Source organism: Lutra lutra, chromosome 11, assembly GCF_902655055.1.
Source record: "Lutra lutra chromosome 11, mLutLut1.2, whole genome shotgun sequence".
NCBI lineage: Eukaryota > Metazoa > Chordata > Mammalia > Carnivora > Mustelidae > Lutra > Lutra lutra.
The window spans coordinates 40,727,219-40,871,397 of record NC_062288.1 but is presented as its reverse complement, the minus strand read 5'-3'; positions in this window follow the sequence as shown (position 1 = coordinate 40,871,397).

Here is a 144,179-nt window from a genome sequence, read left to right as displayed (position 1 = left end):
AGTCAATGTTAGTACTTTACTTAATGGTGTCGTAAACTGCTTGGATTTTTACCACCATGCAGAAGCAAAATAACTGTGTGTCCTTTACACACTGATGTACCAATTGAACTCTCCTAATGCCACTGATAATCTAAGATTTTATTTATTTATTTGACAGACAGAGATCACAGGTAGGCAGAGAGGCAGGCAGAGAGAGAGGGAGGAAGCAGGCTCCCCGCTGAGCAGAGAGCCCGATGCAGGGCTTGATCCCAGGACACTGGGATCATGACCTGAGCTGAAGGCAGGGGCTTTAACCCAGTGAGCCACCCAGGCACCCCAAGCACTGATAATCTAAATGGTAAGAGCAAGAATATTTGAGCAAGCATCAGATACTGACAGGTGGGTGCTATTGTTCTCAAAACACAATCTGTATACACATTCTCCCCTCTGCTCCCTCCTCTGTTCACCCCTTATCAAGTTCCTAAACTAAAGTTTTGATGATTTGCTATTTAGGTGCTCACCTTCCTTCCCTTTCCTACTCTTTACAACTTGGTAAACAGATTGGTATGTGGAAGGCCAGGGGAAAAAATGTCTTAGGAGAAAACGTACACCAATTTTCTTCTGCTAGCCTGAGCCTTTTTAGGGAAGGCACGTGTACTATACTTATTTGGCACTCACTTATTAATTGCCTACCCCATGTACCAAGTCCAATGTTGGGGTACCTAGAAGGAACAGGAGGATTCCTGCAATTTATTCCCCGCTTTCGGAGGAGCTCACAGTTTGGTGAAAGAGATAAACAAGGACAGTAATAACATGAAAATTTCCAACAGGGGGGAACTGGGGTAGGGGAAGTGGAGGCTGAGCTTGGAGCTGGAGTCTTGTTCTCTGAGGGGAGCACCTGTTAGTCTATACATTGATTGTGGTCCTGCTTAGGCTTGAAAATGGGAAATTAAGTCTAACAGAGAAGTTGTTAAAATATATTGTCACTTCTTTCCTGAGGTACCAGATGATCACAGTAGAAAATTTAGAGGGTGAAAAGGTCATTAATCTCATTCCAAAGATAACCCCAGATCACACCTTGATGAACTACTCAGTTTTTAATATGTGTGTTGAAAATTTTTAAAATTACTTTTAAATTTCTTATGTTGAAGAATAGAAGGGCTAATTTTAGGGGCAACACAGTATATGTGTTCTTTCTTTTTCACCTAAATTTTCCCCTAACAAAATACCCTGATTTTTTACTATGCCATTTAAGATTATGATTCTAATGGCTGTACAAAAGTCTGCTGAAAATATAAACTATAGTTTGTGTAATAATCCCTAGAAATTTCATGTCACCATTATGTCACATCAAAAACACCCTTTGTTTCTTTGATTATTTAACACTCTATTTCTTCAGGCTAAATTCTTCAAAGTGGAATTGCTGAGTCTAAAGTTCATACATTTTAAAGTCAAAACTTGATTTATTATTAGAAAACTAACTTTTTATTGTGGCAAGATCTATATAAGAAATTTACTATTTTACCCATTTTTAAGTGTATATTTCAGTGGCATTAAATATATACATAGTTACGCCATCAGCACTGTCTGTTGCTATCTCTATCTGGTAACCGTCAGTTCTCTATAATTAAGAATCTGTTTCTTGCTTCGTGTCTTTTGTTTTTTCCCTTTGCTTTTGTTTCTTAAATTCCACATAGGAATGAAATCATATGATACTTGTCTTTATCTGACTTTAGCATTATACTCTCTGGCTCCACCTGTGTCACTGAAAATTGTAAGATTTCATTTTTTGCAGCTGAGTGATATTCCATTGTATATATATTCCACCTCTTTACCCATTCATCAGTGGACACTTGCACTGCTTCCATATTTTGGCTTCTGCCATTTTTAACTGTATTACGTTTTGGTGTAGAATTGTATCAGTTCTTTATGTATTTTGGATACTAACCCTTCATTGGAATTGTCATTAGCAAATATCTTCTCCCATTCAGTAGATGGTCTTTAGTTTTGTTGATTTTCCCCCTTGCTCTGCAGAAGCTTTTTATTTTGATGTGGTCCCAATGTTTATTTATGCTTTTGTTTCCCTTGCCTCAGGAGACCTCTCTAGAAAAGAGTTGTGACGGCTGATGTCAAAGAAATTACTGCCTGTGCTCTCTTCTGTAATTTTATAGTTTCAGATCTCACATTTAGGTCCTGAATCTATTTTGAGTTCATTCTTGTATATGGTGTAAATCCAGCTTCATTCTTCTGCTGTCCAGTTCTTGCAACACTGTTTGTTGAAGAGGCTTTTCTCATTGTATGTTCCTTCTTCCTTTGTCAAAAATTAATTGACCTTATAAATACAGGTTTATTTCTGGGCTTTCTTTTCTTTTCCATTGATCGATGTGCCTCTTTTTGTGCCAGTACTGTACTGTTTTGATTACCACAGCTTTATAGTAGGACTTGAAATCTGGAATGGTGATAAATCTAGGTTTGTTTTTCCTTTTAAGGATTTCTTTGGCTATTTGAGGTCTTCTGTGGTTCCATACAAATTTTTGGATTGTCTTTTTGAGTTCTATGAGAAACATTGTTGGTATCTAGTGGGAATCGCACTAGGTGTGTAGATTGCTTGGGTAGTATGAACATTTTAACAATATTTTTTCAATCTATGAGCACGGGATCTCTTCCCATTGTTTGTATTGTCTTCGATATCTTTCATCAGTATCTTATAGTTTTCAGAGTATAGGTCTTTCACCTCTTTGGTTAAATTTATTCCTAGGTATTTTATTTTTGGTGAAATTATAAATGGAATTGCTTCCTTAATTTCTTTCTTTTGCTTCATTATTAGTATATAACAATGCAATAGATTTCTGTACATTGATTTTTGTATCCCATGATCTTAATGAATTCATTTATCAGTTCTGGTAGGTAGTTTTTTGGTGGACTCTTCTGAGTTTTCTATATGTAATGTCCTGTCATCTGCATATAGTGAAAATTTTACTTCTTCCTTACCAATTTGGATGCCTTTTACTCCTTTCTCTTGTCTGATGGCTGTGGCTAGGCCTTCCAGTACTATGTTGAATAGAAGCAGTGACAGTGGACATCCCTGTCTTGTTCCTGACCTTAGCAGAAATGTTCTATTTTTTTTTTTTTTTTTTAACCATTGAGTTGGTGTTAGCTGTGGGTTTTTCAAATGATATGGCCTTCATTATGTTGGGTTGTTTGTTTTTTTTTTTTAATCATGAATGGATGTCGTACTTTGTCAAATGGTTTTTCTGTATCTATTGAAATGATCATATGGTTTTTATTTTTTTCCTTATTGATGTATCACACTTATAGATTGACTTGCAAATATTGAACCATCCTTGTATCCCAGGGATAAGTCCCACTCGACTTCGGTAAATTATTATTTTTTTAATGTATTGCTGGATTCAGTTTGCTAATATTTTGAGAATTTTTACATCTGTGTTTATCAGAGATCTTGGCCTCTAGTTCTCCTCCTCTGTGGTGTCTTTTTCTGGTTTGGGTATCAGGATAATGCTGGCTTCATAGAATGAATTAAATTCTCCTTCCTCTTCTTTTTTTTTTTTTTTTGGAATAGTTTGAGAATAGATGTTAATTCTTCTTTAAATGTTTGGTAGAATTCACCTGTGAAGATGTCCGGCCTTGGACTTTTGTTTATTGGGATTTTTATGATTATTGATTCAATTTCTTGCTGGTAATCTGTTCAAATTTTCTGTTTCTTACTAATTCTGTTTTGGGAGGTTATAGGTTTCTAGGAATTTATTTCTCCTAGGTTGTCTAATTTGTTGACATATAATTTTCCATAATCTCATATTCCTTTATATCTCTGTGGTGTCAGTTATTTTTTTCTCCTTTCATTTGAGTCCTCTTCTGTTGTCATTATTGTTTTGCAGGGGGTGTTTGTGGATTTTTTTTATTTTTTGATGACTCTAGCTAAAAGTTTATCAATTTTGATCTTTCTAGAGAACCAGCTCCTGGTTTCATTGATGTATGGTCTTTTAAATTTCTATTTTGTTTATTTCTACTCTAATCTTCATTATTTCCTTCATTTAATTTGTTTTAGGTTCTCTTTGTGTTAATGTTATGACACTTGATGGTGTTGCTGAGTTCTCTCAGTCTATTCTAATTATGTAGTATATTTGTCAATCACCTGTTCAGCTTGATTTAGTCTGTTACTCTATCCTCCAGGTCACTGATACATTCCTCTGCTTCCTGTAGCATACTATTTATTCCCTCTATTGTATTTTTAATTTTATTGAGTTCATCTTCAGCATGTCATTTTTTTACTTCTTAAGGGTCTCACTGATGTCCTCCACTTCTTTTCTCAAGTTCAGTGAGTATCTTTAATAACATTACTTTAAATTCTTTAAATTCATTATCAGACATATTACTGATGTCTGTTTTATTTAGCTGTCTTGCTGTGATTTAGCTCTCTTTGCTGTGTCCTATTCTGTTTGGTATATATTCCTCTGTCTCCTTGTTTTGTCTAACTCTCTGTGTCTGTTTCTATGTAGTGGAGAAGTTAGCTACATCTCTTGCTCTTACAAGTAGTAGCCTTGTGAAGAAGAGGTCCTGTGTCCTGCAATGCAATGTCTCCTGGTCACCAGAATCTGGCACTTCAGGGGTGTCTCTTATGTGTGTTGCATGTGCCTTACTATTGTGACTGAGCCACTTTGTCCTTCAGTCCAGTCATCTACCATGGCTCTTTGCCTGCTATAGGCAGTGTTTGGCCCTATGGTGTTAGCGGGTCTATCTTGGGCCACCTTGGCTTGAATGATTCGGACAAGGCATTTGCCAGAGCTATGGTAGCACCAAACTGCAGGATATGCTCCTGTATTGTCCCCTGAGAGGCTTTCACTGGTAGACAAAATGTCTTCCCCCAGTCCACTGCTGGGGCTGCAGTTAGACTTAGGGTGTGTGGTTATTATCCCCGCTCCCTAGGAGAGGAGTCCCTTTGTAGTGGCCCTGGCCCCATTTGGGACTGCTTGCACAATGCCAGGAATGTGATGCCACTTTGAATGGACTCCTGCCAAAGTTATGTTGGATGAGGCAGGTTCACAGGAGAATAGAGGAAAGAGACACATATCCATCAAGGTCCATCTGGGGGTCTGTTGTGGAGGGGAGCTGCAGCAGCTTGAGAAAATGGCCAAGGCCAGATGGAGGGGGTGTGCTGTTAATAAACTAGGTAGAGAGTATTGCACTGCACTGGTTTCCCCAGTGTCCTTGTATGTAGCCTGGGGGTAGGGGAGGGAAATGTTGCCTGTTGATTCTTTCTGTTACAGAAGTCTCCCAAAGATCTCTGCTCCTCCAGCACATGCTCTGAGATTAGGAAAGAAATCTTGTGTACCCCCAGCATTTTTCAAATGATTGCTTCTGTATTGTATCTCAGTGGAGCTTCTTGTTGGGTGGTGTCTTTAAGGGTGGAACTCAGTTTTCTACGTCCTTTGGCTCTTTGAGAGCCATGGCTGCTTATTTTTAAAGTTCCAAGTGCTAAGCCCCATTGATGGTAAGAACTCATGAGTTAGGCCCCTCTGGTTTTCAAAGCCAAATTTTATGGGGATTCATATTCCCAGCGTGGATCCCTCATGCCTACTGTGGGGTCTCCTCCTCTTCCCTCTCCATGCCTGAGGCATCCCTCCCTCCCATGGGCAGTCCCACAAGTCAGTTTGGCTCCCAATCATGTCCCTACCCTTCCTACAGTCTTTGATGTGGTCTCTACTTTACATCTAGTTGTAGGAAGTGTGTTCCGACAGTGTTTGGGTCATTTTCTTGGTTATTTACACTGATCTAGGTGTACCCATGCGACCAGGTGAACTTAGGATCCTCCTACTCTGCTGTCTTTCCTAGAAGTCTTTCCCATGTGGTAGTTTGTTTAAAATCCCTTGATCCAACAAAACAAAACGTTAAGGAAGAAAAAAAAAGGCTTGATCAAGGAGATATTATTGATGATATGTGATTAAAATAGAGGAAATAGATCTTTACAGAAAGAATGATGTATATTTTATATTTTGGTATATTTCACATACTATGTTTCATAGATGTATCCTAGAGCTAACTAATTTTGGTAGAAACTAAAAATTTAACTTGAATCAAAAGAACCAATAGACTCTAGTTAAACTACAAGAAGTATCTGTATCCTATAATAACCCTCTTCCAAAGATTCCCATAGACATTGCTGGCAAAGTGTTGATAGTTGTCGAGTCATGGGTTTATAGTCGATTCATTATACTATTCTCTCTACTTTTTGTGCCTGTTTGAGATTTTCCATAACTAAACATTTTTTGTAAACATTAAAAAAATTTACATGACCTTGGGAAACATACTACCAATACCACCTTGGGTGGAAAATAAAGGAGCGTGTTGATTTGTTGGAAAACCAGTATTCTGCAGCCGTCTTGCTATGACTGAGAACTTTGTTGTGATTCTGGTTTGGTATCCAAGTCTTTTCCTTTTCTGTGTCAGAGATTGTAACAAAAAATAGCCCAAAGCCTTGACAAGTGTGCTCAGAGGTGGCATGCTTTATTGAACTGAGAGCTAAAACCTAACTTATTTCCAAAGCACTACTGACAGCAGAGTTCCAAACTATCTTGGTTAGTTTGTAAGCCTACAAAGGTTTTGCACATGTGTACATGAACCATATAAACACTACTCGATTGTTTAAAAATAGAATTCTGGGACATCCATTATATATCATTTTAAAATATACTTAGCTTCTAAATGCTTAACAGCTTGAAAGTTTAGCAGGTTTGAAAACTGATGTTCTTCATCCCAGGGCAGGCAAAGCAAAATGTGTTTTAGTAACTTTTTTTTTCTGTCAAGTCCTCACCTAGTCATATACCTTAAATTATATTCTATTACCTAAGAGATGGAAGTGTTAATTTCAAGGACATAACAAAAATGCTGTTAAAATTGTAAATGATGCCAGCTTCTGCTAATATTTAGAACTCTTGAAAGGATGTGATCCAATAGATGGAAGTGATGGGTGAAGAAAATGTCAGCCTTTCGTTCAGTAAGTTAGTGGCCTTGTAATAGGTTGAATTAATAATAGCCAAGAGTAGCTAACAGCCCAAAGGTGTATCCTGGCACATTTGGAGCTAACAACTCAGACTAGTATTTTAAGTGGGAGACTGTACAAAAACCAAGGCAGATGTTGAGGAATCACCAAAAAAAAAAAAAAAATTATATACTCCTATCTGTGTATTCATGTATGGAGTATGTGAAGTTAGGGAACTTGTAACTAACCAGTCCTTTGTGTTGCATGGAGAACTTGTTTTATGTGGAGCATTGGAGCATTGGCCTATGTCAAAGAAAGGGGAATAGTCTCTGCCTTCAAATTCATCTGCAAGTAGAGAAATAAGTTCTGGATTGAAGAAAAACCTCCATTTGAGATACACACAGAGTTGTCTTTGGACTTGAGTCCATATAAATTATGGGAAGATTTTCTTTAGGGTTGTGTTATAACTTTAGATTTCAAGGTACCCAGCCTGTACTTGCCTAGGTAGAAAACATTTGGCACCTTCTAAAACTGAAAAAGCAGGGGTGGAACTGACTTTGATTTATAATCTCTCTCTCTCTCATCTTTTTTTTTTTTTTTTTTTTTTTTTTTTTTGGTGTGGTAAAATATACGTAACATAAATTTTATCATTTTAAGCCTTCAATTCAGTGGCATTAAATTTGTAAACATTGTTCAACCATTACAACTAACCACTTCCAGCTCTTCCTCACCTTAAACAGAAAACCTGTACCTATTAACAAGTGCCCATTCTTCCCTTCTCCCCATCCATGGTAATCACTATTCAACTTCCTATCTCTATAAACTTACCTATTCCAAGTACCTCATACAGGCAGAACCATAAAATATTTATTCTTTTGGGTCTGGCTTAAAAACCATAAGGTTTTTGAGCTTCATCCATGTTGCAGCATGTATCAGAGCTTCATTCCTTTTAAGGCTGAATAATAATCCATTATAGGTATACACAACACTTTGTCTATCCATTCATCTCTTGGTGGACATTGGGTGTTTCCATCTTTTGGCTGACATGACTAATTATACTATGAACACTGGTGTACTGTGCGCATTGGTGTACATGTATCTGAGTCCCTATTTTGACCTCTTTTGAGTATATACAGAGGAGTAGAATTGCTAGATCATATGGTAATTCTGTTTAACTTCTTGAGGAATTCCTTTTCTTTCATGTTTGCTTCATGCCTCAGAATAACATCTCTACAGGGACCAGCAAGTCATGACTTCCAGCAGTCCTAAGATTACACACTCACAGTGTTGGGACCAGAGAAAAGAGAGCTACCTCCCCCTAACTCAAGGTCCAAAAACCTAGGAAGGAAACCTACTCAGTTAACTTGGCTTTTACGTCCTTTCTGAAACACTCACTACTGAAGGACAGAGGCGGAGTGTATAGGTAGATTATTGGACACTGCAATGAGTAGACTAAGTCGAGTCTAGTTCCCACCACTTCGCTGGGGAAGTGGAATCATGAAAGAAAATGACAGTTTGCCTCTGGGGCATGTGTCTAAATCTGTGAGGAGGGAAGTACAGTACCTAAAAAGAACAGAAAGAGGGGCTGTCCTGACATGGAAACTGGTGAAGACTTTGTGAGCTAAGGGGTCCCAAAACTGCAAATGTCAAAATAGTTGTATTTTGTTACTATGCTTTGTGATTAACATAGTCAAGATAGGTACATACATACATACATACATACACACACACACACACACACACACACACGAACCTGTAGGAGACAATTTGGAGTATTTCATATAACAATACATAGGAAATATCTCTGAACACCTGTTTAACATGTGTAACAGCATTTGTTCAGGGGAAAATCCTGTGAATATCACTTCATATAGATAAATAGCTGAGGGTTGAATTTTTTAAAATTTATGCTTCCAGTATGCACTTACTTTTCATCTTTAGTGCCATCAATGACACATTTCTAAACTACATTAGAGCAGCAGAGAATAAAACCTGCTTACCTTTAATCTACTCGTTTGATTTCTACTCTTTGTTGTGCCTTGGATTCAAATTCAAATTATATCAAATGGATGGAAAATGCCTGCAAATACCCATTGAGAATTTCATTACTAGCAATTTCTTAACTGCTACTGGGTTTGGAACACCAAGGTAAGAGTTGCTGTATGACTTATTCAGTTCCATTAAATCAAATTAGTAAACTATTGATCAAGATTCATGATGTTTCTTATGCTTTTAAAACTTGTGTTTTTTATATTTATACATCCAGCAACAGAGCTATCTTTAAGTATATAATACAAGTCCAAGGATATACCTTTTCTTATTCTCCAGTGTTTCATCCTAAATAATCACTATTTCTTCTCATAATTATACTATTGTATTATTTCCTGTTCATTTTTTTTAATTCATTCTGCATCCTGCATTTGCCATTTTAAGCATTACTTAGTTTTATGCTATCATTCTGTCACCATCCATTTCCTGTCTTTTATTCCTCTCAGAGGTCATTCCCTCTGTATATTTTCCCCACATAATTAAAAAGCCTAATATTCAAAAGAATGTCTTGATCATACACATTTCTTGTTATCCTTGATTACTACTTTTTCATAAAGGAAAGGGTAAGTTAATGTGGTTGAGAGAAGAAAAGTAAAGAGACCCAAACTGAGCATGACCATTCATTTCCTCATAAAAACAATATTTAATATAGCTATAAATTGGCTTATGGAATTAAGTTAATATTTTATACATTATGGTGTCTCTCTTTCTTCCTCCAGCTCTAATTCTCTCTCTCCCTCCCCACTATCTTCCTTCCCATCTCTCATACTAAATCTGCTGGAAAAGAGAATCTATCTTTGTTAAGATGATTATCTAAATCTCTTTAATTTAAACAAAGCAGATACCTAAGGAAGGATTGATTGAGTCTGTCTTTTCTCCTTGGAGTTTTGTCTGAAAAGGGGATGTGTTTTTGTTGCCCGGGATTTGGCTAGCAAACCACATACTGCTACCACCAGACTAACCCATCAATTTTCTGGTAGAATAGGGAAAGCAGTTTTTGGAGAAAGGTACACGGGGAAAATGAAGGATTGTAAAGCAAGGGGGCATCTAAAGGGAAGAGAAAGACTTTTAGAACTTTTGAGCACTTTCACTATCTCAGCATCAAGAAGATTCAGCCTACTTTTCAGTCATCAACTGAGTGTTAATAACTAATTCTTACTGCTTCTCTTTCCCTCTCTTGTTCTTATTAGTCACTTTTTTCCTCCTTTGGCAAACCTCGCTGAATCTATTGATTTTCTTCTCACCAACTAATTAAAACAATTTTGAAATGTTTGTTCCAAGTTGGCGTCTGACCTCTATTTTTCAATCATGACATACTGATCATCACCCTTTTCCAATCCAGAAGCTCCTATTAGGCTTTCTTTCTAAGGGCTTTGCCTCTCTTGACCTGAAGTCAGACTAGCTTCTTGTCATACAGTGCATTGAAAGTTCCCATCATCTAAGGCCCATCCTATCAGAGAAGATCTCTTTTGCAAAGCTGGGAAAATAATTGTCGAAATGCCAGTTCTTCATGCGCTCAGTGGAAGCTCTGGACTTCAGACTTCTCTTGAAAATTTAATACAGGCCTTTAACATTTTTAATGGATTCCATTTCCTACTCTTTTCATTAGTTCTGTCTCTTTCCTTTAAAGCTTCTCATTTTTCAAGATAAAGATCTAAAGCCAGACACATCAAGCTAATAAGATTCTGGCCAGTGTAGAGATAACGAGAAGGTTTCCACAACACTTAAGTGCTTATCTTTTACTGTATTTGGTCATGAATGCTTTCTAAAACATTACAGGAAACCCAGATTTGTGAATTCCAGTACTCCCGGTTATAGGATTCCTTCTGGACTCCCCAGACATCCACGTCCAGGGAGGCTGTTGGCCTTTGATAGTTCTGTGGTCTTTTTTTCCTCTATAGAAGAGGGTTTCTTGAAGCTGAGCATAGAGAAAGAACAAGGCAAATTTTTCCCACCACCCCTCTTTGGCCAGTTTGACAGTGAACTTAAATTGTAAGGCATCCACAGGCTTGGAAGGGTAATGAACAGGACTGGCCTCATTTCAAAACCTGGTGCAAAATGGAAATGCAGGGTCCCTTGTTCAAAAATTGAGAAATTTAAGATGGTGACAGCAGAGTATTGAGCCAAGCAGGGGGTCCTTCTAAACACAGGTGACTGAATAGGTTATGTGCTTATGAAGTCAGTCCTGGTGGTGAGGAACCCTTGGTAGAAGATAAGGGGTATCACACTTTGTCTTTTCCTGGTCCTCTAGACAAAACTCATTTGTGAAGGACGTATGAATGAACAAAATTTCCCGATACTAGCATATTAAAATGTATCCTCCCAATATGTGAGATAGGAGTAGGATTTCTTTACTAATTCATTTCAGTGTGTGGTTCCCTTTCTTTTTATCATAGCCAATAAGGATATTTTCCTTCTGTCCTAGCATACTGACATGAGTTTACTTTCATTGAATTTTTATCCTATAAAATATTGTTTTTCCTAGAAATACACATCATTGCACAAAGGCAAGGCATAGAATATGTGTGGATTATCTATTATAAGCCTTTTGGATGTGCATATGTATAAAATACAGGCCTTGCCCTCAAGAGCTTTCTCCTTGAGGAGACAAGGCAAAAATAAATGAAGACCTAAATAAACATTACTTTAAAATCTCTATAGAAGATAATTCTGTGGCACATAGAAGCAGCGATGTTGCACTCACTGACTTTGTCTAATTCCCTTTGAACTCTGTTGTGATTTGCTGGGATAAGGTAAGGCCAGCTCCTTCCTAAGCACTATTTTGTGCTTAGTCCTTTGTTCTTGGGTAATCAATAAGTAACTTAGGGATCAGTGCTTATACTCATTCAGTACCTCTACCTGTCTTATCACAGTATAGAGCTAAAATACCAACTAATGTCATAAAATAACCACTACATTAGGAACCTAAAGATTGTGGATAGTCTACTTTACCAGCTAATGGAGCTTAGGGCACATCTCCTTTTACACTTTTAAGCCTTAGTTTTCTCATTTGTTAAAATGAGGTTTGTAATGCCCTCCTGGCTGAGTTAGCAAACTTACTAAGAGTATCAAGTAGAATCAATTCAGTATGCATGTTTAGGGCTTTTCCTTTGATAAGTGATACAATCTGAGAGACGCAGACATTACCGGACAAGGTCTCTGCCCCAGATACCTTATTTGTAATCTATAAGAGAAATAAATACAGAAAACAAATAATAAATTCCATAAGAATTCAGACCTGGAGGGTGCTGGCTCAGTCAGTTAAGTGACTGCTTTCAGCTCAGGTGAGAGCCCTGCACTGGTCTCCCTGCCCAGCAGGGAGTCTGCTTCTCCCTCTCCCTCTGTCCCTGCTCCTGTTCTCTCTCTCTCTCTCTCTCTCTCTCTCTCTCTCTCTCTCTCGCACGTACTCTCTCAAATAAAATCTTTAAGGAAAAAAAAAATAAGAGTTCAGACTGGTTAACAAATGCAGAGTAGGGAAGTGTAAGAGAGGATTATTGGAGTTGGAGCCTTGGCTAGGTTTTATCTTTAAGGTGGAGGGCCAAGAAAACATATTCCAAGAAATGGGAAGAATATTAGCAGGGATATGAGAGAGTCTGCAGCCTTTGAAGAACCCAGAAATTGATAATTTTGACTAAAACCTAAGGACTGTAAAAGGAAGGAAATGTTAGTTAGGGCCTTGACCATCTGACCTCAAAATCAGAAGTTTTTTCAGCATACAGTGTAGAGCCTTTGGAAGAGTTTGGAAAAAGAGAAGTATTATCAGATTAATTGAGATTTTGTATGTGAACACAATGTTAAAACAAGTGAGGCTATGGTGTGGTAGGCATTCAATAAATTCTCCTATCCTGCTTGATGAATTGTGTTTACTCATTATATCAATGTACCAGTTGGCAGTACCAGCCTAATGTTCCCTGAGATATAGTACTTACTCCTGCCAAATAGTATAGCATTTATTTCTGCCTTTCAAAGGATAGGGGAAAAAAATCAACCTCACTTGCTATTCCAATGGCAAGAATAACAGAAAATAACCTATGTGTACAGAAGTCTTATAAATGCCAGAACCTTGGGAACTTGGAAATAATTTGTTGATGACATTAGCAAAGGTGGCTGAACCAAAGTTATCACTGAAGATAATGATGAATAGTGGGGAGGAGTCAAGATGGCGGAGAAGTAGCAGCTGAGACTACTTCGGGTAGCGGGAGATCAGCTAAATAGCTTATCTAAAGATTGCAAACACCTACAAATCCAACGGGAGATTGAAGAAGAACAGCAATTCTAGAAACGGAAAATCAACCACTATCTGAAAGGTAGGACTGGCGGAGAAGTGAATCCAAAGCAACGGGAAGATAGACCGCGGGGGGAGGGGCCGGCTCCCGGCGAGCGGCGGAGCAACGGAGCAAAATCAGGACTTTTAAAAGTCTGTTCCGCTGAGGGACATTGCTCCAGAGGCTTAACTGGGGTGAAGCCCAGGCGGGGTCAGCGCGGACTCAGGTCCCGCAGGGTCGCAGAAGGATCGGGGGTGTCTGAGTGTCGCAGAGCTTACCGGTATTGGAGCGGGGAAGCCGGCTACAGAGACAGAGCCGAGGAGTGACTCTCAGCTCGGGGTTGCCTTGAACCGGTCGCAGGCTCGGTCAGCTTGGAGCGCGGCTGGAGGCCAGGGTGACGGGAGTCATTGGGCGCTGTTCTCTGAGGGCGCACTGAGGAGTGGGGCCCCGGGCTCTCGGCTCCTCCGGGCCGGAGACTGGGAGGCCGCCATCTTCACTCCCGTCCTCCGGAACTCTACGGAAAGCGCTCAGGGAACAAAAGCTCCCGAAAGCAAACCCGAGCTGATTACTCAGCCCGGCCCGGGTAAGGGCGGTGCAACTCCGCCTGGGGCAAAGATGCTTGAGAATCACTACAACAGGCCCCTCCCCCAGAAGATCAACGGGAAACCCAGCCAGGACCAAGTTCACATACCGAGGAGTGTAGTTTCAACACCAAAGAGAGTGGCGGAATTCCAGAGGAGAAGAAAGCAAAGCACGGAACTCATGGCTTTCTCCCCATGATTTTTTAGCCTTGCAGTTAATTTTTTTTTCTTTTTCAATTATTTTTTTCTTTTTCTTTTTCTCTTCTTCTGCTAAATTTTTTTAACTTTTACCGTTTTCTTTTTTAACGTTTTTTAAATAGTTTATCTAATATATATATATTTTTTCCTCTTTTTATATTTTTTCTTTATCGGCTTTCTTTTTTTAAATAGTTTTTTTTTTTTCTTTTTGAACCCCTTTTTATCCCCTTTCTCCCCCCCTCACAATTTGGGATCTCTTCTGATTTGGCTAAAGCATATTTTCCTGGGGTTGTTGCCACCCTTTTAGTATTTTACTTGCTCCTTCATAAACTCTTACCTGGACAAAATGACAAGGCGGAAAAATTCACAACAAAAAAAGAACAAGAGGCAGTACCAAAGGCTAGGGACCTAATCAATACAGACATTGGTAATATGTCAGATATAGAGTTCAGAATGATGATTCTCAAGGTTCTAGCCGGGCTTGAGAAAGGCATGGAAGATATTAAAGCAACCCTCTCGGGAGATATAAAAGCCCTTTCTGGAGAAATAAAAGAACTAAAATCTAACCAAGTTGAAATCAAAAAAGCTATTAATGAGGTGCAATCAAAAATGGAGGCTCTCACTGCTAGGATAAATGAGGCAGAAGAAAGAATTAGCGATATAGAACACCAAATGACCGAGAATAAAGAAGCTGAGCAGAAGAGGGACAAACAGCTACTGGACCACGAGGGGAGAATTCGAGAGATAAGTGACACCATAAGACGAAACAACATTAGAATAATTGGGATTCCAGAAGAAGAGGAAACAGAGAGGGGAGCAGAAGGTATATTGGAGAAAATTATTGGAGAGAATTTCCCCAATATGGCAAAGGGAACAAGCATCAAAATTCAAGAGGTTCAGAGAACCCCCCTCAAAATTAATAAGAATAGGTCCACACCCCGTCACCTAATAGTAAAATTGACAAGTCTTAGTGACAAAGAGAAGATCCTGAAAGCAGCCCGGGAAAAGAAGTCTGTAACGTACAATGGTAAAAATATTAGATTGGCAGCAGACTTATCCACAGAGACCTGGCAGGCCAGAAAGAGCTGGCATGATATATTCAGAGTACTAAATGAGAAAAACATGCAGCCAAGAATACTATATCCAGCTAGGCTATCATTGAAAATAGAAGGAGAGATTAAAAGCTTCCAGGACAAACAAAAACTAAAAGAATTTGCAAATACCAAACCAGCTCTACAGGAAATATTGAAAGGGGTCCTCTAAGCAAAGAGAGACCCTCAAAGTAGTAGATCAGAAAGAAACAGAAACAATATACAATAATAGTCACCTTACAGGCAATACAATGGCACTAAATTCATATCTCTCAATACTTAGCCTGAATGTTAATGGGCTAAATGCCCCAATCAAAAGACACAGGGTATCAGAATGGATAAAAAAACAAAACCCATCTATATGTTGCCTACAAGAAACTCATGTTAAACCCGAAGACACCTCCAGGTTTAAAGTGAGGGGGTGGAAAAGAATTTACCATGCTAATGGACATCAGAAGAAAGCAGGAGTGGCAATCCTTATATCAGATCAATTAGATTTTAAGCCAAAGACTATAATAAGAGATGAGGAAGGACACTATATCATACTCAAAGGAACTGTCCAACAAGAAGATCTAACAATTTTAAATATCTATGCCCCTAACGTGGGAGCAGCCAACTATATAAACCAATTAATAACAAAATCAAAGAAACACATCGACAAGAATACAATAATAGTAGGGGATTTTAACACTCCCCTCACTGAAATGGACAGATCATCCAAGCAAAAGATCAACAAGGAAATCAAGGCCTTAAATGACACACTGGACCAGATGGACATCACAGATATATTCAGAACATTTCATCCCAAAGCAACAGAATACACATTCTTCTCTAGTGCACATGGAACATTCTCCAGAATAGATCACATTCTTGGTCCTAAATCAAGTCTCAACCGGTATCAAAAGATTGGGATCATTCCCTGCATATTTTCAGACCACAATGCTCTAAAGCTAGAACTCAATCACAAGAGGAAATTTGGAAAGAACCCAAATACATGGAGACTAAACAGCATCCTTCTAAAGAATGAATGGGTCAACCAGGAAATTAAAAAAGAATTGAAAAATTTATGGAAACAAATGATAATGAAAACACAACGGTCCAGAATCTGTGGGACACAACAAAGGCAGTCCTGAGAGGAAAATATATAGCGGTACAAGCCTTTCTCAAGAAACAAGAAAGGTCTCAGGTACACAACCTAACCCTACACCTAAAGGAGCTGGAGAAAGAACAAGAAAGAAACCCTAAACCCAGCAGGAGAAGAGAAATCATAAAGATTAGAGCAGAAATCAATGAAATAGAAACCAAAAAAACAATAGAACAAATCAACGAAACTAGGAGCTGGTTCTTTGAAAGAATTAATAAGATTGATAAACCCTTGGCCAGACTTATCAAAAAGAAAAGAGAGAGGACCCAAATAAATAAAATCATGAATGAAAGAGGAGAGATCACAACGAACACCAAAGAAATACAGACAATTATAAGAACATACTATGAGCAACTCTACGCCAACAAATTTGACAATCTGGAAGAAATGGATGCATTCCTAGAGACATATAAACTACCACAACTGAACCAGGAAGAAATAGAAAGCCTGAACAGACCCATAACCAGTAAGGAGATTGAAACAGTCATCAAAAATCTCCAAACAAACAAAAGCCCAGGGCCAGACGGCTTCCCGGGGGAATTCTACCAAACATTTAAAGAAGAACTAATTCCTATTCTCCTGAAACTGTTCCAAAAAATAGAAATAGAAGGAAAACTTCCAAACTCATTTTATGAGGCCAGCATCACCTTGATCCCAAAACCAGACAAGGATCCCAACAAAAAAGAGAACTACAGACCAATATCCTTAATGAACACAGATGCAAAAATTCTCGCCAAAATACTAGCCAATAGGATCCAACAGTACATTAAAAGGATTATTCACCACGACCAAGTGGGATTTATTCCAGGGCTGCAAGCCTGGTTCAACATCTGCAAATCAATCAATGTGATACAACACATTAATAAAAGAAAGAACAAGAACCATATGATACTCTCCATAGATGCTGAAAAAGCATTTGACAAAGTACAGCATCCCTTCCTGATCAAAACTCTTCAAAGTGTAGGGATAGACGGCACATACCTCAATATTATCAAAGCCATCTATGAAAAACCCACGGCAAATATCATTCTCAGTGGAGAAAAACTGAAAGCTTTTCCGCTAAGGTCAGGAACACGGCAGGGATGTCTGTTATCACCACTGCTATTCAACATAGTACGAGAAGTCCTAGCCTCAGCAATCAGACAACAAAAGGAAATTAAAGGCATCCAAATCGGCAAAGAAGAAGTCAAACTATCACTCTTCGCAGATGATATGATACTCTATGTGGAAAACCCAAAAGACTCCACTCCAAAACTGCTAGAACTTGTACAGGAATTCAGTAAAGTGTCAGGATATAAAATCAATGCACAGAAATCAGTTGCATTTCTCTACACCAACAACAAGACAGAAGAAAGAGAAATTAAGGAGTCCATCCCATTTACAATTGCACCCAAAACTATAAGATACCTAGGAATAAACCTAACCAAAGAGACTAAGAATCTATACTCAGAAAACTATAAAGTACTCATGAAAGAAATTGAGGAAGACACAAAGAAATGGAAAAATGTTCCATGCTCCTGGATTGGAAGAATAAATATTGTGAAAATGTCTATGCTACCTAAAGCAATCTACACATTTAATGCAATTCCTATCAAAGTACCATCCATTTTTTTCAAAGAAATGGAACAAATAATCCTCAAATTTATATGGAACCAGAAAAGACCTCGAATAGCCAAAGCAATATTGAAAAAGAAAACCAAAGTTGGTGGCATCACAATTCCGGACTTCAAGCTCTATTACAAAGCTGTCATCATCAAGACAGCATGGTCCTGGCACAAAAACAGACACATAGATCAATGGAACAGAATAGAGAGCCCAGAAATGGACCCTCAACTCTATGGTCAACTCATCTTCGACAAAGCAGGAAAGAATATCCACTGGAAAAAAGACAGCCTCTTCAATAAATGGTGTTGGGAAAATTGGACAGCCACATGCAGAAAAATGAAACTGGATCATTTCCTTACACCACACACGAAAATAGACTCAAAATGGATGAAGGATCTCAATGTGAGAAAGGAATCCATCAAAATCCTCGAGGAGAACACAGGCAGCAACCTCTTCGACCTCAGCCGCAGCAACATCTTCCTAGGAACATCACCAAAGGCAAGGGAAGCAAGGGTAAAAATGAACTATTGGGATTTTATCAAGATCAAAAGCTTTTGCACAGCAAAGGAAACAGTGAACAAAACCAAAAGACAACTGACAGAATGGGAGAAGATATTTGCAAATGACATATCAGATAAAGGGCTAGTGTCCAAAATCTATAAAGAACTTAGCAAACTCAACACCCAAAGAACAAATAATCCAATCAAGAAATGGGCAGAGGACATGAACAGACATTTCTGCAAAGAAGACATCCAGATGGCCAACAGACACATGAAAAAGTGCTCCATATCACTCGGCATCAGGGAAATACAAATCAAAACCACCATGAGATATCACCTCACACCAGTCAGAATGGCTAAAATTAACAAGTCAGGAAATGACAGATGCTGGCGAGGATGCGGAGAAAGGGGAACCCTCCTACACTGTTGGTGGGAATGCAAGCTGGTGCAACCACTCTGGAAAACAGCATGGAGGTTCCTCAAAATGTTGAAAATAGAACTACCCTATGACCCAGCAATTGCACTGCTGGGTATTTACCCTAAAGATACAAACGTAGTGATCCGAAGGGGCACGTGCACCCGAATGTTTATAGCAGCAATGTCTACAATAGCCAAACTATGGAAAGAACCTAGATGTCCATCAACAGACGAATGGATAAAGAAGATGTGGTATATATACACAATGGAATACTATGCAGCCATCAAAAGAAATGAAATCTTGCCATTTGCGACGACGTGGATGGAACTAGAGGGTATCATGCTTAGCGAAATAAGTCAATCGGAGAAAGACAACTATCATATGATCTCCCTGATATGAGGGAGAGGAGATGCAACATGGGGGGTTGAGGGGGTAGGAGAAGAGTAAATGAAACAAGATGGGATTGGGAGGGAGACAAACCATAAGTGACTCTTAATCTCACAAAACAAACTGAGGGTTGATGGGGGGAGGGGGTTGGGAGAGGGGGGTGGGGTTATGGATATCGGGGAGGGTATGTGCTATGGTGAGTGCTGTGAAGTGTGTAAACCTGGCGATTCGCAGACCTGTACCCCTGGGGATAAAAATATATGTTTATAAAGCTGTAAAAAAAAAAAAAAAAAAAAAAAGAAAGGATGAATACCCAAGTTTTTTAGCAACATGGACGAGACTGGAAGAGATTATGCTGAGTGAAATAAGTCAAGCAGAGAGAGTCAATTATCATATGGTTTCACTTATTTGTGGAGCATAACAAATAGCATGGAGGACAAGGGGAGATGGAGAGGAGAAGGGAGTTGAGGGAAATTGGAAGGGGAGGTGAACCATGAGAGACTATGGACTCTGAAAAACGACCTGAGAATTTTGAAGGGGTGGGGGGTGGGAGGTTGGGGGCACCAGGTGGTGGGTATTGTAGAGGGCACGGATTGCATGGAGCACTGGGTGTGGTGCAAAAATAATGAATACTGTTATCCTGAAAAAAATTTAAAAAAAATTAAAAAAAAAAGATAATGATGAATAATAATACAATAATAGGAAAAACAGTTCCCTTCTATGGGTTACTTGCTGTTTGCCAGGAACTCTCTAATTGCCTTAATTACATTATTAAATTTAGTCCTCATAACATTTCTCTAATACAGATTTTATATTTTCTTTACAGGCAAGGGAACTGGTGTTTAGGGAGAGTAGGTAACTTGACCAGGATCACACAGCTATAAGGCATTGGTGCTGATCTTCCAGACAGAAGTATTTTATAATCCAGAACCTGAGCTCTTCGCCACATTGTTTTAATTTTTATTTTATTTCCTAACTTTTCTACAATGAACATATATTACTCATATATTTAAATAATGAACTCTTCTCATTTTGTAAAAAAAAAAAAAAAAATTTTTTTTTGAAGATTTTATTTATCCATTTATTTGAGAGACAGAAAGCAGGAGAGAGAGAGAATCTCAAGTGAACTCTACTGAGTGTGGATCCTGATGTGGGGAGTCAATCTCATGACCCTGAGATCATGTCCTGAGCTAAAATCAAGAGTTGGAAGCTTAATTGACTGAGCCACCCAGCCATCCCTCATCTCCTTTAAAAAAATCCCTTTAAAGAACAAGATTTACCACCAGTCTGATCCTGATTATGGCTTCTGTTTACACATTTTAGGGTTGAGTTTTGTCAAGATGGAAGAATCTTTTCATTTTCTCAGTTGTGTGTGCCAAGACATTTTGAATCTATCCTAATGAGACACTTCTAAGCTATTTTACTTCTCTCTGGCTTTGATTCCAAGTCTAAGGTGCAATAATAAAAAAAATTTCATCTTAGCTTTGGTAGAAATGTAAGATAAGCCTGATTCTAATGGGACATAGGTCTAATGTGATGGTGACAGGGACACCAATCTACGTCAGACCCCCTGCTATCCTTTATCCATATCCTTCTTTTCCTCTCATGTTGTTCATATTCATCAGGTCTTCCTGTCTCTTCCATGGCCTTGAGGCCCCAGGAGGAATTGGGGGCACAGCTAACACACAAAAGCCTTCCCCACTGGGGAACACTGAATGACAGATACAGATGCTACTTCAGGGTTGGTCTCCTCCAATTATTGCCATTACAGAGAAAGAAGCAAAGTGAATTGATTGAGGTCTCCCAGTGAATTAATGAAAGTTTCAACAAATGTCCTTCTATAAACTACAAAACTAGTTAGGAATAAATAAAACAAACTTAGACAGGTGCACATACATTGTAAGGAATAGAAACATGAAGGAGGCAAGAGCCATGAAAAGTATTTTAACATAAACTCAACATTTAACACGAACTCAGTTCATTTAAAATGAACTCATTGATGTTTCATTCAATTTGTGTGTATTTTATAGAATCGTATTTTGAAAAAAATAAGGTTTCCATTTCTAGACATGCAAAGGCTAGTCCTGGTGTATTCAGCTAGGATGGAAGGTGTTTTTAACCCCCAAACTTTGAATTTAAAAACTTGCTTTAAATCACCTGAATGTGCTTGTTTTGCTTCTGCTCAGAGTCAACGTCTTTGTTCACCCGTCAGTCTCATTTGGTGGGCAAGCTGTCTTTGGAATCTTCCTCCTCACCAACTGTCTCATTGATTGTCATTTGAGTCTGTTAGTCATACGTCCTTGGGTGAATAGTGGGTGGCAATTAGCAGCCTCTCTTCAAGGTACCGCCTGGTGCACGTGGCCTCCTTGTCACTTTGTTCGGAAAATGGCTAGATAACAATTGTCATCTTCCAGTGATCTGATCTGCCTTTCTGAAGATAGAATTGGCATCTCCTCTCTGATTATGCTCATTAAAAGTTGTGTTGTCAGCTTACCTGGGAAAAGTAGCACTCTCAATAGGCATGTGATTTGTTCCTGTAACATTCATTAAAATCTAGTTTCAGTTGGAAGAAGTAGCAACTCTTTTAAAGGGCATACCAGAGAAACAGATGTGGAATCTGTAGGGAGCAGCTGTTGGAGAAAGAGAAAATAAAGCCTGCCAGCCTCAAACAAATAATGCTTGAAATCTGAAAGTACTTTGGAGCTCACACTGGTTCCTAACTCACTGTTGGCATTCTTATCCTAGAGAATTATTGACTGTTAGACATCAGCAAGTAATTTTCCATATGAAAAACATTTTCTGAAATTAAGGCTTTTAGGTATCTGTCTATGGCTCTTTGATTTTTTATAAGAATTAAAGTAAAATGGGTTATTTCCACTGTTGCTGGAACAACATAGAGTGTCTAGGACGATATTATCAGAGCCACTCACTACTTAGGATGGAATATCTTCTACCCCAACAATGAGTACTCAAGAATCACAGTGGTCCCCTAAATCCTGGCCCTAGAGAGGGGGAATTTATCTGCTCTTCTTCCTTCTTTTCAACTTGCTTTCTCTGCTAAGGATTTCAGGCAGAGTCTTAAAAGTCAGGAACTTCCCCACCAATCCCTAGTCAGCCCATACTCTATACTGGCATGGTTAGAATGCAAGGTTCCTTGGCAATTTTGGTGTTCAGAGAAATACCGATATCTAGCTGTTGAATAGAACTTGAGAAGTGATTAATGAGTAGCTGCATGGTTTTATGGCCTTGTGCAAAATTGACTAAATCCTTATAGCTTTCTCCTATTTCCAAAACTTTGTTCATTGTATTCTTCATTTTACTGGTCAGGGGTTGATGGTGATCCTGTGTTGGGTGTTAGATATCATCCTCAAAATTCTGTCTGTGGGGTAAGCCATGTTTCTAACTAAAAGTATTAAAATTCTGAGCTCACTTCCCAAACAGGAAAATGATAGCACGATTGACTTACAATCCCAAAGTTAAAGAAACATTCTGGTTTTGTGTGAATTATGTGTATTTAACTCCAAAAAGTAATGAAATGATAGGTCAACCTTTATTATAATTGTATATTCATTTAAAACATCTGCAGACAGGGCGCCTGGGTGGCTCAGTGGGTTAAGCTGCTGCCTTCAGCTCAGGTCATAATCTCAGGGTCCTGGGATCGAGTCCCGCATCGGGCTCTCTGCTCAGCAGGGAGCCTGCTTCCCTCTCTCTCTCTCTGCCTGCCTCTCTGTCTACTTGTGATCTCTCTCTGTCAAATAAATAAATAAAATCTTTAAAAAAAAAATCTGCAGACACACCAAAACATGGATTATAGTATTTATATATGCTGCCTGTTTGGAGAGAGCATATATCCCTGAATTTATAATATATCATTTATAACATGTCTCTCTCCCTGGATAGGTTTCATTATGGGAGGGGCCATGTCACAGACATTTTTGTATTTAGACTCTTGAAGATATTTCCATGGTAGTAGGAAACAAGGATTTAAATTAGAGGATTATAAGAACTTGCAGTATTCGGACATGCTGGCTTCATTTCATCAGAATCTAGATTATCTCTCCATTCCCTTATTTCAGTTACATTACTATCTTAGTGCTGTGGTTACCACGTCTGGTTGTTCTTTACAGAGGAGACTTTCACATCCAATCTTTAACAGAATGGAAAATAACTGGTGAGAAAAAATCTGCCTGTTCTGATGGTTACACTTCATATATTTTAAAAGCCTTATGGGACTCTTACAAAGCCCGGTGAGCTTGTCACTATGCTGTTGGCAAGCTTCCCAGTGGGAAGCATTTTTCTTCTAGCTGGTTCTGTACATAGGGCTGCTTGGAGTGGGGAGGCCAGCAGCTATCAGGCATGAGGAAGCAGACTCCATTCTGGGGTGAAATAACCTAAAATACACTATTATCCCAACTCTGGATTTGTGGGGCTGTGTTTTTGCAAGACTATGGTTGCCTCTGCTGTTTGTTCAGGATCCTTGCAAAGCTGAGAAGGCATATTTTTTAAACAAACACTTTCTATCCATGCTGAATCCTTGTGCATTTATAAAGAAATACCGTTGGGGCACCTGGGTGGCTCAGTCATTAAGCATCTGCCTTTGGCTCAGGTCATGATCCCAGGTCCTGGGATCCAGCCCCACATCAGGCTCCCTGCTCAGCGGGAAGCCTGCTTCTTCTTCTCCCACTCCCCTTGCTTGTGTTCCCTCTCTCACTGTGTCTCTATCAAATAAATAAATAAAAAGAAATACAGTCATCTTAGGTAGGATTCAAGAATCATTGCATGGTTCACCAACGGAATTTAAAGAACCAACTTTTTTTTTTTTTAACTCCACCAACTTTTTCTTATTTTCTCTGAAACTCAACATCTATTGGTATTCCTCACAGTGAGCATGCTTGACTCACAGCATGCGTGTGCTGAATAATACATGCGTCTGTGGCAAGATGAGTTAGAAGTATACTAAAAAAAAAAACTCTCAATAGTCACAAAGAATTTTAAATCTTAAAGCACAGAAGAACTTTATATAAGGATTGGGTAAAACTTAAATTCTTTATTTGGTTTAGTAAACTATTTGCATTATATTTTCTTTTTATTCTTTGCCACAGTTCTGGATATAGTGCACTCATGGGATCTTCATGTACTTAGCTGTGCAGGTTGGGAATTAATGAAAAGATCTCTTCTACTCATATAGATCAATTACCTGGACTCTGACCATGTGTCTCTCATTATGACAGGGGAAATAAGTTTCAAACGCATTTGTCCAATTCTTTCATGGTGGCCCAAGGTATTCTTCAACTAACCTGCCCATACAGAGTTCTCATGTCATTGTCCCCTCTTATAAATGGTTTATTTGAGCAGTCATAGAAGATATTCCAAATCTTTTCATTTTTTTCCTCTTTGCCATTCGTAAGTTTCACACGAACTGCTTGGACAAAAAGGAATACCCATTTTTCTATCAGGAGGACTAAATCCTCAGATGGCTTTAGTTCTAGCAAAACTGTACCCAAAGGCAAATCTTTTTGGGATTCAGGTTATTAAAAAATTAGAAATTGAGAAGTAATTTCCCTTCGTCCATTTTTAAGTATTTCCTTTTTGGGAATACAGGCTGTCTTATGAGGGGAGAGCAACGATCTTCTGAATACATTTCATCCTTGCAAAAACAATAAAATGATGTAAAAAGTCAGTAAATGTTACCTAGAACAGTGCCTCCCCTTCCAACTCTGCATCCCATTTTACCCCATTTCAGGATGTAGCAGACTTCCAGAAAGAAGAAAATATCAAATTTAGGACATCATTGTCATGGCAGATTAAGAAAGGATTTCTCTGAAGAAATAATTTACTCTCAAACCACAAGAGCCCTAAGTTAAGTAGCTTTCAATGTGGGAGTCCTGGTTTGTTGTTGTTGTTGTTGTTGTTGTTGTTGTTGTTGTTTTGTTTTTACCAGAACTTGGAGGGGTCTTTGTCTACATGTAATGCCATTTCTTGAAGGATATCATTTCAGTTAGGGGAGAAAAGAAAAAGGTCAGTTACTTAGCAGGTGTTTACTATCAGAAATCCAAGGCTGCTCTAGGCCAGTAACTGACCAAATATTAGAAGTTCCAGTCATCTAAAATGTTCAATAGCAGAGGCAGATTGTGGAGTGCAGAAGAGCGAGGTGTGACAACTAGATGCAACTCCATTCACATCACAGTAGTGTGTGACCTTGCCAAGTTACTTAACTTTGGCAAGCTTCACTTTCTGTTTTCTTGAAATGAGGATAACATCAGCTTCATATGTAGGCTGAATGATTTGTATCTTTAGTGGCCAGTCCCCAGGAACCCTGACATTAAAAGAATTTACTGAGCATCCCATTTGTGTAAGAATACTTAAATTATCTGTCCCATCCATATTTTGAAGAATGTAGAATTAGGAATTCAGTTTTTAGAAACCACACACACACAAAAGCTCATCTGACTGATTTTTGTTGATACTACAAGAAGCTCTCAAAATTTTTTTTGCATCCATATCTGGAAAAATATGTATAAAAACCTTAAAGTAGACTCCCTGAGACTCTCCCCAAACCCCCTACAAAGAACACTGAGACCATCTAAAAGAGAACAAGATGCTTCATAAATGCCAGGTGTAAAATATGAAGAAAACTAATCTCCAACCAGTCTCCCACTATGGTCAAGACTTTATGAGGGATATTTACATCCCAGAGGGCACTCTGGAAAGATGTCCATAGTTTTACTACTAACGAGGAGTTTTGTCCCAAATGTGAATGGGGTCAAAACATCTTCTGAGCAAAATCTGCTTTGAGGGAAAACCTGGAGAAACAGTGACTATTTGGCAGGTACCTAAAATCATTTGGGGGGAATAAGACATGACTAGAAGTAGGAAAAGGAGGGTGGGTGGAAAGAGCAAGAGAGAGAGAAAAACTGTTTGGCCTAAAAATTTTACTTGCCCTTACTCCTGTGAAGGAATATGGCAGGACTGACCATTGGTGGTTTCCCCATCTTCCGGTGATGGTAGGGAGAAAATGAACCTGAACCACTTGCTAAATTTAGGTGTAACAGTGACCCTGCACAAACCATCTTGACCTCTCTAGATTTGTTTTCTTATCTGTACCAGGCAAAGAATAGACTATGATTCCCAAGATCACTTCCAGTTCTAATTTGTAATTTGTTATCCTTAATAGCTAAGACTTGAGAATATGTTATATTAACTTAAGGAGGCCCTTTCCTGAAGAATATTAAGCAATAATGGTAATATTTTCTGAGATGCTTTGCATAGAGTGTTGCCTGAAGTATGAGGATAGAGTCTATGCATTTACCTACTCTTCCTCCCAATGTGTATGGAATGCACAGGAATAAGGTGAAAGCCTGAATGGTAATCTGGGAAACCTTCCAGGAGGTGGTGAGTGCTAAAGGAGTTTGAAGGACCTGCTGAAAAGGACTAGAAAAGGGAGCATATTGTCAAGGAAAAGCAGGATTCAGCCTCCCCAATATAGGACGTAGTAAGTAGAAAGCAGAAAATCTCAGATACCTTCTGAAACTTCCTCCATGTTAGGAAGGATTCTGTGTGTGTAATAATGTAATTGTGTCATGTCTTCAGAGTCACACAGGTTTGAGTTTGAGTCTCAGTTCTATATCCTTGAGGAAGTCCCCCAACAGAGTTAAAAGATTCCTCATCTGTAAAATATAGATAATAAAACCTACTTCTAATGGGTTATTGAAAAAGTAAACATAAATTGTATTAAATGTCTAGTATCATGCCTGTAATTTAGTAAGAGAACAGCAAATATTAGTCACTGTCCTTTGCATTCTGGGACAAGCCAAACATCCTACTGGCAACTGCACACATGACTTCATGGGGAAAGAGCAAGGTCATCCAGGGGCAGGGGAACTAGGCTGGAAATTAGAGACCAGAGTCATAATTGCAGATGTGGGTTCTAACAAACATATGAATCAAGATTATTAGATTCAGTTTTCTAAAAGTTATCAGTTTATCATTGATCCCTAAGTTTTCCTATGGTTCCAACATCCTAGATTCTGTCTCTGTCCTTACGATGATACTAGCATCGACACTTGTAAAAGAATGTAGGGCCAATCCAGGCTGAGATAAAAAAGAACATGAAGCAATGGCACACCTTGGAGCTTTTCAACTCAGGAATGGTAGAAACCAGCTGTGAGGAAATAGAAATCCAAAAACTTGTACTGCATTGCTCTGAACATGTTAAGGGCATTAGTCTGGATAATTCATTCAGCAGACATTCACTGAGTGCCTACTATGTTCCAAGCCTGATACCAGGCTTGTGGATATGAACAAATAGTAAAGTAATCCTCCCTTTCAAGGGCGCTCCCAGTCTACAGAGAGTCTGACTGTCATGGAGCAGTGTAGTAAGTGCAATAAGGTGTATGCAAGGCCTGCTGTGGGAGCCAGAGTGTGTAGACCCATCTCCGAAGACAGAGAAGGAAGCCTTCAAAGAATTACCAGTAAAGGGACAGGTCAACTGAGGTTTAAAGAATGATTAGGAATTAAACACCTTGTGTTTTACAGAGCAACAGAGCTTTACACCAGAAGGTCCTGCTGGGTAGATGGAATATCAAAAGCTGGGGCTCATGCCCATAAAGCCATCTCTACCACTCTGATACCTTGAGCAGATTTTAATGCTAGAGATTCCCCTTCTTTTGGCACCAGCCTTCCCTTTCAACACAATTGTTAGTCCAAAGATAATTTTAAACATTTAAAATTATATTAATTTTAATTACATTAAACAAGACAGTGAAGGTTTTAGTTGTCAAAAAGAAAAAATGTCTCAAGCCAACTTAAAGGAAACATAGCATGCTTAAGAATATTGGGTAGCCCACAGAACTCCTGAAAATATGTGAGAAGTCCTTAACAACTATAGGAACCAAGGGAAGCAAGGTATGGCCAAGATCATCTCTGACTCTAGTAGCATCCCGACAGGACACGGGTGGTCATGCCCTAGACTCTGCTGACCCCCAGACACTTGTACTTACTGCTAATATCTCACTTCAGCCCCATCAGTGTGAAAAATCTCTGTCCTTAGACCTTTGTTTTACTTATTCCTGTGCAGTTTCTACACGGCTTGTGAGGAAACACCTGCCCTGAAAAGACTTGCCTTTCATCTGTTTATAGATATTGGACAGCCAGAAATAGCACATGTGCTCACATGTGTGTGGGGATGTGTGCATAGACACACACACACACACACACACACACACTCTAAGCATTCTCTCCTGCCTGGCTCACAGGAATGTTTTGAGCATTTGTAATAATAGGCATTAAGTATACTGAAGCAAAGTGTTATCCATGTAAGAAGTATTATTAACATCAGCGATTAAATTTAGTCAGTAAAAATTGTAAATCATTTATGCTCTTTGTAACAAGAGAACAGTTGTCATTTTCTCTGAAATGAACTAAATTAGTTACATTTTGGAGTGAGGCTGAATGTCATTACAATATAATATGCTAAACTCCTTCAAAAGGAATATTTGTGTATTTAAGTTCAAAGGAAGTATGAATAGACTTATATTAATGTCCTAAATAACAGTGTAAATATATAAAATATCTTCTGTTTATAGACATGCTAACAAAGTATTTTGAATAACATATTTTAAAGATTTCTTTATAAAATACCCAGAAATAATCTAAGGATGAAAAAACATTGTATTCATTGTTTTGTAGTATTTACGTAGATCTAGTGTTCTGAGTGCTTTTGATGTCAAGTTATTATGATAACCAAGACCCATGTGTATTAAAATAAGTCAGACCAGCTATTATAATCAACCAAGAAAATCCCAGTGGTTTAAAATACTAAAGGAGAATTTCTTGCGCACATCACAGTCCAATGTGGGCCAACAGAGGTATCTTCTCCATGTAAATATTTGGAGAGCCAGACTCCTTCTAGCTAGTTTATCTTTATCCTAAAGCCTTAGAGCTTGCCACTGGACACTGCATCTAGCCAGAAGAGAGGGAAGAGAGAAAATATAAAGGAATACAAAGTCTAGTCACATGATCATGCCCCACTTTGAAAGAGGCTAGGAAATGTATTCAGAGCACCAAGAAAGAAAAGTTAACATTTTGGTTAACTGCTCCTAGTCTTTTGTTACATGGACTAATAGGCATTCTCAGCAACACATAAGACACAAGCCAGTTACTATGAGGGGAGCTCTCTCCTATATTAATTCAAAAGGGGCAAAAAGAGAGAAGGACAGTTGGGTGACATCCATACTCTGAACCCTCTATACAGGCGGGGCTGGCTGACAAAGTTAAGTTGACACTTCATCAGTGCATCCCTGAGGAGATTTTGCTCCTTGGTGTGACTGGCTGATTAAAACCACTTCTGTTTTCATATACTATTTAGGAACTATAGTAGGCAGAATAATGGCCCTAAAGATGTTCACATTCTAATTCCCAGAACCGATGAATCCTACCTTACATGGCAGAGGGGAATGAAGGTTGCTGATCAGCTGGTTCTAAAATGGGGGGAAGGGGATGATCTTGAATTATCCAGATGGGCTCAATGTAATCAGAGGGCCCATGACAGTGAAAGGGAGTCCGAGGGATGGTATGTGAGCAGGACTTAGACTTGACCCACTGATGCTGGCTTTAAAAATGAAATGAAGGGCCCATGATTCAAGGGATGTGGGTAGACTCTGAAATTAGGAAAGGCAAAGAAATGAGTTCACCCCTAGAGCCTCCAGAGTGATAGACATAGCCCTGCTGACACCTTGATTTTTAACCCAGTAAGGTCCATATCAGATTTCTGACATAAAGAACTCTGAGATGATAAATTTGTATTGTTTTAAGCCACTAAGCTTGCATTACTTTATTAAAGCACGGACTGTAATAAGTCATTGTTCGTATAAGATGTACAAGGATAGGAGGAGCCTACTAAAATACCAGTCACCAGAAGAGCTGCCCAGACAGGGGGCTGTACCCACAACACTCTTAAAGAAGAAAGTTATCCAAGAGATGCTACCACTTCCTAAAATGTTTTCTAAACTAGCTGAAATACGCTCATCTTGTCCCTGAGATGTGATTTTTAGTCCCTCTAAGCACAGCCTCTATAGGACCTAGAGGAACACAGTCCATCAGGGTCCAACAGAACACTGATGACCAGTAACAGAGCTCATTTCAGCTTACCCCGAATCCTTTTGATCAGCTAATTTCAAGAATTAGGTGTTGAGAAAAGCCGTCAAGGTGTGCAGTTGAAATCTATTGTCAACTAAATATTATACAAAACGTGAACTCCACATACGTAACTGTATCTGTGCCTTCAACTCTAAAATCCCCAAAAGGGTATCAGAAATAAGTCGTCCTCTCCCTTTATTTTACAGTCCCCTATCTTCTCATTGTGGGTAGTCTTAGTCTTTACTTCAAAGTTTTGTTGTTTCTGCAAGGGAGAAAGCTGTTACCAGATCTAACAGATCCGGTACTCCAGGGTAACACTGTCTGGGTGCTGTCTAGAGCATTAGCAATAGGTTTTAATCAGCATTGAATTTTCAGAGGAAAGGTGCTAGATAAAGAGAATGTATAAATATATTCCAGTCTAATGGCCCGAATAATGATAAACTAGAAATATTTCAATAGAGTAAAAAGCAAAAGAACTTCATGTAAAATTGTTACACTCTTTCTGGAAAAGTTAATAAAGATAAGCCAGGGAACTGAATGATAAGAGTCTTTTGTGTTGCTACTCATCTCTCAAACTGACAGAATATCCTAGTTTTTCATAAAGTACCTTGATATGGCTAGAGTGTTACTTGATTCCATCAAGAAATAACAAATCGTACAGTGAAGAGGAAAAATATTGCAGGCAATGTTAAGCCTAGTCTTTGTGTAACAATTTTCACACCCAAGGAGCACAAAATAAGATAATTTTATTCTCTTTAATGATGACCAAATATATATCTCCCAGGATACTTTGTCTTGAGGTGGTTCTACTACATTGGTGAAAAGTTCCAGCCAAGTTAATTTCTTTCCAGGATAAAGCAGAATGAGGGTTGATTTTTTTCAATGCTGTTCATTTAAACTGAGAACTATACATTCTAAAGATGAAGTAATTAGTTTTAAAGTGAAATGTGAAGGTCATGCATATAAGAACAAAGTTCACATAAAGAAATGATTATTAAAAATTTTGAAAATATTTAACTTTTCTATTTTTGTGACACTTTTTTTTACAAAAATTTTCAGGTTTTCAGACCATCCAAAAAAGGCTAGAATCTGCTTTTGCTAGATTCACAAAAAGTAAGGCTGATACAGTACAAGTACAACAAATGTCCATTTGTACTACTAATTTTGAGTAGAAAATTAGAGGTTGCTCTGTTTTGTGCTATGGAAACTTAGTGTTTTATAATCACATTATATACATATATCTATACCCTCCCTATTTCCCTGGGCCATATCTGCCTAAGACATAGGAAAATCATTCCATCACAACTATGGTTCTCTCATAACTGTGGTAATGGTCTTATAGCCTTCGTTTGGGAAGTCACTAAACCCCAATAACACCAATCTTTACCTTCCTGTTCAAAATCTATAGCTCATCAACCAAACCATTCTAGCCTTCCTTTTCCACTTTGGGGAAAAAGTGGCTGATCCTGTATTTAGTTACCATTTAAAAACTCCCCTGGCCGCCTCTATTGTAGAAGATGGAGAAACTAAATACTAGAGGTCCTGGCCAGTCTTTGAGATGGTGTGGCTGTGCAACACAATTCTGACCAAGATGTAAGAGGAAGTCTCCTGGGGCCATATTTCCCCTTTCTCCTTCTTCCTGCCTGGAACAGACAGGGTGTCTTGAAGTCTGATAGCCATCTTATGCCCATGCTAGGTTCAGTAGACAGATTTTAAAGTGGCTCCCATGATCCCCAGTTCCTGATGTTCATGCTCTTATGCAATTCCTTCCCCTTGGGTGTGGGAAAAATCTGTGACTTGCCTCTAACCAATAGAATACAGAAAAGGTGATAGGCTGCCACCCCTGTGATTACGTTACATAAGATTGGAAAAACTTTCTGAGAAATTCACTCTTGCTGGCTTTGAAGAAGCAACTGGCCATTTGGGGAAAGTACATGTGGCAAAGAACTAGAGGAAGCCTTGTGCCAATAACCAAATGAAAGCAACTAGCAAAAAATTGAAGCCCTCAGTCTAATGTTCCACAAGGAACGGAATATTGCCAACAGTTATATAAGCTTGAAAGAAGTCCTTCCCCCAGTCAAACTTTCAGATGAGAACGTAGCCCCAGACAGCATCTTGATTCCTATCTTGCAGAGGATCCAGCTAAATCAACCAGAGACTCCTGACCCACAGAAACTGTAAGATACCAAGGGTGGCAGTTCTAAGCTGTCAAGTCTGTGGTAACACTGTTGCACAGCAATAAACAATATACCAGAGAATAAGGGGCAGATAGAGGGTTCTTGCTCCCTGAGGACACTTACCCTGAGTATTCCAGCTCTAGACTGGCTCTTCTGGGTTTTAACTGAATGAGATAGATAAACTCCAATGTACTTAAGCTCTTTCATTTATCAAGTTTTCTGTGGCTTGGACTTCAAAGCAATTATCACTAGTACAAGGTGGCTTATAGCTCAAGTTGTTTCCTTCACTCTGAGCACAACCTTCCTCTTATTTAGGACAACTCTCTTGTTTGAAAGGTTGTGGCTGCTGCGTAACTGTCTCAAGACATGCTCCCAAATAATTTGGTGCTAACTTTTTTCCAATAACTATTAAGGTAGGTTGGGGGAAGGACTCTCCTCATCCAGTATTAAAAGAAGAATAGAAGGAAACCAAAAGAGAGCAAGGGAAGGAGGAAGGGAGGATTGGGTTTTTTTTGTTGTTGTTTGTTTGTTTTTGTTGTTTTTAGCATCCATCTATGGGTCTAGACTTTCTTATTTATTATGGACATATAAATGTGATTAAAACATACATGGTAGAATTTCCATCAGATTAGATGTTTTTACTTATGACATTTTCCATTTTTTTTTATTTTATTTATTTATTTGACAGACAGAGATCACAAGTAGGCAGAGAGACAGGCAGAGAGAGAGGAAGGGAAGCAGGCTCCTGGCCAAGCAGAGAGCCCGATGCAGGGTTCGATCCCAGGACCCTGGGATCATGACCTGAGCCGAAGGCAGAGGCTTTAACCCACTGAGCCACCCAGGCGCCCGGACATTTTCCATTTCTATCCCAACCTCCAAATTTGGTACAAGCCCCTACAGGATATTCTTCTTTACCCACCTATTTTATTCACCTAATGCAAGTCCTTAACACTCTCAACATGGAAAGACCCTTCTAGGCTTCAGGAGATGAGGTCTCCACTTTTTTCCAGTAATCTGAATATTTAGTTCTGAAAAATTTCCCCCAGCCTTTCAGGCTCTTGAGTTTCATCCCACCTTAGTACAGAGATCAGTTAGCCCTGGAGGCATCTTTATTTCTTTCTCAAAACTCCTGCTACATAGGTGAGCATTTGGAGTGGATTAGCTTACCTCTATACTCAATAAGTACATACGGTGTTAGCTCCATTATAGGCACAAGAAAAGTGAAATGTGGAATCATAAAATTTGAGCTTTAGAAGAGACTTTTAAGAGGGTACAATGCTTTTCTTACAATACAAAAGGAGTGTTTGGGAATAAAATAAAGTATGAATATGATTTGACCGGTAATGGCCCAGTACTTACGCTCTGTGGCCTTGGTAAAATCATTAACTTTCATTTGAATCTTTCTATCTGGTGAGTGAAACTTCTTGCCTCCTCCATAGTGCTGTGGTACAGACTAAAAGGTTAATGAATAATAACGGTTTTTGAACATTCTAAACTGCAGGAATACTGGGACCCACACACTCTTGAATCCACATTGTACATTCAAGCTATCACACTGTCCTGTGTTTAAAGAGGCTTCATAAAATCACAAAATGCCAAAGCCTGTAATCTTCAAGTGGGAGTTATACTACTAATATTAACAAATACAACTTCACAAATACTTGGAACATCATTTTTAGTTTTTATATTTTGGGGTTTTATTTTTTTATTTTGTAAAGGTTTTATTTATTTATTTGACAGAGATTACAAGTAGGCAGAGAGGCAGGTCAGGGGTGGGGAGGAAGCAGGCTCCCCGCTGAGCAGAGAGCCTGATGTGGGGCTCGATTCCAGGACCCTGGGATCATGACCTAAGCTGAAGGCAGAGGCTTTAAACCACTGAGCCACCCACGCGCTCCCATTTTGGGTTTCTTTTTTTAATTGTCTTGATTTCATAGATTTGTTTGGTCTTCCAGAGGTATTTTGGATCTATCACAGTTTTTACTCTGCAGTGGTTAGATCTCTGCTTCATAAAGAAAGGAACTAGTTGGGGGACGCCTGGGTGGCTCAGTTGGTTAAGCCAGTGCCTTTGGCTCGGGTCATGATCCCAGGGTCCTGGGATCGAGTCCCATATTGGGCTCCTTGCTCGGCAGGGAGCCTGCTTCTCTTGCTGCCTCTGCTTGCCTCTCTGCCTGCTTGTGTGTACGCTCTCTCCCTCTGTCTCTCTCTGGCAAATAGGTAAAATCTTAAAAAAAAAAAAATGTTTAAAAAAAAAAAAGAAAGGAACTAGTTGGTATCGGTTCACACTTTCAGGTACCACTTATTTAATTCCCAGAAACACTGGATGTAAATTATATTTACAAGTTCCTTTATTCAAAAGATCTGTCATGAATATATGACCTTTAGTAGTGGGGCAATTGCTCACATATTGAATATTTTAAAATAGACCATGGTTAAAAGAAGACAGCCCAGAAATTGATGGCTGCAGACAAGCCAAGGACTTTTAATGTTCTTCTGTCCTTCCACTGGGCTTTAGTCTAATCAAGGAATGTCATCTGGCTACTGATGTCTAAAGATATTCAACATGGGTTCTGACTGTAATGATTTACTTCCCCTGGTGAATTTCCAGCAACATAGGCAAACATGAGGAAAATTAGTCTAAAAAATCCTTTAGGATTATTCCATTATTTGGACTTCAAAGCAATCCATTATTTTGGATTATTTGAAGCTTACTTCAAAGCAATTCCATTATTCCATTATTCTATTATTTAAAAAAACACTATTTAGAATTAATATAAAATTTTCTCTGAGGTATTACAAAGTATAGAAACTTTCTAGCAAATATCATGATGAGGGCATGGTATTATTTTCATCAAAAGTAAGTGTTAAACCATTTTTGGAGAGTATTGAAGGTCTTACCAATTTTGGCTTAGAGAGGTCTTTCAAATTATCCATAAATAAAAGGTAGAGAATGAAAATTTCATAACATCTGTTTCCTTCTAACCTGTCTCCTTCCATCATCTATAAAGCAAGACAGTAACCCATATTGTATATTTCATATGCATTAAATTTCAAACCCCCCAAGAAATTTTTTAAAATTAATGTAAGACTTCACTTTTTAATCAGTCATCATGGGATATACCAAAGGATGAGTTTAGTTTTTTTATTGTTTAAGCAATAGGTACATATAGGGGTTGTTATGTTTCTCTCCCCTCAGGAGCTTTGCCTCAAACAACAAAACAAAGACTTCTCAGCTTTTCTGGACTCTAAAACTAGCCTTTTCTATTTTAGTGATTGCTCAAGTCCCAATTCTGAATTTTCTTTTTTGTTTTGTTTTCCATTGCTTTAAAGTTGGAACTGTTGTGTGTAAGGGCTAGGGGAGGAGGTACAAAACAGTACATGAGAATCTGTCATTTATGTCGCCTGGCTGCCCAGTCTTCCCTGAGAATCCATAAATTGCTACTCCTGTGCCTCCACAATGTTAACCAATTCATGGTGCAAGGTTTTCATGCCTCACAAGAGAACAATGCACAGAACCCAGAGAAATATTTGCCCCTGTTTTGCCATGCTGCTAGCCTTTGCTATGAGAACATAGACATTAGAGACACTGTGGGCTTATCCTGGAGACCATCTCTGCTCAGGCCCCTACCCCACCCCACCCCACCCCACCCCAGCTGACTGAGTACTATGAGGAAAAAGAGCTAGCCTAGGTCATGCAACATCTTCCCTGCTTTTTTCGACTTGTTTAGACTACTACCATCTGCCACAGGTGCTGGTGGATTGAAGAGTGCTTTATACTTTAAGCACTCAGTGAATTTTAGCTGTTATTTTCAATGATGAAAGTGGTATTTTCCTTTAACCATTGTTGCTACTTTACTCCTAGCTAAAAGTTATTTGGGAGGCAGACCACGAAGGATTTATCCCAGACCACAAATGTGGACATTTAACCTGCTACTTATTCAATCTGGAGCCTAACCCAAGTTCCTACCATGTTTTTACACATGGTCATTTGCCCTGCCACTAACAATAAGATCAATAACTATGTGAATGCCTATATTTAAAGAAATACAAGCTGTTAAAGGTGAAAATAGTTATTCTCTGGTATGTAATTCTTGGGATTGTGACATGTAATTTGAGATTGTAGTAGAGGATTTCTATCACTTTCATAAAACGTAGGGAATTTACACAAAAAATAGTGCAAAAATGTGATTCTGCCTATAAAATTAGTGCACTCTTCAGTAATTTTGTATGCAAAAGAACTAGCATGTTCTGTGTACTTGAGAGTTTATCATGCAACTGTTTGAAGATGTCAATAATATTAGCTATGAAAAATGTACAGATATTTATGAGAGCTGACCTGAAATCAACAGTAACAATGAACTCTGTACTTCCAGCATTTATTTTCCATGATAAGGTCAGAAAAGAGGCTGCCGGGGCTGCCTGGGTGGCTCAGTGGGTTAAGCCTCTGCCTTTGGCTCAGGTCATGATCTCAGGGTCCTGGGATCGAGTCCCACATCAGGCTCTCTGCTAGGCAGGGAGCCTGCTTCCTCCTCTCTCTCTCTCTCTCTCTCTCTCTCTCTCTCTACTTGTGATCTCTCTCTGTCAAATAAATAAAATCTTTAAAAAAAAAAAAGAAAAGGGGGTGCCTGGGTGGTTCTGTTAAGCGTCTGCCTTTGGCTCAGGTCATGATCTCCAGGTCCTGGGCTCGAGCCCTACATCTCGGCTTCCTGCTCATCAGGGAGTCTGCTTCTCCCTCTCCCTCTGCCTCTCCCCCCTGCTCATGTTCTGTCTCTCTCTGTCAAATAAAAAAATAAAAATCTTTTTTAAAAGTCTATTTCTTGACTTCTCTCTTTCTCTCTTTAAGAAAAAAAAAGATGAGAAAAATATTTGTCACTGGAAGCAGAATTTGTTAGGAAAATCTGTTTTAGACTTTGCTTCGCCACCATCTTGTAACCTGCTGTTGGTTTTCATTTATTTCTTGATCTTACTCGTCATGTGATTTTAGATCTCTGGCTTTACTTCGTTTTTCTAAGACTGATTCATCCTCTCATCTTCACCCCCCTCTCCATTTTCAGTATAATTTAGATGTCAGTACTCTGAAACAAGATTGATAATTATGTTCTCATTGGATTCTTTGCAGGAGAAAATAAGAATGTCCTAGGAAATGAAAAAATGAGATACAATTGCCGAAAGTTAGAGTTAAAAATCTTTTTGGCTTTGTACAGAAAAAGCTATCATGATTCAGATTCATTGATGACCAAAAAAAAAAAAAAAGTTGCTAGAGAAGACAGTGTCCTTGTTTTAGAGAAGAAAATGACCCTAGAGAAAAGTGAGTTCCATTTCTCATTAAGCCATAAGCCTTGGCTTCCTTCACCATACTTTTCCTCTATGTCATAGGTGGGTCACAACCTGGAAATTTTATATCCTTGTTAAAGTTCCTATTCTAAATGATGTTTAAAATATAATAAGCTTAATAAGGAATAAGCCATTTCAGAAGGAAGGTAGATTGTAAAATCTGTGCCTATCAAATGAAAAACATTAACTTAAATACTTAAGGTGGGAGACTGGTATCAAGGATGAATAGCAGGGGACCTCTTCCCTCCAGGAGCTCAGAATCTAGAAGAGGAGTCAGCATTTTTTTTTTTTTTTTAGGACCACTAAGGAAATATTTTTAGTTTATGGGTTTTATGTAGTCTTTGTAGCATACTAGTAGTCTACTACTACAATACTATAGTAGTACTCAGTACTGCCTTTGTACTTTGTAGAACAAAAGCCAAAAACAATAAATGAATGAATGTGGCTAGGTTCTGACATTGTTTGCATTTTATTTTGGACACTGACATTTGAATATCATTATTTTTACCTGTCACAAAATGATTCCTTTGATTTTTTTCAACCATTTAAAGACATAAAAACCTTTCTTAGTGCATGGGTTGTACAAAAATAGGTGATGGGTCCACATTTGCCACTTCTCTGGTCTAGAGAGTTGGATAAGGGCCTTTATTTCATAATCAGGTTCAGGGCTAAAATTACTGTTGGAAAGGTAGCGCTTCTCTTTAAGTGTGGAGCATAATGTTTTTCCCTTTATGATATTTGAAAATATATCACAGAAGTTCTTGGTGCTGTCATTTAAAGATATTTTGTGTAACAGAAGTTTTCTTATTCAGGCACACAAGAAGATCAGATATGGGAGAGTCTGAGAAAAACTGCAGATGATTCTAGCTGAAGTAGCTGGAAGAGCTTTGCCTTCAGTTAGCTCCACAGAGCTCCACATTCCAGTGTTGGAGATGGACAAAATTTGGCAGTGGCCAAAATATTGAGGACAAATTGTTAGCAGGAACTTTTTTTTTTTTTTTTTTTGCTTAGGACAAGTCGTAAAAGGGTCTGACTCCAAGGTAAACATTTCAAGTGTGTTAGAAAAGGATAATGCAGTCAAATCTTGTACTAAATGAGGGCAAAATTGATCATCAGTTACAGTCAAAAACTAGGGGAAAAGTGAGCAATTTTTAACTTGGGCCTTATTTAAACACCTTGCCATTAGTGTAAGTTCTTTAAGCCTAGTTCTGAAAATGATATTAACTATAGATATGTCAGTGATAGTATATTTGGACTTAAAGAAAAACTATTTAATCCTCTCTCCCCTTCCCCCCCCCACTCCTGTTCTTCCTCCCCTTGCTATTTCCCTCCCATCTCCCCCTTTCTTTCTCTCCCCTCCTCAATGTGAGCCCCTGAAACCTAATAACTTATAAAGTGGTTTCCAAACCCAGATAGTCAATAGAATCATCTGGAGGCATCTTTCTAATATGTGTATTCCCTGGTCCCAAAACAAATTGAATCAGAATCTGGAGGGTTGGCATGAGATCACCCCTTGGCTTGTTTTTAAACAAGCAAAGGTGATTATTAGTGATGAACAGCAAGATTTAGGAAGCATTGCATTAGAGCAGTGGTTTTCAAACTTAAATGAACATCAGAATGATGTAGACAACTTATTGAAACAGAGATCATTAGGCTCGACTCCACAGGAATTTCTAAAATTCCCAGGTGTTACTGGAGTTGCTGATCTAAAGACCACACACTTCGGACCAAGACTCCAATCTCTTTTAACCTAGCACAGGCTCAAGTTTTGAACTACCTCTCAAAAGTATCAACTGCAATTATAACAAATATCCAAGGGCTTACAGCAATCATTAAGCCCACCACGTTATTCCTAAACACTAAAAACTGGATTTGTTGCTTTAAACATTGAGTTAACAGAAATACTCAGCAAAGCACCTTGACACCACGGAAATGACTCTCCTAGCTGGCCTGATGAGTCCTCTGGAGTTGAAGTGTGTTCAAATGCATTTGCTATTGTTAGGGGTATTTCAATTCTATCACCTAGAGAGGGACTTGATATTTCTCAGAAGCAAATGGTAGTAGTGAATTTTACTTGATTTAATGTCTGAGACACAAAATCCGTCCAATAAAAAAATCTCAATATTGGTCATTATTTTTATATCCTTTGATGATTCACTGGGCTCATGGAGACGCCTTTCCCCTCAGTGCTTAAATTAAATGCGAAAAACACTCTCCAGAATTTGAAACATTGTGATGGCTACTTGTCTATTCCTGCTATTGTTTGTGTCTCGAACATAGATTTGTAGATGAGGGGGACAGTGACATCAGAGTTATCTTCTCTTTATCTCATTTGATACTCATAATAACTCTATCAGGAAAATGATAAGGAAACTACAGTCCCAAGAGATGAACTTCACCAAAGGACACATAAACAGCAAGTTGTGGATCAGGATTCATACATCCTTCTGTCAGACTCTCCTGTGCTTTGCTGACACATAGACTTAAAGTTCTCTGATGCAGAATCTGTTGAAAATAATAGCAAGCCAAAATAGAATTATAAGGTGACACAGAATCTTCTTAAGCAGAACTTGCCTTGATTTTACTTGAATTAATTTTTAGGACCTGCACACGTACATCAACCTATTTTTATGGGTATTGTATAAATAAATTCTGATTTTCAATTAGTTGTTAAGACCTGTAAAACTTTCTGTGCAGACAGTGAAGAAGATCATCAAGATCTGTAAATATCTTGGGACATGCTGATTCTACTGAGCTATATTTACCATGGAGAGACACTTCTGTGAATGTCACGATTCTCTGCCAAAATGTCAACCTTGTCCTCTGCATCCAAAAGTTCATGAAAATGGGAGAAACTCAAAAGAGGCAAGGAATGGCTGGCGGTAGGACAGAGGGAACTGGGAATGTGCCCTAGAAAGTTTGTGGGGGTACTTCAGGGGATGTGCACCTTACATTAATCACATACCCTCAAAGAGTCTCCCTGAGAAAGGCCATGGTCAGTTGCTTTGCAAATCCATGAAAGGCAGTACAAGTACAAAGATGCTTTCATCTCATGCCTTCTGTTTATGGCTACTGGATGATTGGCAATATTAAAATAGCATTTTTGAAATCCACAGCTTCCAGAATTTTTAGCCAAACCCCATTTCCTAGAAACACAACTCTGATACCAGCAGGTTTTTCTTGCTTAGAGTAAGAATGCCATACTTGCCTATAAATATCTAACTCTAAAGAGATCTATCTCATGTTTAATCTCATCATAAGAGTTTGCTTTAAGAAATTATTAGAAATTTTGCTGAGTGCTTCTTTTGTTCCAGTGATGCTACATGAGTACTATGAATGGGTCATTTCATTTAATCCCTACAACAAGGCCCTAGGGAAGTGTCATTATTATATTCCCCATTTGGCAGAAGAGGACATCGGAGCTTCATGTGGTCAAGTAACTTGCCCAAGATCAAACAGGAAGAGGTCACCCTGGGATTCAGACCCAAGCAGTTGGAATCTAAGGTTTGCATCCATAAGGACTTCATTCTGCCTCTCAATATTTATGCAGACTTGGAGCAGTAGTTCTTAGTCCTGGATGCACATTAGAATCATCTGAGACATTGTATGGGGGAGGAGAAAAACCCTGATATACTTGAGTTGTGGTTCAGTTCAAGGAAAATGGACCAGTTACAAGTAGTTTCAAAAGCTCCCCCAGATGATTCTAATGTGCAGCGAATACTTGAGTTTCAAATGCACTGCTGTCTGTGTCCCTGCCCCCAAAACTGATTTAATCCATCTGGCCTGTGACCTGAGCTTTCAGATTTTCAAAAATCTCTGCCCCACCTTCTGACCCCCTAGGTTATTCTAATATACAAACAAATGTAGTAACCTCTGCTCTAGTAGCTCTTAAACTCTAGTCAGTATCAGGATCTCCTGTAGAACTTGATGAAAATGCAGAAGTCCAAGCCCTGGCCTACATCACTGGGTCCAGGCCTCTGTGGATTTCAAACTGAAATGCACATGAAAATCATCTAGAGAGCTTGTTAAGTGGAAGGTTCCTGGGTACCATCCCTGAGATTCTGGTTCATCAGGTCAAGGTGGACTTGAAAATTTGTATTTTGAAAAGGCTCATGATTGATATCATTACTGCTGATCTGGAAATCACAAGGAAATGGAATTTTCTTCCCAGGGACACTGGTGAATATGTGGAGGCATTTTTGGTCCCAATGGGAGTCCTAGAAGTGTCTCCTGGCATCTAGGGGGCAGAGGCTAGGGGTGCTGCTGAACATCCTACATGTCCTATGTTATGTGTCAGCAAGTCACTTGTATCTGGCAATTTGCCACCAATTCTCTACAGTTCCTTGAGATTGTGAAATTGTCCCTGCCCATCTCCACAGACGGTGACTGGACATCGAACCTCTTGTATGTAGCATTCTGTTGACAGGTTTCTTTAGCCCTCTTGTGGAGGCTCTTGACCTGGACTCTGACCGCTGCGGGCACTCTTCAACCATTCCATGCACCGGTCCAGCTCTTTGGTGAGTGCCTCGCCCGTGATGCCACCCGCCCGAACTGGTTGAGGCTGCGCCTTACTCCCGCAGCACCACCTGCACCACGGGCCACACGCACATGCAGGGGCTGGATCCCGGGGAACTCGTGTGGCAACTGGCAGCTGCTGGGCACCCGTGCCAACCCACAGGCTCTCCCTGCAGTACCGGGCCACCACCCTCTGTCCTCCTCTGCTCCTTGTCTTTTTGATAATAGCGTGCTAACCTGTATGAGGTGATCTATTGTTGTGGCTTTCATTTGCATTTCCCTTATGCTTAGGGATGTTAAGCACCTTTTCATGTGCCCACTGGTCATCTGTCTGTCGTCTTTGGAAAATGTCTATTCAGGTCCATTTTTTAATTGTTTTGTTGATATCGAATCTTAGGAATTTGTGTATTTTGGATGTTAGCCTCTAATCACATACATGACTTACAAATATCTTAGCCCGTTCAGTAGCTTGCCTTTTCATTTTGTTGATGGTTTCCTTCACTAGGCAAATGCTTTTTTTAGTTGGATGTAGTCCCATTTGTTTATTTTTGGTTTTGTTTTCCTTGCCTGAGGAGATAGATGCAACAAAACATCACTAAGATCAGTGTCAAAGAACTTACTGCCTATGTTTTTATCAAGAAGATTTATAGTTTCAGGTTCTGTTTAAGCCTTTAATCCATCTTGAATTTATTTTTTTTTAATATGGTGTAAGTGGTGTAGTTTCATTCTTTTACATGTAGCTTTCCAGTTTCCCCAAAACCATTTATTGAAGAGACTGTCTTTTCCCCCATTATATATCTTACCTCCTTTGGCATAGATTAATTGATAGTATAAGCATCTGTTTATTTGGGGGCTTTTGATTGCGTTCCGCTGATCTGTGTCTGTTTTTGTGTCCGTGCTGTGCTGCTTCGACTACTACACCTTGCAGTATAGTTTGAAATCTAGAAGCATCATACCTTCAGTTTTGTTCTTCTTTCCATAGATTGCTTTGGCTGTTCAGAGTCTTTTGTGGTTTCACCAATTTTAGGATTCTTTGTTCTAGTTCTATGAAAAATGCTATTAGTATTTTGATAGGAGTTTCATTAAATTCGTAGATTGCTTTGGGTGGTATGGACATTTTAACAATATTCTTCCAATCCGTGAGCACAGTATATCTTTTCTTATGTCCTATTTATATCATCTTCAGTTTCTTTCATCGGCGTCTTGCGGTTTTCAGAGTACAGGTCTCTCACCTCTTTGGTTAAACCTATTCTTAAGTCTTTAATTCTTTTGGATGCAATTAGAAGTGGGATTGTTTTTATTTATTTCTCTGTCTGATAGCAGATTCTTAAAAGAAACAAAATAAGAATGCAACAGCTCTCTGTATATCAATGATGCATCCTGCCACTTCACCAAACTCCTTTATGCTACTAGATCTTGGATGGAGGCTTTAGGATTTTCTATATATAGTGTCATGTCATCTGTGAATAGTGACAGTTCCATTTCTTCCAATGCAGGTGCCTTTTGCTTCTTAGCTGATTGTTGTGGCTAAAACTTCCAATACTGTGTTGAATTAAAGTGACAAAGGTGGGTATACTTGTCTTGTTCCTAATCTTAAAGGAAAACTTCTCAACTTTTCACTGTTTGTGTGATGTTACCTATGGGTTTGGCTTATATGGCCCTTTTTATGTTGAGGTACATTCCCTCATTCCCTCTGTTGAGGTGTTTTGTTTTGTTTTGTTTCAGTCATTGATGGATGTTGAATTTTGTCAAATCTTTGTGTCTATTGGAGGTAATCATATGATTTTTACCCTTCATTTGTTAATGTGGTTTATCTTACTGATTGATTGCAAATACTGAACCACACTTGTGTCCTTGAAACAAATCCCACTTGGTCGTGGAGCATGATCCATTTAATGTATTTTTAACTGGATTTGCTAATATTTTGTTGAAGACGTTTGCATCTATGTTCATCAGGGATATTGGCCTGTAACTTTTTTTTTTTTTTTTTTTTTTTTTTTGGTAGTGTTTTTGTCTGGTTTTAGGATCAGGATAATGTTGGCCTTGTGGAATGAGCTTGGAAGCATTACTTCCTCTTAAACTTTTTGGAATAGCTTGAGAAAAATAGGTAGTAATTATTCTTTAAATGTTTGGTAGAATTCATCTGTGAAGCCTTTGGTACAAGCCTGTTAAGTGTTTTTCTTTCTTTTTGACTTTTAATTTTTTTGATTACTAATTCAACTTTATTACTACTAATTGGTGTATTTAGATTTTCTTTTTCTTTCTGATTTATTTAGTCTTGAAAGATTATATATTTCTAAGAATTTATCCATTTCTTCTAGGTTCTCCAATTCATTGGTGTATAATTGTTCATAGTAGTCTTTTATGGTCCTTTGTATTTCTGTAGTATTGATTGTAACTTCTCATTCATTTCTGATTTTATTGCGGCCATCTGGGTTTTTTTTTATAATTTTTCTAAAAGTGTGTATTTTTTTAAAGGACTAATTTGTGGGGTACCTGGCTGGCTCAGTCAGTAGAGCATGTAACTCTTGATCTCAGGGTTGTGAGTTTGAGCCTCTTGTTAGGTATACTTTTTAAAGATTACTTTAAAAAATAATAATAAAAGAGCCAACTTTCCTTCTACTAACTTTGGGGTTTGTTCTTTTCTCTAGTTCCTTTAGGTGTGAGTTTAAATTGTTTATTTGAAACGTTTCTTAATTTTTGAGGTAGACCTGTGTCATTATATACTTCCCTCTTAGAACTGCTTTTACCGCATCCCATAAATTTTGAAAAATTGTATTTTCATTCTTATTTGTCTTAAGATACTTTATAATTTCCTCTTTGATTTCTGTATTGGCCATTTAGTTGGAGAGTAACATGTTGCTTTGTCTCCATTTGTTAGTGTTTTTTCTATTTTCCTTCCTATAGTTGATTCCTGGTTTCATAAATTGCAGTTAGAAAAGAGGACTGGCCTATCCGTCTTCTTTTAAGTCTACTTACAGGCACTAAGAAGAATTCCTGATATGTCTGTCTTCTTACATTTATTGAGACTTGTTTTATGACCTAACATGTGATCTGTCATACAGAATACCCGACATGCACTTGAGAAGAATGTGTGTTCTGTTTACTATAATGTATTTTAAGTGAAATCTAAACTACTTTGGAGAATGTTTTGTAAAGTGAAATCCTTGAGTATTTATCCAACACTGATTCTGTTCTTTCATGGTTAAGAGATTGACTAGGTGGCAAGGATTTTAGGATTTTCAGAAAACAAAGGCTTGTCCTCGGTGGGTTTAAAGCTAATACATGTGTGTAGTTCTCTGTGATGTAAGGAAGTAAGAAATGCCTTGAGAGTGCCAAATCCATTCTTGAGATATGGATGCTTTTGAGAACATTGCTGGGGAAGAGAAAGTTTTGTGGAAAAGGTGAAAACAGGACTGTATACAGATCAGCATGAGCACAATCCAGAAACTAGAGAACTAGTCTGGAGGTAAGGGATAGGTTCAAAGCAAAAACCTAGGTGTCCCTAACAGGAAGCTTATACTCCCAAAGTGAAGCATCTGTACTCAGCCGGTCATAGGCTTTGGCCCCATCCCCTTCTGCAAGTAGAAGAGAACAACTGGGTGAGTGACTATATATCTATATATACATTATATATATCTATATATACATTATATATATCTATACATTATACACACACACACACACACACACACACACATATATATTCTGGGAATATGGGGGAGAATTTGACACTTAATTGTGAACTTAATTCTGTGTCACAACCAAAACTTGGCAGCAGACCACTAAGGGATACAATCAAAGTAAAGTTTGGATCTCACATCTCTACTGGGCAAATCCTATCATCTGAACTTTAGAAATAAAAACACAAGTTCAGGGATTGATCCAATATTTCAGACGAGTTCAAAGTAGGCAGAACATTGGTGGCAGTCTCCCACAGTCCACATAGTGCATTTTCCCCTCTGATGATTGTGCCGTTGTTGGTTGTGTTCCATTGTGTAAGTGTCCTAATTACAAATCTGTTTTCGTGATCAAAATACCAGCAAAGAGTGCTCTTGTCCAGGGAGCGTGGTTTTCACTGTTGAGCTCTTCTCCAGTTCTCTGCAGTCTGTTGATACTGTGTGAGTAAAGAAATACTAGTTCTAATAACCCCTGCTTCCTATTACAATAAAGAGGAGATCCAACTAGGTGAAATTTATTGATATGCAACTGTTTATTTGTCCATCGTGAGCAGAGAGGTTGTTCACTTCCTGCCCTTAGAGGCTGCATGCTTGTCAGCATTTAAATAGCACCTGTGCCCTTTCCCTTCCGTTAGGATGTATTCTTTACACCTATTCATTACCTCAAGAGGATGATATGAATAAATCCCTCTATTCTTTCAATAAGGCAAGGATCATTTTTCTTTGTTGTGAAGTTACTATTTTACAATAGAATTAGTGGTAAAAGTCTCCTGCTTGATCTATTTTTGTTTTTTCTAAGACTAAATGTTAACTACATCTGCATTCTTTGAAACCTGCTGGCCGTGTTCTGACAGTCATTTGAATTGTGGAATCTCAGAACCATTTACTTGTTAAAAGAAAGGACCTTAGTCGGTCTTTTGGAAATTAACAAATACCCTTCCTCATTTCTCCAGGACTCAGAGAATGTACCTTCCTATTACCTTAATAGGGTAGAAGAGCTTTTCTGCCTTGCTTTTGGGTTGAAGAGGATGCCTCATATAGAGGTTTTCACTCTGTGGATGAAGGGAAACGGCATTGCACCCTTCAGCCCTGTTCTTCACCCTACCTCCAAGTGCTTATTGAGCAAAGCACAGCTCTAGGCACTGTAGAGAGATAAGGCGAATTAAATACTTCAAGAAGTTGAGTATTCCCAGGAAAGTTGACATCCCTGCTTGAAACACTTGACAAAAACCTTGTTGACTTCCTTCTCTGCAGAGAATTTGGGCCCTTTGAAAATAGGCACAAACTTAGAGAAACTGAGAGATATCAAAGGCCTCTTCTACTTCCCCCTTTATTTTTTTTATTAAAAATAACATTGAACAATTTTAGGCATCCCCATTTGAATTGAGCTCTCTGGAGGTTTTCTTTTTTTCAAGTCTCTGAGGAGCTCTGGACTTGGAGACTGGGAAAGGAAGGGAGGAAGTGGCAGCCTCCTTCCCCGGAGTGAAACTGTGAGGCTGTGAGAACAGTCTGTGCCAAACCTCATTTAGCTGGGCATGCTGGAAATGTATCCCACGACACACAGACAACATAGTGCTCAGACAGAACCAACTCTCCCAGGAATTTTGCCAGGATTATATGCTCATTTGTTGCATCATGCAAACATTTTCTTCTGGGAAAGATGCCAAATATTTTTGTTCATGACTTTCTAAACAGAGAAGCCACAATTGCTAAACCCATTTGCCATTCACAAGTGGAGGAAAAGAGCCCATGGTCGTTCAGTGAATGTCAGGAGGTATGTTTAGGCTCATTTTAGGGCCTTTAAGGGGTCTCCTGAACCAATGCCCTCTATAGCTTCTTTGTTCAAAATGGGTTGCGCTCCAACTTCTGCTTGCATGTCATGAATCAGTAGGTAAATGTTAATGTTTAGGACAGCCAGGACCATAGGCTATAAACCTCAGGAAAAAAGTTAAGCTTGATCTCTAGAGACATCTTTTTTCAGTGTGCATACAATCCCAGCTGAAGTGTTTCTCCTAAAGCCTCTTGTTGATACCAGTATAACTTGGGCAAAGTTTTACAAGCAAGAATCCAAATATAAATTCAAGACCACAGGTGGGTTTTAGAGGCTTTTCATGTGAATCTAGGCATTTGTAGTAAAAAGCAACAACCAAAAAAATGAGATACAAAGGTTTCAATATGGGGAACAATAAAAAAATATTTTAAACTAAACATTAAAGCTCTATAAACGCTATATATGATTATTTAAATACATTTTTTTTCATGCTAAGTTCCTGGCAAAATAACCCAGAAAATCAAAGTGTAAAGTGTTTGGAATTTCTGTTAGCAGGAGTTGTGACTAAGCCATTGTGGGTTAGTTGAAATATCTGGAAACATGGACATTTTAGAAATAGGATATTTATTTGTGTGTGTTTGTTTTGATAAATAGGGCTTTTAATATAGTAAAAGTGCACACTAGTTTCTTACAGAATGAAGGCTTTTGCCTGGAGATAGTGCATTGACATAAATCTGTTCTGCTTTCCCATAGACACCCACAGCTTACCCCTGTGCATATGCTGTTTATGTCTTGGAAGCTTTATTTTCTTGTTGATACAGAGTAACATATTCTTTCTTGTCCTCATAGATCCTACTTTTAAAATACAAAATAAACTCCTTCATAATTACTTCATTACATGGGTCAAATAGAGCTATGTGTTCAAAGGATCGCATAGAGGAGTTATTTCCCCTCCCCATTGCTCATACTAAACCTACTTATGGAATGAATATATATATATATAAAAATAAAATTGCAAGCGGGGTTGTGATGGTGTGTGGATGTATGTGTGTTTCCAGCTATGTGTCCCAGTTGGAATTTTTAAAATCCAGGAGCACCATAGTGATCACAGAACAAATACTGGAATTCTACATTGCTTTCATATTACCTTCACCAGAAAGTATTATGTGTCACTACAGTACTGGGAAGGTTATTATGTACCTTACCAGCTATCCAAGCTTCAACCAGTTTTGGGGAGTGTTTGCCATCAGGTAGGAAATAGGGAAGTTTTCTCCTAGACTTGAAAAAGGAAGGAAATCATAATTAGAAGGAAATATACACGATGAGGTAAGCTCCTACATGGTTGTGAAGAAAGCTTATTAAATCTCCTGTTGAGAGTTCCTCTGTGTCAGAAAAAGACTTTTTAAAAAAATTTATTTATAGTAAAAACAAAAATACCTGCTTCACTCATTTTTCCTACCACTGCATCTGGCAACCACCAATCTCTTCTCAGTATATATGAGTTTTTTCTGTTTTAGATTGTACATATAAGAAAAGTATATAGTAGTTGTCCTTTTCTGATTTATTTCACTTTGCATAACATCATCAAGGTCCATCCATGTTGTTGCAAATGGCAGGTTTTCTTTCTTCTGGCTGAATATTCTATTGCATATATTATATATATTACAATTTATCCATTCATCAATTGGTGGGCACTTAGGTTGTTTCCATATCTTGGCCATTGTAAATAATGTTGCAGTGAACATGAGGGTGCATGTGTTTTCCTTTTCTTCTGGTAGACATACAGAAGTGGAATTGCTGCATCATATGGTATTTTTCAATTTTTTCAGGAACCTCCATACTGTTTCCTACAGTGGCTGTGCCAATTTTCATACCCACCAACATTGCATAAAGTTTCCTTTTACTCCACATCCTTGCTAATGCTTGTTATTTCTTATCTTTCAATAATAGCCATCATAACAGGTGTAAGGTAGTATCTCATTGTGGTTGTAATTTGCATTTGCCAGATGACTAATGTAGAGCATCTTGTCATGCACCTGTGGGATATCTGTATGTCATCTTTGGAAAAATGTCTATTCACATCTTCCTCCCATTTTTCAATCAGCTTTTTGGGGTTTTTTGCTTTGTTTTTCTAGCTAATGGGTTGTATGTTTTCTTTATATGTTTTGAACATTAGCACCTTAGGAGATAAATAAATGATCTGCAAATTTTTTCTCCCATTCAGTTGATTGCCTTTTCCTTTAGTTCCTGGTTTCTAATGCTGTGCAGAAGCTTTTTAGTTTGTGATCCCACTTGTATATTTTTACTTTTGTTGCTTTTGATTTGGTGTCAGATTCAAAAGATCATTGCCAAGACCTATGTCAAGGAGCTTACCTCCCCTGTTTTCTCTATGGCTTCAGGTTTCAAGTATTACATCCAAGTTTTTCATCCATTTTGAGTTAATTTTTTGTATGATGGAAGAAAGTGGTCCAGATTCCCTCTTTTGCATGTTCCTGTCCAATTTTTCCAACGCTGTTTATTGAAGGGACTGTTCTTTCCCCCTCGTGTATTCGTGACTTCTTTTGTTGTAAAGTGACCACATATGCTTGGGTTTTTCTGCATTCTCTATTCTGTTCCATTGATCTATATCTCTGTTTTTATGTCAGTATGGTACTAGTTTAATTATTAGCTGTAATATAGTTCAAGGTCAGGGAATGTGATGCCTCCAGCTTTGTTCTTCTTTCTCAACATTGGTTTGTTTATTCAAGGTCTTTTACAGTTGCATGCACGTTTTAGGATTATTCTAGTTCTGTGAAAAGTGCCATTGGAATTTTGATAGGGATCACCTTGATTCTGTAGATTGCGTTGGGTAATACGGACATTTTAACAATATTCTTCTAATCCCCAGGCACAAAATACCTTTGTTTATTTGTGTCATCTTCAATTTCTTTAATTAATGTCTTACAGTTTTCAGTGTACAGAACGTTCACCCCCTTGGTTAAAATTACTAAGTTTTTTATTCTTTTTGATGTAATAGGATATAAATGGGGTTGTTTTTGAAATTTTTTCTGATAGTTCAATATTAGTGGATAGAAACACAATGAAATATTATACATTGATTTTGTATCCTGCAACTTGACTGAATTTCTTTATTCTTATAGTTTTTTTTATAGTGTCTTAAGGATTTTCTGTATATAATATCATGTTGTCTGTGAACAGTGACAGTATTACTTCTTTCCCAACTTGTGTGGCTTTTAGTTCTTTGACTTGCCTAATTGGTATGGCTAGAACTTTGAGTACTATGTTGAGTAAAAGTGGTGAGAATGGGCATCCTTGTCTTGTTCTCAGAGGAAAAGTTTTCAGCTTTTCAATGTTGAATATGTAGATTTGTTGTATGTGGCCTTCATTACATTGAGGCATATTCCCTCTATATCTACTTGGTTGAGAGTTTTTATCAAGAATGGATATTGAACTTTGTCAGCTGCTTTTTGTACATTGTTGAGATATGATTTTTATCCTTCATTTTGTTAATGTGATAGATTACACTGATTTGTGGGTTTTAAACCATCCTCTCATCCATACACTAAATTCTGCTTGATTATTGTGGATAATCCTTTTAAGGTATTGTTAAATTTGGTTTGGTAATTTTCTTTTTTCAGACATAGGGATTATTTTATTAACAAGGGAAAGGATACAGTACTAAACAAGCCATCCACTTGTGGAAAGTCAAAAATCAAACAGTAAATAGATTCTTCCTCCTAATTGTTCTCAAATGTGTTAAGGTTTCATGTCATTTTGGCTTATGTGTCAACTCGGGGATAGCTTGTGCATGCAGAGGCTCTAAATCAAGTGACTCTTTGCCAACCTGTCTTTAACTCTGTTCCTGTAACTGGACTCCAGACCTGTCCCTTATGACCAAGCCTCTCCTTGTTAGGTAACCAAGTCCCTATCATATTTGATCCTTATTTTCTTTCCAGGCCTCCCAGGGTTGCAGCTTGGTTCCTTTCCTTTCCTCATAATCTCCTTGAATCCCAATTTTACCATCAAAATTTTTAGGCTATAAGGTCTTTTGACTGTTAGAGGGTTATGATGTAAGCAGTTTGGCAGTGATCATGGGAAGCTGGAGTACGTTTCAGTGACAGATCTGGGGGAAGATCAGTCTGCACTAGTACAAGAGTCTGAATTCTGGAATATTTTAAAAGAGAAGAGGCCCCAGTGTTTTCTAGTATACAGAGGAGCTCTGGACAATTGCTAAGGAGACTTTCCAGGGTTACTTCAATTAAGTCATATGTGATTGCCTATTTATTTATTATATTATATTATTTTGGCCCATGTGTATTGCATGGAGCCCTGGGTATGGTGCATAAACAATGAATTTCAGAACACTGAAAAAGAATAAAATAAAAAGAATAACTATTACACACACTATTGGCCAAAATAATATATATATGGGCAATCACTAAAGTTTAAGAATACTAAATACTAAAATTTAAGAATAACTATTACACACACTACTGGTTTGGTAATATTTTTTTTGAGGACTTTTGCATCTGTGTTTATCATAGACACTGGCCTGTAATTTTCTTTTAGCATCTTTATCTGGTTTTTGGTATTAAGGTAATGTTGGCCTCGTAAAATGAGTCTGGAAGAATACTTGCCTCTTCTGTTTTGGGGAAGAATTTGAAAAGACTTGGTATTAATTCTTTGAATGTTTGATAGAATCCACCAATGAAGACATCTAGTCTTGGATTTACTACTTCTTGGGAGTTTTTTACTAATTACTGATTCAGTCTCATTACTAATAATCAGTCTTTTGGATGGACATTCTGATTTTTAATTTTTTTCCCAGACATGACCCTAGACATAGTTCTCTCCATAAAAGTGCTAACCAAGTTCATTTTATTTTGAAAAACTACATAAAGCCACTATATCTTCAGAAAATGTAGCTTTTCCTGACAAGCTCAAAAATGTGAGAGATGTATGAAAGAGCAGAGTTTTCTTCAATTATATAGTTTCCATTTCCACAGTGTTGCAACTGAATAGTTTGTCATTTCACACGTCATTTCTATTGACACTTGCAACCAATTTTTTTTTCTTACATACGAGGGGTTTGGCATTGGAGGTTTTCCTAACTCAGCCTTCAGATACCACTCACAGTACATTATTTAAAAAGGTGAAAATAATTCAGCCACTAAAACATTTTTTAAAGATAGTTGCCCAATGAGTTAAGTTTGAAGAATTCAATAGATTAAATTGCAAAACAAAGGCCAAATGAAATTTTTAAAAATGGCAAATTATTTTACTGTCCTTTATTAAACATAAAAGAACTAATGTTAATGTGATGAGAAATAGTTATCAGGTTTGTTAAGGTATTTTTTTACTCATTCCTATTCTCTCTCTAAATTTTCTTCAGAGAAAAACTTAACCTTTCATGCCATAATATGAATATATTCAGGCCTAAAATGTTGTTATTTTACTACATTAAATATTTATGTTTATTGAACATAAATAAAACATTGGCCAGAATATTTTAACATTTTAAATATTTTATGTCACAAATTTACATAGAAACCATACACATAATTTGTGTGGTGTTCATTTAAAAACCCCATACACACACACAAACACACAACAACCCTGGTTTTTCCAGGATTACCAGCTTCATTTAAATGACCAAACCTAGATAGAGAAATAGCTTTTCCACATTGTCTGGATGGCTGGGAAAGCAGCATCTTTACCAGTGTGTGCCATGATAGCCACATCTGACACTGAATACCCCATTTTTGCATCGGTTATTCAATGCTGCTAGTTATAGCACCTTTTATTAGTAGGTAAACCTGTCTTTTGTTTTTGTTTGGACGCTACTACTGAAGAAGCGAAGGGGGACCAGTAAGGTAACAGATAAGTGCAGTATCTGCTACTGTACTGTAGTATCTGCTGCTCCTAGCGCTGAGGGAAAAGAAGGAAGAGGTTACGGTTTCTGGAATCTAACAGTTTGGAAACTGCAGAGCTAGGACCCAGGGCTCTGATAAGAGAGAGCTACCAAGCTAGTGCTGTGTTGTAGGGGTACAGAGAAAGCAGCCCTGCAGATGCGAGTCGGGGACCAGTCAGCTGGTGCTGGTGTCTGTGGAGAGAGACAGTGTGGCTGACCACTGGGCTGTAGTAAATTGGCAAACCGGAACCGGAAATGCTGCTGCCAAAGTAAAGAAACATTGCTGGACTGCTCTTAGCAGTCCTCTCAGCAGGAACAGGAAGCAAAAAGAGAAGTAACAGGTTCCTTCTCCTTCCTCCAGTCTTCGTGTCTCCCTTTAGCTGCTGTTGGAATACACAGGGGTCCCTTGCTTGAATGGAAACGTTATTTGAAGAGTCCCAGGGATACATAGCAAAGTAGAGAAAGGTGATTTTGGAGCTAAGAGAAAAGAGTTCAAGAGCCTTGGGTACTTGTATGAGAGAAGAAGACATTCAGGAGCTAAATGTCTAACCTTGAGAAGTTATAAAAAGAAAAAATAGAGTAAATCTGAACAAATTAGATGAGCATAATTAATAAAGGTAAAAAATAGTGAAATAAAAAAGATTGACTAGAGCAAGCAAAGTAAAAATAAAAAAAATCAACAAGCTGACAAGGAAACTAAAAAGAAAAAAAAGTAAAAGAATTTGAGAAGAGACAGGTAGATGAAACTACAGATGCTGCAGAAATCAAGCAGAGAGTACCAAAAGCTTTGTAAACATGCGAAGTGGTCAAATTACTAAAACAGATTCAACAATAAGAAATGTAAATAGTGTACAGGCATTGAAGAAATTAAGTTTCTAGTCATTTCCCCCCCAAAAGATGGTTTTATAGGACAGTTCTACTTGTATTCAACATGCTTTCTCCAATTCAAAGAAAAGATCAGATTTTATGTGAACTTCTTAGAAGAATATTTTAAAAGGATATAATCCACTTCTGGTTTTAGGGTATAACTTAATACCAAAACCACAAAAAGAAAAAGAAAAGCTATGGGTCAATATAAACAAAACAAATTCATTAATGTATATGGAAAGACAATACATATTTAGCAGTGAAATGCTGAAAACACTACCTCTAAAGTAGGTAATAGTATAAGAATACTCACTATCATCACTAGTATTCAATAATGCACTGGAGCTCTTAAGGTGATAAGGGAAAAATGGCATTAGAATAGGAACGAAAGGAAATAATTATCCACGATGACATAGATAATACAAAGGGATATACAAGTTACAGAATTACCCAAATCACCAAAAGATTTTCCATCTTGTTACTATCAGTGAACATTTAAATAATGACATAATATTTCACAGCCCCCAGAATGGAGGCAGGGGGGAGTCTGACAATACCAAGTGAGGAGAAGGACGCTGAACTATAGAAAATCCCAAAGCTGATGGGTGTATAAACTGAGGAACAATTTATCTACCCGTCTAATTGAATGTGCCCATATCCCCTACCTGAGTAATTCTCCAGATCTCTTCATGCGTGTCCCAGAAAATAGGTCCAAGAGTGTCCGTGGTAGCATTGTTCGTAATATCAGCAAATCCTAGAAAGAGCTCAATCGTCCACTGAAAGAATAAATTGTAATATAACCATACAGTGAAATACTGTGATGTAATAAAAATGAACTATAGCCATATAGACTGACAGAAATCAATTTCTGGAAAACAAACAATTTTGAGTTCAAATAGCAAACTGCAGAATAATACAGAAATGTAGTTCTATTCATATAAAGTTCAAAAATAAATCTAGTATTCATAGACACATGTATGATTAAAATACAAAAAAAAAAGAATGGAGAGATTAGAGCGTCTGCGTGGCTCAGTCGTTTAAGCATCTGCCTTCAGCTTAGGTCATGAGATCCCAGCTCAAAGTCCTGGGATCAAGCCCTGGACCTGCTCAGCAAAGAGTCTGCTTCTCCCTCTGACCCTCCTCCCTGCTTGTGCTCGCGCTCTCTTTCTCTCTCTTTCTGTCTCAAATAAATAAATAAAAATCTTTAAAAAAAAAAAAGAGAGAGAAAAAAGAACGGAAAGATTATCACAAAATCCAGGATAGTGAACCCCTCTAGAGAGGAGAATAGGGCATGCTACCACAAAGGGATGCTCAGTGGACTTAAATATTGGTAATGTTTACTTTCTTAAGCTGGATGATGAGCATAAGGTTGTTAAGATTTTTTATGTTATTTTATACAGTTATACACCTTTACTCTCTGATGTATTCACAATAAAATAGTTTATAAACATAAATTAAAAATAATAATTTACTTCTAGGTGACTGGTTTGGCTTTTACAAAGGAACTGATTAGTTTAATATTTTTTGTTGTCATCGTCTAATTTTCACTGCCTCCTTACACTGTAAAATTATAAATTTTGGGCCATACCCCACTTTACAAAGCCTAATTTAAGTATTTTTTATTAAACTGTTAATTTTTACAAATGTGTATATATAGACATATGTGAATTTTAAGATACATATGAAAGTTTAAAAACATGTATACCTATACAAATGCAGGGTAATTTTTACTTGATGCATGTTATGAAAGAGGTAGAATCACTGTTTTTAGATTAAGTTGAATGTGGCTCAGTTACAAATTATATGGTTCTTTACTGAAGTCTCCGGTAATTTTTTTTTCTTGTTTTGTTTTGACACTACCAAGGCCAAAACAGGAGGAGAAGATAGGACTAGAGTAACCTAGGGGTTCCTGACAATGTGACATAAACTTGGAAGAAGAGAGAAACCATTTTCAACCAAAAGAAACTAAATCATTAAAGCACATCTCACTAAGCTAGAAGGTCAAATGTTCATCCACCTTAATATCCACCACCTCCCCTTTTCTGCCAAAAATATGATTTGTTAGGCTGGGTGTAGAAGAGTTCAGGAGATGATTTCAGGAAGGAGCTACAGTGTGTTTAACAATCAAAGTCTGTGCATGACCAGGCAGAAACCATGCAGACCCCTGGGCTGTATCAGTATTTGTATCTAAATAATAGGAGTCCTCTTTCTCATTATTTTATTTTATGGAAGGTTTCTTCTGTTTTTATCCTAGAGCTACTGCCTTGTACACAGTCATTGTTCAATAAACATTTGAATGAGTGAATAATATGTTTAGAGTTTAAAAAGAATAAAAACTAAAAGCTGGGTTTGGAATAGAGTAAATAAATAGAGTAAATAGGGAATTCCATGTAGGCTGAGAATAATTCAGGAGTTATTCTGGCTACTCGATTTATAATCTCAACCAAATTACAGAACTTTTTTTTTTTTAAAGATTTTATTTATTTATTTGACAGAGAGAGAGCACAAGCAGGCAGAGAGGCAGGTAGAGAGAGAGGAGGAAGCAGGCTCCCTGCGGAGCAGAGAGCCCGATGCGGGGCTCGATCCCAGGACCCTGAGATCATGACCTGAGCCGAAGGCAGCGGCTTAACCCACTGAGCCACCCAGGCGCCCCAAATTACAGAACTTTTAAGAAAATTTCTATTTGTAAGATCTTTGTCTTTGATTTTTAGCAATTTCACTATAATACATGTAGGTTTCTATCCTACTTGGGACTCCTATTTTTCTGAGCATGAAGATTCTTGTCTTTCATTAGTTCTGGAAATTCTCAGTCATTATTTCTTTAAATATTGATACAATCTAAAATTTATTTGAGGCACACAATGAACCTTCTCTTTCTATCCTCCATTTGTCTTATACTCTAGTATTTTCCCTCTTTACCTTTCCTCAGCTCCATCTTTGATTTCCAGGATTTTCTAGTCAGTGGTGTCTAGTCTGCTCTTTAAATTCCCATTGAGACAGTGATCATGTATTTCAAGTCCATTTGAAGTTCTATTTGTTTTACATCTTTTTTCCATAGTGTCTTATTTTCTTGTGTTTTTATATTGTGGGAAGTGGGGCTTTCTTGTGGGAACTATTTTCTGATCTGGGTTGAAGAGTTTCTCTCTAAAGTGATTTTGTATTTTCTTCTGTCAGACCAATCAGACATTTTGCCAGACTAAAACCGTTTTATACCACTTTCTTAGCTGGAATTTCTCATTCTAATCAGGAAGGCTGGATTTGAATCTCAAACTCCAGGGGGAAAAAATGCCCCAGGGAGTCAATTCTCAGGGAAGCCCTTTTCTCTATGTGGAGCTAAGGACAAGAGAAGGATAAGTTATTTTATTGCCTATGTGGGCTAAAAGAAAGATGTTTTTTGTCCTAAATTTCCCTTTTACTGAGGATATAGTTATTCGAAGATCTGGCTTTTTACTAGTTTCAATTCCATTTCCTGTGAGCCCTCCATTTTGTTTATGAGTCCCAAGGCTTCATCTCTCAGTCTCTTATGAATGCTACCTCTAACCCTCAAGGGTTTAGTGCTGATTTCATTTCCCAATTTGTACTTGCCCCTCTGGGGATTTCCTTTACATTCTTGCCATCTGTTTAAGATGTTTAAGATCTGTTTATGCTGTTTAAGACGTTCTGTAGATAGAAGACTCTCTATTCTTCCTTTAGAAAATAGAAATCCCCCACTTACGTTAGAACCAAGCATATAACTTACTGATACGTAACCATTTTTGAGCTATAAAATTTTATATATTCTATAATATCATGTTTCTTAAAAACTTATTTTCTAGCTCTCAGAATTGATATGGAAAACAAACGGGATCATGTAAACTTCTTGGCACTTTAGACATCAGGTGAACAATAAATGGTAGCTTAAATTAAACACATACATATCCATAGAAGCATGAACTATTACAGGAAAAATACATATATACAAATATACAGAATGTATACATGTATACAAATACACAGAATGATAATATAATTTGCCTTTAGGAAGGGGAACTGACTTGCTGGAAACAGGGTAGGGAGGAGACATAGTTTTTCCAATAAACCCTTAGATAATTTGTGAATTTTGAAAGATTTCCCTATATTTCCTCTTCAAAAATCTTTTTAAAATGAAAAATTATAAGCCTGTCAAACTGCCTAATATACTGTGTATGTGGCAAAGAATGTGATTGGGTGTGATTTTTCACTTTTTATGCTATGTATTTCTGCATTGTTAGAATGTTTTCTGATAAATCATCCACACTCTGTGTTTACCACTTAAAAATAAAAGCTGAAGAAATCATTTGGACAAATGCCCATATGGAAATAATACTTTCTTTACCTGTCTGCATGACAGAATCAAGGTTATCATCAGCTTCAAGATCATCAGTGGGCCACTCCCATCTCATCTGGTGTGAAAGGCCACAATAAAAAATATTTAAAACAGGGTGACTTCAGAAGCTGAACTTGAGAGCTGGCAGAGATATTTCCTACTTATAAATTATGGTCTGTGCTTTGAATGTTTTAGAGAAAATATTCAGCCTCAGAGTAGAAGAAATCATTGTCAAGTGGTGGTAGCAAAAGAAGACATTGTTTTTGGTGTGGTGGTGGTTTCTCTTAAAGCAGCAACTGCTTTTTAAAACCCTCTCACACCAGGATTCCTCCGTAGGGCGTGGTGCTGAAGTCATTTACAAGAAAACTGCTAATGCATTTTTTAAATTGTACCCATAGTTGGGCTGTTTCTCTGAGAGATATGAGGCCATTAAAAGAGGTTATCACAGTAGTAAGTGCTCAACATCCTTCCAAAGAGTCACCTGACAAGGCGGGGAGGAGAATCCATTGTGTTTGACTGGACTGTTGGATTTTGCCTTAAATTTATTGTCCTTGGGGCATTTGAGGTGACAGTGGTCCTCTGTTAACTTTTTTTCCTCCATTCGGTTTGCTTTAAGGTTTCTCCAACCTCTGCAGTAGTGACACTTGCACCCTAATAATTTTTGTTGTGGGGGGCCAGCCTGTGCTTTGTTAAGGTAAGTAGTGGCGTCCTTGGCTTCCCTCCCTAGACACCAGGAGCAACCTCCTTAGTTTTCCTCCAGACATTGCTAAATGCCTCTTGGAAAACCCAGTTGCTCCCAATCGAGAGAGTTTGGAACAATCTACATGTTGATAGCTTCTTTTGTCAGAGCCTGGGTTAGTGAGGAAAGTGTCAAGATAGGCAAGAAATACTTTTAGGGTCTTTTTGTGTCTTAGTGAATAAGATGAAACTCCTCTCCTCGCACAGCTTGGTCCTCTCATGGGATAAACCAAAGGAAACCAGTGTCTACATCCCAGTGGTAGTCAAAGGTCATTGTCCTCCCATTGAGGCTTATGAAATGTTACCTTGTAAGGTGTTTTCTTCTCTTACAAAGTCCATTTTCAAACAAGACCGGGTCATTCTTTTGGGTACCAGTCCGTATATAGACTGGAGAGCACAGAAAAGGACAATATAGCTTAGAAAGGTTTGCTTGCTCTCAGTTCAGCTAGTGTGCATTGGACAACTTACAAATTCTGGGTTGAGGATTTCTATTTAAAACATTGCCATGAACACATACCTTGTTCATTTTTAACTCAATTAAAACTTTGCACTTAAGTATCTAAAAGTCTAACTTGGCATGGGAAGATAAAACACATTTGGGAACATTTTTCTTTTAATATAGTGGATTAGGTATTCATAGTTATCTTTTTTTCTTCCCTCCCCTACCTTCTTTAAAGAATAATAAACGTTGGGGTGCCTGTGTAGCTCAGTTAGTTAAACAGCTGCCTTTGGCTCAAGTTGTGATCCCGGAGTCCTGGGATCAAACCCTCTGTCAGGCTCTCTGCTCAACGGGGAGTCTGCTCCTCCTTCTCCTCTCTATCTCCCCTTGCTCATGCTCTCACTCACTCTCTCACACTCCCAACTCACTCAAATAAATAAGTGAAATCTTAAAAAATAGTAAACATTTATGTGAAATAGTTACTTTGGGGATCTTTTGTCTGAGCATAAGAAATAATCTACGTTTTATAATTCCATGTCAAGAATCCATGGTAAGAAGTCAATCATCTTGGAATGCCTGGATGGTGCAGTTGATTAAGCATCTGACTCTTGGTGTAGGCTCAGGTTGTGATCTCAGGGTCGGGAAATCGAGCTCCAGCATCCGGCTCTGCACTCAGGATGGAATCTGCTTCAGATTCTCTCTCTCCCTCTTCCCTTCCAACCTGTCCACTCTCTCTATCTCTCTCTCTCAAATAAATAAGTAAATAAGTCTAAATAAATCATATTTTTTTAAAAAGTGAGTCAATTTTGTCAACTGGATAAAAGCTTTTACTATTTAAATTTCACTTGGTATTAAAAAATAAACTTCACTGGACATGCTTGAATAGGCATATATTTTTTAAAAATTAAGATACTTTAAAATCATTAAAGGTTATTTTTAAGGCACATATAACTTAGGTGAAAAATAATCTTGAAAACTAATTTACATTAGGGTGAAAGTACTTATAAAAATTGTAACTTATTTTAAAATCTTTAACATTTTATAGTTTAATATTTTGAAATCCATCATACATGAGTATGCAAAGTGACTTAAGACTTAACCCTTAGAGGATAAGATGATTTTATTTTTCCAATTAAATCCAAAAGTTTTGTTAGTGCTTTTCATCCATAAATGCATCCATTTGTTTCTGCTTCCCATGTTCAATATGATTGTATGGAACAATCTTAGAATACTATGATTTGCTAGTTGTGGGAAAAAATCATTTGCCATTTTTTTTAGTTTTCATTCTAATTCCAGTTAACATACATTGCTATATTACTTTTAGGCATACAATATCGTGATTCAAAAATTCCATATATCACCCTCTACTCATCATGAGAAATACACGCCTTAATCTTTGTCCTCTATTTTCCCCATCCCCCTACCCACCTCCCTTCTGGTAACCATCAGTTCTCTGTAATTAAGAGTCTGTTTCTTTTTTTTTTTTTTTTTAAGATTTTATTTATTTATTTGACAGAGATCACAAGTAGGCAGAGAGGCAGGCAGAGAGAGAGGAAGGGAAGCAGGCTCCCTCCCGAGCATAGAGAGAGCCCAATGTGGGGCTCAATCCCAGGATCCTGGGATCATGACCTGAGCTGAAGGCAGAGGCTTTACCACTTAGCCACCTAGGTGCCCCAACAGTCTGTTTCTTGATTTGTGTCTCTTACTTTTTCCCTTTACTTGTTTGTTTTGTTGTCTGAATTTCACATATGAGTGAAATCATATGGTATTTGTTTTTATCTGACTTACTTCAGTTAGCATTATACTCTAATTCCATCCATGTTGTTACAAATGGCAAGAGTTCATTCTTTTCAGTAGCTGAAAAATCCATTGTGTGTGTGTGTGTGTGTGTGTGTGTGTGTGTATCACTTTATTCATCAATTACTGGACACTTGGGCTGTTTCCATATCTTGGCTATTATAAATAATGCTGCAATAAACATAGGAGTGTTTGTATTCCTTTGAATTAGTGTTCTTTATTCTTTAGGTAAATGCCCAGTAGTGTGATTGCTGGATCATAAAGTTTTTTAACTTTTTGAAGAACCTCTATATTGTTCTCCAGAGTGGCTGCACCAGTTTGCATTCCCACCAATGGTACATAGTTCTCTTTTCTTCACATCTTCACCAATACCTATTGTTTTTTGTGGTGTTGATTTTAGCCATTCTGACAGGTGTCAGGTGGTATCTCATTGTAGTTTTGATTTGTATTTCTCTGATAAGTGATGAGCTTCTTTTCAGGTGTCTCTTGGCCATCTCTCTGTCTTCTTGGGTTAAATGTCTGTTCATATCTTCTACCTGTTTTTTAATCAGATTATCTATTTTTTTGGTATTGAGTTGTATAAATTTTTTCTGTATTTTGGATACTAACCCTTTACCAGATATGTCATTTGCAAATATCTTTCCCCATTCTGTAGTTGCCTTTTAGTTTTGTTGATTATTTCCTTTGCTGTGCAGAAGCTTTTAATTTTGATGAAGTCCCAACAGTTCATGTTTGCTTTTGTTTTGGGAGACATATCTAGCAAGAAGTTGCTGTGGCCGATATCCAAGAAGTTGCTGCCTGGGTTCTCTTCTAGGATTTTTATGGTTTCAGGTCTCACATTTAGTTTTTCAATCCATTTTGAGTTTTTGTGTATGGTGTAAGGAAGTGGTTCAGTTTCCTTCCCTTGCATGTACTGTCCAGTTGGCCCAATACCATTTGTTGCAGAGACCTTTTCCCATTGAATATTCATTTCTGCTTTGTCGAAAATTAATTGACCAAATAATTGTGGGTTTAATTCTGGATTTTCTATTCTGTCCTACTGATCTTTCTATTTTTGTGCCAGTACCATACTGTTTTGATAGCTACAGCCTGTAATAAAACTGGAAATCTGGAACTATGATACCTCCAGCTTTGCATTTCCCCAGGAAGGATGATGTTAGCTGTGGGTTTTTCATGCATGGCCTTTATTATGTTGAGGTATGTTCCTTCTAAACCTACTTTGTTGAGGATTTTGATCGTGGATGGATGTTGTACTTTGTCACATGCTTTTTCTGCATCTGTTAAAATGACCATACAGTTCTTATCCTTTCTCTTATTGATGTGATGTATCACATTGATTGGTTTCTGAATACTAAACCACATTTGCAACCCAGGAATTACTCCCAGTTGATCGTGGTGAATGATTTTTTAAATGTATTGTTGGATTTGGTTTGCTAGCATTTTACTGAGGAGTTTCACATTTATGTTCATCAAATATATTGGCCTATATTCTTGTGTTGTGGTGTCTTTATCTGGTTTTGGTATCACGATAATGCTGGACTCATAGAATGAGTTTGGAGGTTTTCCTTCCTTTTTAATTTTTATTTGTATTTGTATTTATTTATTTATTTTTTGAGTAGTTTGAGAAGAACAGGTATTAACTCATCTTTAAATGTTTGGTAGAATTTGCCTGTGAAGCCATCTGATCCTGGACTTTTGTTTGCTGGGAGTTCTGGGGGCTTGTTTTCAGCCTTTTTTCTTTTTTTAAAGTAGGCTTCACACCCAGTGTGGCCTACACTCACAACCGTGGGATCGAGAGCAGCAAGCTTTACCGACTGAGCCAGCCAGGGGAATTTTTTTGTTTAATGGTTCAATTCCTTTGCTAGTTACCTATCTGCTCAACTTTTCTGTTTCTTCCTTTTTCAGTTTTGGTAGTTTATATGTTTCTGGGAATTTATCCATTTCTTCCAGATTGTCCAGTTTGTTGGCAGGTAGTGTTCCCTAATACTCTCTTACAATTGTTATTTCTGTGGTGTTGGTTCTTATTTCTCCTCTGTCATTTGTGATTTATTTGAGTCCCTTCTCTTGTGTTCTTGATTAATCTAGCTATAAGTTTACCAATTTTATTGATTTTTTTTTCTCCCAAAGAACCTGCTCTTAGGTTCATTGATTTACACTATTTTTTTTAGTTCTTATATCACATATTTATGCTCTAATCTTTATTATTTCCTTCCTTCTGCTGATATTCTGTTTGTTCTTTTCTAGTTCCTTCAGGTGTAAGTTTATGTTGTTTGAGATTTTTCTTGCTTCTTGAGTTAGGCCTGTATTGCTCTGTACTTCCCTCTTATGACCACTTTTGCTGCAGCTCAGAGGTTTGGGATCATGTTTTCATTTGCTTTTGTTTTCGTGTACTTTATTATTTCTTGTTTTAGCTCCTGATTCACCCACTCATTGTCAATGGCATGTTGTCTAGCCTCCATGTATTCATGTTCTTCCTAGATTTTTTCATGGGGTTGACTTCTAGTTTCAAAAAGTGTTGTGGTCAGAAAATATGCATGGTATGATTTCAGTCTTCTTGAATGTGTTGAGCCTTGTTTTGTGGGCTAATGTGTGGTCTATTCTGAAGAATGCTCCGTGTGCACCTAAACAGTGTGTATTTCGCTGCTTTAACATGGAATGTTCTGAATAGATCCATTAAATCCATCTGTTTCAGTGTGTTTAGATCTGTCCACTGATGTAAGTGGGATGTTAAAGTCCCCTAGTATTATAGTATTATTATCTATTAGTTCCTTTATGCTTACTATCAACTGTCTTATGTACTTGATGCCCCTCTGTTGGGTGCGTCCATATTTACAGTTGTAATATCTTCTTGTGGGATTGTACTCTTCATTTATAGTGTCCTTCTTTGTATCTTGTTGCAGTCCTTGTTTTAAAGTCTATTTTATCTGATAAAGGTATTGCTACTCGGGCTTTCATTTGACATCCACTTGCATGATGTTCCTCCGTCCCCTCACTTTCAGTCTGTAGGTATCTTTATGTCTAAAATGAGTCTCATAAACAACACACAGATGGGTCTCAGTTTTTTACCCATTTTGTCACCCTGTGTTTTTGGATTGGAACATTTAGTCCCTTTATATTAAAAGTAACTACTGATAGATGGTATTTATCAAATAAGGTATAAATTGCCTATAGATAGGGTATTTATAACCATTTTATTACTTGTTTTCTGGTTGTTTTTGAAGATTTTCTTTAATCCTTTCTGTTCCTTCTTTTATAGTTTGCTGATTTTCTTTAGTAATATATTTGGATTTCTCTTTATTCTGTGCATATTTATTAGTTTTTTGATATATGGTTACCATTAGTTTTATATATAACCTCTTCTGCATATTCCAGCCTACATTAAGTTGATGGTCATTTACGTTTCAACCTGTTCTTTTTCTCTGTTTAAGGTATATGTTGTTATATTTTATTTACTTTTTTTGTGAGTTCCTTGACTGACTCTTAACAGAAATATTCATTTTTACTACTTTAGTGTTTCCTACATTTATATGTCACTTTGGGTTTTTCTTTTCCACTCAAGAGTCCCCTTTAATAATTCTTGCCTGGCCGGTTTAGTGGTCATGAACTTTAGATTTTTTAGTCTGGGAAGCTCTGTTATCTCCTTCTATTCTGAATAATAGCCTTGATGGATAGAATATCCTTGGATGCAGATTTTTTCCCATTCAGCACTTTGAATATATCATGCCACTTATTTCTGGCTTACAAAGTTTCTGTTAAAATACCCTGCCATCCTTATGGGTTTTCCTTGTAAGTTACTGACTTGTTTTGTCTTGCTGCTTTTAAAATTTCTTATCACTATATTTTGCCAATTTAATTACAATATGTCTTAGTGTGTATTGCTTTTGATTTTCATGAAAGTTCTCTATGTCCTGGATCTGGATCTGGATCTGTTTCCTGCCCCAGATTAGGGAATTTTTCAGCTATTATTTTTTTAAAACCTTTTCTGCTCCTTTTTTCTCTCTTATTCTTCTGGAACTCCTGTAATATGGATGTTTTTATGTTTGATGGCATCATTGATTTCCATAAATCTATTCTCATCTTACATAATTATTTTTGCTCTTTTGTTCAGTTTGATTACTTTCTATTACTCTGTCTTCTAAGTCTCTAGTTTGTTCCTTTGCTTTTTCCATCCTGCTGTTCATTCCATCAATGTGTTTCTCATGTACTGAGCCCTTTATCTTTGCTCTGTTATTTTTTATCTCTGTGTTAAGAGTGTCACTCAGGTCTCCAACTGTTTTCTCAAGTCCAGTGAGTATCTCTATGATCATGGTTTTAAATTCTCTATCAGGCACGATACTTCCATCTGTTTCACTTAATTCTCACAAAGTTGTGGACTTCTACTGTTCTTTCATTTGAAATAAATTTCTGTCTCCTCATTTTATCTGCCTCTCCATGTTATCTGTGTCTTCTGCTCTTAAAACTCGTAACTTTATGAAGAAGAGTTTCCCCCAGCAGTGCAATGCCCCCTCTTCACCAGAACCTGGTATTTCAGGAGAGTGTTTGTAGCTTATGCCATAATGTTGTGTCTGAGTCCCTTTTCCTTTCAATGAAGTCATCTGTACTGACTCTGCCTGTTATATGCTGTGCTTGCTCTCTATGGTGTTAATGCAACCCAGGCAGGTCAGCTCTGAGGAGTCTACCCACTGGGGAACACGGGAGCAGGGTGGCAGTGTTAGCCAAATTTGCGCTGGGCCCAGGGCCAAGGCTAAGATGTTTGGATTGCGTAGGTCCTCAGGAGAACTCATGGGCATGGCACACTGCTAGCAGGTTAGGTAGCAAATGTCTGTGCAGCCACACTCCACGGGTGGCTCTGTATTTATGCCGGGGGTGAGGAGGAAACTGGCACCCACCAGCTCCCTCATTTTCAGAGCAGTTCCCAACACCCTCCGAAATCAGTATAAATAAATGTGTCTCCTGTTTGCCCCCTGTGTTGTATAAACTGTTATTTCTATGTTGTCTCTCTACAAACAGTGCTGTCTGTTTAGGGGAGCAATTCAGCTCCCTCTTGCTCTCCTGGGTTACCCAGGGGTGAGTCAGCTGACATTTACAGCTCCAGGCTCCAATTTCCACTGTTTCTACAAACTCATAGAAGTCAGCCACTTTGGTTTTTAAAGCCTAACATTATGAGGATTAGTCTTCCCCATGTGAGCTCCCTGTGTAGGGGCCATTACTCTCCCTTCTCCATGTGCACAGCTTCCTTCTGTGGGAAGCCTCCCTCTGCCTTTCTGACCTTCCTCACCTTTTAGATGCTGCTTTTTCTCTATATTTATTTGTGGAGTTTGTTCTGCCAGTCTTCAGACTGCTCTGTAGTTTATTGACCTGGATGTGGGTGATGTCTAATTGTAAACATCGGACACAGTGAATTCCAAGTCCACTCTCTTACTCCACCATCTTCTGCCTTCTTTATTTGTAAAATATTAGCCTCAAATTCTTTGTGTTAGCAATTGTGATAATAAACTAAAAATTAATTAGCTGAGCACTTTTGCAAGTTGAAAAGAACTTGGATTTCTGAAAGAGTGTTTGTCCTTATTTCTTTCTCAAAACTTCTCTTTTTTCTCCAGCTATTAAAACAAACAACAAAAAGAAAACACGCTCCCTTCTCTATCCTCATTATAATCTGTAACTGTTATAATCTGTAAGAGGAAGTACCCCTTACTTTAGCATATGAGAAGCAAAAATAAGAATACAAATAAATCAATTTATGGAACACTAACAATAACTCCATAAAAGGTCTTTCTTTATATACTTTGTCTTCTCCATCACTACAAAGAATAGTGAATACTTAGCAGAATACTTTCTGCTAAGTAGAAAAAGTTTTCTAGAATGTGAGAAGGTAGCAAAAATGGAGACAACCCTTAATGTCTTTTGGTTTAGAAAAGGCTTGGGCAGGATTGCCTCTAAAATTATAATGACACATGTATCCGGAAGAGCTATTACCTATATGTCAGCCACCATCTTCCTGGGCAGGACACGTCAGGGAAGTTGGTGTCTCTACCATTCAAATGCTTAAATCATGCTCCATGACTAAACAGCAGTGTGACTGTGAGCAAGTTTCTTAACCTCTCTGAAGTCTGTTTTACTTTCTAGGATATTGTACAAATCAACTAATAGAGTGTCATCAAATTTGGATCTTAGTAAGCACTTAAATGGAGGAGAGGTAGAGAACCCTGTTGATAACTGCTCCTCATTTAATTCCCCCTCCCTGTCATTCCTCTTGCCAACTCATCCTGTAGGCCAAAAAAAAAAAAAAACAAAAAAAACGACAACAAAAAAAAGGGAACTGCAAATAGAGCCTGAATTGAAAATAATGAAATTGATTCACAAGACTCACATGCTGGATTTACAGCTACTGTTCCGCCTACTGAGTGCATTTCTGAGACGCTGTACTTTTGACTGCTCTTCTTTCCTCCCCCGTGTTGTTATGGTCATAGACTGGTTAACAGAACTCCCATGTGATTTAGGTCCTCTAGGAAACCAATCCCTGGGATGTGTTTCTAAAAGGAATGCTGCTCCTTTCCAAATTGGAGCCTAGATTTGAAAGGTAAGGAATTAGAATGCTACCTCTCCCTAATACCAGGGTTGCCAGGGATGGTGCCTCTTGTACTACTTCCTCTTAACTCCTGGTGAGGCATTAGCTTGCTGTTGACAGTACTGTACCCCTCTGACAGTTGGACCGTCCATCAGGACAGCCACAGCAGAGTTAAGGGATCTCCATGGCCCTCCGTCTGTTGTGAGCCATTCCTGGGTCTACAGTTGGACACACCCACACATTTCCCTGACCCTTGATGAAATTGTTAAGTCCTTCATTTACTGTTGTGCCTGAGTTTGAATTTCTTTTCTTTCACTGGTTTCTAGTCCATAGCCGTCTGTTCTCCATCAATCTGGAAACGTTTACTTCACTGCAACTAAGTGGAAATCTTTCATACTTATAGATGTCATCATATACTAACTCCAACTAAGGAAACATCCATCTCTTAAAGAAATTTCAAACTTTTGTCTTCAGAGAAACACATTCATAGCATTTTTTTCCATCCTTCTGTCACATCAATAAGTTACAGACCTTGGATTGATTATACTAGAGGCTTTCAACAACCTGGAAATTTTCATTTTCTAAGAAAGATTGGGCATTAGTGAGGGAATGACAGGTTCAGAGATCAAAATAAAATTTCTGATATCAAGCAACTGCTAAGAAATGATTATATCCCAGCTATCATTTTTAAAGTTCGAGTTTCAGGATTTTTTCCATTAAAATTTTCTTTAAGCACAAGTTAGTTTTCATGAATATGTAATGAATTTCAGTTTACCATTAGTTTTGCCATTAAATAAAACATATTAGAAGAAAATGTGTCTTCTAACTCCCAGAGAAGTCTGGTAAACTAAGACTCTGAAGCTCAGGCAGGTTTTATTTCTAGTCATGTTGATGTCTTTATCACAGAGGGGGGTGGGCTGGGATGGGGAAAGCCTCTATCCTCTATTCTCCATGATATATAAATCATCTAAGTGGAAGAAAGGAAAGCAGAAATTGTTGGTTTCTGATGCTATTCAACCATAAAGGACTATATTCATGGAGGAAAATAAAAATTTGGTTTTCAGGATGAAATTGATATTCCTTTTTACTGTTTTTAAAAAGTGGAGGATAATGAAGACCTGTAAGAAAGAACTTGATAAAAATGAACAATATATTATACTCACATTAAGTTGAGTTGGCCAGAGCAGTGCAAGGTTCTAATGGGTATGCAGGAGTCTTGCAGCTAAATCTACCCTGAATGCAACTGTAGACAAATAGTAAATATAAGTAACTCCCAGTTCTTGCCCATGCCAGAAAACTATTAAAGGCTTCTTTCCTAGGGTGGGGTGTGGGGGCTGGGTGACGTCGTCAGTTAAGCATCTGACTCCTGGTTTTGGCTCAGGTCATGATCTCAGGGTCATGAGATGAGCCCCGATTGGGCTCTGAGCTCAGCATAGAATTTTAGGACTTTGTTTCCCTCTCTCCCTTCTCCCCCCCTTGCTCAGTGCTCACTTGAGCATGCTCTCTCTCACAAATAAATACAAATTAAAAAATAAATTAAAAAAGGGCCACCCTGCCAACTCATTATGTCAAAGGGGGCATGTGTCAGCCCCAGACTCCAGAGCAGATTTCTTAGAAGAGAAAGAAGTAACTTGGAACCCAAACCTTGGAAAAGACATGAATTTTATAGTGGGAAAACACACACATCTTAATTGACCAGGCAAGTGTACCCACCTCCTATCCCACTCTCAGCTAAAGGATGGGGTCGGGGGAAAGAGAAGAGTTAGAAAACTGAGGAAAGCCCATTTCCTGATTTTTATCACCCTGAAATATCATGGACTCCACCATCCCAAATCAGTCAGAAGTAAGGCTATTACTCACACAGCAGTTTTGCTTCAAAGATCTCTGAACAACTTAGAGCATTCAGATAGTAATTTATCATTTGTATAGTTTTAAAATGTTATCTCTAGGGGTAATTGCCTATTTCAGCTGCCAAATGTGGAAATTTTCACCTACCTCAGGAAAGTTAGCACTGGGTAAACTGACCAAGAGGATTCATTTTCTCCAAAAAAAACAAAACTTGCAAGTTTAGCTTCGTAAATTGAGAGAGATTTTTCTCATCTCCCTTTGTCCCTGTTGTTTTTGTGATGATGCCTAAAACATCTTTGCCAAGAACTGAATCCAGTCATCTGGAAGTGCCAGTCACTGGAATTTCCAATAAGCACCTAAGACAAGTACATATAAAGAACCAAAACATTCTTGTGCAATTTCCAGTAAGCGTCCTTCCCTCCTTCCTTCCATGATTCCACCATATTTAATGTGCATGCTCTAAGTCCCTCTTACAGTTAGAAATTTTAAGGTCAATAGAAAAATAAACTATTATAGGTTTATTATGGGTTTGTTGGGGGTTTTTTTGTTGTTGTTTTGTTTTGTTTTTTTGCCTTTTCCCATAAAGAACATCTCAGGTGTTATGAAATAAAAAGCTTTCAGTCTAGGGAAGATAAATGGCCCAATGATTTCAAATCCAATGGAAGATGAAGTTCCGAGCATCACTTTCAACAACACAGAGGTGGTTTTGAGTAAGCACAACACAGCTTGCCGATGCATCTGTTTGATGGGTGTTGGAGTTTTGTTCCAACTGTTTGGTTTCAAAGACTTCTTTATTTGCAAGAGCAGGGGAAAGGGAGAGGGAGAGCAAGAGAGAGAGAGAGAATCCTCAAGCAGACTCCCACTGAGCATGGAGCCCAATGTGGGGCTTGATTCCACCACCCTGAGATCATGACCTGAGTCGAAACCAAGAGTTGGCAGATTAACCAACCAAGCCACCCAGGCACCTGTCCAAGTGTTTGGTTCTAAAGAAATAGTTTATTTTTTTCCATTGTAGCAATACTTAATTATATGGGCCTTGAGGGCTACCACCAGTTGTCTCTGTGAAATCATCATAAATTAGATGGGCATTGTAAGGAGTTGTCCTACCATGCCTGAGAAAGCTGCATGGCTCAGACATGTTGGGGTTCATGTGTCAAAGTTGGATTTCAAGTCCTCACTTCAGGCTCTCTCAGCTTAGCCAGCATTGTGTTCTTTTCAGAAAAGCAAACTCAAAACTACAGGTACATCGTCAAGTTTATTTAATTTTAACGATAGTTGCATTCTTCCCCAGGCTTAATGGAGCAAAATTTCTTAAGTAACTGGAATGAGTAAATTCTAACCTTTCTTCATAATATCATTGCTCTAGATATGTACAGGTCTTCAGAACGGATAACAAGAAAAGCACAAACAGGAAATTCTGTCTGGTTTCTGAGAAATGAATGGTGTTGATACAACAGAGTCATACCATGAAGGTGATTTTTTTATTTTTTCCCTAAAATATAATGTAGACTGTAAAATTATTCACAAAATAAACCTAGGCTATCATTTATCAATCCTTTCAGACATTTAAAATATTTATCTCATTTACAGAACGTATCTGTGGGGAGAAAAAAATTATACATTCCATTGAAACACTCAACATCATTTTTTTCCCCTGCTGACAAAGATGAAAACAGAGTTTACTTTTCCCTGGAGCAAACACATTATAATCTCTCACTCCATTAAAGGCCAAATGTGAAGATTATACATCTGAGAGATTTCTTAAGATTTTTTTTTTTTAAATGTACTTTTTAGCATGTGGGAGTGAGCTGGGTAATGCTAAAGTTTTCACTCGTGTGTGAAATAGAATTTCTTTAAAATTAGTGTAAGTTAAAGAAGACCCACGCTTTGAGCGTGCTACCAGGAATGGATGCCAAAGGAAAGAAGTGGCTATAAACAGAGTGGGGGTTTTGTGGGAAGCTAGATGGCTGAACAGAAACCCAGAAGAAATTGTTAGAAACTTGGAGCAAGATACTTGGAGCAAGTGTTCTATTTTCTCTTCTGAGGTTGTGCCTCTCTGAGGCTGTGGCATCTTTATTGTCTAAAATTTCATCCCAGTTTGGTTGGGCTGAAGTCTTTCTTGACAAAGAGAAGGTCATGGATGAGACCTTGTTCAGCATGGTGGCCAAGTCTTCTGCTGTTAAAGTCACACTGCCTGCTCTTGGGGCTTATTTGAGTCCTAACTCAGCTGGTTGAGTTCTGTGGTCTCACCATATTAGGAGAACATAAATGGGAGAGAGAAAGGGATAAAAAGAAGAATCTTAGAGAAAAACAGGAAAACTTTGGAGAGAGGAGCCTTTCAAAATTAAACCCCCTATCCTATCCATCAGTCCTTTCAGATGGGTCACAAATATTCTCCAGGGAGAATTATCCATGCCTTTGTGTGCCCCAGGATTTTGCTCATGCCTCAGGTGGAGCACACATTACACTGGGTTGTTGCTGGTTCCTTTGGCCACCTTTCTCAGAAACTTAGGTTTCTTAAGGGACCATCTCTACATACCCATAGTTGTCTCTCTAGCACCTGGAAAAGGATCTGCACACAGTAGTTGCTTAGTACACACTGGATGAATGAACAGTCAATTACTGAAATAAAGTTGACTGTGCCCAGAAGGTGGGCTCATGCCTGTATTCCCTCTTCTCTCAGTGCATGGTACAATTCCTGACCAGCAAGGTCTTGGTATAACCTAGTAAGTAAGAAAGAACCAAGACTGACATCAAATGGACTCAAGTGGGAACCCCCATATACCACACAGGAGCTGGGGGAGCTGGGACAAATTACATCTTTTGTTCATCAGTTTTCTCACCTGTAAAATGGGGTTTGTGATGGGTCAACCAGACAAGACAGGCAAAGAGCTCCTTGGCACAGTACCAGGCATGAATAAGTCCCTACTTAAATATCCACAAATCTTATAGTAAGGCCTGTAAGATTAACTCTTCCTCTATATTTAGGTTGAATGTTTATCAGTCTTTAAGGTCTGCAGTTCCATGAGAGAAAGGTTGATGGAATAATAAAAAGCTTTGTATGTCTGGCTCCTTGTCCATGAAACAGGTATGGAAGATGAAATTAGCCCCCTATCAAGGGTCTGTAATTGACGCCAACAAACATGAGCTGATTCCAGGAAACTCTAGCTGTTCATTTAGCTGGCCTGACTGTTCGCGTGGTCATTGTACAGTCCCTTCACTCCCAACTCCCCAAATCCTCTCTAGGAGGTGATAAAACTAGATGCTGTCCTATCACAAATGAAACTTACAGTTTATAGCCCAGAGCCATGATCGGAGCCTCATACCCTGGAGCTATAGTTTCACAACATTCTTGTGCCTGACAGAGAAAACGTGGTCTCATTTTTCTGAATTGAGATAACTGAGGTTTGGCTTGAGTGATCTGGCCCAAGACAGTAGAAGTTTCTGCAAGGAGACCTTCAGCTAGCAGCTGAATGATAATTAGCAGCTACATAATCCCAGCCCAGGATCTCAGTCTACCTTAACTGAGCTCACTGTGTTCATCTTTTAACTTCTCTGAGCTTCAGTGTCTTTATTTACAAACTCTGAGTAATAGTCTTTGCTCCTCTTAACTCACGTAACTTTTATGAAGGCCAAATGATATCACATACCTGAAACATTTTTGGAAAAGAAAAGGCAAAAATTAATTATTAAATCCTACGTCAGGGGCGCCTGGGTGGCTCAGTGGGTTAAGCCGCTGCCTTCGGCTCAGGTCATAATCTCAGGGTCCTGGGATCGAGCCCCGCATCGGGCTCTCTGCTCAGCAGGGAGCCTGCTCCCTCCTCTCTCTCCGCCTGCCTCTCTCTCTACTTGTGATCTCTCTCTGTCAAATAAATAAAATCTTTAAAAAAAAAAAATCCTACGTCAAAGTGCTTCATATTTGTTTCTTCTCTCTTTAAAAGAGTCTCCCTTGGAGCACTAGGGTGGCTCAGTTATTTAAACATCTGCCTTCGGCTCCTGTCATGATCTCAGAGTCCTGGGATGGAACCTGGCACCCGGCTTCCAGCTGAATCTGCTTCTCCCTCTCCCTCTGCCTCTCCTCCCTCCCGCTGGTGCTCACTTGCTCTCATGCTCACTCTCCCGGTCTCTCTCTCAAATAAGTAAGTTGCCTCCCTTTGCATTGGAAGAGTCTTTTTTTCTCAAAAGGATCAAAGACTATTGAGTTCTCTCAGTATTCTAGTGTGATTATGTTGACTTAACCACTGAGGAAACTGGAACTCAGAAGTCCCCTCATTTGCCCGGATTTCACATAGCAGGCTACTGCAGTGACTTCTATGTCTAGAAACCAAACCTAATGCTTTTCTGTTCACACACCTACCACAGAATTAGGAGACCTTTGCGTTCTCTGTGTAGAGAATCAAATCTAGAAGCAATAGGCTTACACAGATAGGCCACCTGTTTTCCCAGGACCGAATCACTTGAAAATTCCTATCAAATATATGATTTAGCAAAGGGACAAAATATCATTTACACCTGTTACAAGTAGTATCAAGGATTTGGAGTTTCTACCATTTCCTTGAAGGAAGAATCTAGAAATTTGTGCTGAAATGCGTCCAGAGAAACGTTTGCACTTGCCTTTTGTTACTGCAGATCACATCTGAGTCATAATTGAGGCAATGGCTGTAGTAGGTCCTGAAAAGTACTTTGTTGTCAGTCACAGCCAAATAAAAGCAGCAGCTGCTGAGAGAACATGGGAGAGAATGCCAGAATTTCCCTTGAGCAGGGGTCGTTAACCAGCATCTCACAGCCCATGCGGAATGTCTTGGTATGCTACCCACCAGCAGGCCTGTGTTTTTAGCTTAAATAGAAATTCAATCTTTGTCTCTTTGAATACCGGCAGAGGCAAGCAACTAATTTATTGACTGAGCAATGGTGTGTTTTCAGCTCTGTTGTCAAAGATAATCATTTAGTCATGTTTAATGAGATACTCTGCCTTCATTAAAGTCATTAGAATCAATCAATAATTAAGTGGTTGTATTTGACAAAATTTGTACCTCGTAATAAGAGATTAAGCTAAGTGAACATTTCCCTGAGGTAAACACTTAGAAATTGAGAGAAAAATGGAGTTCCCCGCCTGCAAAGGGGATTCAATAAATAATAATTTTTCCCAGTATCCAAGAAGGACATATAAGATGATCCTTTGGGATATAGGAAGAAAGTATTAGAAGTTCCAAAAATAGTTCCTTTTATTCTAAAATAATGAGAAATTACCCCAGACACGTTAATGTATTGGCTGACACTGGTACCCTTGCTCAGACCACATGTCACATGATCATTTGTCGCTAGGTATGCTGAGGTTTCCTACAGTGCCACATGTGGACAGTGTCTGCACGCATTCATTCAACTTCACATTCAACAAATAGTCACTGAGCGCCTCCTACGGGCCAGACTCCATTTTTGGTCTTTGGGACACCTCAGCATTCCCGTCTGTGTGGAAAATATATTGTAAGAAGGATAATGAGCTCTGCTAAGAGGACTATTGAGTTTTAACTAATTATGTCATGCAATTTTATACTCAACAAGTATTAAAATGGCAAATTTTATGTAATGCATATTTTACCAGAATTTTTTTTTTTTTAAGTTTTGGATCTGTGGTCTATTTTCTCTTAGCCCATTCTCAGAGCCAACACTTTTAGAATGTGAAGTAGATCAGGTCTCGCTCCCCTTGAAAGCTCTTCAGGAATTTTCCATTATACTTCACATGGAATCCACACCCCTCTTCAGAGCCTCTGGCCCTATAGATACTGGTTTCCTGTCACTATCCTCTCCCCTCACTCTGATCCACCCATACTAGCCTTGCACTGTAAAAATGCGAAGCTTGGTCCTGCTAAAGGTCTTGACACCTCCTTTCTTCTGCCTCAACCATTTTTACCCTCAAGATGTCATACCCTTTTCCCTTGCCTATTAAGTCTTTACTGAAATGTCACCTTGTCAGAGAGGACATCCTTGACCACAATCTAAGCTAGTACCTCCCTCTCCCTACTCCGTCATTTCTATCCTCTCAACCCACTTCTTTTTCAACTCTTTTTGCCATTGTCTAACATTATAGGCATACCTTGGTGATATTGAAGGATCAGATCCAGACTACTGCAATAAAGTGAGTATAGCAATAAAGCTAGTCAAATTAAATTTTTGGTTTCCCCAGTGCATATGAAAGTTATGTTTACACTATACTATGGTCTATTAATAGGTATAATATAAATATAATAAATATAAATACAATAAGGTGATACCATGTCTAAAAAATACATACTTTAATTTAAAAACATTTTATGGCTAAAAAATGTCTGCTATCATCTGAGTTTTCATTCAGTCATAATCTTTTGCTTGTGGAGAGTCTTGCCTCAGTGTTGATGGCTGCTGATTGATCAGGGTGGTGGTTGCTAAGGGTTGGAGTGGCTGTGGCGATTTCTTAAAATAAGACAACAGTGAAGTTTGCCGCCGTGATGGACTCTTTCCACAAATAATTTCTCTGCAGCATGTGATGCTGTTTGATAGCCTTTTGCCCACAGCAGAACTTTCAGAAATTGGAGTTAGTCCCTTCAAATTGTGCTGCTGCTTTATCAACTGAGTTTACATAAGGTTCTAAAATCTTTGCTGTGATTTCAACAGTTTTCATAGTGTCTTCACCAGAAGATTCCATCTCAAAAAACCTACCTTCTTTTTTCATCCATAAGAAGCAACTCCTCATCTGTTCAAGTTTTATCATGAGATGGGAGCAATTCGGCCACATCTTCAGGCTCCATTTCTAATTCTAGTTTAGTTGCTATTTCTACCACATCTGTAGTTATTTCTTTCACTGAAGTCTGGAGCCCCTCTAACCCCTTGAGGGTTAGAATCAACTTCTTCTAAACTCTAGTTCATGTTGATATTTTCACCTCTTCCCATGAATCACATGAATCCCATGTGATTTCATGACATCTAGAATGGTAAATCCTTTCCAGAAGGTTTTTGGTTTACTTTGCTCAGATCCATCAAAGAAATCACTATCTACAGCAGCTGTAGCCTTATAAAATGTTACTTCTTGAATAAGATGTGAAATTCATACTAACTCCTTGATCCATGGGCTACAGAATGGATGTTGTGTTAGCAGGCATGAAAACAACATTAATCTCATCCATCTCCATCCGAGCTTTTGGATAACCAGGTGCGTTGTCAATAAGCCATAATATTTTTGAAAAGAATCTTTTTTATTTTTTTCTGAGCATGTACCAACAGATGTCTTAAAATATTCATTAAATCATGTCGTAAACATATATGTCAACACCCAGGCTTTGTTCTTTCCTTTCTAGATCATAGGCAGAGTAAATTTAGCACCATTTTTAAAGGCCACAGGATTTTCAGAAGAGTGAATGATCATTGGCTTCAACTTAGTCACCAGCTGCATTAGCCCCTAATAAGAGAGTCAACTTGTCTTTTGAAACCAGGCCATGACTTCTCCTCTCTAGCTATGAAAGCCCTAGACAGCATCTTCTTCCAAATCTGCTTAGTGTAGCCACCTTCATTAATTAGCTTAGTTAGATGATCTAGATAACTTGCTGCATCTTCGACATCAACACTTGTTGCTTCGCCTTACCTTTTTATGCTGTGGAGAGGACTTATTTCCTTAAACCACATGAACCAAATGCTGCAACTTTAAACTCTTTTGTAGTATCTTCATCTCTCTCTCTCAGCCTTCATATAATTGAAAAGAGTTAGGGCCTTGTTCTGGATTAGGCTTTGGCTTAAGGGAACATCGTGGGTGGTTGATCTTCTATCCAGACCACTCATGATTCTCCATATTAGGAATAAGACTATTTCATTTTCTTATTCATGAGTTCACTGGAGAAGTACTTTTAATTTCCTTCTTAATCTTTCCCTTTGCATTCACAACTGGATATTTGGTGCTAGAGGCCTAACTTTTGGCATATCTTGGCTTTCAACCTGCCTTCCTTCCTAACCTTAATCATCTCTAGCTTTTGACTTAAATTGGGAGATGTGTGACTCTTGTTTTCATTTGAACACTCAGAAGATCTTGTAGGGTTATGAATTGGCCTAATTTCCACATTGTTGTCTCCAAGACTAGGGAAGCCTGAGGAAAGGCAGAGAGATGGGAATAGCCAGATAGTGGAACAGTCAAAACACATACATTGATTGATGAAGTTTGCTATCTTATGGACACACAGTTCATGGTGCCCCAAAACAATTACAATACTGACACCTAAGATTACTAATCAGATCACTGTAACAAATAGAGTAATAATGAAAAACTTTTGAGATACTGCAAGAATTACCAAAATGTGACAGAGACACAAAGTGAGCAAATGTGGTTGGCAAATAGTGTCAATATAGCTGCTCAACTCAGGGTTACCACAAACCTTGAATCTGTAAAAAATGCAATATCTGCAAAACACAGCAAAGCAAAGGTGCAGTAAAATGAAGTATGCCTGTATATGTTATTTATTGGATTGCCTTTTTATTATCTAAATCCCTCCCTAGAATGAGGGTAGAGATTTTCATCACCATAATACCTTCTGGACCTAAAGCAGTGCCTGACATACCATAGGCATTTAGTGAGTATTATTTGAATGAATCAGTTCTGACAGTAAATACTTTCCTGAAATGGGCTCTGTTGAAAGCCAGTCAAGTTTACATCACCTGAAGCTTATTTGAAGTGGACGGCTTGTGTGATAGATATGGAGATGCCCCACCCAGAATCCCTTCCCAAAAAGGTGGTGGCACTACCTGCTGAGAGTGATGTCAGCCCATCACTCGAAGGATTACTGTAACTGCAGGGTATCACCTGGCCCAGAGTCCAATACTTCCTGGGGTAGCCCATATCCAATGACTGGGTGGAGGGGGGATATAGAGACACAGCCATTTCACCTCAAAACAAGCCAACTCTGAAGGGCCATCTTAGCTTCAGATCCATCTGTGGAGTCAGCAGAGGCTCTCTTCAGGCCTGCCTCACCATGCCACTTCTCCCATGCCCACATCTGCTGCCTTCTCTACCACCCACAGGTGTTGACCTTAAAACATTCCCTAATGAATGGTCTGCCCACTAAAAACTCCTCTCAGCATCCACTTCCCTGGGAACCCAACCTGTAGCAGCTTGCATGTGTAAGATAAATATGAAAGAACCACATTCCGAATTTGTCCCCTTGAGTTTAGGTGATCAAATGTAATTTGTATCAACTTTATTGAAACCCTGAAACCAATCAGGCCCTTCACAGTAATGCTGGCGTGGCCACAGAAAGCTGCGGCAGTGGCAGCATTTTTCCCCACCCGGGGAAATGTTATCCGTGAACTTGGGGGGTTGGGGTTGTGTTTATTTCACGAATTTATCATATTTGTGATATTCTGTTGTTGTCTGCCCCCTACTTTGTAAGCAGAGATGAAATAAAGCAAAGGATTTACTCAGAAGTACCAGGTACCTCTTGGTACCACTTGGGAAGAGGTGCACCAGAAAGACACCCCCACTCAGTCTGCTACAGCGTAGAGGAAAGAGGAGTGGGGCAATTTGCCAAAGAGCAAGGTCCAGGGCCTTTGCCAGTTCACAGATGAGCTTTCGGAGAATCAGGGGCTCCCTAATGTACAAGCAGGATAAACATATGCACGCTTTTTGAGGAATTCAGATCATCAAAGGGCCAATGCTATAAAGAGGGTTAAGGGGCTCTTAATCTTTGAGAACTTCTGTCTTGAAACATGTCCTGTAAGATTTCCCTGTCCTGCCCTTGGTATTTGTGCTAGGAATTTATCCACTACTTCCAGCCATTTGGATTTTCATCTGCCCCTTGAGTTTGGAGATTTGTTTTGGTTTTGGGTTATTGGCTTGATGAATTTGACTACAGCAGTTTACTTTTACTGTTTTATCTATTTTCCTTGTAGAATTTTATCTTGTTTATTTCCCCCTTTTTGTCTCATTTATCCTACTTTTAAAACAAGGAAAAGCTCTTACAAGGAAGATAGTCTTCAAGCACAGCCCTGCTATGAATAAGGAATGAAATTTTCTTAGTTTACTCCTAGTTTACTCCTCGGGGCCTTTTCCGGTGCAGCAAACACAACAGCCAGGTTAGTGGCAAGTATTTGGAGTGAAATTAGACATCCACCGAAGCCTCATTTTAAACCAAATTTTGGCCTTGATATTATACTAACATGAAAACACGTATATATACACACAAGAAGGAATTTGTACATTCTTTTCATACCACCATCACAGGAACAAATTATAAATGCAATCATTAAACCTATTCTTCCCTACTTCTAAAATTGGATTTAAAAGTGAACTATTTTTTCTTAAAGATGGCTAATATTTATTAGCTAATTTGAATAATTAGTCATACTAGACTGACCCTGAGTAAATCACAATCAGTCTGTTGGTCTTCTTATCTCTTTTCCTGAATATCAAACATTTGGCATCTAGTGTGTGCAGGCATGAATAAAACACAATCACTGCCCTCAAGATGCTCATAATTAATTTTGACACACCAGAACCTGCTTGGAGCCCTATGGCTGGCACTAGTTAAATAGAAAAGCAAAATGTATCTAATTGTATATGGAAGGACATGCATATATAACTTTTACCTTTAGGTCTAAGAACTTCTTTGTTTCCTCTCCATTCACTCTTAATACTCATTACACAGAAATGATCCTGTCCCTGGCATCTTCTCCATTTCAGGGTGCCCACCTCAGACAAAATCCATAGAATGGTCCTGATGTCAATTTTTATATTTCAGGGAGCCACACCTTACATGTTTAAACTCTGAAATTTTTTGTCATAACATTCAGTTCTATTTCTATCTTTGGGAAGCTATTTCCTGGCATACTACAAGTTCTTTTTTTCTTTTTTGAGATGACATTTATATGTATGTTTGTAATTAGGTTTAATTGATTTGTTCCCTTTGGTAGTTTATCTTGTGGCTTGATCATGCTTTCTGTGCTGTATACATACAATATTGATTTAAAATAGCAACTTTTGTGAGTTGTAAGACCTGTTACCTTTGATGTTTATACTGGTTGGACTTGATTAACATGGACTTGGTATGGTGAGTGTGTGGGTATATATTTGCCTTGCTTTCTTATGCTAAATTATTCCATCTGTGTATTTATAGATTGCAGAGTCTCTGCAAACTACCCCTTATTTTAATAATTTACTGGATACAGGTATATTATTTTTTTAATATTGATTTAGTTATTTTAGAGTACATGAGCAGGGGGAGGAGTGGAGGGAGAAAAATCTCAAGCAGACTCCCCACTGAGCACAGAGCCCAACATGGGGCTCCATCTCACAACCCTGAAGATCATGACCTGAGCCGAAATCAAGAGTAGGATGTACCCACTGAGGTACACCCAGGCTCCCCTAATATAGGTATATTAAAGGAAACACAAATCATAAAATAGAGATTTATAACAAAGAGAAAAATTGGGATTTAATTCTTCAATTGGAATTGAATTCCTTAATGGGAATTGATTATAGACCACTATTAAGCAATGGTTTCCTTTGTTCACTGTGTTTATAGTATGCGTGACCTTAAAATACTTTAAGTCTTAGGCAATCACTATAACCTCTTCCATATTTTCTGAGGTGGAAGAAATGTTCACATGGATCTCTTGCCCATGGAGCTTTTACAGTGATGAATAGTTGAAGGTTCATACGTGTGCACAACTGCTGAAGAAGTTTTGATGAGTTGAATAAGAAAAGATTGGGAGCAACTTCTTTTTCTTTTTTGAGATGTGGTCTGATCCCTCTCCCTTACTTAATGCATTTTTTTAAGTTTTGTTGTTTTGTTTTGTTTTGTTTTAGGATTTTATTATTTTTATTTGACAGAGTGGGAGGGGCAGAGGAAGAAGCAGACTCCCCCATGAGCAGGGAGACCGATGCGGGGCTCGATCCCAGGACTCTGGGACCATGACCTGAGCCGAAAGCAGATGCGTAACCAACTGAGCCACCCAGGTGTCCCCTTTTTTTGTTTTTATTTCAATTCCAGTTAGTTAACATACAGTGTTTTATTAGTTTCAGTTTCAGTAGAATTTAGTTATTCAACACTTAAATACAACACCCTGAGCTTATCACTTGTTTCCCTGAGCTCCCCACCCCCTCTCCTCTGGTAACCATCAGTTTGTTCTCTGTAGTTACAAGTCTATTTCTTGGTTTCCCTCTTATTTTTTTCTTTGCCTGTTTGTTTCTTAAATTCCACATATGAGCAATACATTCTTAATATTTTATTATGTGATTATGTATAGATTAGATCAAGCAGGTAGGCTGAGCATGTGTATTTACCAATCTTCCTATTATATACCCCTTAGAATATGATAAAATATATGTTTAAAATAATACCTCTTAGTTACACTGGGAGAATCTGAATAATATTCAAGCACTTAAAATATGAGCATATATACATGTATCCCCAGACTGAGTTATGTGCATTATATATGTCCAGCATTTTACAAGCCAATCATACCTCAGTAAAGATGTGTAAAACAATTAAAAGTGATAGATGATGTTAATATGAGGTACAAACTGCATGAGGTGGGGAGCAAGCAAATGTTTAGGTTCTTGACTGGTTTAGTGAAAAGATAAGGACAAGAATTCATTCTCAACAGGAAGATTAAAAACAGCTTCAACATGTGCTTCAAAATATTAGTGGTAGGCCCTTAAGTTTAGATAAAGTGTTGGGCACCTGGTTGTCTCAGTGGGTTAGGCCTCTGCCTTTGGCTCAGGTCCTGATCTCAGTCCTAGGATCAAGCCCCTCACCGGGCTCTCTGCTCAGCGGGGAGTCTGCTTCCCCTCTCTCTCTGCCTGCCTCTCTGCCTACTTGTGCTCTCTCTCTCTGTGTCAAATAAATAAATAAAATCTTAAAAAAAAAAAAAGGATAGATATAGGGTATATAATGTCAAAATAATTATGGAGAAGAAAATGCCTCACTCCACAATTAAAATAACAGCCTTACTCCAACAAAGAAAAAAGGAAAAGGAAAAGAAATAGAAGACAGCATGGTATATTTGGATTAAGTTTGGCTTCATATGACAGGATACCTGAAAGTGAGGTAAATATTGGAGAAATGCATTAAAAAACAAACAAACAAACAAAAAAAACCCAGAATAACAGCAGAGATAGGCAGTCTGATACAGATACTGCTGATCCCAAACTCGCATGATCACAGGTTCCCTGTATCTCCGAAGTACGAACTCTTTAAGGCCACTCATGATAACAGGTGGCTGCTGGAGCTCAACATCCTATCTACGTTACAGGCCCAACGAAGAATGAGATGAAGAATGAAAAAAGTGTAACTTGTCAGTCAGTCATACTTCCTACAAGCAGCTTTTACAAAGGAAGCTAGGGAGGAAATGGAGCAACACACACACACACACACACACCCTCTAGACTGCTTTGAATTATGATGTAGGCCACCAGGAGTTCTTTATTTTGGATATTAACCCCTTATCGGATACATGATTAGCACATATTTTCTCCCGTTCAGTAGGTTGCCTTTTTTGTTTTGTTCATTGTTTCCTCTGCTGTGCTGAGGTTGTCCAGTTTGATGTAGTCCCACTGGTTTGTTTTGCTATTTTTGCTTTTGATCCAAAATATCGCCAAGACCTATGTTAAAGAGCTTACCACCTATAGTTTCTTCTAGGAGTTTTGTGGTTTCGGGTCTTAAATTCAAGTCTTTAATGAATTTTGAGTTAATTTTTGTGTATGGTGTAAGATAGTGTTCAATTTCATTCTTTTGCATATGGCTGTCCAGGTTTCCCAACACCATTTACTGAAAAGACCCTTCATTCTCCATTATATATTTGTGGCTTTTTTGCTCTAAATTAATTGACCATCTAGTCATTGGTTTATTTCTGGACTCTGTTTTGTTCTGTCGATGCATGTGTCTATTTTTTATGCCAAAATCATACAGTTTTGGTTACAGTAACTAATATAGTTTGAAATCAGGAAGTGTGATGTCTCCAATTCTGGTCATTCTCAAGATTGCTTTGGCTGTTTGGGGTCTGTGGCGGTTCCATAAAATTTTTAAAATTGTTTGTTCTTTTTCTATTAAAAAAACGTCTTTGGAGTTTTGATAGAAATTGCACTGAAACTATGGATTGCTTTGGGGAATATGAACATTTCAACAGTATTAATTATTCCAATATATGAACACAGACTATCTTCCATTTATTTGTGTTTTCAATTTACTTTTTAACATGCTATAGTTTTTAGTATATAGGTCTTTCACTCCCTTAGTTAAATTTATTCCTAGGTATTTTATTCTTTCCATTGCAGTTGTAACTGGGGTTGTTTTCTTAATTTCCCTTCCTAATAGTTTGTTACTGTACAGTGCAACACATTTTTATATATCGATTTTGTTTCCTGCAACTTTACTGAATTTGCTTGTTAGGTCTTTTTTTTTCCTTTTTCTTTTTTGTGAGTAAAGTGATAGAAGTTTATTAAGTGAGAGGGGTCCTGACAGGGTTGCCAAGAGGGCCTTTAGGGTTGGTCTTTTATGGAAAGTTAACCAGGGAACTTAAATCCTTTTAACATCCCTATTGATAACACCTTCAATGGCTTACTTCTTTTTTAGGGTGGTTATTCTTTGTTGGTCACAGGTGATCATCGTAAAGACACTCACCCAACAGGCCTAGGGCAGGGTGGTCCTCCACCCCGCATGCCTAGGATAAGGTGGTCTGATTTGTTCCCTTATTATTTCTTTTTTTTTTTTTAAGATTTTATTTATTTGTCAGAGAGAGAGCAAGCACAGGCAGACAGAGTGGCAGGCAGAGGCAGAGGGAGAAGCAGGCTCCCCACAGAACAAGGAGCCCAATGTGGGACTCGATCCCAGGACGCTGGGATCATGACCTGAGCCGAAGGCAGCGGCTTAACCCACTGAGCCACCCAGGCGTCCCTCCCTTATTATTTCTAATAGGTTTTTTGTGGAGCCTTTAGGGTTTTCTATATATAGTTCCATCTATAAATAGTGACAGTTTTACTTCTTCCTTTCAAATTGGATGCCTCATAACTTCTTTTTTTTTTTTTTTCTTGAATGCTCTGTCTAGGACTTCTAGTACTATGTTGAATAAAAGTGACCAGAGTAAGCACCCTTATCTTGTTTCTGATCTTAAAAGTTTTCAGCCTTTCTTTTTTTTTTTTTTAAGATTTTATTTATTTATTTGACAGACAGAGATCACAAGTAGGCAGAGAGGCAGGCAGAGAGAGAGGAAGAAGCAGGCTCCCTGCTGAACAGAGAGCCCGATGCGGGGCTCGATCCCAGGACCCTGGGATCATGACCCGAGCCGAAAGCAGAGGCTTTAACCCACTGAGCCACCCAGGTGCCCCAGTTTTCAGCCTTTCATCATAAAGTATGATGTTAGCTGTTGTCTCGTCATATAGGGCCTTTACTATGTTGAGCTATGTTCCCTTTATACCCACTTTATTGAGAGTCTTTATCCTAAATGGATGTTGAATTTTGTCAAATGTCTTTTCTGCATTTATTGAGATAATCAATGATTTTTACCCTTCATTTTCTTAATGTAGTATAACATTGATGAATTTGTGGACATTGAACCATCCTTGCATTGCTGGACTAAATCCCATTTGATTGTGGTATATGATCTTGTTAATATATTATTAAGTTGTTTGCTAATAGTTTGTTGAGGATTTTTTGCATCTATGTTTATCAGGGATATTCGTCTATAATTTTCTTGGAGCATCTTTGTTTCAATGTATTTTTGAATTGTCTATATTAAAATGAAAACATCTTTTGTTACATTTTTTAGAAGAAAAAAGATTCTTTAAATCCTTCACTATCCTTCAATGTTTGCGAGTTAGTTTCTTATGAAAGGTTTTCTGTTGGTGGTGACAGTTTTATTTTCTTCTTTGTTTATTTAGGTAACTGGACAGTTGCCCTCAAATCTGACAGGGAGGGAAAAAAAAGAAACCAAGAAGCCCAATATTATTTCTGTTACATATTTGAAGATAATATCTGGAGTTTGGGGTCTGAGATCCATAAAGTGAGTGGAAAGGGAAAAAAACCTCACCATGCTTAATAAGGTTACAGATTTATGAAGCAAGAAAAATAAATTCAAGCTGACACAAACCATGATGGTCTTTGGAATACTACCTAAAGCCTGAAAGAAATTATGGAAATTATTTTGAGATGAGAATTTAACCTGTGAAAATAAACCCTTTCTGTGACTAGATGTTTCAGGTAGACACCTAGGTATATCCAACGTTAGTGAATTCGAATGAAAAAGGTCAATAAACTTCCACATAGAGATGTACACTAAAAATTAGTTTTCAAACCATCCTGCTCTGGCACGTGTTTCTTCTGGAGTCCTTCCTGACTCAGGAGATAAGCTGGTGTTCATTGGCTCTAACTGGCTCTAAGTCTTTGCTCTACTTTCTGCCTGGCAGGGGATCCCCCAGATAATACCATCAGCAGGCAAGGAGGCCCTTGAATAACATCACCTAGTACTTGTCCCTCTGCCTACTCTTCCTTGACTGCGGGGAATTCCTCTTCCATTTCCCTCCTTCCCACCTCACTGCCTCTGAAGTTGGTGTCATACCCTCATAGCTTTCCAGAGGCTAATCCGAAGTCAGGAGGGAGGTAATGGCCTCCTGGGTAGAAGTGGAAGAGTGAGATCCATTATCCCTTGCAGGGGCATGTTTTCCACAGTGCTGAGAGTTTGTTATGCTTGACATTGTGTCACTTGAGCCTTCTTGCAGGCCATTAACACCTGGCAGTGGACTACAAAAGTAGGTTTTTACAAGACCAAGGTTTATTTCTTATTTAAAGCTGGTCATTTTTTTTGAGTTTTTAAGTTTGTATTTGTTGCTCACTCTTCAGACATGTTTACGTTTCTGAAAGGGGAGAGTTAAAGCTTGCAGATGATCCATCAAAATTTCTGGTCTCAAATCTGATAAATAGGGGGTTAAGTATTATATTGAATTTGGGTAGACCTGCGTGAGCTTCAGAGTCCATGAATCATCTGAATGTGTTTAATTTAGAATTTCTTTGAATACATTACAATTGTGTTGTAATGTAATGTGTTGTAATGTTGTAATGTGTTTGTGTGTACATATATCTGTGTATGTGTGTGTTTGACTTTAACATGGTGGGTGAGACTAAAGACTAAGAATTTTTTTTTTAAATATGCCATTTGATGAGATTGAAAACTATTGCTTTTAAGTTGCATCAAGTCTTCTGCCTCTTTTTTTTTTTAAAGATTTTATTTATTTGTCAGAGAGTGTGAGCACACGCAGGGAGAGCAGTAGGCAGAGGGAGAAGCAGACTCCCTGCTGAGCAGGGAGCCCAACGCGTAACTCAGTCCTAGGACCGCAACATCATGACCTGAGAAGAAGGCAGATGCTTAACCAACAGAGCCACCCAAGCACCCCAAGTCTTCTGTCTCTTTAAGAGCAAAGGCTTAAATTACTTCAGAGGCAGTCCCTTGTTGCATTATGTGAAAAGTTGGTCTGTGCAAAAAGCTTAGTTTCTCAGTGAGAAAGCAATTAAAGAGGCTTCCTCAATACCATGCTAGTAATTGGTATCATAATGGAAATGGGACCCTAGGTTTCTACCTCTCAGACCAAGACATTTTCTCCTCAACCACATTACCACCCATTACTTGTCAGTTTACAAAACCCCTGCCTTTGTGGTTTAACTCTCTAAGGGCACCATCTTGAAATTCTTAATATTTTTATCTCCAAAGTCCAATGGAATAATGGCTAAACAAACGAAAGTCGGTTTTCTAATCCTTGTAACTAAAAGAGATTTGACATATCTTACAGACATTTATAGGTTATTCACATAAGGATAGCAAGGATGGTAGTTGGGTGCACTAGTTATCAAGTATCCTTATCCCATGTCAGCATTTGATTTGACCAAGGTGGTATCCTGTAACATTTATCTGCATTAAATTTTAAATCTTAAGATGATTTCCCTTCACTGTTTAACACATTGTCATGTTGGCTACTTCATCTTGAAATAGATGATCATCTGTGGATTACAACCTTTTGAAGACAGAAAACATCAGAAACCAAAACCTCATAATTTGGGCGCCTGGGTGGCTCAGTGGGTTAAGCCGCTGCCTTCGGCTCAGGTCATGATCTCAGGGTCCTGGGATCGAGGCCCAAATCGGGCTCTCTGCTCAGCAGGGAGCCTGCTTCCCTCTCTCTCTCTCTGCCTGCCTCTCCATCTACTTGTGATCTCTCTCTGTCAAATAAATAAATAAAATCTTTAGGAAAAAAAAAAACCTCATAATTTATTCAGAACAAAAAGAGTTGAATTATTTGTCTAAGGGAGATGGATATTTGTCTTAAATACTGGCATTAGAAATAATGTAATTAAGAAGAAAGTAGTCCTGTCTGAAACCTACTATCATTTATATAAGAGAGATAAATAGCACATTGTGTTGAAGAAAACCAAGTCTAAAATGTAAAAATGTTGGGTGTTTTTCTGCAAAGAAAGAACATGCATTTTTTGAAAGGTAAGTTAAGCTAAAAGAAATTTTCTTCAGTTAAGAGACTTTATGGCAGGCTAGCAAATTTGTAGGTTTCCAAATCCATGCTGTTCTTTGTGCTGGAGTTTTGCTCATGGACCCTCAGGCCCTGCCTGGGTGGAATAAGAGTCTTTGCTTTGCTGGACCTTGTTAAGCAGTGTTTGGGGAAATCCCACCCTGGGACTCTGCAAAGCCTCAGGTTTTATCTCATCCAATTTCCTGCTAAGTAAGATTAAGAAAGTTGCATTTAGCCTTCCTTTCAGAAAGCAAAGGACTGCAGCTCTCCGGGGCTCAGCCCAAAACAGTGTTGCCTGCACCTGCACTGATTTTTACCTGCTTTCCCTTCAGTGCAGGTGGGGTCTTCCCCATTACCTCCAAATTGAAAAGATTTGAGACAGGAAAAAAAAATTGTCTCTTTAGCCACTGTAGATTCACATCATCCTGCAAGCATCATCCTGCAATCCTTATAATTTTTTCTCCCAAATGAACTCTTTCAATGTTATGAAGATATCAGCAAAGTTTAGGTTTCCTTTCTGGAATTTCCAGAAGGTTCTCTTGCACATAACTGTAAGTTAGCACATCCTTTTTATTTCTTCTATCAGTGCCCATCCACTGTGCCTATGTGGGCTAGTGTCAGGATGATTCTGGTCAGCATCCTTGGCTTAAAAAGCAAACTCAAGCTCTCAGTATATGCAATCACACATAATTGTTTAGTCACTAACACTAACATTGCTTAGCAAGTCTTCGTGACTAACTAAAGCAAATTGTACCTTTTCTCTATACTGTAGAATTTTTATAGCACTCCTGCTCAAGGGCAAGTTTATTCCACCTAAGTCATTCATAGTATAGGTAATGCATGTGTATGTATGGGGATGGTGGGGCAGGTGATCACGTTCTATGTTTACATATGTTGGACATTACCCAGTGTTTCATGCTCAGAGAAAAGGAGATCACAAGAACGTTTTCTTCTCTGTTCCTCACTACTTAGAATTTACATCAATTGTCAAACAATTACAAAACTGAAGATTCATTGTGCTGAAACTGAGAATCCAGAGATAAGATGTATCCTGATGGAAAAAAACCAGCCTTCTGTGTTGTACAATCTGGCTCCATGGGGAAAAGCAGCACTAGATCCTAAGGGGAAATATGTAGAAATAGTGACCTAATAAATAAAGATTCTTGCCTGACTTCTACTTAGTATTCAGCTTAGATTAAAGAAGACTTTGTAAAGGATCTGGGCGGTTCAGTTTGTTAGCAACTATGTTCCACTCAGTTTATGGTCCTGAAATCCTGGGATCAAGTCCCACACCGGGCTCCCTGCTCGGTGGGGAGTCAGCTTCTCCCTCTGACCCTCCTCCTTCTCGTGCTCTCTCTCATTCTCTCTCAAATAAATAAATAAAATCTTTAAAAAAAAAAAGGGAGACTTTGTAAATTAGTCAACAAATCCTTTAAAAAAAAAGGGAGACTTGTAAATTAGTCAACAAATATTTACGAAGCATTTACATGAAAATACATTGCATGTGATACAGCCAGCTGGAAGCCTGATGCGGAGGAATGCATGTATTTGTCCAAGGGGCCCAAAAATGGCCCTGGAATTTTATCTTAAAGAACTCCAGAATTCCTTGGCCAGCTACATGGTCCAGTGTGCCTAACATATTGCAGAGATTTTCTCTAAACCTGTTAGTTCTAACTCCTTCCTGGGAGTCTAAAGGCAGCATGGTACTTCATCTTTAACCCTTGTAAATGTTCTGGGTTCCAGAATTGGTGCTCAATAGGGAAGCCCCGTAGTGAGGTAAACAAAGATGACCTTCAAAGTTGTCCCTTCATCCGTTGACCAGCATCCTTGCAGCCCTGTCCAACCTCTTCCTACTTTACAGTCCATCCCTCTCCTGGGAGAACTAAATAAAACTCTCCATGAAGAATTAATAATCTATGCTAGTATGTCTGTTTTAATTGTGACTGTCTACAGAAAGAGTTGGTAGTATTTCTGGAAGTATAAAGAATTCTGTGTTCAGATTCAAATCCTAAAGCTTACATTTGAATGATCTTAGGCAAGATACCTAAACTGACTGATTCTTACTTTCTCTAAAATGAAAATATCAGTCTACCTCAAAGAAGACAATTTGTGCAAGAGTGTTTTTTATTCAAGTATAATTAACACAGCGTTAAATTCGTTTGAGGTATACTCTATAATGATTCAACAAATCTATACATGACTCAGTGCTCATCATGGGTTTGTACTCTTGCTCCCCTTTGTCTGTTTCACCTGTCACCCCACTCCCCCTCCTCTGGCAACCACCAGTTCTCTGTATTTAAGAGCCTGCTCTTTTCATCTTTTTTTTCTTTGATTTGTTTCTTAAATTCCACACGTGAGTGAAATCCCATGGTATTTATCCTTCTCTAACGGACTCATTTCACTATGCATTATTCCCTCTAGATGTATCCATTTTCTTGCAGATAGCAAGATTTCATTCCTTTCTGTGGTTGAGTAATATTGCATTGTATATACACATCACAACTTTATCCATTCAACTATCAGTGGATAGTTGGGTTGCTTTCGTATCTTGTTCTGTGAAAAATGTTGTGGATATTTTGATAGGAATTGCATTAAATCTTTAGATTACTTTGGATAATATGAACAATTTAACAATATTTTCCCAATCCATGAGCATTGACTATCCTTCCATTTGTGTCATCTTCAGTCTCTTTCATCAGTGTCCTACAGTTTTCATAGTATAGGTCTTTCACCTCCTTGGTTAAGTTTATATCTAGGTATCTTATTATTTTCGGTTCAGTAGTAAATGGGATTATTTTCTTAATTTCTCTTTATCCTACTTCATTACTAGTGTATGGAAATGCAACAGATTTCTGCATTTTAGTTTTGAATCCTGTGACTTTACTGAATTCCTTTGTCATTTCTAGTAGTTTTTTCAGTAGAATCTCCAGAGTTTTCTATATATAGTATCATTTTATCAGCAAATAGTGAAAATTTTACTTCTTCCTTACTAATTTGGATGACTTTTATTTCTTTTTCTTGTCTGATTACTGGTTCTTGTAAGTACTATGTTGAATAAAACTGTAAGTAGTCATTCTTGTTTTGTTCCTGGTCTTAGGAGAAAAGCTCTCTGTTTTTCACCATTGAGGAAAATGTTAGCTATGGGTTTTTCATATATGGTCCCTACTATGTTGAAGTATGTTCCCTCTAAACCTACTTTGTTGAGGGCTTTTATCATGAATGGATGTTGTACTTTGTCAAATGCTTTTTATGCATTTTTTGAGATTATATGGTTTTTATTCTTTCTCTTGATGTGATGTATCATATTGATTTATGAGTTTTAAACCACCATACCATCCCTGGAAAAAAAATCCCATTTGATCGTGGTGAATGAATATTTTTGATGTATTGTTGCATTCTGTTTACTAACATTTTATTGGGGATTTTTATGCCTCTATTCATCAGAGAATTTGGCCAGTACTTTTGGTTTTGGAGTGCTTTTATCTGGTCTTGGTATCAAGGTTACACTGGCTTCAGAATGGATTTGGAAGCATTCCTCCTCTTCTATTTTTTGAAATAGTTTGACAGGAATAAGTACTAACTCTTTTTTTTTTTTTTTTTTAAGATTTTATTTATTTATTTGACAGAGAGAAATCACAAGTAGGCAGAGAGGCAGGCAGAGAGAGAGGAGGAAGCAGGCTCCCTGCTGAGCAGAAAGCCCGACGTGGGGCTCGAACCCAGGACCTGGGATCATGACCTGAGCCGAAGGCAGCGGCTTAACCCACTGAGCCACCCAGGCGCCCCTAAGTACTAACTCTTTAAGTGTTTTTGGTAGAATTCACCTTTAAGCCATCTGGACTTTTTGTTACTGATCCTGAACTTCTGTTTGTTGGAAATTTTTTGATAACTGATTCAGTATTACTGTTAGTAATTGGTCTGTTCAAATATTCTGTTTATTCCTGATTTAGTTTTGGGAGGGTATATGTTTTTAGAAATCTACCCATTTCTTCTAAGTTGATCTATGTTCACATATAATTTTTCATAGTATTATAATCCTTTGTATTTCTGTCATGTTGGTTTTATCTCTCCCTCCCTGATTTGACTTAACTTCTGTGGTGTGTGTGTGTGTGTGTGTGTGTGTGTGTGTGTGTGTGTGTGTGAATATGGCTAAAGGTTTATCAATTTTGTTGATCCTTTCAAAGAATCAGCTCCTGATTTCACTGATATGCCCAATTGTTTTTTAGTTTCTATTTATTTCTGCTCTGGTCTTTATTATTTCCTTCCTTCTACTGGTTTGAGATGTTTTATTATTAGGCAAAAACATGTAAAGAATCTTTTATAGAGAATAAAAATAAAATTCAGAGTACACATGTCTCAGTAAAGGAATGTGCAAAGTTCACAAGGGAAATGAGTGACTAGTAAATACTGGTTAGTAAAATAAAGTATCAGAAAGTGTTCCAAAGAGGAGTAAACAGACACTAAGTGGCCAGATGGAGAAGTGCACTTGGGTATTTCCGGCAGGGGCAACAGCATGGTGATTATGACTAAGCCTGCATATAGTTCAGTTTTGCTGAAAAGAAGGAAGAGGGAATGGAGACAATTGGGGAGATAGAGTATCCAGGCCTCAGTAGAACAAGGAGCGTTCTACTCCACAGGGAATGGACATTTTGGAAGGTGATTACTGATAGCAGATAGTAGTCAGGGGATCAAGATGCTAAACATCCATCTGTGGGGCGCCTGGGTGGCTCAGTGGGTTAAACATCCATCTGTGTAAGGCACAGTGACCTACAATAAATAATTATTCTACCCAAAATGCCAGTAGTACCTATGTTGAAAAACTGTGTGAGGAAATGAAGGACTAATGTTTATAATAATTTTGGTAATGATGATGATAATGACAATAATGGTGATAACAGCCATAACAATATAACCTTTTCTGCGTCTGAGACCCTCTGCAAAGCACTAGATAGGCATGGTTACATTTACCCTCAAAAAACCCTGATGAGAGACCTACTATTTTGTTCTCATTTCACAGATGATGAAACCTATAGTTCAAAATAACGTGCCTCAAATCACAAAGCAAGTAAGTGGTAAAGCAAAGAGTAGGCCCTCATTTTACCTGCTTCCAGAAATTTTTCTCTTAAGCTGTATGCTGTATATCTTTTTGTAGATTTTCAATTCTGGATGCACACAGTAAACAATATTACAAAGCCTTGTTGTTCCCCAGTCTAATTAAATCAACTTTGGGACTGGATCTCAGGCATCATTATTTCAAAGCTTCCTAGTTGACTGAAATGGCAACCAACTTTGAGAATCACTGCCCTTCTCAAAGTTCAATCAGAGACCAAAATTAAAGAGATTTAAACACTAAAGAGAGGTTCTCATGTTTGTGCTTTAGAAAGAGTAAAGCCTTAGCCTGGCTGGAATGAGGAAAATAAATTTGAGGGAAATGTTTACTAAAGGTAGGAAGGCCTACATACAACAAGACACTCATAAAAGTTTTACTAGGAGATGCTAACGGTTGGGGTGAAGATCACAACAAAAACAATGGTCAATCTTTATGAGGTAAAGTCAACAGGATTTGGTGATAAATAGAATTTGTATGAAGTATTAGGAAGAAAGAAGTACACATGGTTCCCAAGTTTCTCATCCTTGCTCATTGTCCATGAATTTGTCCCAAGTTTACTTAGTGCTAATGGAGCCTTCAACAGCCAACATGCATACAGACTAGAGGAACAGCTTTCATCCTGTGTTTGGAGGCAGGGACACATTTGGTCAAGGAGAAGTTCAGAGAAAGCCATAGAAGAAAATGAAGACTTCTGTGCCTGTGTAGCCTCCAGGAGGAGGTGCTTGACAAATAGTTGAAAAAAATAATCTGAGTTTAAGTTAATAGTCTAATCTGAAAGTAGACATTAAATGCAAGTAGTCACCGATCTTTTTCTGGGGGGGAGGAGAGGTATTATTTATTTACTTATTTATTTATTTTTATTGTGTTGTTAGTCACCATAAAATACATCATTAGTTTTTGATGCAGTGCTCCAAGACTGATCTTGATAATACTTTGTTAAAATGCCTTATGTTTGTATGAACAGGTGGTTGAACATTTCAAAACTTTTCCAATCCCAGCAACCTGATCAGTCTAGACTTAAAAAAAAATTTTTTATTTCAACTTCCATTTCTTTTTGTCCTATTACAAGTCCCCTTTAGAAGGGCACATCTAAATATATATACTATAATCCATTAAAAACTTCCACTTATGGATTATATTTCTAGACTTTGTTCAATAAACCACAGCCTGTACAATTCCTTATATTTAGATGGCACTCTTCAGTTTGCAAACCCATGCCTATATATCAAGTCACCTGATTCTTACAAAACCTCTTCCAAATGAGGAAATCTAGGCTCAAATTGTGAAATGACTTGACAAACTGACCAATTAGTAAGTGGAAAATCTAGGACTCAAGCTCACTTCTGGCTTCCGAGGCAGCACTCTTCACCAGATGGGTTTCAGCACATCCCATCTTAAAACCCCCACACCAGATACTCAGAATCAAACTCCATGGACTCAGATTGCTTTGATATTCTGGAAGCCTGGTGGAAACTCTGTCTAAATGGTGGGGTATTAGGGGAAATAAAGAAATTACCAAGAATTTAGTTAAATGTTCAGTATTAGAGTAGACTAATCTACTGGCTCAAGGCCCAAAGAAGACCACATGGCATTAAGAAATTCTTTCATCCCATCATGATTTAATTTGCACATTTTGGTCAATATTTTGTCTCATGTATCTGAAAAAAGCAATAGCTACGGCTGTCCTGTTAACTGCCAACCATAATCATTATCATTCATTTGTTCTCCCTCTTTGCTAAAGGTCAATCAGAGAATGTGGTATCTATGATCAGTCTAAAATTATTAAAGACCTAGAGACCTCCTGCTGTGATCTCTGAACTGAAAAGCTCCCACTTGTTCTCCAGGAACAAAGAAAAGATGAGTCAATTGATTCTGTGTATAGCTTTGATTGTTTTTGTGGAGAACAATTTGTTATTATCTGTCTTAGGTAGCTGTCATCTGCCTGTGGATTTGACAAATAGAGTATGTGAAAGTGTGGGCATCAGTGAATTAGCCAGTGATTCAGACCTATTGGAAGGTCACATCTCATTTTTCATGCCTACCTGAAAATCTCCATTATTAACAGTATAACATCTCCCAAACACAACCTTGTAGCCCTTAACACAAATTACACTTTTAATCAGTAATTTAATACTAAATTCAATAATAAAATAAATACATTCAAAACCTAGTTTCTTACAATTTTAAGTTCTTTACAAACCTTATTATATTACAAACCTGGCAAAGTTTAAAAACAATTTTCAGAAGTTTTTAATTGACTAGTCCCAATTACAAACCAATGGAATTAGATGCTTTAGATATTTAAACCTGCATTTACAAATTTAATATATTTGATGATTTTACAACAATTTCTCTCGGATCCTGGGAGCCACACCCAAAGCAAAGAAACCTGGGAAATAGTCTCTACTTATGTGACTGTGTGTCCAGTGCTACAGGAGTATATTTTTTAAAGGGAAAAAAGGAAGACTGAGCACTAAGGGTAAATTAGCAGTCTTCTGCCACATCTTTGTTGTCTCTGGTGAGCCGGGCTAATAGCTAATCCTCACAACCTTATAATTCCCAGCGGTCCTTTGGGACATCTCCTACAATTACTGTGGGTGCCTTAAGCACCTGTGCACTTGGGAATAGCCCTGGCCTCAGTACAGTTTGCTAAGTAATTGCATCTTGCAGGATGAATTATTATGTAGAGATTGGACCTCTGTGAAAGTACTGCTAAGGGATACTATTCCACCAGATATATTTGCTCTGTATGGTGAACTATGTTCTTAGTAATTTTCTTCGAAGGTATCTCTGTATAGGATCTTGAATGTCAGGGAGTTTCAAACTTGTCCCTCTGTGATCCCCTGTGTTCAGAACCTTGGTTTGGGGGAGGTAAGGTGAAGAAAATCAGAAAATGTGAGGGGCAGCCTGGGTGGCCCATGGGGGTTAAGCATCTGACTCTTGATTTCGGCTCAGGTCACGATCTCAGGGTCCTGAGAGCAAGCCCCAGCACTCCCTGGGTGTCCCACTCAGTGGGAAGACTGCCTGAGACTCTTTTCCTTTGCACTTCCCTGCTCCATCCCTGCCACAAGCATGCAACTTCTCTCTCACAAATAAATCTAAGAAAGAAATAAAGGGAGAGAAAGGAAAGAAAGAAAAGGTCTATTTCTGCCTGCTAGACTCTGCCTATGGAAGAAATGTTTGCATAGAGCATACCTGAGTTAGGTTTGTAGCTATACACATTTAACAACAAATCTCATTTGAGCCAAAATAATCAGCATATTTTCTTAAAGGTCTTTGATATTTTCTAGAAGATCACATTTCCAAACTACCATTTAGTTGGGGGATTTTTTTTCTCATGATCTTCGCTTGGCATTTGAAAAGTTATTTCTATTTGGTAGCTAATAAATCTTTAGTCTTTCCTATACCAATAACCTGAGCTCAAATATGGAAAAGAAAAAGAAGGATGGGGGCCCCTGGGTGGCTCAGTGGGTTAAAGCCTCTGCCTTTGGCTCAGGTCATGATCCCAGGGTCCTGGAATTAAGGGAGGCATGGAGCCTGTTTCCCTTCCCCTCTCTGCCTGCCTCTCTGCCTCCTTGTGATTTCTGTCTGTCAAGTAAATAAATAAAATCGTAAAAAAAAAAAAAAGAAAAGGAAAGATGATTGAGAAAAGCAAGTAGGAATAATGTGAGGGTAAAAAATTAGAACACCGTTTCCTCTATTTTATTACAAATAAGTCTTTATTTTCAAAATACAGATCATTTCATACTGTTTTCCATTCTCCCTATAAATTCCTGAATCTATTTAGTATATGAAAAGTTATTATATTTTAAAAAGTCAGCAGCAAAATATATATTTTATATTAGATTCTCAGAGGTTTTGTTACTATTTTAGAATCCTAAATGTCATAATAATTAAAATTTTCAACCCTCTCTATTTAAAAATGACTGTTTCTATATTGAGCTGGAGATAGGAAGTCATTACTTTTTATGTCTTAGTTTTCTAAGAGTCAAGCATGAGCACTCAGATTTGCATTTCCTGAGCCCTTTACCTGCTTTCAGGAGTTTGAGAGCTAGTCAATGTTAAGAAAGAGATGGATTCAGCTCTTGCCTTCAGTGGGACTCAGGAGGTCTGGAAATTGCTAGTGAGGTATGTCCACATGAACATATTTCAGTTTTTTGAGGAGAGGCTTCAAAAGTTTTCATTAGATTCTCAAAGGTATCTGTGACCCTAGATAAGTTTAAAAGTGTGGTCTCCATTCCTTCTCTGAATTCCTGAGTGCATCTCTGCACCTCCAAAGAAGTAAGTGGTTCCTTTACTCCACACCTTTCTCTATCTGTTGGAGGTGTGATGGGAGGCTGGAAGAAAGGCTATGATAGAGAAGAGTTGGCTATGGACAGAAAGGCTATGCGCAGATGGCTGTGTAGTGGTCAAAGCAGGAAAAACCATCCCACCTCAGAGGCGCCTGCCATTCTGATCCAGCCTGTGCCTCCATGACATTTCTCCACTCAGCATTTCAGTTTCTCCATCTGTGACGTATACGTTTCAGGCAGGAATATACTACGTGGCCCTTTTCATCAAGACCTGTAATTTCATTTTTGACACATGACACATGACAGGTTGACACATGTGGGGCATCAGTGTGGCTCAGGTGGTTAAGCTTCTGACTCTTGGTTTTGGCACAGGTCCTGATCTCAGGGTCCTGGGATCAAACCCTGCATCAGGCTCTGTGCTCAGCACGGAGTCTGCTTCAGGATTCTCTCTCTCTCCCTCTGCCCCTCTCTAAAAACAAATAAATAAATCATTTTGTTAAATTAAGATTTAAAGTTGACACAAGTGTTACATTACTTTCAGGTGTGCAGGGTAGTGATTTGACAAGTCTTTATGTTCTGCTGTGCTCACTGCAAGTGTAGCTACCATCTGTCACCATCCAACACTATTACAGTCCCTGAGACTTAATCATTCCATAACTGGAAATCTGTATCTCCCCCTCCCCTTCACCCATTTTGCTGATCTCTCCACCTTCTCTGGCAGCCATCAGTTTGTTTTCTGTATTTAAGAACTGTATTTTAGATAATGACTTACACACAAGAGTATACTAAACTCTGTTTCCTGAGGGCAGGAGCCATCTTTCCTCATTTTGGGTCCCCCACTGCCTTGTAGTAAGCTTCACATCTAGTAAGTATCTCATAAAAGTTATTGAGTTAAGCATAAGAATTAGATATGAATTACATTGTGTGTTTATCAGGTCACTTGGGATTTATATAAAATCCTATTTCTCTGATTTATAAAACAAATGAAATTTCCCTTGGGCTTCAAGTACTGCAGGGTAACAAATTCAATTAAATCTAACAGCAAATTTCCCCATAGATAAAAAAGCACAGTCATACCAGGGCATTCTTTTTACCTAACACAAGAATTAACAGTATAAATGCTAGAATTCCTACCTTCAATTCTTCTGTAAACCTAGATATGTGGACATGTCCACAAATAGAATAATCCACAGGAAAATAGTCAGCCTTAGATCTGTTGAGATTTAACTTAAGTAAAATTTATATTTTATTACTGGTCATAGTTGATGTTTAACACAGCACATCCACCAAATGTTACATATTTAATTCACTTTTGTTCTTGTAGCTTTTTTCCTAAGAGTGCAAAGACTCAAACTAAATTAAATCTTCTAATCCTGAGTAATTGACAAGAAACACAGAAACAGAAGGAAATTAAAAGGGAAGGAAATACATAGAGACCAAATGCTTTATCTTACGTTACCAAAACTATTTGCTGAGCACCTAAGACAGGCTCTGTGCCAGGCAGAAGAACAACAACAATGAGTAAGACAAGGATCATGCCCTCAAACCCTGGGGACACAAATAACGAAAAAGTCAAACTCATAAAAACAGAGTATAATGATGGTTTCCAGGAGCTACAGGGTCAGGGGAAGCGGGGAGAGGTTGGTCAAATGGTATAGACTTTTGTTACGAGATGAATAAATTCTGGGCATCTATCTTGCACATGGTGACTATAGGTAGCAATAGGTATTTCTGTATTTGCAAATTGCTATGGGGGTAGAGCTTTAATGTTCTCACTCTAACAATAACAACAAAATGATAATTATGTGAGAGGAAGAAATGTACTAACTAATATTGTGGTAAACATTTTGCAATGTATTTGTGTATCAAGACATTACATCATGCACCTTAAATTTATATATGTTATATGTCAGTTATATCTCTGTAAAGCTGGGAACAAAAGTAGGATTTATTCAACTCACCTTCAACCTCAGCATGTTAGTTAATTCTGTCCTAAATAACTCCTATTTGCTATCAACTCTGTCCCACTTGTTAAACACATACAAACCTTGAAATTCAAACTCCTAACTTTGCCTTCTAAATATTTGTGGCCTAGGATTTAATTTCATGGCAAACTGCTGATGAGAATCATCTCCACTCCCCACCCTACCCCTTAACCCCCCTCCCCCCATTCCTTCCTGAACACTGTCTGGGAATCCCTCTTGAATTTGTAAGACAACCAAGGAAGGTTTCTGTCCTCTGCCCAGGCAACAGACAGGAGACATTTTAAATGTTTAATGGGTTAAAGTCTTAGGAAGAAGAGATTAAAAATCTGTTTTAAAATGCATATGCAGTTTGTATACCTATTTAAAATTAATGAAATTTCACATTGTTATAAAAGGGAAATTTAACTATCCAGTAGGGGAAGAGTTAAATAAATACTGATAATTGCATGTGTTAAAATGCTATGCAGTTGTTAAACATTACTTAGAAAAACATTTAATGATGTGGTAAAATATACAGTGCATGATAAATTAAGTGAAAGGAACAAATCCTAAAATAGGATATGCAGCATAATTGCATGACTTTTTAAAGAATGTATACAAAAAAGTTTAAAATATAAACATCAAGATATTGTGTGATGGGAGTATGGGTGATCTTTATTTCCTGGGTACTTTTCTGTATTTTCAAGCATAAATAAGTGTTGCTTGTAATTATAAAGGTCAAAATTACTTCTGAAATGGGGGCAAAGATTTTTTTTACCTATAGCCTACTCAAATACCAATAATAAAAACAAAATCATTGCTTTTAAACTTCACATTTGCCTCAAGAAAAAATGGTGTGGCTGTTGATTGAGGTAGAAGGAGTAGAATTACAAAATAATTTTCCCTCTTTAGGCAAAATCCATCACCCTGCAGAGAATTCTCTACTTATCCCCTGCTATGTCCCTTTTCCCTGACTCCCTATCTACAACGAGAAGAGGGATGGCAGTACCTGCCCCTTAAAGAACTCACTAACATTATTGGCCCTTCCATCCCCAAGAGCCCAATTTCCAACTATGCCTTCCCCATCTCACAGGGAACAGTCTTTTTTTAGTTCAGAGACAAAGATATGTATCTTCAGGGGGAATAAATACAAAATATACACAGATGCCTCTGGCAGTTCCATGTGCCTCTTAGAGGTAAACAACTATTATGCAAGGTGCAAACCTCACATATACTGGGGAGTGCTTTAATTCCACCTTCCTACTTTACTGAGAGCTAACTTGTCCTCTTAGCTTTCATTGCCTTTCTGTAAACTGAAATATCTACCTAAAGACTCATCCCATATGTGACAGAATACGTATGCCCTTATTTCCCATTGGTCCTGATCTAAAGATCTTAAAGACCTGTCCCAAAGCAAAATTTGACAAAAGTCTATGTCACTTATCAAATAATTTCAGCAGAAAGGGCCTGCCTTCCCAGTAGGGCACTTTGGACTATGCATATGCCTATACCCCATGCCAGGTACAGAAGTTCTCCTTTGACAGTTAAGTTTTCTTATATTAGGATGATTTTTTTTTTCTTGATTTTCTTCAACTACCTCCTTCTCTTCCTTTCCTCCTTCTAGGCACTTAGCCAATAATCAATTTCTGTAATTTTCCTAAGAGCTAGCTGTTAAGGACAGACACTTCCCATAAAATATTACTTCATATATTATCTGCTCAGGGCACAAAATACTCCTCAGATGCTCCTTAGAACCTCAAAACTGTCTTCAGATATAATAGAGGTAGATTCGTAATGGTGGAATTCTAGATGTTATGAAAGTTGATATGGAAGGTGTATATTTTGACCAAGAGGTTCTCTTATACTCCCTCAAAGCATTCCTCTCTGGAAGCTTCTGGATCTGCCAATAAGCAAGAGTTCTTCTCCAGACTTGGAACCAGAAGTTCCTTGAGCTCTTTTTCCAGGGGTAGGAATAAGTTTGAGTTGACCCAGCTCTTCTCTTGGTGGGCCAGCTTGTAATCAATCATGGTCATCTGTAAGACCACAAGTATGCACCTAATCCCATCTCCTTGAGGGAGTCTGGATGCTCCTGGATGTAGTTTGAAAGCTGCATTTTCCAAAGAAACTCCAACATTGTCTATTCTCTTGAGAAGTATCATTCTCCCATAACTTTGACTTAATCACAATGTAAACCCATCTTTGGCCAAAAGTTGAGATACTTAAATCAATCCTGGTGCTGCCACATTCTTTATTAAACTGTCCCATCACAGACGTTGCAGGGTACCCAACGTAAGATCAACCAAACACTAGGATGTGCAGTACCATCTGTTAAGGAAAAAGTTCAAATTAGTATTTTTTTCATTTATTCATTAAACATTCACTGACAAGAGAGTAAGACTCATCCATGAGCCTCTCCTTTAACCTATGGGATTAGTCTCTCTTCTGACTGCCAAAATCTTTCAGAATGCTAACATTCCCACATAGATACTTCTTTAAATTTTCCATGTTGTAGTCCATTTCGCATCTAAATATCTCTTGCTTCTCAGCCACTTACATCTGAAAGCCCACATGGAATATCATCAAATGTGGCTAAAGGTGTTTATTCCTCAGGGAAATTGTCTTGCAGGATTATGCTTTTATGAAAATAACAAGAACATGAAAAACTTCTTGGCTCTGGGTGGCTAATTAGTAACCCAGAGTCTTAGTTCTCAGGTAACATTCCAAGATACTAAATTATTCATGGATAACTTCCCCAGATTCAAGAGCTGAGCACAAGCCCCAGATGACTCCACGAAAGCCTACAAACTGTTCACTATGCATTTGGCTTAATTAACTGAGAAAATGCATTCTACGTTTGCTCAGAAAAGCTATTTTGTGAGGCAGAATTTCAATAAGTAATATGATTCATGGCCCCCACCAACGGATCTGTCATCTGCCACATTCCCACAATCCACTCCCCTTCCCCCGCCAAGCGCAGAGAGCAGGTTGTTCATGCCAGGAGCAAACTGGATGTGGAAGAACAAAATGAAAAGTAAATAAATAACCTGCAGTTTATGCACCTTCACAAATAGAAATGAAGCACCTGCGAAGCAGAGACCAAAATAAGTACAGTGTTGGAGTTATACCACAGAAGGCACCCAGCCTGCAGAAAATTCACCAAGGCAGCAGACCACTGCAGTGCTGACTCCTCCCACCCCAGGCCTTTCCAGATGAGCCTCAGAGTTAGCAAGGAAGAACCACGGCTTTTCACAGAGAAGGTTATCCAGTCCTGTGGGTTTGAATAGTCTTCCTGAATGTTTTTTCATTACAGCAGTCATGTCCATGGCCTCTGTTCCATTTCTACCCCGACAGGGTTTACTACAACTCCATTCTGACCCTGACTCCCAGAGGTGCACACCACAGGTTGAAGGTCATTGTTCCCCATAAGACTGCTCTTACTTCAGATGACAGCATCATGTTTTAGGTTACCCTAGGCCCCCTGCACTTTTTACTGGCTTGGATACAAAGTTCTGGGTTCCCCCTCAGTTTTGACAATTTGCTAGAGTCCTCTGAAAACTTGGGGAAACACAATACTTAAAATCACAGTTTTATTAAAAAGGATACACATAAGGCAAGTTCTGGAATAGTATTGGATGCAGAGCTTCCATGCCCTTTCCCCATGGATTCAGGGTGTGTCACCCTCCTGGGACATCAGTATGTTCACCAACCAGGAAGTGCCACTAGGCTTTGGTGTCCAGAGTTCTTATTGGGACTTTCATTAGTTTTCATTATGTAAGGATAATTGATTAAATCATTGACCATGTGATTAAAACTCAGTCCCCCGCCCTTCTCCCCTCTTTGGATGTTGGACTAGCCCAAAGTTTGAACTGTAATTGTGTGGTTGGTCTTTCTGGTGACCAGCCTCAGTCCTGAAGCTATCTAGAGGCAGACCATGAGTCACATGGTTAGAGAGCTTATCATTTAAGAAATCCCAAGGGTTTTCGAAGCTCTTTGCCAGGAGTCAGAGATAAAGAACATATATAATATTGATTTACCATCACAGCCTCCATTATTATCTGTATGATAATGATTTCTGAATTCCTATCATCTTTGATTCCCAGACCTGAATATCCAGCTCCCTTTTGGGCATCTCTTTGGCTATCTCACAGTCCCTTCAAATTTCAGTATGGATCAAACTAAATGGATTTTCCTCTAACACTGTGTATCAGTCAGGGTTCAGAGACACAGAACCACTAGATTTGACAGATAATAAGGTATTTATGATAGTAACCCCAGTTGATGCAGTTGTGGGAACTGGTTAAGCCATCTGTTTGAAGCTGTTGTTTTTGCACTGAGACTGAGGTCAGCAGGAAGGAAAGATGGATGTGAAGGAGGGGAGAGCCATGGAAACTGAAATTCCTAAAGATAAGCTGGAACCCACCAAGAATAAATTGAACCCACACTGGTCTCTCATTGCTTCCAAGACTCCAGCTTGCACAGTGCAAGTGTCCTATAATAGAAACTGGCACCCTGCATCATGGAGCGACCCTCCCACCTCTTCCAGGAGTCAGGCAAAAGCATGATCCAGCAGGAAGTGGAGTTGAGGCAAGCATGGCGGCTGCACCCATGCTCACAAGGGATACCTGTAGATATGTCACAACATTAGTGAGCCGAAATAGCCACTGGTGCTCCCACATCAGTCTTCCAGCATTAAAAGAATGGCCGCTGCTTCACTTCTGTTTTCCAAATCTCAAGCAGAGTAGCTCTTGGGCTCTCAAATTTAGAACTCCAGGGAAGTGGAGTCTGACAAATGTAATTCCAACTAAGCTAAACTGATTCAAAGCAAACAGCATACAAACCCAAGAAAAACAATTCCTGCTGCTGTTCTCCCATGTCTTATCAACTGGCTTCCCCTCTCCTGTAGACTTTCATTGAAGAGTCATCCTCAACGCCTCACTCTCCCACATAATCTATATCCAATCAGTCACGCATTCTTTCTAGTTACCTAAATGTTGCCTCCCTTGCTCCCCACTATCACTCAGGGTTTAATTTCTGCAATAGTCTCTTAGCTGGATTCTCCATTCCATGTGCAGAAGAGATAGTCTAAAATCAATTCCAAAGCTTGTAAGGGTCTTCACAATCTGGCTATTGCTTACCTTTCTGGCTCCCCTGCGCCTGCCACACTGGGCAGATTTTAATTCCTCCCTTGCTCCGTGCTCTGCTCTCAGGTCCTTGAAACGTGCTTTTCCTCTGATGGTTCAGTCTTCTTACTCCTGGCCTGGCTAATAATTCCAGCTCTTCTCTGTCAGTGATCAATAAGATGAAATTATAAAGTATTTGCCAGTGAAAAGACCAAAATGTCCTCTTCTTCACGTTCAGAAGAGAACACATTTGGCCACACACAAATCACATATATGCACACACACACACACACATGCACATACACACATACACACACATACACACCTTCTAAGGCAGGGACTCTCTCTTAGTTACAGAGCCTAGATCCTCACTTTCTGTGGCAATAGGAGTAACAGGTCGGTTGACAGGAGAGAAAAAAGCCAAAGACAATAAATTGCTCTCCTTTAAAAGCCTAAACTGGAAAAAGTAGATGAAAGTTGGGAAAACAAGGTGGGTACGTTTGGGGAATAATTTGAGGTTGCAAAGGGTAGAGGGAGAAAAGAACAGAGAAGAGATTTTTAAGAAATGTTGCTTTCTAAGTGGTAATACAACCTAGTGGTTAAGGGTACAACATAGTGTTTAAGGGTCATAGTATTGGGGTTTATATCCAAATTCCATTACTTACTAGCTATGTGACCTTTGGTGATTATTTAATCTCCCTGTGGCTCAGTATCCTTATTTATAAAACAGGGTCATTAGTCATTTCTACCTAAGAATGCTATATATCATACATAGTATGTGCTTAGTAAAACTTACTCATATGACCTGGAGAAAATCCTTCTTTGGCATTTTGTCAATAAGCTGCATTAAAACTTTAATTTTCAGTAATTTGTAGAAGCCAGGCTGATGTTTCTGCAAATGTGTTTCTGCAAGATGGAGTCATGATGTAAGCCTTTCAATTGCATCTCAAAGATGACCTGAGCCAGGTCTCCCACCATTATAGAATCTCACTCCCTCCTCCAAGGTCTTGGAAGGACTCACCTCATGTGGCATTTCCTGGTTTGGGATCTGATCCTCACTAGAACAGACACTCCATGAGGGCAAGAACCATGTCTCACTTACTTATCAGTGTATCCCTAGTGGATAGGAGAGTGCCTAGAACCTAGTAGGTGCTCAGTATATATTTATTGAATGGAAGGAAGGAGGGAAGGAAGGAAGCAAGCAAGCAAGCCAGCCAGCCAAAAGTAGGACAAGAAATATGAAGCATTGGCAGGTACTATCCCCCAAGAATGGAAAGTAAATCTTGTTACTAAAGTGACTGAACACTGTGAACACTGGATCTGTGAGAAAATTGTGGTGTATACCCAAGTTTTGCCAGTTTTGTGGGTAAGCCATTCACTTAGATTCTCTGAGCCTGTGTCTTCAGTTGTTAACTCACTAAAATGGAGATAATTATACTGAGATTATGCGGTGGTGAAGAGGACTAAAGAACATACATGAAAACCTCTGACTCTGCACAGATAATACATGTTTATTCATTGAGTCTAGAAGGAGATCTGACAATGTCACTCCACGTCTTGATGTCATCTAGGAGCCAATGCAGGAACTAGGTGAGGGGGACATTAGAAGCCCATCAACAATGCCACACTGCAGTTTATGGCTATTCCCTTGATCCTTCAAGAATTGGCCAACCTCTGATACTTTGACAAGTACCAAACATGTAATAATTATTAGTAAGTAAAAGTTCTTCAGCTTTGAAAATTATCTTTAGATATTTTCTTTCCACGTCATCATATGATAGTGAGCATAGGAAAGAATCAACACAGTTTTACCATAGCTAAAGACCAAACCGGGAAAAGGATAATAAAAAATTAATAATGGTAGGTTAAATATTAAAAAGTTAATTAGTTGAAGAGAATCCTAGGATTTGGTTATGACATTAACTGTGTGAAAATGTGGACTTAAGAGGATCCTCTGATAAATTTAAGACATGAAATTTAAGTATTGGGGAATATTTATAATTTGCAAGGCACTATTCATGGTTACTGATTTAAGGGACATTATCATTGGCTGGCAGGCACTATGGTTAGTACCAAACCAGAAATGATACATTTCTTGTGATTATAGCCAACAATATATGTTTAACATACTCTTAATTATATCACAGGACTATAGCCCTTGGGATGTTGTCATGGAAATTTTGTGAGGTCTTTTCATTCTCAGTGACTTCTACATGTGCTGTTTTATTTTTTAAATCAAGAAAGGCCATAGTTTTCTCTTCCCTCTGGCTATCTTACCCTGGGTTCCCTTTTATCATTGGTATTTTCCCGGAATACATACTTAATAACTTCCTCAGTGCAGACTTAGAACTACATAATTTGGTTTTTCCTAATATTGCCCCTAAAGCAACCAAAATTATCAGCAATGAAGTGTTAGTCACAGCTTAATTAGTGTTTTGGGTGTAACTACACATAGTCTGTCAAAATAAAGTCTCTAACAACCATTGACGAGGAATATTGATTGACAGGCTAATACATACATTTTGCAAATTGTAAATATTTACTTAATTATACTAACAGACTAAAATATAGCCTCTCTTTGTTAATATTGTTAATTAACTTTCAGGTTTACACCATGCTTTGCGTGGGCTTTCAGGTTCCTCGGGACAGGTAGAAACTGTGCATTGAGCACGTGCTCAGGACAGTCTTGTTTGTCTCTGTAGCAGAGTAAATCTCCTTCCCCTTCCTGCCCCTTTTTACCCCATTGGATCTCTGGCAGTTTACCTCAGTCCGGGAATCTGCTCCACTCTGGGGAAGGCTCCAAAAGGAGGACAAATCTCTCTCCTGACCCTCTCCTTCAGAATTTTGAGGGAAGTACATGCCTGTGATGTTGGCACAAAGAATGTGCATTCTGCTCCACAGGCAGCTGCCAGGGAAGGGAGAGAGAACTCTGCTGTTCTCAGGGTATGCGTGGGCTTTACGAGGCACTCTCTCTGGAGTCCCAGCTCTGGGGTCCTGGGGCTGCTGCTCCAGGACAACCATAGTGTTAATACTAGCTGTTACCATCTGGGCTCCCTATCTGTGTACCAGGCACTTTACAAGGCAACTCACCTATTTTGTCAACAACCCTGAGGGAGGTGCTATTATTGGGTCTACTTGACAGATGCATAAACTATGTCAAAGAGAGACCAAGGAATTTAATGGGCAAGACATTTCAGGGTCTCTTGGTCTCCAAGTCTCTGCTTTTATTCACTAGACCACGTTGAGGTCCTATTTAATACTAAATATGAAACTGAAAATAAGTCCTTATGTGCCAAGTCATTCATTCCTTAGACAACACGTGTTCTGTGCCCCTTTGTAAGGCCAGCTGCTCCCCTGCACAGAGGGTTCCATTTCCTCTCACCATTTGAGCATGTGACTTGACATCCTCCCTCCTCTCTCTTCTGCAGCATCAAATTCTCCCTCTTTACCAGATCATTCCCATCAACACAAATATGCTGTTCTCCCTCCCATCCTAAGATAGTCATTTCTTGGGGCATCCAGGTGGCTCAGTCGGCTAAGCATCTGCCTCTTGGTTTTGGCTCAGGTCATGATCTCAGGGTCATGGGATCGAGCTCCACATTGTGCTCTGCATTCAGTGGAGAGTCTGTTTGAATATTCTCTCCCTCTCCTACTGCCCATCCCCCTGCCTCTCTAAAATAAATAAATCTTTTTTTTTTTTTAAATAATCATTTCTTGACTCCATATTCCCCTCCACCTATCACACCATTTCTCTGTTCTCCTATGGAGCAAAACTCACCAAATGAATTGCATATTCTCACTGGCATTCAGTAATCCAAATGGCTCTGTATTCCTTCTGTATTCTCTACCATAATGTGAGGTTTAAAATTAGGAAGATAGCTTCAGCTTTTACTTCAGGCCATTTCTATAAGCGAATTGAGCATTAAACCATAGTTTTCATTTCAAATATAGTTCATTTTTTCCCCATTAAGTTGGAATTCAGTAAAAATACTTGAATTCAGCCTTAGAAGGGACAGCAGAATTGTTTGGCTTGCTTGACCACCCTCTGCCATTTTGCCAACATTGTATGACACCAGAGTTGGCATTATGGAGTGATCAGTGGAAATCTGTTTGCCACAACTGAGAAAAAGCACTTAAAGGAAGCTCCCTCCCAGGGATGTCTGAGACGTGTTCTCTCTCTAGAGAGAGGAAACTGTTTGATGCTGTGCTTTGCTATAAAGTTGATGTACAAAGCATTCTCTGTAAATAAAATTATGTTTTAAGCATAGTTGGGGAACTTACTATATAAAAAAACAAATGAAACAGAAAGAGCAAAAAGAACATAGAGGTGCAAAGGAGCATTATGTGAATTATTGCAGATTCCTTTGTAATCCAGAGAATGGTTTTGTAATGAAAGCATTTATCTTTTGTGCAGCTCTAAATGTTGACATATCACGTGTGCTTTACTAACCGCCCCCCTACATAAAAAGGGCAGCATTATTTGTTACTCTGTATTTTGTAGGTGTTTTTATATTATATAATTCATTTGAAATTCTGCAGTGAGCATATATTTGGTAGTTTGTGTCTCTCAAATGGATTTTAAAAGTAGTTTTAAATGACTCTCATGAAAAATAGTGCCCAGAAAGCAACATCATAAGGTATTTCCAATATGGTTATTTACATAAACTTGAGTCCCAGCTGTTTATACAGTGTTCTCCGAGAAGAGGTTGGGAAGTAGGGACTGAGGAAAAAAACTCTCTAAATGAGACTCAGTATGAAGTTATTGCATAAATATAAACTGTTGTGGGAAGGAAGAACGAGTGGGGATGAAAGAAGGAATAGAGGGAGGTAGGGGTAGAGGGGGAGGGGAAAAGGGAAGGGAGGGAGGAAAAATGAGCCCATTACTAGAATAAGGATCATGTCACCATTAGTACAGGACTGCCACATCAGTGAAATAGGCAAGTCTGGGACCAAACTGCTAAATAAGAAGTAGCTACTATTTCAACAGCTAACAAAGTATTAAGTACTATAAGTACTATTAAGTATTAAGAAAGTGTATTTGGACATATATCTATATCTATATAGGTATAGATATATATTACATTCTTGCAAAATAGACTGAGATCCATGTTCAAAATTCCTGCAAATCAATAGGAAAGGAAAGTTCAATTAAATGGACAAAAGCTTCAAGAGCCACTTCCCACAAGTGGATATGCAAATGGCCAAAAACTAATGGGACTCAATGCCCTTACTTATGAGGGAAGTCCAAATTAATACCACCATGAAATACCAAAACATACCCAACAGAATGACAAAAGAATTTAAGCCACCGTGCACCACCTGGAACTCTTGTCTAGTGCTGGTGGCAGTATAACTCGGTAGAGCCACTTTTGAAAATTGTTGGCATTATCTACTGAAGCCAGACATCTGTATATCGGATGGCCCAGCATTCTCACTGCTCTGAATACAGCCAATGGCATGAATGTGGGCACCAAATATATGTACAGGAAAGTTCTTAGCACATTTCATAGCAGCCCAAAATGCAATAGAGCCACCAAGTAAATCAGGATATGTGTAAGCATAGCGTAGTACACACAGTAATGGGAACAAATTCACTAGTGCTGTATAAACAACAAGGATAAATCTCAGAAATAAAGCACTGGGAAATTAAGGCAGACCAGGAAGAATCAACGTATATGATTCTAAATCATATATGTCAAGTTGAAAACCAGAAGAAACTCTAGTGAGAAACGTCAGATTGAAGGCTGCCTTTAAAGAAGATGAATGAAAAGGAGTTTAAGCGGGCCAATGGGGTACTGGTTATCAACCATTTTTTTAAATTTTTTATTTTTTCAGTGTTCCAAGATTCATTGTTTAGGCACTCCACCCAGTGCTCCATGCAATACGTGTCCTCTACAATACCCACCACCAGGCTCACCATTTTTTTTTTTTTTAATCTGGGTTGGGGCTGGTTACATGAATCTGTTTCTGTTGAGAAAGTTCATCAAGCTGGACACTTAGGACTTGAACATTTTCTCTGTGTGTGTTTCAGCTAAAAAGTCAATTTTAAAATGGATAGCAATGGAAAGACAACTGCACAGGTTTTGGTTCACTGTTGTACTCTGCCTTCTGTCCTGTGACATAAACAGGTCCACCTCTGCCTGTCTCCTGACCCTTCCCTGACACCCCTCCCCATGGGAGGACTACACTCCCTGTCCCCTTTAGATGGCAGGTCTAGCCTTGCTCAGAACTCTGCCTGACCTTACAGTGTCCTTTAAGAAAGAAGCCCTCCACCAGCTCACCATTGTTTAAATCCCACTCCTCCAGTCCTGTCCATGTTATGCTGAGTGAAATAAGTCAAGAAGAGAAAGTCAATTATCATATGGTTTCACTTATTTGTGGAGCATAACAAATAGCATGGAGGACAAGGGGAGATGGAGAGGAGAAGGGAGTTGAGGGAAATTGGAAGGGGAGGTGAACCATGAGAGACTATGGACTTTGAATAACAATCTGAGGGTTTTGAAGGGGCAGGGGGTGGGAGGTTGGGGGATCCAGGTGGTGGGTATTAGAGAGGGCACGGATTGCATGGAGCACTGGGTGTGGTGCAAAAACAATGAATACTGTTACACTGAAAAAATAAAAAATAAAATAAAAAATAAAAAATAAAATAAATCCCACTCCTGCCACTTGGAACTTATTTGACCACAAACAAGGGATTTAAAGCAAGGCCTCAGTTTCCTCATCGGGAAAGCAGAATTAATACCACACAGGTTTATTTTCAGAATCACCTAAGTGAGTTGAATCCGAGCAATGCCTGGTTTATAGTGAGCACTTGATAAATGCAAGTTAGTGTTATTATTGGAGCCGCAGACAGGGTCTAGATCATGCAGGCTATTCAGGTTTTGATAACAGTCACATCTGATGCAGGTTATGTGTTAAAAACAAATAAAATATAAACCCAAAGTAAGAGACCAACACAAGGAAGAAAGTAAAGGGGATGACTATGCCACCCTGTGCTTAGGACTCAGGAAATAGGGAGGAACTTGGGCACCTTGATAGGGAAGAGCTTTGAATGACCTTCACTGGTGCCGTTGCTTTGCCAAACTCAGGATAATATACAACTTTGCCCTTATCTGGGATACTGGCCATCATCTGGCTTCCCGTGAAGCTCTCCCATCCTCATCCTCATCCTCTCGGCTCAGATATGACCATTATTTTCTAGTGGTGTCCCTGAATGGGAAACAAGACTTAGAAGGAGTGACTGTTACGGAAAGTAGGGAGGAGACAAGGCCCTATCTTCCAAGAATGGAAAGAAGGTCATTGAGAAGAGTGGGAAGATGTTAAAGACAATAGAAGACTCTAAAATCCTCAAATCTTGCCTTTCAAAGAAGTAACTGACAGAATCCAAAACATATATATATATATATATATATATATATATATATATATATATATAGCACAGTGCTGAATACTCAAAATGTGCTTAATAAATACATGGGAGTCAAATCTTCATACAGATCTAATAATTCTCAAATATGCAAATGTAGATTTTTCCAGGACTCCTAATGAAAGAGACCTAGTGAGTCGAGGACTAACACAGCTTGGAAGGACATAAATGTATTTCAGGCACAGGTTAACAAAATGATATTACCTTTTTTGGCCACAGGTAAAATAATCTTGTTTTTCCAATGGCTAGCAATTATTTTATCTTCAATACAATAATATTTGAAATTTTCGTAAACTTTAAAATTAGGAAACAGTATATTTCAGAAAGTCGGGGCCAAGCACTGAGCTAGATATTTTACATATGACCTCATTTTATCTTCTTCAAGATAAAATAGCTTAGTGTAATTTTATCATTATAATATCTCAGTGTTATTCATGAGAGCCCATTGTTAAATTTCCAGGAAATTTGTGACCCAGTTCTGCTGGTAACTTGAAACCATGATAGGAGTATTTACGTATTAGAAATTGGCAAATGCCACAAATCAGCCTTCCTTCCCTGGAGCCCATTATTACGCATTTACCAGCACACCATTGCCCCGATGATCTTCATCTTATAAATTAGGAAACTCAGGCTTCTACAAGTCACCTGTCCTTCCCAAAGTTATCCATCTACCACTGTAAAGTCAGATAGATCTCCAACTTAAAAGCCCACGCTTTATCCCTCAAGTATTGATTTATAATTTGAAATCATCACTAATGATTCACTTCATTAGAAATATAATTTGAGTTTAATTGAAAAAGCAAAACTGCTATTTAACAAATCATTTTCTTAATTTGTTATCTTCCTATTTTTTTTTTCAGCGTAACAGTATTCATTGTTTTTGCACCACACCCAGTGTTCCATGCAATCCGTGCCCTCTCCAATACCCACCACCTGGTTTCCCCAACCTCCCACCCCCCGCCCCTTCAAAACCCTCAGATTGTTGTTCAGAGTCCATAGTCTCTCATGGTTCACCTCCCCTTCCAATTTCCCTCAACTCCCTTCTCCTCTCCATCTCCTCTTGTCCTCCATGCTATTTGTTATGCTCCACAAATAAGTGAAACCATCTGATAATTGACTCTCTCTGCTTGACTTATTTCACTCAGCATAATCTCTTCCAGTCCCGTCCATGTTGCTACAAAAGTTGGGTATTCATCCTTTCTGATGGAGGCATAATACTCCATAGTGTATATGGACCACATCTTCCTTATCCATTCGTCCGTTGAAGGGCATCTTGGTTCTTTCCACAGTTTGGTGACCGTGGCCACTGCCGCTATGAACATTGGGGTACAGATGGCCCTTCTTTTCACTACATCTGTATCTTTGGGGTAAATACCCAGTAGTGCAATTTCAGGGTCATAGGGAAGCTCTATTTTTAATTTCTTGAGGAATCTCCACACATCTTCTTATTTTATTTTCTTAAAAAATTATAAGGATGCTTCCAATGGCACAGCTGAGGGAAACTTGCTTAATTACATTTTCATTAATTTTGTTAAGCCGGTTTGATGACAGTGACTGCATACTTTGGCCCCAGAAGCAAAACCACTTAGGATGCAGGACTTGCTCAGAAAGAGATGGCTCCCATCTAATGAGAATAAAGCAGTTCCTTGGTGGTAATCATATTGTTTATTCAATAGTAGGAGACCAGTAAACTCAGAGTGATAATTTCTTACTGTGAAGGACAACTGTGGAAGGCGGAACTGTGAAATCAGTGACATCAAACCCTAGTGTTTAGGAAATGAAATAAAATCCTAGGACAGTGATTTCTAACCCTGGCTGCATATTCAAATGTAACATTTAACAATGTTGGGGATTCACCCAAGACCGATATAATCAGAATTTCAGCAGATGGGACCTGGACATGGAACCTAGGCATTGGTGGGTTTTGTTTTGGTTTGAGGTTTTTTTTTTTTTCTCCAGTCTTTTGGGGGCTTGTTTACCCTAGACCAACTCTTATCAAGGACTTGGTTTTGTTTTGTTTTTCCCCCTCTTTTTACCTTTTCCCACAATACTGTTTGTCAACAGATGGGTCCCTCTCCCTATCAACTCAGGTATAAAATGTCCAGCAGGCCCCAACCTGCACTCCAGCTTCTAACTATAGAGTCTATGCTCCCCTTGCCAACAGACCCTACCTTCTCCCACAGAGCTCAGAACTGTAGTATCCCTTGCTTACTTTCCTTCCACTTCTAGAATAAGCAGATTGTACATCATATCCGATTGAAATCTCATTTATTCTCACCCACTTATGATTAATTACTTATCTCTATACATTCACTCTTTCATTCTTTATCCAGCAGTGATGGAATACCTCTTTTGAGTCATAAATTTTAGTCCTACATCTATTTCTACCTCTGTCCTCCAGTAGCTATGTGAAAATGGACATATGCTTGATTTTCCAAGCCTCAGTGTCCTTTCCTACAACATGTGAATGACAATGTCTCACTTGTACTTGATTTACAAAAACTAAGTGCAGTGTTGTATACAAAGTACCTATATGCAAAGTCTGGCACATAACATTATACTCATCAATATAGTGACATCATCATTAACTGATTCTTTAAACAGATGTTTTGAACACCATTTATGTGCATGGCATTATATAATCCAGTACTGGAAAAAAAAACAGAAATATGAATATGTTAAGGACCTTCCCTCAAAAATCTGGAGTCTGGTAAGACTAATAATCTAGGAGTCTAATAAGACTAAATGAACCCACAAGTTACAGCAATAGAAGAAGTACACACTTCCATAAACAAGGCACAGGGACAAAGAGAGAGATTATGGTTTTTAATAGAGACTGGGATGGAAAAGAAAAAAGTTCACTTAGTCCTTTGAACCTGCAGATGATGAAGCTTTCAGCACTGAGGTTATTAGGGCCCAATTGCTTTCCTTCTTCAGATCTTCTTGTGGTAACCGGAAATTTTACCTAGAATCCAAGAGTTAGATCCAACAAGTATTTATTGAACATTGACCTTTCCAGTCTTCTCAGTACATCCCACCCAGGCCACTGTGCCTTACGACAGTCTCTCCTCTGAACCCTTCTCATCCTCACCCGCAGGCCTCGCCTCGTGACCTTTCTCACGTGAAAGAATCCTCTCTCCTTTCCAGACATAAAAACCACATCATGCTTCAGGAGCCACCTCACCTCTTCCTTGAAGTCTTTGCGGGCAGATATTTGGCCTGACATAACCTTTACTGAGTACCTGGTTATAAGCTCCGACTGTCGTCTTCCTCAAAATCAATTACCTGGAGCATTTTCAAAACTGCATATTCCAAGACTTTCAACCAAATCTACTGAATCTCTGGTGGCAGGGGCCCAGGAATCTGCATTGCATACGTGGTGGATGACTCCTCTGCACGGTAATATTTAAGAACCACCCACTAGTCTATTTTATTTCATTTGTTTCTGCTGTTGCCTCAACGGAACACAGTTTTTTATTGAAGTGTAATTAACATACGGTGTTACACTAGTTTCAGATGCACAATATAATCACTTAACAATTCCATTCATTTCTCAGTGCGCAGCAAGAAAAGTGTATTCTTAATCCCCTCACCCATCTCCCCTCTGGTAACCCCTAATTTGTTCTCTGTATTTAACTGGTGTTTTTTATCTTTTTTTTTTCTTTATTCATTTTGTATCTTAAATTCCATGACTGAAATCATATCCTAGTTGTTTTTCTATGGCTGACTGACTTCATTTAGCATTATACTCTCTAGGTATATCCATATTGTTACAAATAGCAAGATTCCCTTCTTTTTTGTGGCTGAGTAATAGTCCATTGTGTATATATGTATATACCACAGCTTCTTTACAGGATGAGGATTTTTGAATCACAAGAGAGTATGTCTTTTCTATCCTTCAGCCCACTGCAGTTAATTTCCATGATTTGCACCAAGCACTGCGTTAAGTGTATAGCAGTGAAAGTACACACTAAACGTATGTGTGCCCTTATGCATTAGATCATTTGTAGGCAACTGAATGAACTTGGGGACCATTGTTGGGGGTAAATTTCTCCAGTTTTAGAGAAAAATTATTTATGATATGAAAATGCCATCCTACTTGTCAAATGTAACTAATATAAATAAGATTTTGGAATTATGATGGCATTCTCCTTTGCTTTTATTAACTCACTGAGATGAATGTCTAAAAGCAATGGAGGTAAGATATGTATAAATGACTATATTGATCCTGTAATTTTTCAGAGCTTTTATCATTCAGGCTTATTTCTACCTTAACGGTTTTACTTCTAGTTGCCTTAACTTGTGTGGACTTCTTCTGTCAGAAAGGAGTTCTTTTAAAAAAATGTTTAATGTCCCTATTTCTCTTACAGAAATATATAACTCTAAGCCTAAAATTCTTTAAATCAGTCATGGATAGAAAATAAAACTACTGTGCAAGTAGCTTTAATGGGGAATCTTTTGAAGAAATGAAAAATGTGACATAGGGCTTTGAAAGACATACCAGGCTGTTACTGCATCTTGTTAGGTAAGGAAACAGTTAGAAACCTGTACATACCAATTGCCATAAACATTAAGTAAAATTTGAGTTTCTGTCTTAGGCTGTTTTCTTGGAAAAGGAAAGTGCTTCTCCACAATATGAAAAGATTTGTTTTAATATTTCCAATGACCATCAATTTATAACCACTAGGCTAAGAACATTTGTCATAGAAAACATTGGATAGAATATTATTGTAAAAAAAAGTATGTTTGCTTAAAACTAATTTTACTGACCACCTTTATCAAGATTATCCAATAACTAAAACATTAAAGATCTAGGTTTAATTAACTCAACCGTACTAAAAAGATGTGTAGATTCTCTTAAAATTAGGCATGAAAATAGTTAAGGCTTTCCTCTGTCTACAAATTTTAAAAATTCTATAAAACCCAGTGCAGAAACTCAATTCTATATTTCAAAATCCTGGCTACCAAAAAATATATTTCTATAAAAATCCAACCAACATGGGTAGAATGTTTAGAAAAATAAAAATAAATTCAGTACAGACTTATATTTCTGACAACAAGATAGACTAGGGATTACTTTGCACTCTGACTATAAAACATCCAAAAATGCAAGAAAAAAATGGATAAAATATTCTTTTAAATCCCTGGAAAAACGTGGAAGACAGTTTTTTAAAAATCCCCTGGAAACGGGAACCAAAAAGGAAGGACACCATGTTGACCTCCAGGAACACAGAACCTAGGAAAAGCAGAGGGGATAGGGATAATGCTGAGGACTAGGCTTTGACTCACACTGGTGGAGTATTGGAACAAAGACCACATGACAAAAAGCTAGGAGTCAGGAAAGGCTATAAATTGAAGAAAATTATCAACAGAGGCAGAAACTTAGCAAGGACAAGAAAACTTATAATCTGGGGGGAAATACTCATCACACATGCAAATGGCATAAGATTAGAAACAGGAGCACATACTTCTAAAAAGAAAAAGGCAAACAATGTGATAGGAAAATGGGCAAAAAAACATGAACCCACTGCCATGAAATACAAGGAAGCATTCTCAATCTTATTCGGAATTAGAGAAGTGTGATTTGAGAAGTTCTTCACTTAAACAAGGAGACTGTTATGGTATACATAAATGCTAAGAATCCCATGGTGCTTCCACCATTGGATTCCCCAAATCCTGAAAGCCAGTTCTTTATCATCCTTTATCATCTAAGCAGAAGGTTGGAAGAAATTGACTTCAAGTGTTCCTTCTAGATGGCTCAATGAAATCACCTACCAGTTAAACCCAGTCAGCAAGTGATACCCATGTGTTCAAAGCTTTCAGTACACTATTTATTCTCCTCTTCTTAATATAAGTATGCAGCCAAGGAGAGTTCCCAGCATGGAGGATAAAGACCATAAATAGTGCAAAATAACACATGAAAAAAAGCTAACTTGGAGGAAACAAAAACTTATAGGGAGAAGAAAATCTCTTATCAGAAGGGTAAGAGAAGATTTTGAATCTATGAATTAAAAATGTGATGAAATGAGCAGGGAAAGGAGAAGGGGAGGGAAGGAGGAACATTTAGATCAGCATGTCAGCTATAGGAATGTCAAAAGTCCTCTGTAGGTCAGTTATGTTTCTGCATATTGTACCAGAAAAATGCTCATTGTTCTGTATTCTAGACTTATCTATTAGAGGATATTTCAACAGCATAAAGCCTTAGAATATAAAAATAGTGCTTCCCCCTGAAACAAATTTCAGACATGCTTACTGTTAATTAATAAAGATGCAGGTCTTTTAATCTCAGGTTTCTTCTCCTATAACACAACCTACTATATGGGTTTCTGCCATTTGCTCCTCTTTGCGTCTCTTGATGGAATTGAATCTCTTAAAACCAACTGAAGAAAATGCTGATAGCTGATGGCTACTGCTATTGTGAGTAATAAACTGTCCTTTATCTCTGATTCAAGAGTCTCATGTCTTCTGCTAACATTGGTGAAATTGGATCAGGCTAACTTGTTAGCTTGCAAGTAGGGTAAAATCTCAGACCCTTCACAGTTCTTTTCAGGGAGCTCCTTTTTTTTTTTCTGCTTTGGTCTTCCGTTAAAAACCAAAAGAAGCCCATGCTTGTTTACAAGCAGCAAATACAGCATAGCTTTTAGATTGTTTTGTTTGTGAAGCTGAGTAGCAAGTTCAAACCTAGCTGGAAAAGGAGAGGGAACTGTTTATTAGATGAAGCTCTCAGAAAAAGACAGCCATGGTTTATCAAAGTCCAGTTTCAGCTTTCCTGAATTTGCAGGAACCCTTAATAAAATGGTGGGCAAAATCATGAGTGAATCCTGAGAAACAGAGGGCTTACTAGGACTGGCATATCTGGTGGCAGACTGTGTCAGGTGATATGGAGGAATTTTCTGAGTCTTTCTGTATTTAGTGCATTTCCCAATGGAAAAATCAAATAAAGCCTTTTCCAGCTCCAACGGCCTCAGATTTCCCTTCAGATAAGTGTCTGGCAAATTGGCAGCTAAGTGGTATCTGTGACCTGGTAATTGTCTTGTTCTAACATGAACACCTCAAACCCAGGAAGAAAGAGTGAGGTAGTTAAGCATGTGAGAAACAGTGTGTCTTTAACATAGGTTACAGACTGATACTACTTCAAATTCTAGAAAATCATGAAGCTGCAACAATGCCTCTTCTCTTGGCCTCATCCCTTAGAAATGTCATAACACTTGAGTTCAGCTTAAGAGTACAATTAAATAGGGGCGCCTTGGTGGCTCAGTGGATTAAAGCCTCTGCCTTTGGCTCAGGTCATGATTTTAGGGTCTTGGGATTGAGCCCCGCATAGAGCCCTGCATAGAACCCCACATCAGGCTCTCCACTCAGTGGGGAGCCTGCTTCCCTTCCTCTCTCTCTCTCTCTACCTGCCTCTCTACCTACTTGTGATCTCTGTCAAATAAATAAAATCTTAAAAAAAAAGAGTTCAATTAAATACCTACTACAGGAAACCAATGAGGGGGACCTGCTGGGTGACTGAAAGTTTATTTTCAAGATCTCACTCCTGATACATTAACTAAAATATCTTATCCAAAAATAATATAGTTTTGGATACAAAAGATGAAAATACAGTTATTGGGTAAGATATATTAAACAAAAGGAGGCCAAAGAAAGGAGAATAAACTTCTTTAATAACTTCATGGAAGAGAATGTACCTGGGTAAGGCCCAGTATCAGCAGATTTTCTGTAATTTTCCTTAGTGCCCTAAGTTTGAGGACATCACTTTCAATTCTTCAAAATGCTTACCTTCACACTTTGTTACCACAAAAGATGAAAAACATTCTGTGAAATAGATCAAAGTAGGACATGATTTTAAAGCTTTCCCTCATCTAGACTTCATCAATTATAAAGATAAATTTAGAGCATTTTAAGAACTTTCTCTACAGCAATATTCTAAAATGATATTCTTACCTGGTCGTGATAATGTATTCTAAATAGATATTAAACATTTTGGATAAATACATTATTCTGCATTTATAACCTTTTTGCACTAACACAATTCACTAATATTAAGCCATAAAGTGTATTTTAGAATTCCAAGGAAAGAATTTTAATGTTAATCTTGTAATGTCATTCAATTTTAATGGTTTCTTTAGTGCCAACTTCTTAATATGACGCCAGGACATAATTATTAAGTTTGTCTCTACCAATTTAGTAGGAGAGAAGATAGTTGGATTACTCTTAACAAAGCATGCTGGGAAGTCATTCATTCATTGATTCAACATGCACTGATTGACCATTTATAACTGTTAAGCACTGAGTTAAGTGCCATAGGGGAAAGAACAAGAAATGGTAAAATGAAGCTAGCATCAAACAAGTCACTATCTAGTAGAATGAAATGTTCACAAATGACAAATGTGTAATAATGGTGCCATTAGAGAAATTCAGATAAAGGAAGTTCTGTGAGGATGGAAAGCACTTATATCCTATTTTCTGTTAGATCGTCTGTATCAGGAAGATCCTCTGGCACTTAGTAGGTGCTATCTGAAAAATAAGCAAATATGTAGCATTTGATCTGGGCTTGAAAAATGTAATGATATGTGCAGGAGATGATAAAAAAGCACATTTGTAAAAAAATCAGAAATACATTTGTAGGTCTTAGTTCACAAATTCAGTTGTTTTCGAGCTTCTGATAAATGTCACAGCATGGCTCCAAACCTCCTTCTTCATATTTTCTTGTTATTGTAGCTCAGGAAATCATAAGTGGGCCTAAGGATGTTGAAGGGAGAGGAGGAAATACACTGAATCGTGGTTTATCCATCCAACACTCCAATGAGTGTTGTTTCTTTCAAAGGAATCACTTTGAAACTCACTTTCTTTCAAAGGGATCACTTAATACTACCATTGTTCAATACAAGCTTGAAACTCTTCATAAATTACCTTCAGAAATCTTCATCCTTTGCTTTTAAACATCATCATCCTCACTATTCAACAAAGGATCAGAAATCAAAACGATCTCAGACTTCTCAACCAGCAAAAAAAATGGAAACTAAATAACAATAGAGCAAAGCCTGCAAAAATTCTGAAGGAAATCTATTTTGGTTCATATTTACTGTCTATAACATAGATTTCTGAATCTTTTTAATCTTTTATGAATATTACGTGTTAGTATTAGGGCAAAACAAAAATTGAGGGAAAAAAACCTGTCTTCCTCCTCGCCAGGTCACGATTAGTCTTGAGAGAAAATGTCCTTTTTCTGTTGTTGATGCTGCTTTTTTTTTTAATTTATTTTTGAGATAGAATTGACATATAACATTGTGTAAGTTTAAGTCTTACAATGTGTTCATTTGACATCTTTATATATTGTAACATGATTATCACTGTAGCATCAGCTAACACCTTTATTATGTCACATAATATCATTTCTGTGGTAGATCAATTAAGATCTGGTCTCTTAGAAACTTTAAAGTTTATAATATAGTAGTATTGACCATAATCATTATGTTGGGCATTAGATAACCAGGACTTACCTACTCATTGCAAGTTTGTACACTTACCAGAATCTCCCAGATTCTCCCACCCCCTTGCCTCTAATAACTACCATTTCCACTCTGTTTTAATGAGTTTAACTTTCTTAGATTTCACATGTAAGTGATACCATACAGTATTTCTTTTTCTTACTGATGTCACTTAGCAAAATGCCCTCAAGGTCCACCCATGTTGTCACAAATGCCAGGACTTTCTTCTTTCTCATGACTGAAATATGTTTGTCTATATATAGATATATATGTCCTGCATCATCTTTATCCATTCACCCATTGACGGACATTTAAGTTGTTTCCGTATCTTGGCTGTTGTGTATATGCTACAAGGAACATGGGACTATAGATATTTCTTCAAGATCCTATTTTCATTTCCTGTGAATATAAGCCCAGAAGTGGAATTGATGGATCATATGGTAGTCCTATATTTAATTTTCTGAGAACCTCCCATACTGTTTTTCATAGTGGCTGCACCAGTTCATAGTCCTAGCAACAGTGCACAGTGCTTCCCTTTTCTCCACATCCTCACTCCCACCTAATACCTTTTATCATCTTGGTGATAGCCATTCTACCAGGTGTGAGGTAAAAGCTCATGGTGGGCTTCATTTGCATATCTGATGATTAATGATGTTGAGTATCTTTTTATGTACCTCTTGGCCATTTGGATGAGTTCTTTAGAAAAATGTCTATTTAATTCCTCTGCCCATTTTTTAAAAATAAGATTGTTGATTTTTGTTATCGAATTCTGAATTCTTTATGCATCTTCAACATTAATGCTTTATCTGATAGATGGTTACAAATATTTTCTCCCATTCCATAGGTTGCCTATTTTGTTTTTTGGTTGTTTCTTTTGCTGTGCAGAAGCTTTTTAGTTTGATATGGTCACATTTGTTGATTTCTGCTTCTGTTGCTTGTGCTTTTTATGTTACATGTAAATATTTATTGCCAAGACCAATCTCAAAGAAATTCTTCCCTATGATTTTTTCTGGGAGTTTTAGGGTATCGGGTCTTAACATTTCATCTTTAATTCACTTTGAGTTAATCTTTGTGAGTGATGTAAGAGAGAGGTCCAGTTGTGTTTTTCTACATATAGTTATCAAGTTTTCCTGGCACCATTTGCAGAAGAGACTACTCTCTACCTATTGAGTGTTTTGGGCTCCCTTGTCAAATATCAGTTGGGAAATATTTCTATATTCTGTTCCATTGGTCTGTGTATCTATTTTTATGCTAGTACCATAAAATTAATTTTAATTAATAGAAGATTAGATTATTAAATTAATAAAAACTAAATTGATTAAATAAAAATTTAATTAATAAACTTTTGTAGTATAGCTTAAAGCCAGGAAATGTGACACCTCTGACTTTGGTATTTTTCCCCGTCATGATTACCTTGACTATTAGGGGTCTTTTGTAGTTCCATACACATTTTAGGATTGTTTTTTCCTTTTCTGTGAATGATGTCATTGGAATTCTCATAGGGATTATGTTGAATCCATAGATGGCTTTAGGTAGTATAACAGTATTCTTCAAATTCATGAACATGGGATACCTCTCTATTTTTGTGTCATCCTTGTTTTCTTCATCAGGTCTTGTGGCTTTTATTACATAGATCGTTCACTTCCTTGGTTATGTTCCTAAATGTTTATTGTTTTGATGCTATTATAAATGAGTCAGTTTTCTCTTTTCTTTTTCAGATGTTTTGTTGTTACTGTATAGAAAGACAACTGATTTCCATATGTTGATTTTATACTCTGCAACTTCACTGAATTTGTTGTTTCAACAGGCTTTTTGGTTGAATCTGTAGCATCTTCTATATAGATCATTTCACCTGCAACAGTAAAAATTGAAAGCTTTTTCTCTAAGATCATGAACAAAACAAGAGTGTTTACTCTGACAACTCTTACTCGATACAGTACCAGAAGTTCTAGCTAGAGCATTAGGCAAGACAAAGAGATTTAAAACTTATTGATTCTACTGGTTCTTCAGCCCATACCAACGTCTGCCTGCCTTATTACTGGATGTACAGGTGGACGATATTCCTCCTAGGTCCCTTGGAGTATGGTGCTCCATCCTACAGCTCCCAGAAATGTGCTTTATTTGTCTTGCAGAAAAGTTTGGATTTTATATTGAGATCCTTGGGGAGCCACAGAAGAATTTTTAAGTAGGAGGGTAGATGATCAATTAGCACTTTAGAATTTAGAACACATCAAATCTGTTGGCTTTGGAGAGGGCTGGAAAGAGGCAAATTGAGAGGCAAGGGAAAAGCTGAGAAGCTATTTCTGAGATTAGATGAGGCTGGCCATGAATTTTAAGTCAATCAGACAGGAGGAAAAGTGGGTGAACAGGAAAGATTCTGAATAATACAATTGGTGGGATCTGGCACCAGGTCTGGACTAGAGGAACTGAGAATGAATGGTGCTAGTAAATTCAGAAAGATAAAAGATACAGGAACAGTTAAAACCATATGTTGAGCTTCAGTAAGATATCTTAGTGTTTCTGTAAGAGGTAGTTGCCAATTTTCAATGATATAACCATGGAGATAATGGTTGTTTCCAAGCAAAGAATAACTCTATTCCAAATATCATCAATTTCTATCATCAATACAATAGTATATAACTATTGTACCTGAAGCTCTTCCACTTTCGTTATGTTCTTATTGTGCTGTTCCTATCCTTAGATTTGTTCAGGTAATCATCAGAATTTCAAATTGTATCACAGAGCTTTTTAAAACAGCTATCAGAAAATATGAATACCCACCATTTGCATCAACAAGTATGGAACTGGAGGGGATTACACTAAGTAAAATGAGTCAAGCAGAGAAAGACAATTATGTGATTTCACTTATGTGTGGAACATAAGAAATAGCATGGAGGACATTAGGAGAAAGGAGAAAGGGAAAAATGAAGGGGGGGTGGAATCAGAGGAGAAGAACCATGAGAGACTATGGCCTATGGGAAACAATCAGGGTTTCAGAGGGGAGGAGGATGGGTGGATGGGTTGGCCCAGTGATGGGTATGAAGGAGGGCATGTATTGCATGGAGCACTGGGTGTTATACACAAACAATGAAAAAAAAATTAATGATGTACTGTATGGTGACTAACATGATATAATGAAATGAATAATGTTTAAAAATGATAAAAGGATAAGGTAAATTAATGTAGAATGAAAACAAAATTTCTCCTTAAGAATTTCAATATTCCAGGCAAAATCTATTTACAAAATAGTATTCCAGAATATATGAAAAAAATTAATTATGCAGTGACTTTGTAGGCTGAGCAACCTATATTATGCCCCATTTTTATTTCAGAAAGGACAATTTTGGTTTCTGTACCTAAGTAATTGAAATGGCAATCATTACAATACTATTAATTTAATAAATGGTTAACCTATTGGCACTCTAAATATTTCAAACTGAAAATAGCTTTCTGGCCAAATGAGAATATATGTAAGTTTTAGAAAAATGATTATGCAGGGGTGTTTTCTCATGGCACTAATGTATCATATTTCTAGCCTGCATAATGTACAAATATAAATTTTTCTAATATTAAGTTTTATAACTATCCTGGATTTCCAGCTGCCTCTTATACCCAGTGTCTCTTTTATCTTCATCGAGTCAGGCAGAAAGAACACTTGGCTTACAAAAGACTAAGTCTACAGTCTGTCCTCAAGCTTAGGAACCATAGATTTTCTAGAAGACAGTGTTGAGGAGAGAGCTGGGGACAAGTATGTGAACTTATAAAAATGATTCATGCATTTTTTACCAAGAAATTATAAATGAAAGCATCCATGTCAATATGGTGAGGAAAAGACAGGTTATTTTTTAAATGGTATGGTAAATACTAGCTGATCAGGAAAAAAAATTTCTATCTCACATCTTTCTCCAAAATAATTTCCAGGTAGATCAAAACTATCACGGAGTTTAAAGAATGTATGCATGGACATTTTTATATATAAGACAAAGAAAATCCTGTCTTAACATTTTTTTCATTTGTCTGTTAGCCATTTGTATGTCTTCATTGGAGAAGTGTCTGCTCATGTCTTCTGCCCATTTTTCAATGTGATTATCTGTTTTGTGTGTGTTGAGTTTGAGGAGTTCTTTATAGATCTTGGATATCAGCCCTTTGTCTGTAGTGTCATTTGCTAATAACTTCTCCCATTCCATGTGTTGTCTCTTTGTTTTGTTGACCGTTTCCTTTGCTGTGCAGAAGGTTTTGATCTTGATGAAGTCCCAGAAGTTCATTTTAGCTTTGGTTTCCTTTGCCTTTGGAGACATGTCTTGAAAGAAGTTGGTGTGGCTGATGTCGAAGAGGTTACTGCCTGTGTTCTCCTCTAGGATTTTGATAGATTCCTGCCTCACATTGAGGTTTATTATCCATTTTGAGTTTATCTTTGTGTATGGTGTAAGAGAATGGTCCAGTTTCATTCTTCTACACATAGCTATCCAATTTTCCCAGCACCATTTATTGAAGAGACTGTCTTTTTTCCACTGTATATTTTTCCCTGCTTTGTCGAAGATTATTTGACCATAGAGTTGAGGGTCCATATCTGGGCTCTCTACTCTGTTCCACTGGTCTTTATGTCTATTTTTATGCCAGTATCACACTGTCTTGGTGATCACAGCTTTGTAGCAAAGCTTGAAATTCGGCAACATGATGCCCCCAGTTTTGTTTTTCTTTTTCAACATTTCCTTTTGCAATTCAGGGTCTCTTCTGGTTCCATACAAATTTTAAAATTGTTTGTTCCAGCTCTTTGAAAAATGCTGGTGGAATTTTGATCAGGATGACATTGAAAGTATAGATGGCTTTGGGCAGTATAGACATTTTAACAACGTTTATTCTTCCGATCCATGAGCATGGAATGCTCTTCCATCTTTTTGTGTCTTCTTCAATTTCTTTCATGAGTGTTCTGTAGTTCTTCAAGTACAGATCCTTTACCTCTTTGGTTAGGTTTATTCCCAGGTATCTTATCGTTCTTTGTGCCATACTAAATGAAATCGATTCTCTAATTTTCCTTTCTATTTTTTCATTGTTAGTATATAAGAAATCAACTGATTTCTGTACATTGATTTTTGTATTCTACCACATTACTGAATTGCTGTATGAGTTCTAGTAGTTTGGGGGTAGAGTCTTTTGGGTTTTCCATATAGAGTATCATGTCATGTGAGAAGAGAGAGTTTGACTTCTTCCTTGCCAATTTGAATATTTTTTATTTCACATTGGTGAATATTTTTACAAAACATTGAAAATATCCTGAAGCAACTGCAGTATGGGTCACAAGGCTATGCACATTCTTGGGTCCATGCTACTGCCAGCTAGCCAAAAACTGGGTTCCCCTGGTAGGCATGTGGGGTGCCCTGGCCACTGTGGGGCTAATGTGGGCCACAGACTGGTGGCTGATGCTGGACTTCATGTCCCACATCAAAAGCAAGTTTAGAAATGATTAAGGAGGGCATGTGTTGTGATGAGCACTGGGTGTTATATGCAACTAATGAATCATTGAACACTACATCAAAAACTAATGATGTACTATACACTGGCTAACTGAACATTAAAAAAAAAAAAAAGAATAAATAGTTAAACTGACCCTACTCAGCCCCCTGTGGTGTCTGGTTGTACTGCCTCCTTCTATCTTGGCTCCTGCCAGTGCCTAGAACAGCCCTTTTTCTCGGGATGTCTCCGAAGGAAATCTACAGCATGACCTAGGACTTGCTATGTTTCTGGAAATAGCTTTCATGTTTGAATGCACACAACATCAAACCTTGCCCTGAAACCTGCCCCACCTGGACATGGTCATGCTAAGAGCTTGGTTACCTTAACTGCTGTTTACAACTCTAGGAGTTTCTTAATGGCTGGAAGAAATTATTTAGGACATTTAATGGATAATGCCTAGACAATGTATTTATGCCTTAAGAAATTACCCCACCACTTAGTGACAAAAGAATAAATATCCATTATCTCACAGTTCTTGTTGGTAAGAATTTGGGAGTAACTGAGTTGGGCATTCCTGGCTCATGAGGACTCAGTCTTGCTGTCAGCCCAGGCTGCCTTGTCTGAAGGCTAGACCAGGGTGGGAGGAGCTGGTTCCTGCTGACATCCTGGTGAGGGGGATGAGGGAAGGAGCTGCTGGCCAGTGGCCTCTATTCCTCACTGTATGGGCCTTTCTGTGGGGCTGCTGGAACAGCTTTGTGTCTCTGGAGATGGGTGCCATGTGTCTGTCATGACCTCCCCCGGCAGTCTGGCACCATGGCTTCCTCCACATTCTGTCCAATAGGAGCACCTCCCCCACATCCAGCCCACATTCAAGGGGAGGAGAATTAGGCTCTGTTTCAAAAGGAATACTATCAGAACTTGTAAACATGTGAAACCCTCAGTGAGGTATACAAAAATGAGCAGGTACCCAAGGATCTATGGCACACAGTTCCCTCCCTGCTGCTCCTGCCCAGTTCTTGAAAATTCTAGAAACAGTCTGCATATATAAACATAGTTATGAAAACAGTTGTTATGTTAGTCTGCCATAACAAACCACAGGCTGGGTGGCTTGAGCAACAGAAATAAATGTTCTCAGTTCTGGAGACTAGAAGCTGAGCAATCAAGGTTCTGGCAGGGTTGGTTTCTGGTGAGTTCCTGCTTCCTCCTTCCCTGTAGACTGCCAGTTCCTTCTTACTGTGTCCTCACATGGCCTTTCCTCATTGCACCTGCAGAGGGAGGGGTGGAAGGGAGAGCAGATGAATTCCCTGGAGTCCCTTAGAAAGACACTAGTGTATCAGGAAAGGGCCCCACCCTTCTGACCTCACTTAATCTCCAGCCCAGCCTCAGAGACCCCATCTCCATCAGCCGCACTATGGTTACAGCTTCAGCACAGAATAGGGGGAGGGGAGGACAGACATTCAAATTCAAACAGCTACACGTTTTTAATACAAGTAGTGGCATGTGTGACACTCTGCTTTTTTTTTTTTACCTAAGGCATATTTCCTGGGAGCCATACAACTTCAGAAATTATCCTCAGGTTTGAAATTGCTACCTAATACCCACACTTAACTAGTCTGTTAATAAATACTGTTATTTGCCATTATAATAACATCTGTGGAGTGATGTTATTGCAGACATGTATAAATCTGTCACTTAAATACTTTCAAGTGATAAGCTGTGAGATAAATGAGTTACTCAAAAGTTGTGTTGTTGTTGTTTTTAACAATTTCCAACTCATGCAAGGCTGGATGGTTGCACAGCCCTTCAGGGCTGGCCTGAGCCATGTCACAACCTGCAGCGGAAGGAAACCTAACCTGTGCTCCCATTTCCATGATTTTATGTATTTTTATAATGTTTAATGTTTTTAATGAAAATATAGCTGAGGAGCACCTGCCGGCTCAGTTGGTAGAGCGTGCAGCTCTTGATCTCAGGGCTGTGAGTTCAAGCCCCATATTGGGTATAGAGATCACTTAAATAAATAAACTTAAAAAAAGAAAAGAAAAGAAAGGAAAAGAAAATATAGCAGAGTTTGCTTCCATGAAAGCTAGAAAAGTAAAATTCTAATTCAAGTTCTGGTGTAACTACAATTTTTGAAGCTTAAACAATTAGGAGTTTAAAAAGAAAAGAAAATATCCTAAATTGGTAAGCTCATGATAAGACAATATTCTCACAAGCTACTGAGGAGGGAATGAATTGGTACAACCATGTTTTCAGGCAGGTTGGCAGTATCAACTAAAAGTTTTAGTATGCATATCATTTAGAACAACAATTCTCCTTCTAGATACTTATCCTAAAAAACATTTTACACAAATGTGCAGTAATAGAAAACACATTGCATTACATGTAAGAGCAAATGTAAAAAATAAGCTAAGTACACATGATTAGGGAATTGATTGAATAAGATACCATACACCTAGCTTTTAGAAAGAATGAAGTCATTCTGTGTATATTGGCATGGAAAAATATAACTATGCAGGAATATTAAGTGAAAAATCAAACTGTAGAACAATATGTTTACTATATATGTTCAGAACAATTTCATGTATGCTAATATGTTTATACATCTGGGTGTATGTAAATGTATGAATTTATACATATGGATCTATATTGCATAATAGTGAACTGTTGCAGAATCGTATGTTCAGTATTACAACAGATGATAGATAGAGCTTTTCCTCTCTTCACCTCCTATTTTTCTTCCTCCTTCTTACTTGGTAGAGAGAATCTTTGGTAAAGCAAGAAAAAAACTTTTTAGGATGACACTTCAAATTTATGCTACGAAAAATGGTTAACATCAAGAAGGGAAAGGTGTGGGACGCCTGGGTGGCTCAGTTGGTTAAGCGGCTGCCTTCGGCTCAGGTCATGATCCCAGAGTCCTGGGATCGGGTCCCACATCGGGTTCCTTGCTCAGCGAGGAGCCTGCTTCTCCCTCTGCCTGCCACTCTATCTGCCTGTGCTCACTCTCACGCGCGCTCTCTCTCTCTCTCTCTCTGACAAATAAATAAATAAATAAAATCTTAAAAAAAAAAAAAGAAGGGAAAGGTGTGTGTAGTAGCCATTTCTTAATGAAGAATTAAAAATACCTACACCTCATTCCCAAGGCCCTTCCAAGAGAAAGCCAGAAGCCAGGCTCAGAGCCTTCAGACTATCTCAGGACAGTAGAGGCTGTCTCAGGCTGGGAAAGACAGTGGGGCTCCTGAAGGAAGGAGAGGAATGGGAAGGGCCTTCCAAACATCCATTGTGAGGAACAGCTTGGGAAACAAAGAATAACTACTTTGTACCTCTTTGCCCTGGAGTCTGTGTGTATTAATGGGTGGTAAACCTGTTGTCTTTAGCTTCCCGGCACTGAAATGTACCTGAGTATTTTTTTTCCCATGTTGCAGGATACACCAAAAATGTCTGTCCATCAAAAGATTCTGAGATTGTGCCCTGAACTGTTAACATCTTAGGGAAGAGTAGGGTTTCTTTTTCCTACATTCAGTTCTATATTTTTCAAATTTTTCAGAATTAAAGCAAAATTAAATCATTGGTAAAAACTTTTGCCAGTCTTTTTTTTTTTTTTTAATTCTACTTTTTCTTAGGGAAATGCCTCTCAGAAAGATTGGCTTTGAGGGTTTTTTGTTTTGTTTTGTTTTGGTTTTTTGTCCATCTTTAATAAAAGGGTTATGTAGCAATCAACATATAAAGTACATGCCAGGGGAACCTGGGTGGCACACTGACTCTCAGTTAAGCTTCTGACTCTTGGTTTTGGTTCGGGTTGTGATCTCAGGGTCCTGAGATGGAGCCCTGTGTCAGGCTCTATGCTCGGTGCAGAGTCTGCTTGAGTTTCTCTTGCCTCTCTTGGCCCCTACCCCATGTGCTTGCTCACTCTCTCAAATCTTTTCTTTAAAAAAATTACATAAATTTCATTCTATGTAGATAGCAATCTGTTCGATAGCATGAAAGAGAAAAGATGCTGGACTTGGATTTGGGGAGATGGGACTATGCCCATGGAAAGTGAAGGATATATTCTCAAATCACTGTTGTATGCCTGAAACTAATTAACATGGTGAGTCAACTAAGAAAAAGTAAAGCAGTGAGTGATGATGAGGCAGAAGTTATAGGTCTGCAAATAATAAGTTGCATGGAATCAGACATGAAGTGAGGGGATTACTATAGTCAAAGGAATCTGAAGAACCAGGGGAAAAGAGGGTCAGGTCACTCACCAGGCCAGCAGCCCATTAGTGACCTTTTAGTGTGTGGTGTTGGCCACAGGTTTGAAAACTGTGAGAGACTCAAAGATTCATGAGAAAATGGGAGTAGAAAGACAAGAATCTAAATGGGAAGGCTGTGAAGAATTCTTCACTTTAGTCATAGAGCTTTAACACTAGCAAGTGTGTGTTCAATTGGTCCCTCGCTTTACATGTGTATGTAAATGAGGCTGGGAAGATTCAAATAACCAGCCAGAGGTCCTCACCCTGTTTATTCTAGGGTGAAGACTACACTGCAGACCTCTGGACTTGCTACCACTCACAAGGATGACATCAAGTTATGGTCTTGGTTGGCTTTGTCTCTCAACAAGAGTAATGTTTTTAAATATGCATCCTTTTTCTGGAATTTATAATAGTGTTTGAGGGCATATCCATAAAATCATACTTGATCATTCTAAGCTTTCTTAGAACCAAATTTACTGAGAATGAAACGAAATTTCACAAAAGGTCAGCCACCAAGAAAGTGATCCAGGCCCCCTCAGACTTTTTGTCCCAATAAATGTGGATATTCTGGAGAGTCTCCATTATGACTGGTACCTAGTCCTGCTTTTGCTGAAGTTTTTAGCCATAACCATGCAGAGATTCTCAAGGTGAGAGTAAGCATTTGAGGGAAGCCATTTTTAGCTGTTCAGGCAATTTTTCAGGCAGATTAAAATTGAATCCCTGTCACTGGTTTTAATGACATAGATTTAGCATCTTTCAGAAACTCTTTTACTGAAGCATTTGAAAATTGGTGACATTATCAAATCATATTTCCATCTCTTACTCAAAACCTTTTGAGAATTGAGCAAGATGCTTCATTTTCATAGACTTAAATGGCTTAACATATAATACATATGGAAAAGATTGCTTTCAATTATCTTTCTCAGGGTTCAGAAATAATTGTGAAAAAATGACCTGCTTGTCAAATATTAAAAGGTGATGTTCTTCATAATTATCATGCTCTGAAGCATACCATTCAAATTACTATTTAATAGTTATATCAGTCAGGGTCTAATCCAGATATAGAAACCACAGAGTAATTTGAAGAGACAAAGTTTAATACAGAGTCTTAACTATAAAGAATTATTAACTATAACAGGGGATTGAAGAAAACAGGGGACTGGCTAGTAAAGAGTAAAGAGAAAGAACACTTTACTAGGACAACTGCTGTCCCTGGGGTCAAGATACAGACCCCAAGAGAAAGACAGATCTGGAAGAGGTCCCCACCAGAGATCCAGACTTCATTGTTGAGAACATAGACAAGGTTCACTGGATGGCAGAGAAGTCCCCTAAGGCCATTTTCTTTTCTTTTCTTTTTCTTTCCTTTTCTTCTTCTTTTCCTTTCTTTTCTTTCTTTCTCTTTCTTTTTAAGATTTTGATTATTTTTTGAGATAGAGCATGAGCGGGGAGAGAGAAGCAGGTCCCCCAACAAGCAGGGGGCTTGATGCGGAGCTCGATCCCAGGACCCTGGGACCATGACCCACCTAAAGGCAGATGCTCCATGGACTAGGCCTCCCAGGTGCCCCAGGAGCTGTTTTCTGAGGGCATGTGGGGAAAGCTATTCACAGGGAATTGCCAGGCTGGTAGTGCTCAGCTCTAAAGCCTCCCAGGGAGATGCTGGGGAAGATGTCCACAGGGGACTTCCATGTGCTGCTGACCATCGGCTGCTGTCAGAGCCTGAAGCTGTAGTAATGTCTCTACTCTAGGAAACTTCTTCGAGGAGCACCCTGCTGCGGGAAGAGAAAAATTCTTTCTTCTCCACTGTCCCTCTGGGACTCTCTTCTGACAAAGCTTGACATCCTCTCAACTGGCAAGGGAGAAATATTGTTACAGAGCAGAAAATGAAGTGTAAAATGTAGAGCTGAGAGGCAATCAATTGATTACTTGCACAATTGTTCGGCAAAATTCTAAGAACTAGTTCTGTTTGTTATATCTGTCTTTTTCAATTTTATCTGTTAAAAATCATAAACTCCTTATGGGCAAAAAAATTAGGTCTTAATAACATCATACCCTCAGTTGGCCAGGTTGCTACCACGTCATGTACCAAAAACATTTTAGAATGCAAAAGAGAAGAAAGAACAGAGGAGTGTGTTTCACTGATACTAAATTGTTGTGTGTGGACTTGGGAGTAGATCTCTCTCTTTCCTCTTGTGTGTCCCAGTGGAGAAATTTTCCTGGCCCCTCTCCATCGCTTTATCTGGCCTAGATAAGGAGAGTGATGTATCTGATTGGTCGGCTTGGAAGACCAAATGGGAACATCTGTCCCAGAAGCTTCCATCTATTCTTTAGAAGTCAGCCTTCCTTTGGGATACGTGTTTTTCATCATCATATAATACATTCAGAAGGATGGCTCTGCCCCCTGCTTCTCCTACCCCCCACACCCCCTGCCGCCCCAGGGAGAGGTCAACCCATGTCCACATGTGCCAGCAACTCAGAGGCAAACCTGTGTCTATCTCAGGGGCAAAGGATGTTAGTTGTGACGTAACTAAGTTGCATTCCTTAATTCAGTTCTCCTCAGTAATAAACAATTTCAATCATTTTCTTATTCCTGTGTGTCCACTTCTCAGTTGGTTCTGAATTGAGGTGATAAAAGACAGACCGGGTATTTAGTAATCCCTCTAAAACGCCAAAATTAATCAAATAATTTCTTGAAGAAAGGAATGAGCATCTGAATTTCCAGTCTAAGCCTATGATTCTCCTCCTATGGAAGGCTCTCCATCACTTGCCCAAATTTCAATCCATCCATGCAAAATTCTGTTAGGTGGAGTGTGGCAAGGCTCATGGCAGAGTTATATAACAAATAATCTGGGGATTCATAAAAGGAGAAAGCATATTTACTAGGAGTCATCAGGAAAACTTCACAGCCAAGTTAGCACTTGAGGCTTTTTTTTTTTTTAGTGTAGTTGAAACATAGTGTTACATTTGTTTCAAGTGTACAACTTTGTAATTTGACAAATTCATACATTATTTATACATTATGCTCTGTTCACAAGTATAACCCCATCTGTCCTATTACATCCCTATTACAATATCATTGACTATATTCCTTATGCTCTGCCTTTTATTCCTATGACTCCTTTCATTACTGGAGGCCTTTGTGTCCCTCTACCCTTCACCCATTTTGCTCAACCCCACTCCCACCCCTCTCCCCTCTGGCAACCATCAATTCTCTGTATTTATAGGGCTGATTCTGCTCTTTGTTTTTAATTTCTTTCTTTTTTTTTTTTTTTTTTTTAAGATTCCACATATAGGTGTAGTAACAGAGTATTTCTTATTCTCTGACTTCTTTCACTTAGCTTAATACCCTCTAGGTCCATGCATGTTTTCTCAAAAGGCACGATCATATCCTTTTTCGTGGTTGCTTAACATTCCATTGTGAATATGTACACTTCTTCCTTATTCATTCATCTATTGGTGGATGCTTGGGTTGCTTCCATATCTTGGCTGTTATAAATAATGCTGCAATAAACTTAAGGGTGTATATATCATTTCAGATTAGCGTTTTTGTATTCCAGTAGTGGGATTTGGGGATCATATGGTACTTCTTATTTTTAACTTTTTAAGGAGCCTCCATACTGTTTTCCATAGCAGCTGTACCAATTTCACTATTCTCACCAATTGTGCGTGAGGGTTCCTTTTCCACAGTCTTGCCAACACTCCTTGTTATTTTGGGTTTTAGCCATTCTAACTATGTAAAGTATCCCATTATGCTTTTGATTTGCATTTCCCTGATGATGAGTAATATCAAACATATTTTCATTTGTCTGTTGGCCTTCTAGATGTCTTTTGGAATAATGTCTCTTCAGGTTCTCTGTCCATGTTTTAATCAGATTGTTTTTCAGTGTTGTATCTTTATATATTTTGGATATTAACCCCTTTTAGGACATATCATTTGAAAATCTCTTCTCCCATTCATTGGGTTGTTTTTTATTTTGATGTAGTCCCAATAGTTTGGGACTACAATAGTTTGATGTAGTTCATTTTTACTTTTATTTCTCTTGCCTCCAGAGACATATATAGAAAAATGTGACTACAAGGGATGTCAGAGATGTTACTGCCTATGCTCCCTTCTACTATTTTTTATGGTTTCAAGTCTCACATTTAGGTCTTTAGTTTATTTTTTGTTTATTTTTGTGTATGATGTTAAAAAGTGGTCTAATTTCATTCTTTTACATTAAGCTGTCCAGTTTTCTCAACACCATTGTTAAAGAGACTGTCTTTTCCCATTGTATAATCTTGTCTCTGTTGTGATAGATTAATTGACCATATAGTCATGAATTTATATCTGGAGATTCTATTCTGTTCCATTGATCACTGTGTCTATTTTTGTGTCAGTACAATATTGCTGGGATTACTACAGATTTGTTGTATATCTTGAAATCCTGCATTGTAATACCTCCAGTTTTGTTCTTTTTCAAGATTGCTTTGACTATGTGAGGTCTTCTATGGTTCTATACAAGTTTTAGGATTATTTGTTATAGTCACATGAAAAACACTATTGGTATTTTCATAGGGATTGCATTGAATCTGTTGATTGCTTAGGGGATGATGGACATTTTAACAATATTAATTCTTCCATTCTGTGAATATGGAATATCTTCCCATTTCTTTGTGTCCTCTTCAATTTATTTCATTAGTTTTTTTTTAAGACTTTTATTTATTCAACACAGAGATCACAAGTAGGCAGAGAGGTAGGCGGGGGGGGGGGGGGGGGGGGGTGGTAGCAGGCTTCCTGCTGAGCAGAGAGCCTGATGTGAGTCTCCATCCCAGGACCCTGAGATCATGACCTGAGCCGAAGGCAGAGGCTTAACCAACTGAGCCACCCAGGTGCCCCTATTTCATTAGTGTTTTATAGTTTTTGGAGTACAGGTCTTTCTTTGGTTAAATTTATTCCTAGGGGTTTTTCTTTTTCTTTTTGTTATAAATGGGATTGTTTTAAATTTGTCTTTCTAGAACTCCATTATGAGTATATACAAATGCTACCAATTTGGGGTAGTTACCTAAACAAATTTAGGGAACAGCAGACCAAGCCTCCCTGCATTAAATTAAAAACCTAAACTATTTACTCGGTATGTAATAGATAATTACAGGAAAAAAAGCAAACTTAAGGGGAAAAAAAACTCAAAAAGTCAAACTTGAGAAAACATTTTATCCATAAAATAAGAATAAAATACTAAGAAAAAAAACTGATTACAGAGGAAGGAAGAAATATTAAAGTTTAAAACAATTGCCTTATTTAGAAAAAAAAAATCAATAAGAAAGACTATAGAATCTGAGATCTCTCCCAAACACAGAGCAAGAAGATAAAGATATAGAAAATACGAGCTAAGAGAAAAGATATATAAAAGACAAAATCAGATGGTTTACCATTTGACTAATAATGGCCTTAGGAAAAGTGAATAGAGAAAATAATGGAAGAATGTGGGCTAAATGTATTAATGTAATATATATATATACATATGAAAATCATAGAAGACATCTTCCTGGCCAGAGAGGAGACCCACAGAGTGCCACGTTCCATAAATAATAATTTTTGTAAAGCCTACATGCACCTTCATGAATGTCAGACTGCCAAAGATAGATGATGATGTAGAAGCTTTTAGAAGACAGAAATCAAAGAATGAGAATCACATTGTCATTATTGTCTTAAAAACAAGGCTTTGCACTATGCCAAAAGCTTGACCATCCTTTTTTGATGAGCAGAAGAGACAATGTCATTGTAAACTAAGAAATGATGATGATGTTTATTTTATAAGGATAAAAGCAGAAGAGTCTATCTCTTGATATGTTCTCTGTGAGTCCTTTGGGCCCCTCCAACTGGCCACTGGCAAATGAAGACAGGAGATTTTCGGAGAAGTGAGAGTTCAGCATATTTATAAGAACAGCTTCCTGCCTTTATACCCAGATGGTCTTTATAACTTTTGCTATTAATAAGTCCAACCAGAGATAATAGGAAACAGTTATAACTTTAGACACATCTAGTCATAGACATCCTCATGGCATATCAATCAGCCCTCTGGATGGAAGCCTCTCAGAAATTAGTCTACGGAGCTAAATCCTCATGACAATTCTCTGAAGTAATAACAGTGAATTCTGAGGGGACAAACTGACGTTATAGCAAAGTGTGAGAGTGAATAAAGGCATTTTTCAGGCAAGCAAGGTCTTAGAAAATTTAGCTTTCTGCACTACTTCAAATTATTTGTAAATATGTTAATTAAATGCCAATTGTTTAAGCTCCTTCTATCTGGATTCACACAGTGGGTCCAGGATGGAGAGGGATACAGAGAGAAACTCCTGCTTTTCATCTTCAGTAATATGTATCATTTAACTTGATACTATGTATATATCTTATTTTGATTTTTTTTTTAAATTTTATTTTTATTTATTTGACAGAGATCACAAGCAGGCAGAGAGGCAGGTAGAGAGAGAGGAGGAAGCAGGCTCCCTGCTGAGCAGAGAGCCCAATGCGGGGCTCAATCCCAGGACCCTGAGATCATGACCTGAGCCGAAGGCAGTGGCTTAACCCACTGAGCCACCCAGGCGCCCCTCTTATTTTGATTTTTGACAATTTAAATTAAGATAGGAATCACCAAGTGTAACACTACCTTCTTTAATAGAATGGCTCTATCATAATAAACTATATTCACAGAAGACTCACTTTGAACCTCTCACTATATTTTTCCAACATTTGTTCCCTCACCAATTTTCTTTTTTTTTTTTACTTTTTTTTCACATTTCTTTTTTTTTAATTTTTAAAATTTATTTTCAGCGTAACAATATTCATTGTTTTTGCACCACACCCAGTGCTCCATGCAATCCATGCCCTCTCCAATACCCACCACCTTGTTCCCCAACCTCCCACCACCCCCATTCAAAACCCTCAGATTGTTTTTCAGAGTCCATAGTCTCTCATGGCTCACCTCTCCCTCCAATTTCCCTCAACTCCCTTCTCCTCTCTAACTCCCCTTGTCCTCCATGCTATTTGTTATGCTCCACAAATAAGTGAAACCATATGATAATTGACTCTCTCTGCTTGACTTATTTCACTCAGCATAATCTCCTCCAGTCCCATCCATGTTGCTACAAAAGTTGGGTATTCATCCTTTCTGATGGAGGCATAATACTCCATAGTGTATATGGACCACATCTTCCTTATCCATTCGTCCGTTGAAGGGCATCTTGGTTCTTTCCAGTTTGGCGACTGTGGCCATTGCTGCTATAAACATTGGGATACAGATGGCTCTTCTTTTCACTACATCTGTATCTTTGGGGTGCAATTGCAGGGTCATAGGGAAGCTCTATTTTTAATTTCTTGAGGAATCTCCATACTGTTCTCCAAAGTGGCTGCACCAACTTGCATTCCCATCACCAATTTTCTGATAAAAGGCATGTTACTTTTTTTTTAAAGGAGTTTTCTTTGGCTTCTGGACTGAAAGTAGACCGTGGTTACCCAATTCCTGCCTGGGAACTAATTTTTCGCAAGACTAAGACACCCAGTACTGCTGTTTTCCTCTGGCTTGTATCCTAACCCTGGTCAGTCTCAGCCACAAGTGTGGTTTTGGATTCTCTTAGCCTGCTGACGTCTCCCAGTCTAAATCTCCATCCCGGAAGTCCTCATCTCTGATTAACATCTCTCTTGCTTGTCACACTAAAAATTCAAATGTTGAGTTTATTATCAACCCTTAAAAAATTCTTACTATGTTTCTGATTTCAGTAAAGGGTACCATCATCTCCTCAGTCCTGGAGGTTTGCGATCTCTAAAGCATATTATGGTTTGACCTATTCATCCTGCTTCAACTTACCTTCTAGTGTGCTTTGAAAAAAAAAAAATAATAATTTAATTTAATCTTAAGGTTAGATAATTATAACTTTATTTCTCAGATTTATCTGCAGCCGTGGGTCAAACTACCAATTATGTTCTGCCAATTGGAGGTACACACAAGTCTGAAAGGGGCTGCCTTTGGGGCTGTATTACTTTTCAAATCAAGGGTATAGAGGGATGAGATGTTGCAGCCACACTTCCACGTCCATTCAGCAACTTCTTGAGTATTGACCAGGAATTGTGGTGCTTGTAACAGCCAGCCTCTGGGTTCTTGTGCTCAACCACAGTTGAAGCAGCAGTGCTAGTCTATATGAGGGGGTGTCTTTGAACTCAATATTCCCAGTGATGAGGTGGTAAGTGCCCTAATTGGTCAAACATGGAATTTGGGACTTATTTCTGGAGACCTAAGCTAGATTCCACTCTTCTGGCACACCTATGATTCTTTAAGCCCTGATGACTGCAACTGAATCTCTTGCTGCTAACTAAGGGCTGTCACTGTTTTCTGCTGTAAACCCCAAAGTCTTGTTCAGGTCCTTCTCTTTCATTAAATCCCAAATCAAAGCAGTAAACAAATCCCACCAATCCTGCCAGAATTCCCTTTGTGTCTGGCCACTCTTTCTCCTTTTTATAGTTTAGGCTTTTAGGATATAAAAAGCATCAACTTTTTGGGTCCTGGGATCAATTGATGGTCATGTTACCTTTTATAAGTTATGTAATCTCTCAGAATCTTAAAGTCCTTATCTATAAAATGAGATTGTTACTTAGTGCATAGGAATTTGTGAAAATTCAAGGTATGATATGATGCCCTGTGGAAATACTCTAGCCTAGAATTTATGTGCTATTTAGTTTTAGTCACACTATCATTATTAAAATCGTACATAGTCACCTTATCCTTGGATCTCTTTCAACCTATTTCTAGAAAAAAAAACAATTGGAATAACCAAGGAAATAAAAAATTGCCCTTGGTCCCAAGATGCTTTCCATTTACAGAACAAATTTGAAGCTTTCTGGAAAGCATGACTTAAATTTGAAAATAGAGAATACAAGACTAGATTGGTTTGGGAGTTCTAGATTAATGCAGGTAAGACTTTTAGGTACCAAGTCAACAGAAGGAGTTTTAGTGCTTTGTTGAGTCCTTATTCAGATGACCTATCTCTCTAACCAACCAATGATGGAATTTATCAATTTCAAAACTCAAGCCATTTTCACTTCCAAGAGAAGGAGGTTGATTATACTTGCCCTCTTCTTCCCTATTAATACAACAAAAAACCCCAGGAACTATATATAAAACAAATATAAGAAGACACTAAAAGGTGGAAGAAAGACAACAGACCACTAGAGAATATAGGACCCAAGGAACAACATGGTGATGAGTCACTTGGGTATCCTTTTTGCCTCCTATATTGCAGACATGGAGCTGAAGAAGCCAATGGGCACAGACCAAAAGCTCCAATGAAAGTCTGCTCTCTCTAGCCAAAGAACAAATAAAGGAACAATCATCAAGACAGAAAGCTTGTTGATGATAACCATTCTGTTTCTCCTAAACACCACAGGAAAAAACCATGGTCCTACCTCCATCTGTACCAACTAATGCTGAGTGGGGAATGGCTAAAAGAAATTCTGTTGGCAAGGATGTGGAGAAAGGAGAACCCTCCTACACTGTTGGTGGGAATGTAAACTGGTACAGCTACTCTGGAAAACAGCATGGAGGTTTCTCAAGAAGTTAAAAATAGAGCTACCCTATGACCCAGCAATTGCACTACTAGCTAGGTATTTATCTAGAAGTTACAGATGTAGTAAAAAGAAGGGGCACGTGCACCCCAACATTCATAGCTGCAATGTCCACAATAGCCAAACTATGGAAGGAGCTGAGATGTCCTTCCACAGATGAATGGATAGAGATTATGTGGTTCATAAATACAATGGAATATTACTCAGCCATCAGAAAGGATGACTACCCACCCTTTGTATCAACATGGATGGAACTGGAAGGGATTATACTAAGTGAAATAAGTCAATCAGAGAAAGACAATAATTATATGTTTTCATTCATATGGGGAACATAAAGAATAGCATGGAAGACCACAGGGAAAGGGAGGGGAAACTAAATGGGAAGAAATCAGAGAGGGAGATTACAACCATGAGAGGCTCTGAGGGTGATAGGCATTAAGGAGGGCCCATGTGGTGATGAGCACTGGGGTGTGATACGCAAGTAATAAATCATTGAACACTTAAAAAACTTAAAAACTAATGATGTACTGTATGTTGGCTAACTGGACATAATTAAAAAAAAAAAATTCTCTAAAGAGAAAGCCAGAAGGAATGTTATAACATTAAGAAGGAAGAAAGAACATGGTAACATGCATAAATACAAAAGGTTTCTTCCTTCTCTAGAAGTTTCTAAATTATATTTGATGATGGAAGCAAAAAGTATACTACTATCTGATGTGGTTCTAAATGGTGGTAATGAAAATATTTAAGACAATTACATTAAAATGGGTGAGGGGCATAGAAGTTTAAAGGAGGTAAGTTTTTGTATTTCACTTCAATTGGTGAAGTGATTACATTAGTAGATTATGATAGTTATGTACATATAATATCTGCTATACAAAGAGATACATTCAAGAACAAAGGTGGTTCAGTAAAAGATAACATCTGGAGGAACTGGACAATCATAGGGTGGAAAAGGTGCCTTACCTGAGTCTCATACCTTATAAAAAATTAACTCAAAATGAATTATAGACTCAAATATAAGATTTAAAGTTATAAAACATTTAGGGGAAAAAAAAAAACACAGAAAATCTTTGGGACCTACGGCTAGGCAGAGTTCTTAGGCTTGACAGAAAAAGCACAGTCCATAAAAGGGAAAGCGGGTAAGTTAGACTTCAGCTAAATTTAAAATGTTTACTTTGTGAAATACCCTGTGGAGACCATGAGAGGATAAGCTACAGAGTGAGAGAAAATGTTCACAAGCCACTTCTCTCTCAAGGACTACAGAAGAACTTTCAAACTCACCAGTAAAATAAAACAATCTAATTAGATAATAAGCAAAAGATATAAACACACATTTTCCTGAAGAGGATATATGAATGGCAAAAATAAATGAATAAATATGAGCGCAGGGAAAGATATTCACCTTTATTAGCCATCGGGGAAAGGCAAATTAAAGCCACGATGAGCTGTCACTACCTAACTCTCAGAATGACTAAAATAAGAAATGCAGACAATCCCAAAATAGGGTGCGGATACAGAGAAGCTGGAGCACGTACTCAGGGTTCTTGGGGATGTAAAAGGGCACAGCCAGTCTAGAAAACAGCTAAGAGTTTCTTAAAAATTGAAAATGCTACAATCATATGATCTAACATTGGCACTTGGGCATTGATCCTGGAGAAATGAAAATAGGTTCACACAAAAATCTGTACACACATTTGTAGCATAGTTATTTGTAATAGACCCAAACTGGAAACTACCCAGATATCCTTCGGTGGCTGGTTAAGCACAGTAAGATTCAGTGACAAGAAGGAGCGAACTATTCCCACAGGAATCTGGATGGATCTAGGGAGAGTTATGCTAAGTAGCAAAGCCAGTCCTAAAAGGTAACATAGTATAGGATTCCATTTTTACGGTATTGCCAAAATGGCAACAGATTAGCGGTTTCCAGGTGTCAAAGAGGAAGTGAGTTGAGAGGAAAGTGGAAAGGGCAACATGAGAGAGCCTGTGGCGATGAGATTGTCGTGTATCGTGACTATATCCATGTCAGTATCCATACTCTTCTGTAGTTTCCCCAAGCATCGCAGCTGCGGGGAAGCAGAGTGAAGGGCATATGGGTTCTCTATGTATTATTTCTTCTACTTACAAGTGAATCTACAGCTATCTCCCCCAAAAAGGTTTAACTTAAAAAAAAAAAAAAACAAAAAACAAAAACAAACAAACAACAACAAAAAAAAACTTAGGCCAAGAAAATGACTGATCAGAAATGAAAACTTTCAGAGGAACTGCCTTGCCTTCTTGCAGTCAGACCATTTTCTTCAGTACTTTGGTAAAACTTTTATGAAAGGATTCAAAAGTACTGCAAACTTCAATGAAGAGTTTTGAGTATTTTGACAACGATTTGGGGAGGTATTACCACTGCCTTGTAAAGTAAAATTTTAGCCTTCTAGAACAACACTCTCGGCTGCAGGCCAAGCACTATCACACTTCTGGGAAATGGCATCTTATTAAAGCATGTTTGACGACACAAATGGTGCCTCTCCCACCTTCTTGAGGAAGAAGCCCTCATTCATTTACCTTACTAATCCTTTTTCCCCTTGCTAATTATTAAAGAGGCCCTCACAAGGGGACACCCTCATGTCCTAGCAATTACCAATCCTAGGTC